At 41.2% G+C, this 144,179-nt stretch overlaps 2 protein-coding genes and 1 pseudogene across 4 annotated transcripts in view; all 3 read right to left on the minus strand.

The window, feature by feature from the left end:
- LRRN4 (leucine rich repeat neuronal 4) overlaps positions 1 to 7,555 on the minus strand; it is a 12,680-nt gene extending 5,125 nt beyond the window's left edge. Inside the window, exons 1-3 of one of the 2 annotated variants that reach the window (XM_079944500.1) lie at positions 7,469 to 7,555; positions 5,678 to 6,347; positions 3,650 to 3,854 (exon numbers count right to left, since the gene is read on the minus strand). In XM_079944500.1, the coding sequence (XP_079800626.1) occupies positions 3,650 to 3,854; positions 5,678 to 6,338 (866 nt within the window). In that variant the 5' untranslated portion in view covers positions 6,339 to 6,347; positions 7,469 to 7,555. Of the gene's footprint in view, positions 1 to 3,649; positions 3,855 to 5,677; positions 6,383 to 7,468 lie in introns of those variants that run through there. The other variant, XM_079944499.1, reaches the window with a different exon arrangement.
- A 20,219-nt stretch (positions 7,556 to 27,774) lies between these two features.
- Positions 27,775 to 91,968, minus strand: FERMT1 (FERM domain containing kindlin 1). The gene is made up of 15 exons (XM_079899091.1): positions 91,714 to 91,968; positions 86,665 to 86,833; positions 84,591 to 84,824; positions 74,104 to 74,250; positions 66,767 to 66,980; positions 64,642 to 64,744; positions 54,619 to 54,726; positions 54,072 to 54,203; positions 52,140 to 52,189; positions 38,287 to 38,411; positions 37,419 to 37,525; positions 35,728 to 35,949; positions 34,995 to 35,119; positions 33,789 to 33,930; positions 27,775 to 30,120 (listed from the first exon to the last, which is right to left on the minus strand). Exons 2-15 carry the CDS (start codon positions 86,813 to 86,815, stop codon positions 29,947 to 29,949), a joined length of 2,034 nt encoding a protein of 677 aa, XP_079755217.1. The 5' UTR covers positions 86,816 to 86,833; positions 91,714 to 91,968; the 3' UTR covers positions 27,775 to 29,946.
- A 23,095-nt stretch (positions 91,969 to 115,063) lies between these two features.
- On the minus strand, positions 115,064 to 116,012 carry LOC307198559 (pyridoxal kinase-like; annotated as a pseudogene). The gene has a single exon. The product of its transcript is annotated as a pyridoxal kinase-like (transcript).
- Positions 116,013 to 144,179: the final 28,167 nt, after the last annotated feature.

The raw sequence follows: 144,179 nt of genomic DNA on the forward strand, positions 1-144,179 counted from the left end.
CAAAAGAAATATTTTTCTTTTTGCCTGAAGGGGAAAGGAAAAGGATTACCATATTTTGGGGGAAGTAACATTGCTTAGTGGTTCAGGTAACATTATCTCATTGATCATGAGGTAGATAATATTTCACTCTTTTTTTTTTTGGCTGCACTTGCGGGATCTTAGCTCCCTGACCAGGAATTGAACCTGGGCCCCGGCAGTGAGAGCGCCAACTCCTAACCACTGGACCACCAGGGAATTCCCAATATTTCACTCATTTTATAAATAAGGAAAAGGAGTCTTTTCCTTAACTGACAGCCCTTTCTGCCATCCAGTGCAACCTGCATATGATAAAGACAAGCTGCATTTGCCATCCGCATGCTGAGGGAGACCCTGCATCATGTCCTGAGGCATGATGGCACCTAGGTGTTCTCTGCATCTGAACTGACAGAGCCCTAGTGTGGAAGAAGTTTCCCCTTGCCCTCTAAACAATCCCTTTTCTCTTTTTTTGCTGCTATATTGCCAAAGGCGTCTCCCTCCTGCATGCAGTGTTGTCGGAGAGGACTATGGATGGCGTTGGGCATGCTGGGTTGGCAGAGCAGCCAGGAGGGTGCCACCCCCTCTTCAGAGGGTGCTGGCTGTGCCAGGGCACGCACACGTCCCCCAGCATCTATCACAGATAGCCTCCCAGGGGAGGCTGTGGGTGAGCTAAGGAGAGCCAGAAGCAAGGTGGGCTGAGAAGGGAAGAAGGTCCAGCAGGGGAGCGGGCATTTAATGAGCTTCAGAGGCTTGAGAGCTCCCAGCCTTCTGGGAGTGGCTCCTCCCCCAGCTGGAGCACAGTGGGGTACAGTGGGGGCCTGGGCTGAGCCAGCCAGAGAGTTAAACCTTTCCCTCCAGCCACGGAAAGCATGGAAAGGTTTTCATTTGGCTTAAGACTCAATCAGATTACAATTTAGACAGACCTCTTGGCTGAATATGGTGACTGGGTTACAAGGGTTCTTAACCTGAAGTCCTTGGAGACAGGGTCTGTGAACTTGGATGGAGAATATTACTTCTTTACTTTCACAAACCTCTAACTGAAATTTACCATTTGCTACAGTGGCAAAAGAAGGCAGCAAATCACAGGTGAATCACCAACAAATCACAGATATTTCCATATCACTTTTCAGTAGTTTTCTGTCATTTATAATCATCAAAATTATGGAAGTTATTGGACGTGCTGCTGGATTTTGTTATTTATGGTGTTAAATAAAGAAGCACACCCCACACACATATATTCCTAAAACACACATTTAAAAATATTTTGTTAACTATAATTGGTTTCTTTGGAATCCTACGTACATACCCTCCTTTATGTATATCAGAACATTCTTCTGGCCCATAGGCTTCACAGAATGCCACAGGAGTCCACGGCACAGAAACGTTTGAGACTTCCTGCACTAACATGTGGGCCTCTGAAGGTGGAGTCACCGATTAGAAGGCTCTCGGTTATTGGGGTAGGGAATGAGGAGAACTTGATATCCAGCTGCCCTGCAGGGCAGGTAGGAAGGGCTGGCACAGGAGCTATTGGGAATGGAGACCAGACTGGACCTGGTAACTGGGGAGCCAACCTTAAGATCCATCTACACCTGCACTGACTCTTCAACCCATTCCCATCTGGCTCCACTGAGAACGAATGTCACCAACACCCCACATTTTGCCAAATCCTACGGCATCAGACAAGGGGGTGGGGACAATGCTAGAGGAAGCATGTAGGGTGAGAAATGACATGCCAAAAAGTTGTAAGAAGTGGAAATAGCCAATGACCTTAAGAAGGCCTATCCAGAAAGGATGGAGAAGCACCAGGGCAACATCCTGAGGACAAGGAGAGCGTGTCAAGAGGGGGAAAGACTCAACAAGGGGCTCAATGGATAGAGAAGTGTCCACTGGATGTAGAAGCTGAAATGCCACTGGTCCCATTCAATCATGAAGCTGAAGTGGGTGGTCAGATTGCAGCGAACTGAGAAGCGTAGGGAGAGGAAGCAGCCACCAATTCTGACCCAGGTATGCCTGCTTTTCTTGGGGTCTAGGTTGCCTTTTCCACCTGGTGAGTTTGGACTCACCGTTGAAGATATGGATCAATTATGTTTTTCCAGTCTGCTGGAGCTGATCGTTAACCCCACTTGCCTTATAGCACGGTACATGGTGTGTGCCTCTGTTACTGATCCCAGCATATCATGACAATTGGCAGATGTCCGCTGCCTACAGAACTGTGCACTCCCTGAAAGCAAGGGCCATGCTGTCATCATCAACACCACCATCGCCCTCAACAGCATCATTGTTACTGGTGCCTTCACCACTATCCCCATCAGCAGCCACCGTCATCACCTGATGCCTCCTCCACCATCTCTGTGCTGAAGGTGCTCAGTTAGGGATCTCCAGCCCAGGCCTTCCATGATTTCCAGGCTCATGTATCTAGTTGTGTGCTAGATCCTGAAAGACCTATGAGACATCCAGTGGAGATGCCCAGTAGTAATAATACAAACCTCCTGTTCTGTGCCAGGTGCTGTTATAGGCACATATCAAAACATTTCCTCTCACAACAATGCAGTGGGGGAGGATTTGATCATTATCCCCATCTCACAGATGAGGAAACTGAGCCACAGAAGCATTAGGTAACTTGCCCCAACTCACATAGCTAGTAAGTGGTGGGTGAAGTCAGGATTGAGCCCAGGCAGTTTGGTTCCGTATCTGATAACCTTAAATAATGCTGCATCAGTCTGAAGCTCAAAAGAGGAGTCTGAGCCAGAGATGATATCACTCTCATCCACATCATCACCACTGCCACCATCGTCATCACCATTACCATCCTATCACCAGTTCACCATCATCAGAGTTACCATTACCACCATCACTGTCATCATTATATCACCTTCATCACAACCACCATGATGATCTTAGCTAATGTTATAGAGCACACACAATGTGCCAGGCACTGAGCTAAGTGCTCTGCATGTTCTATGTCCTTTTCCCTTGTGATAAGCCCCAAAGTGAGTACTCTGGAGCTAGCAGAGAAAAAAGAGAAGTAGCTACATTGAGAGTGATGGTGGGGCAACAGTGCTTGCTTCCCAGGGCCCAGTTGTGGGCCCACAGGAAAGGAGGTGGCCTGGGATCATCTTCAAAGGGACATTGCCCTTCCTGCTAGAAGTCAGAACAGTAGTTGCTCTTGGGAAGGAGGGTGGATATAGATACTTGGGACATCCACTGGGCCAGACGGCACCATCCCCAGGTCCCAATGCAAGTAGGACCTGCTCAAGCCCTGGAAGGGGCTGCTGACTTGCATAAACACATGGGGAAGCAGGTGGTTGGAGAAATAGAGAAGACCCTGATGCCCTCAACTCCTCTTCTCACTGCAAGTTTCTCATCCTGGGCTTAAAGGAAACTTAACATGCATGAGAGTTTGAAGTTTTAACATTACTCTGGACAGGACTGATTTGCTTGATTTTTAGGCTGGATGGACTCTCTAGGATGTGCCCACCATATCACCCGAAGGATGCGGAGGAACAAGACCCCAGCGAGGCGTTGAAGGAGCAGTGGAAGGCAAAGTAAGGTCTGGTTTATCTTATAAAATAGTTATGCCTATTCAACTTAGTGTAATGGGCAAAAATCAGTCACGTGCTTCAGGAACACTTACTTCTGGAAATGAAGGACCTGTAGGAGAGGCGTGTCTTGAAAGATGTGTGTATGGACAGAGGTAAGTGCTGGTGAATCTTGACAATCCAGCTGCTGCAGGTCAGGGGTCACCTTGAAAATGTCCCCCTCCAGGCTGTTCAGCCTGGGCATCTTCCTTAGGTAGAGGGACGTGAGCTTCGGCAGGTCTCTGATCCATCCTGACTGAACTGAAACACAGAGGGGAAACTGCCCACTACCTGGGAAGGCATAAACCCAGGAGGCCGGCACGGGATTAAGGAAACAATGAGAGTGACAAGGTGAGTGGTGAAGGTCATTGCAGAGCATGGGTACAGTGGGCAGCTTTGGGAATCTCAGAAGCATGAGCCATTTCAGCTGGAAGGGCCCTCGGAGATGACCAGTTATTCCTTTTCCAGCCCCAGGTGGCTGAGGCCCCAGAGGACAATGCCTGGCGAAAGGCCACACAGTGGGGAAGGGACAGGGTGGGGCTTGACCCCAGGACACTGTCTCCAAGTCCACTGTTGCCCCACCCTCTTGTTAAACCCCTCACAGAAGTACCCCAGCCTTTACTCTGATGGCTACTAGGAGCAAGGGAAATCTTTGAGGAATGTAAGGAAGGAGAGGAGGAGTGAGGTAGGAGGAGGCCCATGGGTTCTCCATTTACTAGGGTGCCCCTTCTTCTGTTTCCTGTTCTTTGTTTTCTTGTCGGTGGTGGAACAGGTGATTACAGTAAGTCCCCTACATACGAACATTCAAGTTGTGAACTTTCAAAGATGCGAACATGCATTCGCATGTCCAATCATGTAAGTTAGTTCTATTTGAGGAGGCGCTGTTAGTTTTTGAGGCACAGGACTGGAATGTAGAACAGTACATGAAGGTTGCAGCAGCCATTCAGAATGCAATCCAGTGCTACCGTGTCATCTATGATAAGAAAAAAAGAGCTAATACCCAGATATCACTGGATTTTTGTTTTAAGAGGGTAGATAGAATTGAATCCAGCAAGGAACCAGAACCTGTGCCATCAACGTCAGGCGTGAGTGAAATTGCAGCTCACCCTCCATCTCCTATTGCTGATGATTCTCCAGCTCTACCATCTCCCACCTCCTCTCCCTCCTCCAGTCAGTAACTCTTCTTGCCTGTTCACTTGGTGCCAGCCCCTGTGTGCCAGCTGTTGTACTGTACTACTGTACTTTTCAAGGTAGTGTACTGTAAGATTAAAAATGTTTTATTTTTTGTGTTTTATGTATTATTTATGTGAAAAGTAGTATAAACCTATTACAGTACAGTACTATATAGCCAATTGTGTTAGTTGGGTACCTAGACTGACTTTGTTGGGCTTACCAACAAATTGGACTTACGAGCATGTTCTAGGAACAGAACTCCTTCGTATGTAGGAGACTTACTGTGTAGATGAGAAGTGTTTTTTTAAAAATAACACCAACCTTGTGAATCAGAGTCAGAACATGCCAAGTACAGGAAAACAGGTATTCTCACCTCCCTCCTGTGTCTTATTGAAGGATTCAACATTCACAGAAAGAGTTTTAGCCAACTGAATAGAAATCAATGAATGCATCCTCTGAGCATCAGGTGCTTCACGTTAACTAAATGTTTGGTACCAAGTTCTTCCATTCATCAGCCCCAAAGCGCTGCATCCACTCCCCATTCTACAAGCATTGACCAGCTCTGCTGGGGAGCAGAACAGAGAGGCTAAAAGTGTGGGCTCTGGACCCAGAACGCTTGGATTCGGATGTGGAGGCACCGCTAATGACCTGGGAGTCTGCGGGCCAGCCATTCCTCTTTCTCTGTGCCCTGGTTCCCTCACATGCAGAACGGAGATAATAGTCCCCACCTCTTGGAACTCAAGGAATGAAGCCTGGTGCGGCGCTTCGAACAGGGTGCCCTCGGCTCGGGGCGGGTCTTTTTGAGTGGTCTTGTGAGCAGGCGCCAGGGTCAGCGCCCCTCGAGGAAGTTCACAGCCCTTTCTCCCCAGATCGCCAGCCCCTCGGGCTCGACACCCGGCGCCCGCACTCACCGCGCCGGAGGAACGTGCCGCTGAGATCCAGGACCTCGAGCGCAGCCAGGTGCGCGCCACCAGCCCCCGCGAAGGCAGCGTCGGCGATGCCAGCGTGGTCGCCGCGGCCCAGCGCGGTGCAGGACAGGTTGAGCAGGCGCAGCGCGGGGAAGCAGGCGAAGGCTCCGGTCTGCAGCGCCCGCAGCGGGTTCCCGGCCAGCGCCAGCGTTCGGAGGCCGGGCAGCACGGGCCCGGAGCACGGCGGCAGGGCTTCCAGCAGGTTGTAGCTGAGGTCGAGCGTGTGCAGTCCCGCGGGCGCGCCGGGGCCCCAGCGCAGCGCGGCGATGCGGTTGTGGCGCAGCGTCAGCACCTGCAGCCGCGGCAGGTGACCGAGCTCGGGCGCGCTCAGGGCGCGCAGCAGGTTGTGGCTGCCGTCGAGACTGTGCAGCGCGCGCGGCAGGCAGCCCGGCAGGCGCTCCAGGCTGCGGTTCGTGAGGGTCAGGGTCGTGACTCCCGCGGCGGGGAGCCCTTCGCAGGGCGAGACCGTGGCGTTGCCGGCCCCGCTCCCCCAGGGGCCCTGGTGAGTGAGCTGGAAAACTGGGGCCTTCTGGAGTGGCCCCGCCCGGCTCGGGCGCGGTGCCGTCCACGGCAGCAGCAGCAGCACCAGCAGATCCCACCACATGGCGCTTAGCTGCAGACAGAAGAGCGGACCAACCCATTAAATGCATTGGAAACGCCGAACGAAGGGGCAAATGCGCCGCCCCCACCCCCCGCCGCCTCTTCCCCAGGAAGAGCCTGGATGTTCCCTGAAGGGCGAGAGCTGTTTCCCCGCGTCACCAGATGTGCGGTGACTTGGTCCCTGCCTGCTTTGCCCCATCATCTCCCGCATGTACCCCGCGGCACCTCCTGCCCTTCCTTCCCCTAGCTCTGCCTTTCCCTCTCATTCACTCGAGGATTTCCACCCACAGGTGACCTCTTGAGGAAGGCCTCCCTTATCTGCCCCTGAACTTTCCAGTAACCCTCTCCCTTTGCTTGTCCCCATCCCATGAGTTTCTGGGGGGAAGGGAACATGACCTTTCTCTTTGCAAATTCTCCCCAGGTGTGCAGACGCTGCTGCATAAACGTATATTAGTAACACGCCAGTGGATGGCCTCAGTCTGGAGGGAGCTCTGCTGGGGTATAATAAACATGGGACTTAAGGAAGACTTTATTTGTTCCAACGACACTCAGTTGCCCCAATTTTCCCCCTTAGACTACGGAGCCACAGGTGAGTCCAGTTTGCCTGTAAACTAGTTTGCAAGTCACACTTTAAATTCTGGGATCTCTTGGGAGGACACTCAGGGTTGCCTTCAGGGAAGAAGGGAGCCCACAGACCACTGTGGGGCTTGGGAACCTGGAGTCAAGTATTTCCTCATCCCATGTTGGTCCCAACAAAAGCTAGGGTTCCTGAGGTCAGCCCTGCCCAGAAGGGATGACTGAGGGCTGCTAGAAGTGGAGTTTCTGGAGTGCCCAGGATTGCACAGGGCAGCTGGGAGATCAGGTAGGGATAGATCAGGCAGCCACGGGCTGCTGTGGATGTGTCAGAGCTACTTCCAACTAGGTCCTGACCTTGAGGTCACTGCTTGACATCCCCTCAATTTTGCAGGTGTGCATTCCTGCTCCAGCTCTCTCTGCTGACTGCTAAGTCCCTGAGCAACCACCCTGGCTCCAGGGAAAGGGCCTCCCTCTTGCTAGCTGGGGGGTCAAGGCAGTGAAAAAGATCCTGGAAACTGAGGCTAGGAGTCCATGTGTCCAGCAGTGTGTCATACTCACCTGGAAGCTGTCCTTTCAGAGTGTGGCAGCCTTGGATGCCGGTCTACAGTCTTCAGTTTTGTCTTACAGATTCCAGGAGCCAGTAGCTTAGCAGCTCAACTTTGAATTTCAGAAGGAGGTCTGTTTCCCAGACGCCCCTGGCCCTGGCCCCACCCACCCAGGGATCCTCAGATACCCCAGCCCCTGCAGCCCCTCCTTCCCTACCGAGATATTGTGGTCTTTAGCCAATAACTCTCACTGCCTGTCTCCTGGGCCTGCCCCTGCCCCTTTCCGGGCATGGCACCTCCCCCCAACCCTCCCCCATCTTCACCTGGCCTTTCTCCAGCCAGAAAGCCAGCCAGCCAGCTGCCTTTCCCAGGCCTGAGAGATGGAGGGAGTCCGCTCTTCCGGGACAAGGTGAGCACTGAGGGATAATGGGGGCAGTGGGGCAGAGTCAGCCCCATCACTTCCCAGGAATCTGATCCTCCTGCCAGGTGGTTCCCATTTCCTGGGATGGTTGGAGGCTGAATGGTGAGCTGGTATGAGGAGGAAGCCCCCTTCCCCAAAAGTGGAAGGTACCCCATTCTATAGGAAGGAAAAAGCGGCAGGAGTGGGGCGTCCTCAGTGGAATGTGAGAGCAGAGGCAGGCATGGACCGGATCCAGGAGCCCCAAGAAGGATGGGTTTGGTTTCTCTGGGACTCAGTTCAGTGACAGCGTGGATGTTTGTCTCTCGTAAGGGGTGGGAATCAATAAAGAGGGCAGAAATGCAGAAAGATCATTCCTGCCCCGTGGCTGGGGTGATCCATCCTGGTTACCAAAAGCCCCAGGTCTCCCTGAAACCCTGGGGATGCTAAATGTGCTTTGCTTAGAGCACATTTGTTTAGAGCAGTCAGTGCCTTTCTCCCCCAGAATTCCAAGACTGTTCATTCATCTGAGGGCCTTTGATCTGCACACCCTAGCTCCCACCCCAGGCCAGGGGTTAATCATCCCCAGCATTGTGTACACAGACCTCTGAGACCACAACTTCATCCTTCCTCTTGTCAGTTCTTATCTGAGCAGCGCTGAGGAACTCCAGGACCTCTGGGAATTGGCATGTTTAATTGGTTAGTTGCAAATCCCCGGGGATCTCTTTTGAGGCCTTCTCCACCCAAAGCCTCAAAAATATCCTTTCAGCCTAATTGCTAGCCCCGGGCCTTGCTGCTCAGAAGTATACCTTCATCAGCCCCACATGGGGGTGGGGAGAGGTCTGTTCTGTGCAGCCCTGTTTGGGGCAGTGCATTTGCTACCAGGGAGCCTGAGGCGCAGGCCACAGAGGTAGAAACGCTGTGCCATAAACAACAGGGAGGTCAAGAGGGATGCAGGAGTCAGGGAAAGGTGGGAAGGTGAGAGGACCAATGTGGGGGGTCAGTGGGCGGCCTCAGGTAAGGCCCTTACCTCTGCCTTCACTTGGTTCACGGGCAGAAGAGCCCCCAGCAGGTCAACTGAAGCCTCAGCTTCTCTCAGAGTGTAACAGCTGGGACTGCCCTGGAGGTGACTGACAGCCTGAGGCCAGCAGAGGTTTGGGGTGTTCAGGCAGGGGTGCCAGATGAGAGGGAGCCGAACCCACTGAAACATGCCCATTTGAACTGAGACTGAGGAGGAAGTGGCTCTCCATGGAGGCCTACAAAGGGACTTCCCCTGGCGGTCCAGTGGTTAGGACTCGGCGCTCCCAGTGCAGGGGGCAGGGGTTCCATCCCTGGTTGGGGAACTAAGATACTGTGTGCCTCATGGCATGGCCAAAAACAAGAAAACATGGAGGCCTATGAAGAGGACACCAGAGAGCGATGTCAGTGTGCTCCTCTGTACACTAGAGGGGTAAGAGGTCTGGACAGGCCCTGGCTGAGGTCATCACCTGGCCAGCGTCATTGCCAGAGCCCCAGGCCCTCTGAGCTAGCTTCTTGTCCCTGCTGCTTGCTGGCTAGCTCACCAGTGTCAGCAAGGGCCTGGCCTGGACAGGCGGACCCGACGTCTGAGCTCGGCCCTTGGACTGCTCTGTTGCTCTGGTCATACCCAACCCAAGCAGACACCCTCTCAGGGGGCTGCCCAGTTGGGCCTTAGAGCCGGGGAGTCTGGTGGCAGATCCTGCACGGCAGTGTTTGCTTTGTGATCTCACCCAGGTGGCAGGTGGGCCTTGCCCCAGGGGTGCACTCTGCTTGTCACCAGCATCCTCCCACCTTTTAAAACCGAGCACTTACTATACTCAGAGCCTAATGCCATACGCATTATCTTATTGAATGCTCACCAGGTACGATTTTTCCCATGCTACAGGTAAGGAAACTGAGGCCCCCAGAGGCTGGCTAGGCTCTGGAGCACACTACCAGTTAGTCTGTCTGGCTTACCCACTGCTTTCTATTGCCTTCCACAGGCCTCAGCATTTGACGCTGTGATATCCCTGTAATCACAAAAGAAACTCTTCCAAATATTTAGATAGATCCAAATCACTCAGGAAGCCAGGACAGTTGGGATATTTCCTTTCATAGCTGAGCAGCTCATTCTCCAAAGAAACAGAGCCGACTTCCTGGTTCCCTGTGGACCCAGGACTGAGGCAGATGGCTGGGCAGGGCCACCGGGCACCTCTCAGGAAAGCCCTGGCTGTCTTCTCCAGCCGCTTCTCTTCCAGCCGCATCTGGAAAAGATGACTGAAGTGTTTGTCCCCTTTGGACAAGGGTGCTAAGGTCCCACAACAGAGTCCTGGGGTCAAGTGTGTCCTCCACATGCTGCCCCATACCGAATGCCATGCCTCGTCCCACCCTCCAGCGCTGTTCCCAAGCAGCTCCTCTGTCTGGGTGCCCTCCCCCCGAACACCTTACTCTCCAATCCAGCTCACTCTTCCAGACCTACTGTGGCTTCCCTCAAAAGTCAGCCCTGATGTAAAAACATGAATCCATGTAGTTTATTCCAGAGACCATCCTAAGAAACATGGAGAGGGAGTAAGGAAGGGAGCCCGGGAAGGGCAGGCACTGCAGGTGTGTTAATGAGCAGGTCACTCAGTCCCCCTGGGATCCTCTGGGAGGCTGTGGCCAGGCGCCTTGGGATTATTTCATCACGTGGCCAGGTGGTGGGGTATTTACCCGCTAGTCTCTGCTGCTTGCTGGCTCAAGGCTTCTTCCTGTGGCTCTAACTGCCTGGCACATCTGGTTTGCCCTGAGGACTCTAAGGAGGGCTAGGGGGTGGGTGGGCACTGGGGGCATCTGCTGTAGCACCTTCAAGGTTTCGCTCAGGCAGGTCCTCACTTGGTGTTCTCTCCCAGGTGACCTGGGGTTAACTGCTGTCACTTGGACTGATGCGGCTCCTCCCCAATTTAAGACTCAACTTCCTGAGAACGGGCCACATTGTTCTTCTAGGCATCCCAGGTGCTCAGAGTAGAGTCTGGCACTTGGGAGAAACATTCAACAAATGGATGGGAAAAGAGTACATGGTGAGTTAGAATGTCCTCCGAGGTGCCCAGGAGTAGATAGGGCAGGACACAAAACAGCAAACATTAAATGCAAGTGCCTGAGATTTGCATCCAAGTTCTGCCAGCATCCCAGCTTTGAGAAGGGCTCAGGTAAGGGTTGAAATGGGCATGGCGGGTGCGGGTGGGGGTAGGAATGGAAGGAGAGAACTGAGTCACAAAGAAGTCTCCAATCCATTTTCCCAGTACTCCCATGGATCTTTGGGGGGAAGGCCTCTTGGAAGAAGATCACAAGGTTAGAGTGTTAGTAAACCCATAGCCTGCAGGAGAAAAACAATGAGCCAGTAATTAGACACCTGGCCACAGTTCTTTTCTGGATTTAGATCAAAATCAGAGTCATGGGTCCTTAGCCTTAGACGTGACTTTAGAACTTGTCTGATTCCACCCCTCCTTGTCCATTTTAGAGGGAGAGAACTGAGCACCACTGAGGGAAATTGGCTTGTCTGGGGTCACATAGTTGTGTCCGAATAGTCCAGTGAGAAGGAAGGGTGACCTAATTCTCACTGTTCTGTTCTGGGCTCTGGGCTCATTTGCACAGTCAGCCGGGTCTCACTTGCCCTGGCATTAGCATTGTGGGTCTCTCCCCATAGTTTCGCATGACTAAACACATCTGACTCATCAGGTGACCGGGCAGAGTTTCTAGGGGTTCTGACACCTGCTGTCCTGATGCCACCCCCAGAACCCCAGAAATAAATACCCCTAATACAGGCTGCCCCAGAGACCCAGAATTTGTGCTTTCCAAGGGGGTCCTGTCTGGCTCTGTTCACAGTTCTGGCAGCCTGAGTGGGGTGAGGGGCCTGGCCTAGATGACAGGTGACTGGGCAGCCAGCTCCCCTGCTCTGCCGTCCAGATGCCAGATAACTGTGCTGAGGGTTCTTCCCCCAAATGCTGGAACTGGAATGTACAAACTTGAAGGCTCATTCTTCTCTGACACCAGAGATAAGCTGGAGGAATGGGAGGGTGATTGTGGGAGGAGATGGTACCAGGTTGTCAAGTCTCCAGGCATCAGCTCTCATGGAATGGTATGCAGAGCAGAGGTGGGGCCCAAGACATCTGAGTGGGCTCCACTGATGTGGCCGATCTGCCTGTGAGGAAATGACCTTGAGGGAATGAAATAGTAACGGGTTGAGACTCATTTATTTTTCTATTGAGGCGTCACTCAGTGGCAGTAAAATTTTAGCATGAGGATTTGTAGGATGCTTAGAAATAAAAATATATATATACCATTTGGGGTCTTGTTAAAATCTGTAGTGGAAAATATTAAAACTGAAAAGTCAGAATATGCCACTTTATTCTGCATGTGGCTGTAGGGAGATAAGATAGCATATAGGCTGTTCTTATAAACTACATTCTCGAATTTACCACAGTCCAGAGGCAGCGTACAAGTGAAAATTTCCTTAAATTGGGACAGGATACTGGGTTCGCATCCTAACAGTGCTAATATTTTATTGGGTACAATGTATCCTTAAACTTCTATCTGTCTCATATTTTTAAGTAAATGAATTGGTTCAGGCTTAGCAATTGAGCACATGTATCCTCAGAACATGCCAGCACCTGCCCCAGGTTCTCAGTATATAAAAGAGGGACCCCGTCCTCAAGCAGTTCCCAGTCTAGAAGGGGCAGAAGACAGAAAACAATCTCGCACAGTGTGAGTGCACTGTTGCGTTACAAAGGGCTGAACTGTGAGCTCTGTTAGCCCCAGGGGGCGTCTAGCCCATGCACTGCTGTTTCCAGGGTCTGGCTGTACCTGCATACAGTACGTACTTAAGAAATATTTGCTGAATGAATAAGTGTCTATTAACTGTGTCCTCTGCTTATGTTTCTGATCAGTTATATTTCCTAATTTGGGATTTTACATAGAAGAACAGTCAGGGTTTGCCTGTATATTTATTTAGATTTTTAATATGTTGAATAAAATTCTTCCAAAATCAACAGTTTGAGTTGCACAAAAAAGGCAATGATTTGGAATTTCATGGAGCTTGAATGTTATTTATTCCCATTGCTATAGCCACATGCACATGCAATGTGGACGTTCGATAACATTTTGTGGGATGAAGGAATGCATGCCATCCAATAGACATACAAGCATGTGCTCAATGTCAATACTCACCATGGAAATGCAAATTTAAACCACAGTAGGATACTAATATGCACCCACCAGAATGGCCAAAATGAAAAAGACTGACAGTGCCATGTTTTGGGGAAGATGTGGAGCAGCTAGAACTCTTATACTCTGCAGATGAGAGTGTCAGGGGGTACAACTGCTTTGGAAAACTGGTAGTATCCATCCATGAATGCCAAGCATACATCTACCTAGTGACCCAGCAATTGCACTCTTGGGTTTCTTCTCAAGAGAAATGAGTGCATATATCCACCAAAAGAATGTTTATAACAGCTTTATTCAAAGATTGCAGGAGCCATGGAGGAGGAGTGGAGGGAGAGAGAATGGGAAGGTTTCTTGGGCCATTTTGTAAAAGACCCTGTGGTCATCATTTGTGCTATTTGCTGCATATTTCAGGTTCTTTCCCTCTGGCCACTTGGTGAGACTGTACTCCTGGCCCTTTGTGGTTGAGTGGGACCATGTTTCCATGTTTTGTTCCAGCCAATGAGTTGTAACAGGAAGTGGTGTGTGCCACTTCCAGGCAATGCATTTAATTGCTGTATGAGACCCTTCAGGGATCTCTCTTCCCCTCTTGCAATTGGCACTGTTTGGGATAGTGGCTGCTCCATCAGCCTGGTCCCTAGGAAGACCAGAACTCCCCTGAGGCTGAACACAGGCATATATAGTGTGAGAAATAAACCTTGTAGTTTTAGGTTGCTTGTTACTGCAGCATATCCTTGTCTATTCGCATTGATACAGGTCTTGATTATGGTGTCAAGTTCATTTACTCATTTATTCATTCACTCACTAATTCATTAATTCATTCATTAATTCATTCAACACACTGAGCTTCTGCTCTGCACTAACCAGTGTTCTAAATGTTGGAGCAGATTTAGTTTCTTCTTTCAGAAGCTTTCATTCTGTCAGGGAATACAGACAACATGCAAACACATGAATAATTCACAATCTGACTTACAGATTGCAGTAAGAATTATAAAGGAAATAAGCAGGCTGATATGATGTAATGGAATTGGGGAGGAGAGAAGATGGTCATCAAGAGGGGTTGCTTCATTTGAACTGAGACACAAGTGGGGGATGGAGCTGTCATGCCAAGGGCATGGGAATAATGTCCCAGGGAACAGCAGCGAAGAGCCTGCAGGGAAGGGCCTGCTGTGTTTGAGTCACAGAAAGCAGATCTTTGTGTCTAGAGGAATGTGGGGGAGCAGAGGCAGAGGCAGGTATGCTATCTTTTTTTTTTTTTTTTTTTTAGGGACACTATCTTGCAAGTAAGTTGTGCATGGCCTGCTTGGTGTGTTAAAAGGTCACTCTTTTTCTATGTCTGTTGTAGGCAAGAGCAAAGCTAGGGAGTTATATTAGGAAGCTGTTGAATGTGTCCAAGGGGGAGGTGATGGTATTGGCTTGAGAGTGATGACAATAAAAGATGAGACAAGTATACACATTTGAAATATGTTTTGAAAGTAGAATCCACAGAATTTGTCAATGGATTAAAAGTGAGGTATGGTAGGCTAAATAATGGCCCCCGAAGATATCCATGTCTTAATCCCTGGGACCTGTAGATGCTACTTTATATAGCAAAAGGAACTTTGCATGTGTGATTAAGTTGATGATCTTGAGATGGGGACATTATCGTGGATTATCTGGATGTAATCACAAGTATCTTTAGAAGAGGGAGGCAGAGGCAGATTCTACTGCAGAGAAGAAGAAGGCAAAGTGGAGACTGAAGGAAGATGCTCGACTGCTGGAGTGAGGAATGCAGCTTTAGAGGCTGGAAAAGGCAAGGATGTGGAATCTCCCTTAAACCCTCTGGAGGGAGCGTGGTCCAGCTGACACTTTGATTCTGGCCCAGTGAATCTGATTTCAGAATTCTCACCTCAAGAACTCTTAAGAGAATACATGTCTATGCTACTGTTGTTGTTTTTATTGTGGTAAAATATACATAACATAATATTTAACATTTTAACCATTCATTAAGTGTTCAAGCCAGTGACATTAAACACATTCACAATGTTGTGTAACTATTACCATTATTTTTGCCTTAAAGACTTTATCATCTGCAATAAAAACGCTGAACCCATTAATAACCCCTCCTTCCCCCCTATCCCCAACTCCTGGTAACCTCTATTCTACTTTCTGTCTCTATATTTGTCTATTCTAGATACTTCCTATAAGTGGAGTCATATAATATTTACCCTTCTATGTCTGCTTATTTCACTAAGCATAATGTTTTCAAGGTCCACTGAGTCGTAACATATATCAAGTTTTCATTTCTTTTTTTTTTTTTTTTTTGCGGTACGTGGGCCTCTCGCTGTTGTGGCCTCTCCCGTTGCGGAGCACAGGTTCCGGACCCGCAGGCTCAGCGGTCATGGCTCATGGGCCCAGCTGCTCCGCAGCATGTGGGATCTTCCCGGACTGGGGCTTGAACCCGTGTCCCCTGCCTCGGCAGGCGGACTCTCAACCACAGCGCCACCAGGGAAGCCCCTCATTTCTTTTTATGGCTGAATAATATTATGTGTTGTTTTAAGTCACTGAGGTTGTGGCAATTTGTTACAGCAGCCATAGGAAACTAATACATGAGGGAGGAGAGAAAAGAAGGTATGAAGGATGATCCCTAGGCTTTTGGGCCTGTGGACTGGATGGATTGAGATGCCATTTACTGGGAAAGAGAAGTCTCAGATAGCAACAGATTCAGGGTAGGAAAATCACAGGCTCTGTTCAGGCCATATTAAATTTGAGATGTTTGCTGGACTTCAGAGGAGATGTTGAGGAAATAACTAGACTGTGGAATTCTGGGGGGGAGGTCGGAGCTGGAGAGCTACACTTGGGAGGCGTCACCACATAGATGGTACTTAAAGCCAATAGCTTGGTTGAGACTTCCCAGGGAAAGTGTGGAGAGAGAAAAGGAGGGGGCTGAGCCAGCATCTGCGGGTAGAGCCAAGGAGGAGGAGTCAGCCTAGCTGGCTGAGAAGGAGCAGCAAGGGAGGGGGAAGAAAACTCAGGAAAGTTCTGTATCATGAGAGTTTCGGTGAGGAGGGCACAGCCAACCAGGCTTTGAGAGACCGAATAAGGGGAGGACACTTATGACCTGGATGAGAGCAGAGTTTGGGGTAGGAGGAAGGGACAGAAGCCAGAGAAGGAGGAGTTAAGGACGTGAGAAACGGGGAAGTATTAGCCTTCTTAACTCTTTGAAGAAATTTTGCTGTGAGAAGGAGCAGAAAAATGGGATAAGGTGAAGTTCGAAACTTTTTAAGGTTGGAAATATTGTTGTAGTTATCTATGGCTGCCTAACAAGTACCCTAAAACTTAGTGGCTTAAAGCAATAGTCATTATATTCTTTTCCATGATTTTTGTGGGCCAGGAATTTGGTAATAGCTTGGCTGGGTGATTCTTTTGCTCCACGTTGCATCAACTGGAGTCACTGGTAGTATTCAGCTGTTGAATGGGCTGGTTTTGAGGGTTCAGGATGGCTTCACTCATAGGTCTGGCACCTTGGTGAGCATGGCTGGAAGGCTGGGCTCCACTGGGACTGTCGACTGGAGTGCCTTCCTGTGGCGTCTCTAGCATGGTGGTTTCAGGGCTCCAAGTGTCCTGTGACAAGACAGAAGCTACATGGCCTTTTATGACTGACGGTTAGGCATCACAGAATATCACTTCTGCTGTATTCTATTGGTCAATCCAGCCAGAAGCCCACCCAGATTTAACGGAGGGGACATAGCCCCCACCTCTTGATGGGAGGACAGTCAGAGAATTTGCAGCTATGTTTTAAACTCCTACAGATACAGAACATGTTTGCAGGCTGGATGGGAATGCACCATGAGATGGAAAGAGGTGAATGATGTGGAAGAGAGAAGAGGAAACTTCAGGAATCAACAAGTCCTTCAGAGGTCACGAGGGGACAATACTCAAAGGCTGGAGACTGAGCACTATTCTCTCTGGGGCAGGAGGGAAGGACATTGTGAGGACGGATGCAGAGTGAAAAGATGAGGCTGTTCCCTTCTGATGATTTCACTATGCCCAATAATGTACAGGTCATTACATTACAAATCATCAGCGGAGGGTAGGTGTTGAGGAGGGTTAAGAAGAAAAGAAGGTGTACGTCATAGTAATTTTAGAGAGTAGGAACATTAGGTATTTGTTTGAAAGACAGAGTTTAACAGTGATGGCTTTCTGTTATTGTTGAAAAGAATATAGATCATAAGTACATGATTATTTCTTCTTTTTTTTTTTTTTTGGTGGTACGCGGGCCTCTCACTATTGTGGCCTCTCCCGTTGCGGAGCACAGACTCTGGACACGCAGGCTCAGCGGCCATGGCTCACGGGCCCAGCCACTCCGCGGCATGTGGGATCTTCCCGGACCAGGACACGAACCCGTGTCCCGTGCATCGGCAGGCGGACTCTCAACCACTGTGCCACCAGGGAAGCCCAGTACATGATTATTAATCCTCAGGAGTATATTAACAACAAAATCAGTTTATTGGTGAATGTTAATTATGCCAAGTATTTATGGAACATATGAGAGATGCTCCAAATTCTAGGAAGTTGACGACAAATTCTTGCTCACCACACTCCTTTAGATGGGAGGTATGTGCTGTTATTTCAGCTTTATCGCTTGGAGGAACTAGAGTAACTTCATAAAGTAAGTCTGAGAAAGAACCCAGGATTAGAACTCTGAGATAATTTCTTTTTTTTTAGGAGTACTGAGGACATGGAAAATAACTGCCTGTTTTACTTGAGAGGATATTTGGATCATCAACTCCTGAGAGTAATTTAAAAAACTCTTTGGCAAGAGTTGGTCGTGAGCAGAGTTACTTGGTAGGTGGTATCCTTTTGCAAATGATGCTTTCAGTGTTGAAAATATATTTGTAATTCTTGTTCTGGAATTGCTTTTAGAAGGAGTTTATGATTTGCACACAAAACAATCAACAGGATTACTTTTATTTATTAGAGCATTCACCAAAATATTTTATCACAATCTTGTTCTAGGGGCTTCCCTGGTGGCACAGTGGTTAAGAATCTGCCTGCCAATGCAGGAGACACGGGTTTGAGCCCTGGTCCAGGAAGATCCCACATACCGCAGAGAAACAAAGCTTGCGAGCCACAACTACTGAAGCCTGTGGGCCTAGAGCCCGTGCTCTGCAACAAGAGAAGCCACCGCAGTGAGAAACCCACACACCAGAAAAGCAGCCCCCGCTCAATGCAACTAGAGAAAGCCCGCGTGCAGCAACGAAGACCCAACACAGCCAAAAATAAATAAAATAAATTTATAAAAAAAATTATCACAGTCTCATAACTCACCTTATTTAGTTTTAAATATTTCCAAAAACTGTATCCCCCATGAAAGTAATGAATATTCATCTACAGCCAGGATATCCCAAATAAGGTGAATGAGGGTTTGCTGAGAATTTCCAAAGGGGAGTTCTGAGGATACACCTTTGCCAAAGTCCACACATACTTCATAGAATTACATCATGTCAGGAATGATAGAGATATCAGACTCACCCAAAACAAACTCATTGTCTACGTCCACTGATTATTATCTATGCCTCCTTTCCCTCCGGTATCCTTTATATTTATCAACTGGGTTTCCATCCACCCAACTAGCCAAGTTAGAAACTGTAGGTAAAGCTCAACCCTCTGCTCCATTACTCTACAAATTCACTTGTTTACTGTTAACTACAATCAGCTGGGAATACATTCAGCCGAAAGTTATAGAAAACCTACATAATAGTGGCTTAAACACATTTGTTTATTTTTCTCACATAACAGAAAGTCCAGAATTAGGCAGCTGTTGGTGTCCCTTCAGTTGTCCCATGATGACATGGACTCCTGTTTTTAGGCTCCACAATCAAAGGGGATCCTTTCATCCTCAGGTTTGTTGCCTTTGGGTTGTAAGAGGGCTGCTGTACCTCCAGGCAACACATCCACATTCAAGGCAGGAAAAATGGGAAAGGTGAAGCCAGCTGCATATCCCTTTTATCAGTATAGAAAAAGCTTTCCCAGAAATCTCCACAGTGTACTTTCGCTTAGGCTTCATTGGTCAGAACCGGTCACGTGGACACCCCTACCTACAAAGGGAACTGGGAAGTGTGGAACAAGATTGTCAGATTGGTCCAGACCAATAAAGGTCCATGCCTGGGGCTAGCCACATTCCCTCAGCCAAATTCCAATTCTGTTAGCAAGGAAGAAGGGAAAATTGTGTTGGTAGGTAAAACTGTGTTGGTGGGTAAATAATAGTGTTGGTCACAGTTGCAAAGTCTGCTGATTTTAGTTCTGAGATAGCTCTCACATTTCCTATCTCTCTCTCCACTGTCTTAGCTCCAGTCCTCAGTGTCTTTTGACTTGTCCATCACAGAAGCCTCTGAACTGACCCTCCAACTTCCAATGTAGCCCTCCTACAACCATCCTCCATCAGCTGCCAGACTTATGTTTCTAAAATGCAAATCTGATTATGGCCCCTCAAATATAAGAACATTCAGTGGCTCTCTCTACTAGTGGTTGCTCTGGCAAGCTTGGCCTAATTCCCATCCATCTCCTCACTTGGCAAACTCTTACTCTTCCTTCGAAGCCAAGTCTAAATGTCCCCTCCTCTGGGAAATCCTTCCTACTTTGCTCCTGATCTAACAAAACTATTCTCTCCTTTTTTTTCTCATATGTCTGTTTTATATATCAAGAATAAGGGGCTTCCCTGGTGGCGCAGTGGTTGAGAGTCCGCCTGCCAATGCAGGGGACGCAGGTTCGTGCCCCGGTCTGGGAGGATCCCACGTGTCGCGGAGCCCATGGCCGCTGAGCCTGTGCGTCCAGAGCCTGTGCTCCGCAACGGGAGACGCCACAGCAGTGAGAAGCCCGCGTACCTAAAAAAAAAAAAAAGAATAGTACATGTTATACAGTATTACAAAGTTATTTGTTCAGAGGCCGTCTCTTGCTAGATTATAAACTCTGTTCAGTAGATTCTCCTTTGCAGCTGGCATAGTGTGTAGCATGTAACAGGAGCTTATGGCAGAGGGAGCTCCTCATCTCCCAACAACTATTCTCACCTTTATCAGAAAAAGAGTGCTGGTTTTTAATTGAGTTCATGTTACTTTGAATAAAGACCAAATATTTCAATCTGCCTTGTAGCTAAATGAAGCCATGTGACATAATGCCTGGAGATAAAGCAGCCACATTAGAGATGACATCAAAGTCACACCATGAGATGGCAGAGTAAAAAGCTAAAAGGATGTGGGTCCCTGACATGGTATATAATGTCTTTTTGGCCTAGGCTTGCCTTAGCTTTAGGTGGAAGAGAGAAAAACTTTCTTGTTTTTGAGCCACTATTATTTTGGGTTTTCTGTCACTTGTAGCTAAACAATTCTAACTGAAATGTGTAAAAATTGTGTGTGTGTGTATTTAACTAAATTGGTTGAATTATAATTGGCTGAACCCTAGCATGGCTTGAAAACTCTTGGCCCATAGGCTGCATTACGTTCTCAGATATATTGGATATATAATCACATATTTTAAAGATATGCGAATACTAGGCTTGGCATGCCTCACGAATCCCTGTGGTCTCATAACTGACTTGCTGTGCCCATGCACACTGCCTACCCCTGAATGCATTTGCATTTACAGTGCTTTAGCCTAGAGTGGACTCTGCTAGGTTATAAGCAATGGATTATTCAACAGCTTGCAAAGTGTTTGCCCATTTGTTCTCCTGATGTTTACCCATTTCAAAGAACCATTTACAAAGGGCAGAAAAGGAAGAATAAACACATTTCACTCAGCCTCTGAAAACAGAGCTCAGTCCATGAAGAAGAGTCACCTCTCCCTGGTTGAATTGTCATCAATCATTTATATGCAATGGCAGGAGCTAGGCCAACCCTTTGTCGGGTCCGGGGGTGGGGGGGGTGGGGGTGGTTGTGTGGTGGGAAGGGTTGCCTCCTGTCATGGTTTGGTGTTTGCTCTTCTGGGAAGAAGGCAGAACTCTTTCCCCCTCCTAAACCCCACCTCTGACCCAGATTTGCAGTCAAATGTCATATTGGACAGGTAGACCAGCTGTTGGGGTCTAAAGATTTTTTTAGAGGAAATTTTCACCATTTTGATATTTGAAATCTGATGTAATGTAATTGGGGGGAAAATGTCTATGGAGTTTTGTAGTCCTGATCTAATATGTTCTGGGAAAAGTCACCTCAGTGGTATATTATCACGTATAAAGACAGTCTAGGGCTCTTGGCTCACAAGGCCTTGCCGTTCACATGGGAATATCAAGAGCTGTGCTAAAGTCAGAGGTCTGGGTTCACATCCTCACTTCCCACATTTTAGCTGGGTGATCTTGACTAGTTGCTTGACCTCTCTGTATACAGTTCCAGCGTGTGCTGGAGTCAGGTCAGCCCTGTCAGAGAGCCAGGTGTTTGAATCTCTTCCCAACTCTGTGTTCACTGATGTCCTCTTGGGGTCACGTTGGCTGTAGTAGGAGTCTTTATACCAGGGAAACTGGCAAATCAGGGCTCCCTCCTGCCCATGGAGTTATTAAAAATTTACCAGGACTCCACTGCACTTTCCAGATCTGTACAATGGAGCTGATAATACCTATCTCACCTAGAGGATGAATTGAAAGACCTGGTGGGAAGCACAAGTGATAGCCCTTAATACGTGTTAGCTTCCTAATTCTTTTAGCTGTGGTCTGTTAACTATATTATTGTTGAGACTGTTCTTTGGGGAAGCAGGAGCTGACTTCAGCGGCTTTAAAATGGCACAACCATTTAACCCCTCAGTATCCCTTTTGCCCCTGGGGCATATTTGACTGCCATGGCAGGCTGTCAACCTGTCCTGATATTTGAGTCATCTATGTGGCCTGACACAGATAACAGGGTCCTGTTGGGAGAGTGATGCCAGAGCTTTGAGAGAAAAGCAAATGCGTGGTAGAAAGGCCCGGAGTGTTACAGCAGAGTAGGGGATGCAACTTGGCCTGATTGGGTAGGGGGGGAGGAATGGACTGTAATCACTGAATGCTGGGACGTAAGGGGCTACAAGAAACCACACAGTGCCAAACCCTTGCCTTACAGCTGAGGAGACAAACACTCTCAGACCGAGGCTTGATCTTCCTTTACTGTTGTTTTTCCAGTTTCATTTTTGATCAGGCTGTTGCTCTTAGCTTTTGATTATGGTGAAAACCAGATCAAGTTCAGAATCTGTAAGAGAATTTTCTGAATGGAATCAGAAAAGCATGCGAGAAAATATCTTAAAATGGGAATGTAAATTGGTGCAACCACTGTGGAAAACAGTATGGAGGTTCCTCAAAAAGTTAAAAATAGAGTTACCATATATGATCCAGCAATTCCACTTCTGGGTATTTATCTGAAGGAAATGAAATCACTCTCTTGAAGAGGTATCTGTACCCCCATGTTCACTGCAGCATTATTCACAATAGCCAAGATGTGGAAAAAAACTCAAGTGTCCATTGACAGATGAATGGGTAAAAAAAATGTGGTACATCCACACAATGGAATATTATTTAATCATAGAAAAAAAGGAAATGCTGCCATTTGTAACAACATGATGGACCTGGAGGGTTTTATGCTAAGTGAAGTAAGTCAGACAGAAAAAGACTAATACTGTATAATCTCACTTATATGTGGATCTAAAAAACCTGAACTCACAGAAACAGAGAACAAATTGGTGGTTGCCAGAGGTGGGGAATGGAAGGTGGGAGAAATTGGTGAAGGTGGGAAAAAAAAGAAAAAAAAAAGAAAGATAATGTCTTAAAAGATGAAGCATTATGTTTCCACATCAGAAGTTGTAAGCTTAGGGCAGGATTATAGCCCCACAATGTGCATTCAGACAGCACTCAAATAGCTACTTTTTTTCCCCCCAATGAATTTCTTATCAATTAATTAACCAATTTCCACGAGTCTGTAACACCTTAATAGATACTATATTGAAATATAAAAAAACAAAAACAAAAGCAAAAACAAACCAGGGTACAGGATAGTATAAAGACTGGAAAGACACTCAAAAATGCCAACAGAGTATGTCTTTGGATAGCGTTAGGGTGGATAGATAGATAGAGGATCGATTTTTTTTCTACTCTTCGTGATACTTTATTCTGTGTTAGCTATTCCACAATAATGCTGCTTAACAAATGACCCCAAAACTCAGTTTCAATAGCAAGAATTGATTCCCATACTAATAGTCTGAGGGTCAGCTGATCTAGCTTGGGTCCAACTTGTGGATTAGGTTCTGACCTGCTGCATGTGTCTCATGCAGCATCTGTGGCCCAGGTGATTACTTAGGGAGCCTGTTCTCACAGCCGGTGACAGGAGTGCAAGAGGCCAGTCAGATTGTACAAGCACATGGAGGCCTCTACTCACATCAACCACTAACATCCCATTGGCCAAAGGAAGTGATATGGCCAAGCCCGTACAATGGGGCAGGAGGTATGCACTACCCACACTGGGAGGGGAGCAAGTATCCAAATTATCATGTGAACTTCTTTGAAAATAAGTACGTAAATACTTTTATAACTGAAAGTATGTCCTCATTAAAAATAACGATACTTTACCTTTGTATTGCATTTTATAGTTTTTAAAACATCTTTGCTGTCATTCCGTCCTATATTCTTTCCAGTAGCCCAGTGATATGGTCGGGAAAGCAGCAACCCCATTTTTAAAGATGTGAAAATTCTGGCTATGTTATTTTCCTTGAACTGCCATAAAAGATTATCATAGGCCTGGTGGCTTCAAACAGAAATTTGTTCTCTCACAGTTCTGGAATCTAAAAATCTAAAATTAAGATGTCAGCTGGACTGTGATCTCTCTGAAGCTTCTTGGGAAGAACACTTCCTTGCTCTGGTGCTTGCCAGCATTCCTTGGCTTGCAGCTACGCCGCACTAATGTCTGCCTCTGTCATCACATGGCCTTCTTTCTCTTTGTCTCTGTGTGTCTCTTCTCTTATAAAGACACTGGATTTAGGGTCCACCCTAATTTAGTACACCTCATCCTAACTTGATTACATCTGCAAAGACTATTTCCAATTAAGGTCACATTCACTGGTTCTGGGTGAACATGAAGTTTTGGGGTACACTAGTCAACCTACACACTGGCATACAGAGTTTATGGCATTTATGCTCATAATTCCTCCAGTGTTTTGTGTCCTCTCCACCAAATCCATGCCACGTGTCTTAGGCCAGAGCTTCTCAAACTTAATTGTGTACACATAGCACCTGAGAGTCTTGCTAAAATGCAGAGTCTGATTCAGAAGTTTGGGGTGGGCCTTGGAGCTGGGACTAGGGTGAGGTAAGGAGGCCCTGATAGTAGGATCTCCTTAAATGTTGTGCCCTGGGTAACTTGCTAGTCCCGGCCCTGTGAGATTCGGCATTTCTGACCAATGCTGTGGATTCAAGCAACACACTTTGAGTAGCAAGGTCTCAAGTTGCAGTCTATGTGGGTTTAATGCTCGGTATCTGACCCTCAATAGTGAAGAGGATGCTTTCCATTTTGAAGCTGGGTGCGTGGGCTTTGTAAGTCATAGAAAAGAACACTGGTTCTGCTATGTTTTTAACGCTGGGTCTTGTGGGCTGACCTGGCTGCCAATATTGGTGCTTTGGGAACATTGCAGGGAGTTAAGTGGTAGCATGGATATCTAGGGCCCCTTTGTAAGCCCCTCATCAGACCTCCATCCCAAAGCCTGACTGGTTCCTGGGATACCTGACTATTCCAGAGCTGGCTCTCCCACTTTCCATTGTGTTGCCTGCAAGAGCATACTTGTTCTCTCCCAATAGCCACAGTGGGCACAAGTGGGGGCTTCCTTTCCCAGCCAGGTGGTGGGCTCAAACCAGCCATCCCATCACCAACCCCTACTGTTGAGCCCGGGCCCCCCAGGCTCTGTTGCATTCCCCGCCCCCTCTTTTCTCAAGGAGATATATATACATGATTTTTTTCCCTTCTGGAACCTCATTTGCCTTCCCTGCTTCCCTGTCATGGGCCCTGCTTGTGGTCATCAAGGACCCTGATGACACATCCTTTGAGTCAGAGGACACAGGCTTGGGCTTTGGACCCTCCCCTCCCCTGAGGCCCTGGGTCACCTCACAAAGGGCTTCGCGTCTTCCCTGGGCAGTTCCTGCATCCCAGGGATCTCAGAGAGCAGCCAGGGGCCCCGCCTCCCAACTCACTGGCCCAAGAAGAGAAACAACATCCTGCTGGGTTCCCGGACAGGAAAGCACCATCAGTGGGGGTCCCCTGAGAAGGAGGGGCTGTGGGATTTTTCCTCTGTAACGACTGGAGAAACCGAGGCCTGCTGGGGAATTATGGGTCTTCAAGGTCACATGTCAAGTCAGAAGGAAGTAAATTCATTTAGTTGAAAATCTCTTCAACAGTCGTTAGTGAGGAGCATTAGTGAGCCTGAAGAGAAACCTCACATTCCCATTCTGCTTATGTGCGTTCATAGGGGCTCTTCTGAGGGAACTGGGTCTTCATGCAACACGGATGTTTGGGCAAATGTGGGTAGGCTCCCGGAGGCTGTTTCTAAATCGTCCGATCTGGTGTTATGTGAAGTGGCTCCCGTGGAGCTCTGGGCTCAAGGGTGGCTTAATTCATTGGGATCCGACCTTTTACTCAGTAAAAGTGTTCAGCTCTGAAGAAGTCTGAGAACCCATCACCCCAAGGCCGGTGGGAGCTCCAGGGCAGCACAGGCATTTGTGAGGAGGGAGAATGTGCAGGCTGGTTTTGTTCTCTTTGATGGAGCTCAGTAACTCCACTCGGCTTCAGGAAGGTACCTACTGTTGAGAAAGGGGACAGGAAAACTTGAACACAAGGAAGGGCCACGTGCTGATCTTCAGATTTTCCAGGATTTCCAGGGTTCAATGGCTCCTGAAGGAAGGGGGCATGAAGGGGAAAAAGGGGTAAAACAGAACAGGAGGCGGCTCCCTCCTACCCCTGCCATCCAGAGAGATTCTCGGGTGATAGTGGGGTGGCGGGGAGAGGAGGAAGCAGGAAAACCACATGTTTGTGTGGGAAAATAATGAAAAAAATTCATATATATAGCATTATTTCACATGATCATATCTCCTGTGATTTCATAAAAATCATGTGTTTGTGTGGGAAAATGAAAGAATATAGTTCATATGTATTTCATTATTTCACATGATTTTCCTGCCTTTTCCCCTTCCTCCTGTCACCGCAGAATCTCTCAGGGAGGTTGGAGGTGTGGAAGGGAGCCTCCCTTTCTATTTTACTCTTTGCTGAATGTACTGAAGTGAAAAAGAAGTCTTTACTTACAAGTGAATTACATTTTTTTTTTTTAGCAATTTCAGAAAACGAATATTGCAGGATGTCTTGGCTTCAAGTGCCTACAACTCAAAGACGAGTTTTGAAATGAAAGACTCATTTGTTTATTTTTCTACCATGGGACTGAAAATGAAACTTGCCCAGAATCAAAATACTCACTTCTCTGACTCCCAGACCTTTTTTTTAAAAAATTAATTTATTTATTTTTGGCTGCGTTGGGTCTTCATTGCTGCACATGGGCTTTCTCTAGTTGTGGCAAGTGGGCGCTACTCTTCGTTGCAGAGCACGGGCTCTAGGCACGTGGGCTTCAGTAGTTGTGGCACATGGGCTCAGTAGTTGTGGCTCATGGGCTCTCAAGCGCAGGCTCAGTAGTTGTGGTGCACGGGCTTGGTTGCTCCACGGCATGTGGGATCTTCCCGGACCAGGGCTTGGACCCATGTCGCCTGCATTGTCAGGCAGATTCTTAACCACTGTGCCACCAGGGAAGTCCCTTCCAGAACTTTTTGATCCACCTGTACCTCCCCAGCTCCTCTGGGGCAGCCAATCCTCTGACTTCCCTGGCCCTCCCCCACCGGTGTGTGACATGGGGACACTGAGCTCGGGAGAGGCCTGCCTTGGGGCTGGGAGTGGGGCAGGCAGTTCAAGGCTGAGCAGGGCTGGAAATGGAAGGGTGGGGTTTGCTGGGTTAAGCTCAGTAGTCTCTGGAGTTAAGACCTGGCTCTGAATCTTGGTTCCACTGCTTACTCTTGGTGTGACCTTGGGCACATTACTTCACCTTCGGAGCCTGGTTTCTCCTTTGTGAAATGAGAAGGCAAGCCGTTTCTGCTCCCTGTGGGTTGATGTGAGAATTGCACAAAGGGTTATATAGCACGTGGAACTATATTCAATGTCTTGTAATAACCGATAATGGATAAGAATCTGTACACCTGAAGCTAATACAATATTGTAAATCAACTGTAGTTAAATTAAAAAAAAAAAGAATTGCATGAAGGGATATCTAAACACTACACATTCCTAACCCTTATGGACCATCTATCACTAAATCAGATGTGCCCGTGACATTGGGTCATCAAATCAGAGGCCCTCTGATGTCCCTCTGCCTCTGGCTACTTTTTTGCTCTATCGTGCTTTTTCTAAAAGGTGGACCCGGATAAAAAGAGCTCATGATATGTCAGGAAATCTAGTGACAGTCAATGAGAAAAGAGTTGAAACCAATGGTTAAGTGAGGTTTCTAAGTCAATCTCACTGCAGAGAATAGCTCAGATATTGGAATTGTGAGGAAAAGCAAATGTTAAACCTGAAAGTTGTACTCTTTTTTCATAATGGAGAAAATATTCGCCTTTTTAGAGGCAACAGACTGGAGAGGACACAACTAGACCATATTCAAATCCATATAAACCATTTAATTTAAAAAGTCATATAAAATAACAGACAAAAAAATGCAGAATTCCCCATGTACTGTAGATAAGAAATCAAACAGGGTTGAAAGGCACACATTCATTTCAAATTTCATCATAGGAAGTCAGGTGACCTTTGCACCCAATGTAAAAAAAAGTCCTTAAGTTGCTCTTTGGAATAGCAGTGTTTAAGGTTTTCCTGCCATGCTTGTTTATTCCTCTGGGATGTGACTGTGGAGTTGTGGAAGAAATGCTCCCCTGAAAGTCTGGTTAAACTGGTCAGCTCTTCTGAGTGTTTTCATGGAAATGTCAGACAGCCAGGAAAAGCTAAGGCAGAAGGTTGAACCAAAGGTTTAGCTTTGGTAAATTAGGCAGAGCTGCGTTTGACAGCAGACAGGGAAACTGTGACATCAAGGAGCATTACTTTAATGTCGGGCCCAGCTAGGCTCTAAAATAATGGAGCCCAGGACTATGGAGAAATGACCACCAAGTTCAATGCAGTTCACTTGGCACTGGTTTCTGTACAAAACGTTTCAAACTCAGTTCTTTTTGACATGGACCAGATTTTCCAAGTGCCCAAGCCACATCCAGGCTTTAAGCTAGGCCTCAGAAGTTCAGTTGCCTGAAGATTCTTCAATAACATTCACCTCTAAGGAGAGGCTGAAAGAGGAATTTCCAGTGACAGTTTCTGGCTCAGGGCCCAAGGGTCCCCAGCCAAGGCTGTCTCGAGGTGGCCCCCAGAATTGCAGAGATCTCTCTTCTCGAACAGTTTTGTTAGAAAATAAAGCAACAGCCAATGTTTTTGGGCATCTGAAATCCAGCCAGGCCCCCTGAGGTTTGCATCCTAAAAGAACTTCAAAATGGAAACAGAGTCTCAGCCTTACCCTTGCAACCCACATCCTTTGTGTGACAGGAGAATATTTATAAAAACATACTAAAATACATCTGATATTTCCCTCTAACCCCAGTACTGCCTTTTACCTTCTTAAAACTCAATCCTCCCAACACTGATGAACCAAAACAGAAAATGACAATTGAGGCAGCTGTTAACTGGCCCACATTCATGTCTCAAGGCAGAGACAACAGAGCAAAAAGTAGAGAAAAAAAGAAGTCCATTATCTGCTTTTGATTTACAAAGCCAAAGGCCTTCAGGGGAAAGGCTGTGAGTCATATAAACAGACACAAATCCAGAACACTGGGTAGTAATAAAAGCAAGGCTTCCCTACCCCACAGACCAGCCAAAGGCCCTAAGTAGACAGAAGCCCCTGGGGAAGCTGAGAGCCCTTAAGTTGGTGGTCTTTGGGTACGGGGCTGCCCTGTGTCCTGTTCTTCTCTCCCTGACGGGTTGGGATGGAGACCTCACTGGAAACCTTGATGCTGGGAGGTGGTTTTTATGAAGAGAGAACTAAGCCCATCTTCCTGAGCCTCAACCCAGAGTAGAAGCTGTTGAGACATGGAGTGGGTTTGAGAAATGGGTTTCCCTGAACCCTTGTGTCACTGTGTCTTTAGAAGGACTTAAGGGATCCCCTTTAATTGTGGTTGAAGGCTCCCCAGGAATGGAATGGGACTTGCAGGTGGGGCAGTAACCGATGTCCAAGACCAGATGGGTCAATGGTCACCTTGGCAGATGTCACTCGGGACTGATGACACTGAGGGCCACTACTCTGACCCCTTGTCACCAACTGGTACCAGGTAACTCCACCTTTCCCCAGACCTTCACCCCCAGACTTTGACCTATGGGACAAAAGTGTATGCGGGGGCTCCCTCTGCCATTTTCACAAGATGGTAGTTAAAGGCACTTCTGTTAAGGAAAGATATTTCTTTTCATACCTGAGTTTGGGGAATAAGATTTGTCCTTGCTACATGTGCTTTTAACCTGTCTTTCCTTTGACTTAGCAAAAAAGCAGATAAGCACACGGACAGCTTCTAGCCATGCACTTGCAGGTTCTGCAGGTCATAGCTACAGGTGGAGCCTTGGAGTAATGCCGAGCAGTGTCCTCTCTCCCGCCCCGCATTACAGAAGAGGTTAACTGAGGCCCCTTCCACAGCGGGTAGCAGAGGGCAGAGTGAGGAGAGGGATGTGCTAGGCAGGGTGCTGGAAATGAGGCGAGGGTCTGGGTGTCCAGTGGTGAATATATGCTGTCAGCCTGGAATGTACACATGGTGCAGGCTGTTGACCCAACGTCCGGGTAGGACTGCCCTCTGTGTAGGTCCAGCAGGCCTGCTTTGTTCACTCCTGGCCACCGGTCAACTTGTGGAACAGGTCCTCGTCGAGAGTTTCATTCTGGTCCTTGGAGCGGGTGGACAGGAAAATGTAGCCCCCGATGTACTCATGCACGACTTTGCAATCCGCGCTCAGGCAGGTGAATGCGATGGAGACGTTCTGGTCAAATTCGATCGCCACCTGGAAGAGGAAGGCACAGGTATACTTAAGCTCTGACAAAGACGAATGAGAAAGAAGCCGTTTGGCTGGAGATGGTCCCAGAGCTGAGGACTCCTGAGGTGCTGACAGATGGGTTTCCCCAAACCCTGCATAACCCACTGCTTGCATAAAAGCTTACAGAAAACGTCTCTGCTCTCTGGGCGCCCTCTTGTGGTGTCAGCTTTGCTGCACACCTGGCAAAACATTCTAACGCTCAACACAAAAGATATTTCCTGTCTGGCTCTTGTTTAGATGAAAGAACTGTCTAAGCACTCCCTGTGTGGAGGGGCAGAGTGCTTTGCAGATTTTTTAGTGGAGAGAAAAAGGCTCATGTGAATTTTCCTACAGCCACGGCCCTCACTCCTTCCCAGCTGGAAGTCATAAACTCTAACACTGGAAGAAACTGAAGCTTCACCCGTTCTCCGCCTTGGCTGCCCAGTGGAATCAGCTGGGGACCTTTAAGAATCACTGATCTACACAGAAACATTCTAGTCTAGAACCCTTCATTTCTCCCAATTACTTCTTTCCATCATCCAACAGTGGGTGAGTACAGGCACATGTGTCACTTAGATGTGATTTACAATTTCATTTCCAAAGGTCCTTTTCAAAAGACGGCCTTTCAATGAATTTTAACACAAAAGTGTACAAAATGTGTTAGTTTACCAACTCTACTTTTGTCATACATTGGCAACCCCTTTAATATCTAGAGACTAGATATTATAAAATTAGGACCCATTTGTCCAGTATGTACATAATATATACAGTAAAGTTAAACCAAAGGCATGTAACATATAGAGCAATGGATAAGTTGAAATGTTCAATAGTACACACCAGCAAAAGTCTTTTGCAAGGCTCATTCTTTATTTTGCAACATCTAAGCTTTTAGATATCCTGAGGTGACAATGTATGATAAAAAGTAGAGCTAATGAATTAACCAATTGGTAAATATCTTTGTTACAACTGATAAAAAAAAGCAGCATCTTGGATATGGAATTGTTAAACCGTCTCTGAGAAATGTACGTCAGGACTAGCTCATTAGGTTAGCAGCAGAGGGGCAGAAGGAAGTATAAAGGGAGGCATGTATGTGGATGTGTTTGTATTTATGTTTTGCTTTCTGTCTCATTTTTAATGGAACATTAAGGAAATGTGGTATTTTAATCATAACTCTTCCAATATCTTTATCTAGAGGCCTGTTGCCATTTTTGTCTTTTATGAAATTTTTGTTGCCAAGCAAGGCAGGATTACATTTTTTTCCTTGTAGATTGAGTTGGTGTAGTGTATTCTTGGTTATCAAAATACTCAAATAGCTTTGGGACGTTGAAATGGTAAATATTCCTGATGTCTGAAAAAGCACAGTACATAACTGTATGATCTTACTTATATGAAAATGGATGCTTAGTTGTATAGATACACAAATGAGACCTAGAAGGACACATCAAACGGTAAACTGCTTATGATTATGGATGACTTTGCTTTTTGCTTCTTGTGTTTTTCGGTTTCCTATTATGCACATGTTAACTTTTAAAAAATAAATGTTATTTTAAAAACAAACAAACAAAAAAAGAATCACTGATCTCAGTAATTCCCAGAGTCAGATTTTTTTTCCAAACTGTGTTATTGAGGTATAACCGATGTATAATAAACAGACCTATTTAAGGTGCACAGTTGGATCATTTTTTTTTTAAATTGTAGTTGATTTACAATGTTGTGTTAACTTCTGCTGTACAGCAAAGTGATTCAGTTATACACATATACATTCTTTTTTAAATATTCTTTTCCATTATGGTTTACCATAAGATATTGAATATAGTTCTCTATAACCTATACAGTAGGACCTTGTTTATCCATTCTATATTTAAAAGCTTACATCTGTAACCCCAACTTCCCACTCCATCCCTCCCCCCAATCCTCTCCCCCTTGGCAACCACCAGTCTGTTCTCTATGTTCGTGAGTCTGTTTCTGTTTTGTAGATAGGTTCATTTGTGTCATATTTTAGATTCCACATACAAGTGATATCATATGGTATTTGTTTTTCTCTTTCTTTTTTTTTTTTGCGGTACATGGGCCTCTCACTGTTGTGGCCTCTCCCGTTGCGGAGCACAGACTCCGGACATGCAGACTCAGCGGCCATGGCTCACGGGCCCAGCCACTCCGCCGCATGTGGGATCTTCCCAGACCGGGGCACAAACCCGTGTCCTGTGCACCGGCAGGCGGACTCTCAACCACTGCACCACCAGGGAAGCCCTGTTTTTCTCTTTCTGACTTATTTCACTTAGTATGATAATCTCAGGCTGCATCCATGTTGCTGCAAAAGGCATTATTTTGTTCTTTTTTTTATAGCTGAGTAGTATTCCTTTGTACCTATGTACCACATCTTCTTTGTCCATTCATCTGTTGATGGACATTTAGGTTGTTTCCATGTCTTGACTATTGTGAATAGTGCTGCTATGAACATAGGGGTGCATATATCTTTTTGAATTAAGAGTTTTGTCAGGATATATTCCCAGGAGTGGGATTGCTGGATCATATGGTAATGATCATATGGTAATCATATGATACTGGATCATATGGTAATTCTATTTTTAGTTTTCTGAGGAACCTCCATACTGTTTTCCATAGTGGCTGTACCAACTTACATTCCCACTAACAGTGTAGGAGGGTTCCCTTTTCTCCACATCCTCTCCTGCATTTGTTATTTATAGAGTTTTTAACGATGGCCATTCTGACTGGTGTGAGGTGGTGCCTCATTTTTTGTAGTTTTGATTTGCATTTCCCAGAGTCGGATTTACACGACCTTGGGGGTACAAGGTTTTCGAGTCACTGCCTTAGAGGCCATCTAATCTCAGAACATTGTTCTGCAAATGAGTCCAGATGGTCAACAGCCCTGCTGAGAGGAATCCATGGTTCTTAAAAAAAGAAAAATGTGAGTCACTTATCCTCGCTCTACATTGACAGCTTTATACTGGAAAAATGGAAATGCCAAAGGAATGCGATAAAGATCCTATATCAGCAACAGCAGAATGTTTTAAATCATCAGGACACTCAGGTGTGTCTGACTTGGTCTAGCACGTCCTGTGATGCAGGCATGGCCTGACCTGGTTCCTAGGGCGGGGACGATGGGGGCTCAGGGCTCCTGAACTCAGAGGCTAAGTTTCCTCCATGACCCCTGTGTACCTCGCTGGCTTCTCTGATACTTTTCCCCTTTGGGACTGGAATGCTCTCCAGGTGGGCAGTTGAGCCTCTGAGTTCTCAACCAGTTACATCTCTTGGCAGCCAGTCAGATGACGCCTGTTTTGTATTTATTTTGTATGATATTTACATCTCAGGTAGTTTCAGCTAAGTAATGGTCAGCCTAAATCTTACATAATCATACACTGAGTTGAAAGAAATTAATCAAACTGCTCAGCAATTTTAGAGTCTGTCTGTATGGAGACTAAGCCAACTTGTGTTAATTCAAAAGCATTTGGTCTGTGCTTGCTAGGAAACTGCTCAGGACTGCATGTGATTATTTTAGCAGACAATTACCACATGCTTGTGGTTTCTGAGTTCTAAGTATAATAACACCTTCTTAAAATCAAAATAAGCTGCAGTTCTGAGGGAACACACATTTATAGGCTCAATGCTGAATGTACCAAAAACTTTCACTTTACCTGCCGGATTTCCCAGTTTACATTCCACTGTTTCATATTTGTAAATCTCCATGTTGTAATTGGAATCCCAGTGGCTGCATCGATTCTAATCAACCTATTATATGAAACTCCCAGGATGTCATCTTTCTTGCTTCCTTTAAATCTGAAAAAAAAATAATTAAAATATGAAACTGCTTCCTGTAACATGATGTTCATTCACATACAACTTCTTAAAGAGAATACCAACATTTCAAATCATTTCTGAAGAACAGACAATGAGGGATTAACTTTCTATAGAAGGGCATTTTCATTAGGATAGAATATGAAGGCTGGAGAGTAGGCTGTCCTGCAGACATTATTTAAGTGAAACTGACATCAAAGGAAAGCAAAATAAGAGGCAGTCAAGTCAGTTAATTCGAATTAGCACGAACTGTGTATGCTAGGTACCCTTCTAGGCACTGGGAATACAGCAGTGACCTAAACAGACAGAAGATTCCTGACCTCATGCAGCTTGTGTTCTAGTTGGGGGAGAGGGTCATGAATAAGTGAAATATACATGCCAGATAAGGTCATAAAGGAGGATAAGGCACAGAAGTGGGACAGGGAATACTGGCAATGAGGTTGTTACAATTTTAAATCGAGAGGGAAGGTATCAGTGAGAAGGGAGATTTGATCAAAGAACTAATGTCTGTGAGGGAGTGAGCCATGTGGATATCTGGGGAAAAAGTATCTTAGGCAGAGGGCACAGCCAGTGTGAAAGCCAGAGTCTTTTTTTTCCCTCAGGCTCAAGGCCCTGCTAGGAGGCCAGTGTGGCTGGGCACAGTGAAGGAGGGGAGAGGATGTGAAATTCCAGCACTAAGGTCTTGTAGGGCCACTATAAGGATTTGGCTCTTACTCTGAGTATGACACAATGCCTTCAGCAGTGGTGAGCAGAGGCCTGACGTGGTTTGACTGAGATCTTAAAAGGATCACTCTTGCTGCTAAGTTGAAAACTTAGGGGACCCAGGAGAAGCAGAGAGATCTGGTAGGCACTGTGAACAGAGGTATGGAAGATTGTCATGAGCAGCCAAAAGTGTTTGGGCCATTTGTGAAAGGACAGTATTCTAAAATTAAAAAAAAAAAAAAGAAAGAGTTCTACATTCTAGACCAAATGAGAATAAACTGGGCTCCATGAAACCACTTAAAATTGAACAGAAAGTGAGAGAGGCAAGTGAGCATTGTAATCACCTGACAAGGTAGTAGGTGAGGCCGAATTCAGGTAGAGACTGCCATGCCTGAATGAACTGCAGCTTGGCTTCGACCAGGGGCATCTGGGCCACGTTCTGATGGGCTTCCAGGATGCGGGCTGCCAGCTAAGCAGAAGTGGGAGATGTCAAATTCTCCTTAGCAGGCACTGACTCTCTACAGCAATCATCCCGTTGGCCCCGGGTCCCCAACGAGAAGAATGAATGCAAGGCCCAACTACAGCTCCACAAAGACAATTCCTCCCATTCATTCATTCACTCTCTCTCTCTCTTTCTATAATACATGCAAATCACTGTGGAGAAACAGGAAGATGGACCAACACATAAATATCTAAGCTTTATGTAGATGAAGAGTCCTGAGTTCTTTCTGGGGTCTGTGGTCTCCACGGACAATGGTTCTACTTGAATCAGTTTATCTGTGTAACTTTCAACCCCACTCTTATGGAAGCATAACTTAAAATTTTAATTTGTGGGGACTAAATCATTATTTTTAAATTAGGTTTATTCTGAGAATATTGCCATGTTCAGTTAGCAGTATAGTCACTGCTAACAAAATTCACAATAATTTCTTAATATCATCTAATACCCAGTTCATAGTCAAATTTCCCTATCAGCTGATTTTTCATGATGATGATCTCAGTCATTTAAATTATTTATTTTATTTCAGAAAATACAGAATTTGCTGCAGACAATCACCCCAACCAGATTAGCAGTACCTGTTTAGACTTGTGCTTTTTTGCACACCTAGGTGACACAAAACATTCTGGGTTCATATCCATGTTTTCAAGACCGGAAGCCACCTGAGATGCTGAGTTCCGGTTTTTCATCCTCAGAAATGAAAGGATGTTAAGGACCTCTGGCTGGTAGGAGCTGTCCGCCATGGTTTTGCCCTTTGATGCCAAGATGCAGGCAGCCATCCACTGGGCATACTGACTCTCCTGCAGCAAACACCAGAGAGCTGAGAAGTAAGTTCAAATGCAAAGCAGCCATGCTGGGAACAGAGCAGGACCTGGGCTTTCATCTCTATGATACAAAACCGTCACCTTCCCAGCAAGGAAAGATATGAAGTGGCACACATTCAGATTGACTGTTAACCACGTAATTTAAAGTTCAATGAGAGCTTTTGAGTCCTGTGTTGAATTTCTAGATACCATGGGGCTAGAGAATATGAATGTCAACTTTAAGAAATTTCATGTGGAGAACTTTGCATTTAAAGATGAACCAAGGAGGGACTTCCCTGGTGGTGCAGTGGATAAAACTCCATGCTCCCAATGCAGGGTCCTGGGTTCAAACCCTGGTCAGGGAACTAGATCCCACATGCATGCTGCAACTAAGAGTTTGCATGCCACAACTAAGGAGCCTGCGAGCCACAGGTAAGGAGACCGTGTGCTGTAACTAAGAAGCTGATGAGCTGCAACTAAGGAGCCCACCTGCCACAACTAAGACCTGATGCAACCAAATAAATTAAAAAAAAAAAAAAAAGATGAACCAAGGACAAAAAGGAGCTCCACGGGGCACAGACAGGTGAAAACCCAAACTACCCGATAGCCTCCTTGACACATATTTCCATTTTCATATCACATCTTATCTCTATGACAGAAGAAAATGAGGAAAAATCATTAACTGACTTCTCACATTATTTCTCCCCTGGCCTATCCTTAGTAAAGATTCTAATCCCATAGCAGGAATCAGGTCCATTGGTGGTGCTGAACCAGTTAGTGGTGGCTTCTATTGTTCTTTAATGTCTGTGCTCATTTGTTACTTCAGGGAGCAAAGGGGAGTGGTCCCAGAAGCCGAGGGGATGCAGGTGAAGAATTGAATTAATTCTTCAGGGCAACAGTAGGTGTGGTTCACTGAATCACTGGCCTCAATCTTCACCCTCCTAGCATCCACACCTCTTGCCATGTAATTTTACAGTCCCTCCCACCAGAGCTAGAGTGTAATTTCCCATATCTTGACTTTGGGCCTGGCCATGGATGTGCTTTAGTCAATGGAGCATGGGTGGAAATGACAGTGTACCTACCGATTGACTGCAAGCTTAAGATTTAGGAGGTCTCACACTTTCCCAGTTCCCCTCTGGCACTTCTGCCATCACTATGAGAAGAGCCTCCTCCCCAGGCAGCCTGGGACCCAGAATAAATCCCATGAGCTCAGCCTGTGATAAGGAGCCAGCCGAGCCAGGTGGATGGCTTGAAGCAGATCTGCCCAGATGCACTCAGCCTGGATCACTCAATCCCCAGCCCACCTGCAGAACGTTTATTCATATGTGTCTGTGTGATTTTTGTGATTGTTTGTTACAAAGCAATAGCTGACTGATGAGTGCCCTCATTTGAGAAAACACCTGAGATGGTTTGTCCTGAGGCTTAATAAAGGTGAAGTGACTTACCATTTCTGTGGTTTTACTTACATGGTCACATCTCAGATATACTTCATTCATACCATCAGCAACCGGGATTAGTAACTTGATTCCAAATTTTCTCCCTGCTACATTTACATCTGGCACAACTTCACAGCCTGAGTGATAAAAGGCAAGGACAGAACTGAGTTCTGAGAGATCTCTTAGACAAATATCAGATGTGCATCTAAAATAAAGACTTTGAACATAAGCTCCTCAGATTTGGTTCTCTTCTGAAAAACTGAGGAGCAGGCTGATAACATTAATTAAAGGATAACTAGATAAATTATGAACATAACATGGATAAATAAAAATATTTCTTTTATGGATTTCTTAAATAATCATCAGTTGAATTCATTTTTCAGGTTGATTTGGCTATTCTAACTCATATAATCAGTTATTGAATATAAGCTTTGAAATGAATTAAAGCAGAGGGAATCCTCTGATTGTCACAATGATAAGGGAATTGAGTGCACTAGTTAATTAAATTTTTAGTTAATGGAGTTACCAGTACACTCACGGCCACCTTCAGAAATCAGGCACAAAAGTGATACTGAATTACACATAATTGTTTTGGAATTCAGAGTGTTTTTCAGGATCCAACAATGTCTAATGTACTATGTTTATGACACCAATTACCACCACTTCAGAGAGTTGGACACACTGGGAAAGAAGGGACAGCATAACACAAATAACCATTCACTGGTTTGCATTTCAGGTCCATGTTTCACAGGGAGGAGGAGCTGCAGGCAGGCGGTCACTGACAACCTGTGACATAAGAGGTTCCTCTGGGAGTGAAGCTGCTTCACTGGTGGGAGTCTTGGCTTTCATCCGCTTGCTGGGCCATGACAAGCCATACCAAGATATTGGACCCTCTTACCTCTAAGATTTAGTTTTTCTACTGGTTCTCCTTGTTCAAGTTCCTTATTTTTAAAGTAGGCTATAGACGTGTCTTTAAAGACGAACCAATATTGTTTGAAAGCTTTTAATATTAGCTTCTTGGGCCTGCAAATTAAAGTACAGTAAGCATTTGAAAAAGCATCCAGAAATGTAGGACACATTGCAAATTCAAGTGGATCAAGATGCTCTAGGGACCCTTTGAAACAACATCCTCTGTATTTTTAAAAATAATTTTCAAATTGCTAACTCATTTCTAAAAACTGAAAATGGGGTTTTGATATGAGATGCAGAAGTTAATGCAAAATCTCAGGAGCTAGACCACCTGGGGCTACACTCTGGCTCTGCTACTGTATAAATGTGTGACCCTGGAAAAGACACTTCATCCTTCTGGGCCACATGTACTACTTCTGTGTGATGGGAGAGTATCAGCCTCCAGTTCATAGGGCTTTTGTGAGGATGGAAAGAGGGAATCTCTATAAGGTACCTGGCAAACTGAAGTGCTCAACAAATTATTATTATTATTACTATGATGATGATGTGAGAAACATCCATGAATCTGGTGACATCTAAAATTTCAGTTTACTTCTTGAACCTGAAAAAGCTGTCTATACGGACAACACAATCTTCAGATTATCAGACATAAAAATCAGATATAAAGGTACTTTTCTGTACTTTCCTCTTGACCCTTAAGAGAAACCATGAGAAAATTCCTAGTGAGCCATGGAAATCACCAAAATCTACAGCTAATCTACATAGACTCACTCTTATTAAAAAATATTTTGGCACAACATTGTAAATCAACTATACTTCAATTTAAAAATATTTTGGGGGAAGACCTCCAACCATGATATCCATTGGGGCCAGAAAACTTTGTACTCTGGGCTAGACAAGGTTGGCAATGCCAATGGCAGGCCTCAGCTGGGTCATTCAAAATAGAAAACAAGAGATCGAGCTGGGGAGTAGGGAAGGGGATACAGATGGACAGAGAAAAGGTAATAGGAATTGTATGTGGTTTAATGGAACAATCCCAGCCTTGGGGGTGCATCAGGGTATCTCATGTCTGAGGGGTAGATTTCTGCATTCAAGAACAGAGGAAGAGAGGAAGCTTGGGCTTAACTGCACTCATATATAATTTGGGGTAAGTCTTTTAACATGTCAGTACTAGTCTTTCATTAGCTAAAAATGTGCTATCCTTAACACCAGGATAAGACACAATAAAACTATTTATCACACAATAAAACTGAAAAACATTATACGGAGTTAATAGTTCTAGGATTTAGAAAATCACTACCTTAAAATAGTATTTATCATGTTGAGAGTTGTAGGTACTATAATTCTAAGGAACATATTTAAAAGATTACTTGTCTAAGAATCAGATTCTCTAAAGTTAATATTTTCAAAATAAAATCTAAAGACACAGCCTACAACCAAAAGACAGTGAAGTCTCAGTTTAGTCCTAGGCATCTAAATATTTCTATTCAGAATTAAGAATGAAACTCTGCTTCTCTATTTTAACTGGACTTTGAGTATCAAAAGATCTTAAATTCCCTCTACTATTTTCTTCCAGGTTGGTTCATCCTCCAGCTGCTTTTGCATATCCCCAAAACTAATGATGTTCCAGGGGCTGAGGCAGGGCAGGGAAGGAGGAGTGAAGAAGGTGGCTGGGTGGGGAATGGTGCACACAAGAATGAGATAGTTTTTTGTACACTGAAAACTAGATGACGCTGTTGAAAGAAATTGGAGAAGACACAAATAAATGGAAAGATATTCCATGCTCACGAATTGGAAGAATTAACATTGTTAAAATGTCCATTTTACTTAAAGAAATCTACAGATTATATGCAATCCCAAAGATATTTTTCACAGAAATAGAATAAAAAATTCTAAAGTCTGTATGAAACCACAAAAGACTCTGAATAGCAAAAGCAATCCTAAGGGGGAAAACAAAACAAAACAAAATGAAATGAAACAAAACAAAAAACAAACAAACAAATGAAAAAACAAAGCTGGAGGTATCACCCACCCTGATTTTAAACTAAATCACAAAGCCATAGTAATCAAAACAGCATGGTGTTGGCAGAAAAACCCATGCGGTTATGGACAATTAATTTATGACAAAGGTGCAAAGTACATACAATGGAGAAAGAATAGTCTCTTCAATAAATGGTGCTGGAAAAACTGGACTGCTACAGGCAAAAAATGAAACGAGATCACCATCTCACACCATACACAAAAAACAACTCAAAATGGATTAAAGACTTGAATGTAAGTCTTAACCATACCTAAAACCATAAACTACTAGAAGAAAACATAGGCAGTATGCCTATGTTTGCTAACATTGCTAAGACATTGGTCTTAGCAATATCTTTCTAGATAAATCTCCTCAGGCAAGGGAAAAAAAAGCAAACATTTAAAAATTGGATAACATAAAACTGAGAAGCTTCTGCACAACAAAGGAAACAATCAACAAAATGAACAGACAACCTACTGAATGGGAGAAGATGTTTGCAAATGGTATATCCAATAAGGCATTAATATCCAAAATATATAAAGAGCTCATACAACTCAACAACAACAAAAAACAAACAACCCAATTAAAAACCGGGCAGAGGAGCTGAATAGACATTTTCCCAAAGGCATACAGGTGGCCAACAGGTACATGAAAAGATGTTCAACATCACTAATTATTAGGGAAATGCAAATCAAAACTACAAGGTTAAAATCATCTCATGCCTGTTAGATTGGCTATTATAAAAAATACAAGAAATAACAAGTATTGGTGAGGTTGTGGAGAAAAGGGAACCCTCATACGCTGTTGGTAGGAATGCAAACCAGTGTAGCCACCATGGAAAAAAATATGGAGATTCCTCAAAAAATTAAGAATAGAACTACCATATAACCCAGCAATTTCATTTCTGGGTATTTATCCATAGAATACGAGAACACTAATTTGAAAAGATATATACACCTTTATGTTCACTGTGGCATTATTTATTGCCAAGATATGGAAACAACCAAAGTGTCCATCGATAAATGAACAGATAAAGAAGATGTGGTATGTATATGTATATGAATATATACATATATATTCACAATGGAATATTAGCCACAAAATAGAATGAAATCTTGCCATTTGTGGCCACATGGATGGACTTTGAGGGTATTATGTTAAGTTAAATAAGTCAGACAGAGAAAGATAAACACCATATGATTTCACTCATGTGTGGAATACAAAGAACTAATAAAAAAACAAAAGACAAAATAAATGAACAAACCAAACCAAACCAAAACAAACACCTAGATAACAGAGATCAAAGTAGTAGTTACTAGAGGGGTAGGGGTGGGGCAGGGGTGGCAAAATGGGTAAAGGGGATCAACTGTATGGTGATGGATAGAAACTAAATTTTTGGTGGTGAGCACACTGTAGGGTATACAGGAGTAGAAATATAATGTTGTACATATGAAACATATAATGTTATAAATCAATGTTATCTCAATAAAAATAAATTTCAGAAAACCAAAAAACAAAACAAGCAATCAATAAATGTTACCTGAAGTATGACAAAAAAAAAAAAAAAAAGAAAAGAGACAGTGTCAAATACTCATGGAGCTTGTAATTAAAAGAGGGAAATGTATAAGTAAATAAATATAATAAAATGTGGTAAGTCATACCACAAGGACATAGGAGTGGTGAGTAACAGAGTACACAACATTTAAACATAGAATGAAGGATCAATAAGAATTTGATGGGAGGAACAGGGAAAAGAAATTTCAAAAAGAAAAGTTCAGGGACTTCCCTGGTGGTGCAGTGGTTAAGAATCCACTTGCCAATGCAGGGGACATGGGTTTGATCCCTGGTCTGGGAAGATCTCACATGTCATGGAGCAACTAAGCCCATGTGCCACAACTACTGAGCCTGCGTGCTGCAACTACTGAAGCCCATGTGCCTAGAGCCCGTGTTCCGCAACAAGAGAAGCCACAGCAATGAGAAGCCCGCACACCGCAATGAAGCGTAGCCCCCACTCACCACAACTAGAGGAAGATCACATGCAGCAACAAAAACCTAACACAGCCAAAAATAAATAAAATTAAAAAAAAATAAAAAAGTTCAGGCAACTGCATGTGCAAAATGCAGAGACGAATCAGAGCCTGGCACCTTGCTGGTAGGAGTTGGGTCAACACTTCTTGGACATCTGCCTCATGCTGGGTGCCAGGCTGAGCCATGGAAATGGAAAAAGAGGCAGTTTCTGAGGCTACAGCATTTCCATGTGTGGGGCTGATGGGGACCAGAACAGCAAGCAGACGAGGGACACAGTGGGACTCTGAATGTCCACCTAAGGAACTGGGCTTTATTTTCTAGAAAAATGGTTCTCAAATTCTGGTGTTCATCAGAATTGGGAGGGAACTTGCTGAAGACATACAAGCCTGGGCCCAGTCCCAGAGAATCCTTCCTATTCAGCAGGTCCAGGTTAGGGCCCAGGCATCTTCATTTTAAGTAACCTTTCCTAACATGGTTCCCTCGTTTGAGAAACACAACTCCAGACCAGTGATCTCCAAACTAAAATGTGGCACACCCAATCCTTAAAATATTTTGAGTACCTACCCCCTAACATATTTACAATTATTTATTTGTAATATATTACAATATATACATTACAAAACTTATATAAACCTAAATTAAAAATAAATATATGTGAAAAGTTTGGTTTGTTTCAAGAAGGGAGGTTGTTGCTCAGTTATACAAACCCCAGTGGAGGAAGCACACTGTTGGCCGTGTTTACTAAATCACACTATTCATATTTTAATGCCGTCTACCTGTTTGTGAAGGTTTTTGTTGAAACAAGGCTGCTAATCTCCATCTTTGCTGATGTCAATCATTCACATATGCAAATTGATCAGGATATGTTGCTCTTTAATATTTTTAATGAGTGGGTTTAAAATACACTATCACTCTTAATTTGGATGCTTTAACACAGCAAAATTCTGTTTCCAGGTTTTAAAGGTGAGCAGATAATATTGCTTTAATAGGCAGTATCATTACTGGCAAAACTGTGGCAATGGAAACATTTCCAAAAAATTGTTTCAAAATGTTCTCTTCATCAGTGTCTTATAATTTTCTGCATACAGGTCTTTTTGGTAGGTTTATTCCGAGATATTTTATTCTTTCTGTTACAATGGTAAATGGGAGTGTTTTCTTAATTTCACTTTCATTTTTCATCATTAGTGTATAGGAATGCCAGAGATTTCTGTGCATTAACTTTGTATCCTGCTACTTTAACAAATTCACTGATGAGCTTTCGTAGTTTTCTGGCAGCATCTTTAGGATTCTCTGTGTAGAGTATCATGTCATCTGCAAACAGTGACAGCTTTACTTCTTCTTTTCTGATTTGGATTCCTTTTATTTCTTTTTCTTCTCTGATTGCTGTGGCTAAAACTTCCCAAACTATGTTGAATAAGAGTGCTGAGAGTGGGCAACCTTGTCCTTTTCTTGATCTTAGTGGAAATGGTTTCAGTTTTTCACCATTAAGGACAACGTTGGCTGTGGGTTTGTCACATATGGCCTTTATTATGTTGAGGAAAGTTCCCTCTATGCCTACTTTCTGCAGTGTTTTTATCATAAATGGGTGTTGAATTTTGTCGAAAGCTTTTTCTGCATCTATTAAGATGATCATATAGTTTTTCTCTTACAATTTGTTAATATGGTGTATCACGTTGATTGATTAGCGTATATTGAAGAATCCTTGCATTCCTGGAATAACCCCCACTTGATCATGGTGTATGATCTTTTAATGTGCTGTTGGATTCTGTTTGCTTGTATTTTGTTGAGGATTTTTTGCATCTATGTTCATCAGTGATATTGGCCTGTAGTTTTCTTTCTTTGTGACATCTTTGTCTGGTTTTGGTATCAGGGTGATTGTGGCCTCGTAGAATGAGTTTGGGAGTGTTCCTCCCTCTGCTTTACTTTGGAAGAGTTTGAGAAGGATAGGTGTTAGCTCTTTTCTAAATGTTTGATAGAATTCACCTGTGAAGCCACCTGGTCCTGGGCTTTTGTCTGTTGGAAGATATTTAATCACAGTTTCAATCTCAGTGCTTGTGACTGGTCTGTTCATATTTTCTATTTCTCCCTGGTTCAGTCTCAGCAGGTTGTGCATTTCAAAGAATTTGCCCATTTCTTGCAGGTTGTCCATTTTCATGGCATAGAGTTGCTTGTAGTAATCTCTCATGATCCTTTGTATTTCTGCAGTGTCAGTTGTTTCTTCTCCTTTTTCATTTCTAATTCTATTGATTTGAGTCTTCTCCCTTTTTTTTCTTGATGAGTCTGGCTAGCAGTTTATCAATTTTGTTTATCTGCTCAAAGAACCAGCTTTTAGTTTTATTGATCTTTGCTATCATTTCCTTCACTTCTTTTTCATTTATTTCTGATCTGATTTTTATGATTTCTTTCCTTCTGCTAACTTTGGGGGCTTTTTGTTCTTCTTTCTCTAATTGCTTTAGGTGCAAGGTTAGGTTGTTTATTTGAGATGTTTCCTGTTTCTTAAGGTAGAACTGTATTGCTATAAACTTCCCTCTTAGAACTGCTATTGCTGCATCCCATAGGTTTTGGTTCGTTGCATCTCCATTGTCATTTGTTTCTAGTTATTTTTTGATTTCCTCTTTGATTTCTTCAGTGATCACTTGGTTATTAAGTAGTGTATTGTTTAACCTCCATGTGTTTGTATTTTTTACAGATCTTTTCCTGTAATTGATACCTAGTCTCATAGCATTGTGGTCAGAAAAGATACTTGATACAATTTCAATTTTCTTAAATTTACCAAGGCTTGATTTGTGACCCAAGATATGATCTATCCTGGAGAATATTCCATGAGCACTTGAGAAAAATGTCTATTCTGTTGTTTTTGGAAGGAATGTCCTATAAATATCAATTCAGTCCATCTTGTTTAATGTTTCATTTAAAGCTTGTGTTTCCTTATTTATTTTCATTTTGGATGATCTGTCCATTGGTGAAAGTGGGGTGTTAAAGTCCCTTACTATGATTGTGGTACTGTCGATTTCCCCTATTATGGCTGTTAGCATTTGCCTTATGTATTGAGGTGCTCCTATGTGGGTGCATAAATATTTACAATTGTTATATCTTCTTCTTGGATCGATCCCTTGATCATTATGTAGTGTCATTCTTTGTCTCTTGTAATAGTCTTTATTTTAAAGTCTATTTTGTCTGATATGAGAATTGCTACTCCGGCTTTCTTTTGATTTCCATTTGCATAGAATATCTTTTTCCATCCCCTTACTTTCAGTCTGTATGTGTCCCTAGGTCTGAAGTGGGTCTCTTGTAGACAGCACCTGCTGAGACTGAACCAGGAAGAAATAGAAAATATGAACAGACCAATCACAAGCACTGAAATTGAAACTGTGATTAAAAATCTTCCAACAACAAAAGCCCAGGACCAGATGGCTTCACAGGCAAATTCTATCAAATATTTAGAAAAGAGCTAACACCTATCCTCAAACTCTTCCAAAATATGGCAGAGGGAGGAACACTCCCAAACTCATTCTACGAGGCCACCATCACCCTGATACCAAAACCAGACAAAGATGTCACAAATAAAGAAAACTATAGGCCAATATCACTGATGAACATAGATGCAAAAATCTTCAACAAAATACAAGCAAACAGAATCCAACAGCACATTAAAAGGATCATACACCATGATCAAGTGGGGTTTATTCCAGGAATGCAAGGATTCTTCAATATACGCAATTCAATCAACGTGATACACCATATTAACAAATTGAAGGAGAAAAACCATATGATCATCTCAATAGATGCAGAGAAAGTTTTCGACAAAATTCAACACCGATTTATGATAAAAACCCTGCAGAAAGTAGGCCTAGAGTAAACTTTCCTCACCATAATAAAGGCCATATATGACAAACCCACAGCCAACATTGTCCTCAATGATGAAAAACTGAAACCATTTCCACTAAGATCAGGAAAAAGACAAGGTTGCCCACTCTCAGCACTCTTATTCAACATAGTTTTGGATGTTTTAGCCACAGCAATCAGAGAAGAAAAAGAAATAAAAGGAATCCAAATTGGAAAAAAAGAAGTAAAGCTGTCACTGTTTGCAGATGACATGATACTCTACATTTCCCATTTCCCATTGCAACAAAAATAATAAAATATCTAGGAATAAACTAAGTAGACAAAAGACCTGTATGCAGAAAATTATAAGACACTGATGAAATAAGTTAAAGATGACACAAATAGATGGAGAGATATACCATGTTCTTGGATTGGAGGAATCAACATTGTGAAAATGACTCTACTACCCAAAGTAATCTACAGATTCAATGCAATCCCTATCAAACTACCACTGGCATTTTTCACAAAACTAGAAAAAAAAAATTCACAATTTGTATGGAAACACGAAAGACCCCAAATAGCCAAAGCAATCTTGAGAACGAAAAATGGAGCTGGAGGAATCAGGCTCCCTGACTTCAGACTACCCTACAAAGCTACAGTAATCAAGACAGTATGGTACTGGCACAAAAACAGAAATATAGATCAATGGAACAGGATAGAAATCCCAGGGATAAACCCACGCACATACGGTCACCTTATCTTTGATAAAGGAGGCAAGAATACACAGTGGAGAAAAGACAGCCTCTTCAATAAGTGGTGCTGGGAAAACTGGATAGGTACATGTAAAAGTATGAAATTAGAAAATTTCCTAACACCATACACAAAAATAAACTCAAAATGGATTAAAGACCTAAATGTAAGGCCAGACACTATCAAACTCTTATAGGAAAACATAGGCAGAACACTCTATGACAGAAATCACAGCAAGATCCTTTTTGATTCACCTCCTAGGAAAATGGAAATAAAAACAAAAATAAACAAATGGGACCTAATGAAACTTCAAAGCTTTTGCACAGTAAAGGAAACCATAAACAAGACGAAAAGGTAACCCTCAGAATGGGAGAAAATATTTGCAAATGAAGCAACTGACAAAGGATTAATCTCCAAGATTTACAAGCAGCTCATGCAGCTCAATGACAAAAAAACAAACAACCTAATCCACAAATGGGCAGACGAGCTAAATAGACATTTCTCCAAAGAAGATATACAGATTGTCAACAGACACATGAAAGAATTCTCAACATCACTAATCATTAGAGAAATGCATATCAAAACTACATTGAGGTATCACCTCACACCGGTCAGAATGGCCATCATCAGAAAATCTGCAAACAGTAAATGCTGGAGAGGGTGTGGAGAAAAGGGAACACTCTTGCACTGTTGGTGGGCATATAAATTGATACAGCCACTATGGAGAACAGTGTGGAGGTTCCTTAAAAAACTAAAATAGAACTACCATATGACCCAGCAATCCCACTACTGGGCATATACCCTGAGAAGACCATAATTCAAGAAGAGTCATGTTCCAAAATATTCATTGCAGCTCTATTTACAATAGCCAGGACATGGAAGCAACCTAAGTGTCCATCAACAGATGAATGGATAAAGAAGATGTGGCATATATATACAATGGAATATTACACAGCCAAAAAAGAAACGAAATTGAGAGATTTGTAGTGAGGTGGATGGACCTAGAGTCTTTCATACAGAGTGAAGTAAGTCAGAAAAAGAAAAACAAATGCTGTATGCTAACACATATATATGGAATCTAAGAAAAAAAGAAAAGGTCATGAAGAACTTCGGGGTAAGACGGGAATAAAGACACAGACCTACTAGAGCCTGGACTTGAGGATATGGGGAGGGGGCAGGGTAAGCTTTGAGAAAGTGAGAGAGTGGCATGGACATATATACACTACCAAACGTAAAATAGATAGTTAGTGGGAAGCAGCCGCATAGCACAGGGAGATCAGCTAGGTGGTTTGTGACCACCTAGAGGGGTGGGATAGGGAGTGTGGGAGGGAGGGAGATGCAAGAGGGAAGAGATATGGGAACATATGTATATGTATAACTGATTCACTTTGTTATAAAGCAGAAACTAACACACCATTGTAAAGCAATTATACTCCAATAAAGATGTTAAAAAAAGCAAAAGCAAAAAATCCGCCCCCAAAACCCAAAATGTTCTCTTCACAGCATTAATATCTTTCAAAAACTGGTTATTTTCTCACTCATTTTACAATCACCTTTTCCTAAATGACAGATTAAGTGCATTTATTATTTTGAAAGTATCTGGAGGCTCACTACTGATGGCCACTTATCATCACAGAGAGGTCATAGATTTGGAACTTCTTTTTTTTTTTTTTTGGCTGCGTTGGGTCTTCGTTCCTGTGTGCAGGCTTTCTCTAGTTGCAGTGAGCAGGGGCTACTCTTCGTTGCGGTAGCAGGCTTCACATTGCAGTGACTTCTCATTGCAGAACACGGGTTCTAGGTGCATGGGCTTCAGTAGTTGCAGCACGTGGGCCCAGTAGTTGTGGCTCTTGGACTTAGTTGCTCTGTGGCATGTGGGATCTTCCCAGACCAGGGATCGAACCTGTGTCCCCTGCAGTGGCAGGTGGGTTTTTAACCAGTGAGCCACCAGGCAAGTCCCTCTTTTTTTTTTTTTTTAAGTATAACTCTTACAGGTAATTTTGCATGTGATAACCAGTGAGCCTTAGAGTAGGACTAAAGATTTTCGTAGTCACCCTCCATCTCTTTAAAAATACTGTAAAGATTCTACCAAATTTAAGAGTCTCTTATTTATGAACTAAATCACACTGACAGTCTTCTATAGCACATTGGGTATGTTTGACTGGAACTTCTTTGCTACAGTAACTTGATTATGAATGACTCCATGAATGAGTTTTATTTGTAACCTCTCCCTATAACCCTGCTGTGGAGCCATTTATTCCAAGGTAGTTTCTCCAACAGTGGTTACACCTTACAGTTTGGAGATAAATCATTGTTTTTATTAAATATGTAATTGACTATTAGGATTGTATCTTGCCTGATTTATATTTAAGGGTTTGTAGCAAGTAAAATGTTGAGAGATTGGGCATAAAGTTCTAGATTGATTGTTATCTTCTCTTAGCCCTTTCAAGATATCTTCCAGCCAACAAGAACAGTTTTTCCTTTATAGGAAATCTATCTTTTCTCTTTGACTTCAAAGACTTTCTCTTACCAATGGTTGGCCACACCAAGATGTACGTTTATACTGATTTATTTTGTTGGGATTTGTGATTCTTGAATTTAAGGAGTTTGTCTTCAACAATTATGGAAAATAAGCATTCTCTTTGGAATGTTTGCTTCTCCCCTTTTTTTCCTTCTGAAACTCCTAGTTGAACCTTCTCATTCTATCTATACCATATCTTCCACTTCTACCTTTCTAAGTCCTCTCTTTGTGTTTTGAACTTGATGTTTAATACATGTATTCAATTTTAAATTTCTATGACTATATTTTTCTTTTTTAGAGTTTCTAATACTGCCTTTCATTACAATTTTTACCTTTCAATGTACTTAATGATTCTAAACATACTCATTTTATGGTTTCTTCAGATTGTTCTATTACCTAAAATTATTAAAATGGCTAATCCTCTTATTTACTGGGCCTACTGACTTTTCTTTATGGTGATTCATGAACTCACATGGTTAGTAATTTTTATTGGGAGGTTGTTTGTTTGTTTGTTTTGGGGGTGTTGCTGTTTTCTGTAGAAGGTCCACGCATGCTAGATTGTGAATATTTCCCTCCAAGTATTTTTGCAATTACATTTGCTAGGGTTTCATAGCTTTTGTGGTTCTGGACCAGTTTGTGTTTTATTTTTCAGAATTCTCTTATCATATAAGACATTTAAATTTAGATCTACATCTGTGTGTGGCACAGACCTTGGCTCTGACTTTTCAAGAGACATTTCATCTCCCCACACAGCACTCTATGCAAGGATGAACTTACTCTTCCTTTGACTGATAGGCAGTTTTTCTACTCCCTGTTAAGCAGAGAAGGCAGCTCTTGCAAGTTTCTGGCTTTAGGCAGCAGATTCAGTCCTGGCTCATAACTTTACAGGAGGCAACCCCACCTTGAATCCTGTGTGGGGATTAAAATTCCAGCCCTGAGCCATGAGAATCAATGTTCATGGCCAAACCCCCCTGTGCAGCTGAAGCTTCATTTGTAGAACTAGTTCCCTCTTCGTTTCCTGAAAGCTGAGATTTCCCAGTCTCACTTCAAGATCAACTTTGTATTGACAATTCTTTTTATCTTACCCAACATTCAAATGAATTTATAGTGAGACTGAGATTTGCATCAGATCAGAGGCCATGTTGCTAGGAAGTGAAGTTCACTATTTATATAGTGGTTCAATAGATGTGTTTAGGGGGAAAAAAGAGCTTCACTGTCAAAGAAAAAAAAAAATTAAAAATCAAAGGGTTAGTTCAATGCTCTTCTCCTGCTGAGGAAAGGAGGCCCAGAGAAATGAAGGGTCTATAAGGGTCACACACCCACTAGCAGCAGAGCTCCACTCTCCAACATCTTTCCTCCCTTCCCTTCTCCTTTTCTGTTTCATCCTCACCCCCCGCTTCCTCCTTTATTATTTTCTTCCAGAAACCATATTATATTATACATTCAACGCCTTGAAACCTTTGGTAGATAAAGTGGCCACTGGTGAAATATGAGGACAACTTTGTGAGTTTTAGCATAATAATCACCCTAAAGTGATACGGATTCAGGGCTTAGTTTCAGGATATCGCTTCCTTCATCAAAAACATCTATAGGAATAATATTGTCATTATTTGGTTTGCGAAGAGCTCAATTTGCACTATATAGAGAAAACGGCAACTGAATTTCTTTTAAGAACAATTATTAATAATTTATTAAGATATATTTGTGGATTCAAATCCTTATTTTTTTTCTGTAGCTCTGACTATAACAATATGCATGGTTGCAACTATTTATACCACAGAAGTTAAATGAATGACCCTATTGTTTGGAACCATCTGTTAAAATCACACTAAAAAAAAAAAACCTTGTAGAAACCCAGTGACAAATATTGTTACCTCCAGACGCTTGTTTCTCATTTATAGCTGATTCATTGTTCATTCTTTCCAAGTCTTTCTTTGCATTATATGTTAAAAAAAGCGACTTGTGTTTCTTTTCAAGCCAACTGACTCAGTGAAGTGTCAGCTTGTTAAGAAAAGTCAACAAACCATAAAGTAACTGATAGAACTTCAAAAGGACCCTACTCTTTTCATCCTAACCCACCTTGGCACCATCACAAATGTGGCAGCCCTTTCTTCCCATGAAGAAGGTAAAAAACTTCTCTGCCTTTTTAACAGTTTCAGATTGACCTGAGGTGGCTGGGGAGTTTATCAGAAATACTTTAACAGGTGAAGGTAGATAAACTAAGGTGACTACTCTCTATAAGCCCAGGATCAAAGTTCTAGAGACAACTGATTTTTAAACCATGAAAGAGCTTTCAAATAGTGTGAGAGTCCTGAGCAGGTGGACCATAGAAAGAATTCCAGTCTGGCATATGTGTTCAGTATCACTGACACCAGCCGTGTTTACACCACCATTTAATGAGCCAGGCACCATGCTCAATGCTTCATATGCATCATCTAATTTAATTCTCCCAACAAGCCTAAGGGAAGGTATATCCCCACTTTATAGATCAGGAAACTGAGGCTCAGGGACATAAGGACAATACCTGAGGTCACCCAGCTGATGTGCATAGTGGAGCTAGGACTCCATCCATTGCCTGATGCCAAAGCTCATGCTCTTACCTTTGAACAATGAACCTGCCTAATGGATGTTCAATTTAAACTCCTAGACTCTTTACCTGCAAGATTTTGTGTAACTTCTTTCCTCTTCAAGGGTGACTTACCTAAATAATCTGAGATTATCTGCAAGTTTAGGGATATCAGTAATGTCCTCCTGAGGAAAAGCAGATAACATTTGACAAGCAGTAATTAGACAGGTGGTGCTGATACTCTGTACCTGCACTGTCCCACACTGTAGCCACCCGCCATGTGTAAGTATTTACATTAGAATTAATTAAAATTAAATAAATTGAAAAACTCAGTTCCTCAGTCCACCAGCTACATTTCCAGTTGTTACCTTGGGGGTGAGGTGGGGGAGGGTTAGGACTAGGATCGGGCACATGTGGGACTTCTGGGGTGATTGGTAAAGTTCTAGTTCTTGATTTGGGTGGTGACTTGGGTGATAAATTAATACTAATTTGTTAAGCTGTACGTTTTTGTATTTTTTACTTTCCTGTGTCATATATTACACAAATGAAAAAAGATTTTAAAAACTACCACACACTATCACTCAAGTTAAAAATCTGAGTTAGAAAATACTAATTTGGGGCTTCCCTGGTTGTGCAGTGGTTAAGAATCCACCTGCCAATGCAGGGGACACGGGTTCGAGCTCTGGTCCGGGAAGATCCCGCATGCCGCAGAGCAACTAAGCCCGTGCACCACAACTACTGAGCCCACGTGCCACAACTACTGAAGCCCGCGTGCCTAGAGCCCATGCTACTCAACAAGAGAAGCCACCACAATGAGAAGCCTGCATACTGTGATGGAGAGTAGCCCCTGATAGCTGCAACTAGAGAAAGCCCACGTGCAGCAACAAAGACCCAATGCAGCCAAAAATAAATAAATAAAAGAAATAAATTTATTAAAAAACTACTACTTTTATGTATAAACAAAATATTTTACAATGTTTATATCAGAGTGGATAAGTCTTGCTATATCTAGTTCACTGATTAAACTCTCAGAAGGAATCTCATTCAAAGTTCATTCTGCAGTGTAGGTTGGTGCCTTTTTTCAAACTGAAAAGACTATTGTTTGGCATCAAAAAAAAATACTGAGGAAGGTGAGAAGGGAATTTTTTATTTATTCTAAGAAGGATGACTTTTCCATTGTAAGTATTTAGTGGAGGATGTAGACAAAAGAGAAGTCCAGTTTCATGGGGCCCATGTCTCTAACAAATGTGATTCAGGGCCTGAATCTCTACAGAATCTGGGAATTCAGTTTGTATGAAGTATTTGCTTTGGCATGATACCAATTTCCTATTTTAAGGAATTTAACCATAATAGAACACACATTAAATACAAAACTATATAATGACTCATTTTTATCTATTACTATTTATAGCCAATTACAATGACTCTACCTCTCTGATTCAATGTGATTAAACTAATGACTGAAGAAGTTATACAAAAGAGTGGCTCCCAATGAATGAATCAAACAAGGAGGGGCACTGCAATTATAAAGCTGACATTCAGCCACATTTCTTGGATAAGGAGCAATAAAGATGATAAAACAGTGTTATTTCTTTATGTTTTACTGGAGAGTTTTTCTTTATTTACTAAAGTCAAAAGGTTCAGGAACTTTTTACAATGTCCAACCTTGCCCAGTTGAAATGTATGACTAAGTCAACAGATCATATGGTTTCTCTACTTTCACAGCTACCTCATTCTTCTAGACTTAAGTTAAAGGGCCAATTCATGTTCCACACTAGTGAAATGGAGCCCTCAGCAGTCTTTCCCTCATACAAGCTAGCTTATCTTTAAGAAGAAATACAATATGAAAGAATTGTCATTGAGAGTGATGAAAATACCTTACCGTCTCTTACAGAGCGACCTGAGAAAAGCTAGTCCGTTCTTGCTAGGTTTAAGTTTGTCAGATGAAGAGAGTATTTTCTATTTTTCAAAATCAGACAAAATATTCCCTTATAATAATAAAAAAACTCATCTATGTTTGTCAATCAGAGCAAAGCCACAATTCCGAGTTATCAGAAAAATTCATACCAAAGTGTTGTCTGCTTTTCCACCTTCCAGGGTCACTTCCAAATTAGAAAGTGCTGCTTCTACTTCGTCGACCTCAGACTCATTTGTAAAATCCTGTATTTCAGTAGACAACGACAGTTTGCTAATGTGATACTACAACAAAAACAGAGGTTTTAGGAATGTTATAAACACAAGGGAATCCATCGGCCATTTCTTCTTTGAAGACAATTCCCCTGTAATACTGAACATCTCCTGGAAGGAGATCCCCCAGCTATGTAGGGAAAATGAAATATAATTTAAATTATTTTGAGATTTATGGTTAGTCATGTTCCAACTCAGTTCTTTCCCATCACTGGTTGACCTTGTAGTGCAGAAGAGATGAGGACGGCAAGACTGATGCTTTATAAGATGTGCATGTGGATGGGTTATGAGGAATATTTTAAATAATTTACTACCCTCATTTTCAGCTCTTTTTCAAAGAAAAACAATCAGTATGAAGAAAATGAAACTTTAAGGAGAACAAATTTGCTTTCTCTCCTTTCAGAGAAAGGTACCGAGGTTCCCATACCTGTAGTGCTGCAAAGATCAACATTTCTTCCTCCGTGCAGTCAATTTCTTCTAAGAGAATGGCCCACCTGGCTTGTTCATAAAGTTGGTTTATTCGGACAGCATCGTACTAGAGAAAGAAAGAGATATATGTGTGTGTATGTATGAGGGGGCATATTTACATTCCACAGTACAAAAGATCTAGAATAACTGAGGCCAATCCTTGTTAATCAGATGCAATAAACTTTAGTTCAGGTAACGGAAAGAAACCCCTCTATCTTTCCACTGCCCCAGCTCATTTTACTTCTGAATTAAGAACTTTCTTTCTCAAAATATTTTCCAGAGCTTCTTGAAGGGGCCAAACTGACCCATCTTAGATTCCAGTATTTTCCCTTTCTTATCACACTTCTATTGTTGGGAAACACAGGTAGTGAAATGGTTTATGTGATAAGTAGTATAAGGAGAAGGGGTCCCCAGGCTAATCTGTAGACTCTGTAAATCTAATCAGAATCTGACAGGGGTTTTTAGTGGAACTTCATGCAAGCTGATCAAGTTGGGCTGGAAGAGACAATGTTCAAATATCTCCAAGAACATTTTGAAAAAGAACAATGCTGGGGAGACACTTGTCCTCCCAGATATTAAAATATATAATAAAGTGGCAGCAACTAAAATAGTGTGGTATTGGTATAGCAATTCACAAAATGTCAGTAAAGCAATATCCAGCAACAGACCTATGTATGTATATAATTTAATATAAAAGAAAATGGCATTTTATCAGCAGGGGAAGAAAGAATTCAGCACTATAACAGTGTTAAAAATGCCAAGCAATTTGGAGAACAAAAATCGAAAATCACAAAACAATCTTACACATCCAAAATACATAAATTACAGATAGATTAAAGAATCTAAACATGCAAAACCACAATGAGATACCACTTCACATCCACTAGGATGAATCTAATCTAAAGGACAGATAATAACAAATATTGGTGAGAATGTGGACAAATTGGAACCCCTGTGCATTGCTGGTGGGAATGTAAAATGGTGTAGCCTCCATGGGAAACAGTTTGGCAGTTCCTGAAAAAGCTGAACATAGAATATGATCCAGCAATTCCACTCATAAGTATATACTGAAAAAAAATTGAAAACCGGGACTCAAACAAATACTATTACACCAATGTTCATAGTAGCATTATTCACAATTGCCAAAAGCTAGATACAACCAAAATATCTATCAATAGATGACTAAATAAACAAAATGTAATGTATATCCAATACATACAATGGAATACAATGGAGTATTATTCAGCCTTGAAAAGGAAAGGAATTCTGATACATGCTACAACATAAATGAACCTTGAAGACATTACGCTCAGTGAAATCAGACAGACACAAAAGGACAATTATTGTATGATTCCACTTACATGAAGTACCTAGACTAGGCAAATTCATACAGACGGGAAGTAGGATAGAGGTTACTAGGGGCTGGAGGAAGGGGAAAATGGGGAGCTTTGTTTAATGGGTACAGCGTTTCTGTACAGGATGATGAAATAGTTCTGAAAATAGTGGTGATAGTTGCACAACACTGTGAATGTACTTAATGCCACTGAATTGTAGACCTAAAAATGGTTAAAATGGCAAATGTTATGTTTTGTATATTTTACATTAATTTTAAAAAGTCAAAAAAAAAACAAAACTGAGACTTGTACATGAATGTTCACAGCAGTATTTTTCATAATAGCCAAAAAGTAGAAACAATCCAGATGTCCGTCAGCTGACAAATGCATAAATACATATATATATAATGGAATATTATTTGGCAATGAAAAGAAATGAAATACTGATACATGCTACAATATGAATAGACCTTGAAAATTCTATGCTAAGTGAAAGAAACTGTCACAAAGTACCACATAGTTTGTATATTGTATAACTCCATTTACATGAAATGTCCAGAATAAGCAAATCCATAGAGACAGAAAGTAGACTGATGGTTGCTTAGGATTAGGAGGGTTGGAGGGAAATGGGAAGAGACTCCAAATGGGTGATGGACTTCTTGGTGGGATGATGAAAATGCTCTGAAATTAGATAGTGGTGTTGGTTGCACAACTCTGTGAATATACTAAAAAACATTGATTTGTACATATTAAGTGGGTGAAATGTTGGTATGTGAAATGCATGGTATTATGTGAATTATATATCTAAAAGCAGTTATAAAAAAATCTAAAGATAACAATCAAAACTATTAGAAGGAAACATGAGAGAAAACTTTTTGTAATTTTTCAGCAAGGAAGCCCTTTCTAAGCAAGACAGGAAAACTTTAGGTTATGCTGTATAAGGCTGACTTGACAATCAATAACTAAACTTTTTTTTTTTTTTTGCGGTACGCGGGCCTCTCACTGTTGTGGCCTCTCCCATTGCGGAGCACAGGCTCTGGACACGCAGGCTCAGCGGCCATGGCTCATGGGACCAGCCTCTCCGCGGCATGTGGGATCTTCCCAGACCGGGGCACGAACCCGTGTCCCCTGCATCAGTAGGTGGACTCTCAACCACTGAGCCACCAGGGAAGCCCAATAACTAAACATTTTTAAGTGAAAAATCCCCTGAATAAGATTATATGTTTATAAGGTATAGATGGAAAGGAAATATCTGCAATAAAAAAGGTAATATCCATTACACACAAAGTGCTCCTATAAATAAATACAAAAAATATAAAGAGTTCAATAGAAGATGGGGCAAATATATATATCAACAGGCAATTCACAGAAGAAAACAAAATGGCCACATAAACATTAGAAAAGATTCTCAACCTCACTAGTAATCAGAGAATTCAAATTAAAACAAGAAGACATAGGGCTTCCCTGGTGGCATAGTGGTTAAGAATCCGCCTGCCAATGCAGGGGACACAGGTTTGAGCCCTGGTCCGGGAAGATCCCACATGCCGTGGAGCAACTAAGCCTGTGCGCCACAACTACTGAGCCTATGTGCTGCAGCTACTGAAGCCCATGCGTCTAGAGTCCATGCTCCACAACAAGAGAAGCCACTGCAATGGGAAGCCCGCACACCACAACGAAGAGTAGTCCCCACTCACCGCAACTAGAGAAAGCCTGCACACAGCAACGAAGACCCAACACAACCAAAAATAAATAAATAAATTTATTAGAAAAAAACCCCAAAAACAAGATGACATAATTTCTATTTTCTTATGGGATTTACCCAGGCTGTAAGTGCTGGTAATGGCTGGTATTGGTGAGGATGTGGTGCAAACGGGCACTTACACATATGAGATCAGTAGGAAGAACTTTGGTGGGATATTTAAATGTTTTTTTTGCCCTTTCATGAGCATGTCCACAGTTACTATTCTAAAGAAATGCAAAGTACTCATCAAAGACACTTGTACAAGAATGTTCACAGTTTTTGAAAGAGGAAAAATTTCAAGCAACCCACAGGTCCTGATAAACTATAGCCTTTCCTCTGATTATTTTGTACTGGTTAAAAAAAGTGAGTCAGACACATATGCTGACATGAAAAGATGGCTGTGATATATTATGAAGTAAAAAGAAGTGAGCTACACAGCAAATACATGATCCTATTTATGTAGGAAGAAAAGATCCTGAAAATCTGTTCAAAAATACGTTTATAAATGTATGTGAAAAAATCTGCATGAATGATTAATCATTAAGCTGTTAACTGTGGCTAGTTCTCAGGAGAAAGGTCATGGTAAAGGACTATTTTCCATTTTTACTCTAAATAATTCCTTTTTAGTATTAGCTATTTTTAAGTGTATGGTTCAGTGGCATTAAGTACACTTGCGTTGCTGTGCAACCATTACCACCATCTGTCTCCAGAACTCATTTCATCTTACAAAACTGGAATTCTGTACCAATTAAACAATAACTCTCCTATGTTTGATTTTCTTTTCTTTTTTTTTTTTTCATATTGAGGCTATACTTTACTGTATCCTTTAAAAATGATAAACTGTTAAAGATAACATGGGGGAGAAATAGAAAGATAGAGTACCTAAACAGGTTTATCACGGGTTGGTTGGCATGAGTTTGTTTTTCGTTTTGCATTAACTTTATGCACACTAGGGAAAAAGGTGACAGGGAAGGTCAAAATCCGCAGTGAGCCCGAGCCTGGCAAGCGGTGCTGCTCTTAGGCCAGTGGGACCGTGACCTGTCCACAGGCTCCCTCCTTCTCAGCATTTCTAAAGCTGCTTGGAAAGGAGGGCAAATGCAGATCCAGGGGTGTGGTTTTCAGGAGGCTGGAATAATAAGAATCTTAAGAAAGTCTGTCCTTGTTTTGTGAACTTCAACGGGTGTCATGGAAATCCTCAGGAGTTTGCCCCAGAATCCTCCAAAAACAAACTAAAATATGACACACATAAAAACATTCATGGTAGCATCATTCATAACAGCTCCAAACCAGAAACAACCCAATGTCCCTCAGCTGGAAAATGGATAAACAAGTGTATCCAAATGTGTCCATCCACACGATAGGACACCACTCCGGCAAAAACACAGATAACCTTCGAAGTCATCATGCCGAGAGTCCAGATACAAGATTACACACTGTATGATTCCATATGTGAAATTTCTAGAAAAGGCAAAACTCAAGACAGAAAGCACACCAGGTGCGGGCTGGGGCTGGGGGCAGGGACTGACCACAAATGGGTATGAGGAAACATTTTTGGGTGACACAAGTGTTTTAAAACTAGATTGTGGTGATGGTTGCACAACTGTATAAATTCACTGAAAATCACATTGTACACTTACAATGGGTAAATTTTATGGCATGTCAATTATACTGTAATCCAAAGACATGACAACTAAACAAACCACACACACAGTGCACACCAAAACCAGGCAAGCAACACCCAACCCACTCCCCCATAGGCCCCTGCCTTTAATTCACAGCTGAAACACAAAATCTAAATAGTATGTGCGGTTGCCGAAATCTGAATTGGACTAACAAACTGTCATATTTGTCTATCTATCTATCTATCTATCTATCAATCAATCAATCATCTATTTCTCCCTCTCTGTCTGCTGTAGGGGTTTTAGTGAGAGTAAGTTAAATCACCCTGTAAGGCTTCTCTCTCAAATGCAGTCAGTAAAGATTTAAAAAATTTAATAAGAGCTTTCTCACCTAAAAATACTTAACTCCCCTCCACCCCAAGCCAGATTAAAAAAAAACTCTTTGACAGAATATTGGTTAAACAAGAGTTGCCTGCATTTACAGACTAACATCAAGAGAAGATGCCGGGCCAGCCTGGCTCCTGCTGAGGAACCTGGATTCCTCTGCGGCATCCACAGAGCTCTGGATTTTCCTCTTTGGAGGCTTGTTCACATTCCCACTGAGGCTCTGGGACAGCACAAGGTCCTGGGTCTTCACAGGTTCATTCATTAACAGGTGTCCCAAAAGCTTTTTTCCTGAGAACTCTTTCAGTGGTTTCAGCTACTCAGAAACAAATTTTTCCCTGGTGGGAACTGGCTACTGCTGCCCTCTCCTTGGCCCTCAATTTCCTTTGTCTCCTGGTTAATTGAAAATAGAAACCACCAAAGCACGTGGTTTCTGCCAACCCCACTGCTTGAATCCCTGTTTCTCCCTATCTAGTCAATTCAGTAAACCCTTCCCTCCTTCCACCAACCAACAATATAAAAAATAACAAAACCTACCTCCCATAGTTTTCATGCTCTCAGGAAAGGATTACTATTTGGATCTAATTACTCTTAAGTGATTCCCTAAAAACTTGGGTAGCAAGTTTTTTAAATTAATTAATTATTTTGGCTGTGCTGGATCTTCATTTCTGCGCACAGGCTTTCTCTAGTTGCTGCAAGCGTGGGCTACTCTTCGTTTAGGTGCATGGGCTTCTCATTGCGGTGGCTTCTCTTGTTGCAGAGCATGGGCTCTAGGTGTGCGGGCTTCAGTAGTTGTGACATGTGGGCTCAGTAGTTGCGGCACGCAGGCTCAGTAGTTGTGGCGCACGGGCTTAGTTGTTCTGCAGCATGTGGGATCTTCCCGGACCAGGGCTCAAACCCGTGTCCCCTGCATTGGAAGGTGGATTCTTAATCACTGGACCACCAGGGAAGTCCCCAGTTGGATAGCAAGTTTTAGTATCTTCTAGGCCTCTTATTAAAACTGATGTACCTTTTCTCTAGTGAACATTTAAAAAAATACTATAAACTACTGGAGTCACAAAAGTTTTTTTTGTTTTTTTTAAATGCACACATTTTAAAATGCACTTAAATGGGGCAAAAGAGTATATAATGATGGAATTCATTTTGAATGAATTCAAAAGGGACAAAGGGTGTACAATAAAAAGTCAGTCTCTTTCCCTTCCTTGTTCCCCACAAAGTGTAGTTTCTCTACCGATTGTTTTGTACCTTGTTCTTTTTCATTCAGTAATATTCCCTGAATATGCTCCCCATCAAAAGAAAGCTGATTCATTCCTCCTAATCAAAACACTATATGAATGGACCATAACGTATTTAACCAGTTCCCTATTGATGGATGTTTAGGTGTTTTCCAATTTTTCCCTAAAACAAATAATGTAATAACTGTTCTTGTGTACAGACATATCAACTCACATATTTGAGTATAACTGTGGTATAAATATCAAGGGGTGGATTTTCTGGGTCAAAGCCATGCAGAATGGTAATTCTGATAGAAATTGCCAAATTGCCTTCCATAGAGGCTAGACTAATTCATAATTTGACCTACAAGCAGTGTATGTATGAGAGAGCCTATTTCCCCATACTCTTGCTAACTCAGATAGTGCATGAAACTTTTTGATCTTTGCCAGTATAAGACCTTATAAGAGCCATTGTAGTTCCTTTTCTATGAACTATGTGTTCACATCCTTTGCTTATTAGTCTCCTGGGTTGTTGGTATTTTATTATCGATTTGGAAGAGCTCTTGATATATTAGAGATTGGCCTTTTGTTTGTAGTATGTGTTGCAATGACTTTTTTAAACTTCATTTATAGTTTTTTTGTCATGCATAAAATTTTCATTTTTTTAATTAAAATGTACCAATCTTTTCTTTATGGATTCTGGATTTTGCATTTTTAAAGTATATCATATTTGAAATGTATTCTAGTACTTTCATACATCTGAGATTTTAATCAGTGCCTGTTGCCTCAGCTCTATAGCTTGCTTGGATCTCTCCTCTGAAAGCCAGAGAAGAGAAGCTCCCTGGTCCTATTATATGATTTAACTCCTAAATGTAGGGTACCTTGTATGTTTGCAGTGGTTTCATGGGTGCTATCTTTGCTCTTCTTGATTTGATTGTAGATTCTTTGAAAGCACAAACTCTATCTTAATTTTCTATATCCCTCTACCCAGGAGCCTTAAACTTGGTTTCATTTATAGCACTCTGTACTTTAGGAGGGCAGAGAAGGGAGGGCTGCCACAACTCTAGAGTGGTTGGGGAATCATCCTGCACCCCAAAGTCCTATCTCACCAGCTTGAGTTTTCCTGTCACCTTTGGGTTGACAGCTGCTATTTGGCTGTTAGATTCAGATACATTTTGTTCATAGGCTATGGACACAGAACTCCTTACCAATTAAGCAAGCAGGGGCTGGAGGCAAAGAGCCTAGGACAACAGCCCTAGTAACATTTGCCTTCCGGGTTCTTGTCCCCTTCTGGAAGAATGATTCCTTTTAATCTTCCACTTTTTAGACAACACATTTTTAACACTGCCCCTCCATGTTTGATATTTATGCTGATGATCTGCCATGTCTGAATTCCTTGACTGTGATGTCACTTACATGTTCCTGACTATTATTTTAAGCAGTAGATGACTGAGTTTACTTTTAACATTGAGCTCAATTGCCAAAGCAAGGGTTTTAATGGGGAATCTCTTGGCAAGGAAATGGATAGGAGGGTCTCCAAGGACCAGCTGATCCCATCCTGGAGGAGGCGACTAGGAAAGTCTGACTCTCCCAGCATCCTTGCAGCACGTAGGGGTTGAGGGTAAAGGAAATATCAGAAGTGCTCCATAACTCCAAGGAGTTTGAAGTTTATTTGTAGAGAAAATCCATGAATGTGGTACAATTAGAGGTGTGAGTCCTGAAATTACACTCAGTTGTGGCTCAGAGAAGAGATGGGCCAGTGTGACCAAGAGTAGAGAAAAGCTCCTTTCTGGAAGGAATAAGACCGGAATGTGATCTTAGGGCAGGGTTTCTGAATCTGCGATTCTTGGATTTGGGAGTCTAAATCAGGTGGTCCATAAGCCTGGATTAGAAAAAACTACACCTCCATTTGCACCGGCTTTTAATGGAAATTTAGCATTTCCTTCCATGGTGAATGTAGGCCACAAACCACAGTACTACAGAGCACTTGTGACTTCATGACTACCAGAATCACAGATTTTTCATATTGCATCACAGTTGCTATTTTCAAACAATGCTCACATTCATCATCACTTTGATATCAACTAATTAAACAGATATGTTACTTATATCCATTTTGAAAAATATTTTGGTTACTATAGTTCAATATAGTTCCATTTTGTAATCCTATGTATTTTATTTCATAAATTTGAAAACGTTATTCTACCGTCCAGCAGTTTTGGGCCCTCAACTTCTATTTTAGTTCTTGGCACACGGTAGTTGTTCGATAAATAATTGAATAAATAAAACAACAGGGGCACAAGTCTGAAGAGATAAGTTGGGGCCACATTCCTGACTTAGCAATTAGAAAATGCATAAGTATGTTTTATTTATGTGTTATCTAGTTTCAGAAAAAAATTTAAGGCAGTTTATTAGAATAGATAGCATACAACAAGGTAGATTAAGTTACCTAGGAACTAGGCAAGGAAAGAGTAAAGCTGAGTCAGGAATGAGGCTAAAAAATGAGGTTACAGAAAGTGTAAAGATTTGATTCTAGAAGGCAACACAAAAAGGAAAACCTGAATAATTGTATAATTCACATTGCCCTTAAGAAAATCAAAACAATTGGTTAAGAGAAGCCGTAACAGTAATTTCTCCTGAAGATTTTATCAAAGAAGAGCCAAAGTTTGCTTTCTTACCATGATTCACTGGAAGTGATGTACTCCAGATGCAAGCTAGGCCCATGGGCAGTAAGTTGGATCTCAATCAAAGACTGAGCAAGAGCTCCACAGAAACAAGGAAGAGGGCTTATTTTGAAGCAGATGCCAGTTAGGTAAGCAGTGGGAGTCCAGATGGGCCTCTGGAGACCAGACAAAATGAGGACCAAGCAGAAGACAGTGACACAAGAGGCGGAAACACTGCCGTGGATGAGGAAGGAACGGGTGCAGAAGAGGTGACCCGAGGCAGGCCCCTTGAACAAGTGCCCGGTGATAATTGAAGAATAGCAGTCAGCTCGGAACTGGGATGGGAAGGATACCATCATGCTGTGCACTCAGAGGACTGGTGACCCAGTGTGTGTTTTCTACTTTGGGCCACTTTAAGTGCCGATTCACAACTCTACAAAAGGGAGAATTGGGACAAGGAAGGGGCAGATGTTCAGAGGACTTATTTCACCATTCAGCTGTCCTAGGAAACTTCAGGTGGGAGATGTGCACTTAAAATGAGAGTTGGAAACCAGCTGGGGGTCTTTATTTATCCAGATAATCCCTCTGTCTCATCACCCAAGACTCATTCAGCACCGCAGTGGGGAGCCAGGTGTGTGCTATCATGAGGTCCTGGCTTCTTTGCCAAAACCCCTTCCCTTTTAACCTGGGCCTTGACAACTCCCTCCTTCCTAAGCATGAAGGGCTCCAACTCTGCGAGTCACTCTCTTTTTGTTCCTGCTTCACTGTGAATGGAGAGGGACAGCACATGCCATGAGTGAAGACCCTTAGAGACTCCCCTAACTCAGGGGTAGCCTACCATGCTCGCTAGAGACAAACAGATGAAAATCCAGAGACCAGTATACATTTATTGGTCTAACCCTACAGAGCTAAACAGAAGGTTACATAAATTAATCCTAATTTTGAAAACTAAATAACTCAATTTTACACTTTCATGTATTCACATTAAAAAAAAAGGGAGAGACAGAATACAGAAAAAGTATCTTACTTTGGGATTCAAGTCAAAGAAAGTGTAGTATTTAAATCGTAACAGCAGCTGCTCATCCTCCTGGATGCCTTGCTCCATAAGGGAACGTGAGGAGTCTAGCCAACTGGAAAACAACAGGATGAGTTTTAAAAGTCAATCAATTTTACATACATAATTATAGTATTATACAATGTGTTTTTATATACCTATACATGTATATCTAAATGTATATGTGTGTATATATACACCCTTGAACAAAGTCCGGGTTAGTAATATAACCAAAACTCAGTAAGGGAGATGACTTGATAATAGCTTATATCTCCATTTTATCATACAGCTTTCCAAGTGCTTTTTTGTATGTATATATTTTCTCACTGACACTTTAAAGTAACCAACTGAAGGAGCCAGGGCAGTTCTTATTTTTATTTTTTTTTGAGTTAATTTTTTTACAATTTAATTTTATTTATTTTGGCTGCACCAGGTCTTAGTTGCGGCATGTGGGATCTTTAGTGGTGGCATGTGGACTCAGTTGCAGCACGCGGGATCTTTAGTTGTGGCATGTGGGCTCTTAGTTGCAGCATGCGGGATCTAGTTCCCTGACCAGGGATTGAACCCGGGCCCCCTGCATTGGGAGCACAGAGTCTCATCCACTGGACCACCAGGGAAGTCCCCCAGGGCAGTTCTTATTTTCTCAGTTTTACAGATGAGGAAAATGAGCCTCAGAAACATTAAGTGATATGTTCAAGGTCACATGCCTCGTGGTGGAGCCGGAATTAGAATCTGCGCTTGGTGACTATTGCATGTACTTGTTCTGCATGTATTTGCTGACTGCTGACCACTTCTACACTAGGTGGTCCAACCCAGAACTGGCTCTATCTTACAGAAAGTTCTATGTAGAACTTTCTGTAACGATGGAAATATTCTATATTGCCCTGCCCAACTGAGTAGTCACTAGCCACATGTGGTTACTGAAGGTTTAAATGTGGCTAGTGCCACATTTTAATTTTAATTATATTCAAACATAAATGTAAATGTCCATATGCGGCTAGTGACTCCTATACTGGGTAGCACAATTCTAGTGTTTGAAACATAAATACTGGCAATGGTGAGGTGTGATGAAAAGTTAACAACAAAACAAGGTGGGAATGAAGGGCATCCAATACCACTGAAGGAAAATGGTTTGAACTTCTATCAAGTATTTTATATATGTTTATATATATTGATTATATATATTCATATATGTAATATTCTATTACATATTATATATTCCCTTTTGGGAGAATAAGAATAACCAAGATGCAGTCTCCAACCTAAAGGAATTGACAGTCTGTGGGGTAACCAAGCCTTATACTAAAGGAACAAGGTAACACTGGAGCCAAAGAACAGAACTCAAGGGAAGTGACTGATCTTGAATGGTGACATCTCAGAAGGAGACTGTATGTGGCTGGGCTTTAAAGGACAAACAGGGACGGGCTGGTAGAGGAGGAGGGAAGGAGAGGGTTCTGGAGCAGGGGAAAAGCTGGAGGTGAGGCGGTGACACAAGAGTGAGCATGCACGTGGGGGGATGGGGTGCATGACAGCACAGCAGGACGGACAGATGGACATCTTCGGGACCAGATCTCACAGGGAGTGGAATGCTGTTAACAAACTTGACTTGACTTGGTGGACAACAGGGAGTGAAATAGATGGTGGTTTGAGAAATAAATTGTGTTTTCTGAGACCACTTCATACAAAAGCTGAAGGACTCACTTGTTGGATCACAGAATGGAGGAGTGCTCTACGAAAGACAGTGAGGTCACCTTGGGTCTCCCCTGCTGCTCCATGGGGACCAACCCACTTATAAGCTGTTCTACATTCCATAAAATACACTTTGCACACGTGTACGGTCAAAGAGTTAGTATTCACATACGGTAAACCGTTGAATTAACCCAGTGAGTAAATGTTGTTACACTTTAAATGTATTGAAATGATGAAAGGCTGCATTTTTCCCTTTTGTTGCTAAAATCAGCACTGACTTTTGTGAACAGTATACAATCCCTAGGTATGCTAACTTAAAAATGAAACACCCCTTCCCCCATCCCTGCAGCGTCTCTCTTACTATATCAACATCAGTTCACAGAGACGCAAAACGAAGTCATGTCCTTACCCTGCATTAAGCTTGGCTTTGTCAACCAGAGACCGAGGCTGGTACATGTCAGCAAGAGCTTCTGGTGACTGAGGGGGCTGGCTGAATGCGAGGATACTGCAGTTTTGTTCAGTCAAAGGGCTGTCACTGAACCAAGTCATTGTGGATGACGCTGGCGTTCCGTTGATGGGGTCATATGTGGGGGTCATGGTTCTACTGTATAAGCCAGGACTTACTGCAAAGCAAAGGAGAGAATGAACTAGGATATGAGATTTGGGGTAGGAATCTTTAGAAAAATAATTACCAATATTGCTTGTACTAAAATGGATTTTGAAGTTAAATGTTTGTTAACATTGAAAATAATCAGATAAGTCATGAGTGATGGGGAGAGAAGTTAAACACAGGTAAAACTCCTGTCTGAATATTTAGCTCCTGGGAAGCTTGGGAACTCATAGGCTGTAAAAATTTCCGAAATCAACCCAGACAGATGTGGGACTATCTCCTTCTCAATAATTCAAAATTCTCCTATTTCAGTAGTGAGTTCTGGCACTATTAGAAAACTGGAGCTCTCGCAGAATGCATGAATACACTATATTTTTTTGGCAAATCCCCTAAACAAATCACAGTATTTAAAATTTTAAGAAACCAGCTAGTTGACGGTTTATAAATCATCTGAATCTAATTTGCATAAGGAAAGCATAAATAATCCTTTTCATTCTTTTCATTGGAATATACTATGCAAGAAGCCCTCAGAGTTGCAAGCAAGCTAGAGATTAATTCTTTTTTCTTTTTTTTTACATCTTTATTGGAGTATAATTGCTTTACAATGGTGTGTTAGTTTCTGCTTTATAACAGAGTGAATCAGTTATACATATATATATATATTCCCATATCTCCTCCCTCTTGCGTCACCCACCCTCCCACCCTCCTTATCCCACCCATCCAGGTGGTCACAAAGCACCGAGCTGATCTCCATGTGCTATGCGGCTGCTTCCCACTAGCTATCTATTTTACGTTTGGTAGCGTATATATGTCCATGCCTCTCTCACTTTGTCACAGCTTACCCTTCCCCTCCGCATATCCTCAAGTCCATTCTCTAGTAGGTCTGTGTCTTTATTCCCGTCTTACCCCTAGGTTCTTTGTGACATTTTTTTTGCTTAGATTCCATATATATGTGTTAGCATATGGCATTTGTCTTTCTCTTTATGACTTATTTCACTCTGTATGACAGACTCTAGGTCCATCCACCTCACTACAAATAACTCAATTTCGTTTCTTTTTATGGCTGAGTAATATTCCATTGTATATATGTGCCACATCTTCTTTATCCATTCATCCGATGATGGACACTTAGGTTGTTTCCATCACCTGGCTATTGTAAATAGAGCTGCAATGAACATTTTGCTACATGACTCTTTTTGAATTATGGTTTTCTCAGGGTGTATGCCCAGTAGTGGGATTGCTGTTTCATATGGTAGTTCTATTTGTAGTTTTTTGAGGAACCTCCATACTGTGCTTCATAGTGGCTGTACCAATTCACATTCCCACCAGCAGTGCAAGAGTGTTCCCTTTTCTCCACAACCTCTCCATCTAGATTTTTTGATGATGGCCATTCTGACCGGTGTGAGAGGATATCTCATTGTAGTTTTGATTTGCATTTCTCTAATGATTAATGATGTTGAGCATTCATTCATGTGTTTGTTGGCCATCTGTGTGTCTTCTTTGGAGAAATGTCTATTTAGGTCTTCTGCCCATTTTTGGATTGGGTTGTTTGTTTTTTTGTTATTGATCTGCAGGAGCTGCTTGTAAATTTTGGAGATTAATCCTTTGTCAGTTGCTTCATTTGCAAATATTTTCTCCCATTCTGAGGGTTGTCTTTTGGTCTTGTTTATGGTTTCCTTTGCTGTGCAAAAGCTTTTAAGTTTCATTAGGTCCCATTTGTTTATCTTTGTTTTTATTTCCATTGCTCTAGGAGGTGGGTCAAAAAGGATCTTGCTGTGATTTATGTCATAGAGTGTTCTGCCGATGTTTTCCTCTAAGAGTTTGATAGTTTCTGGCCTTACATTTAGGTCTTTAATCCATTTTAAACTTATTTTTGTGTATGGTGTTAGGGATTGTTCTAATCTCATACTTTTACATATACCTGTCCAGTTTCCCTATCACAACTTATTGAAGAGGCTGTCCTTTCTCCACTGTGCATTCCTGCCTCCTTTATCAAAGATAAGGTGACAATATGTGCGTGGGTTTATCTCTGGGCATTCTATCCTGTTCCATTGATTCTATATTTCTGTTTTTGTGCCAACACCATACTGTCTTGATTACTGTAGCTTTGTAGTATAGCCTGACATCAGGGAGCCTGATTCCTCCAGCTCCGTTTTTCGTTCTCAAGATTGCTTTGGCTATTCAGGGTCTTTTGTGTTTCCATACAAATTGTGAAATTTTTTGATCTAGTTCTGTGAAAAATGCCAGTGGTAGTTTGATAGGGATTTCATTGAATCTGTAGATTACTTTGGGTAGTAGAGTCATTTTCACAATGTTGATTCTTCCAATCCAAGAACATGGTATATCTCTCCATCTATTTGTATCACCTTTAATTTATTTCATCAGTGTCTTATAATTTTCTGCATACAGGTCTGTTGTCTTCATAGGTAGGTTTATTCCTAGATATTTTATTCTTTTTGTTGCAATGGTAAATGGAAGTTTTTTTAGATTTCGCTTTCAGATTTTTCATCATTAGTGTATAGGAATGCCAGAGATTTCTGTGCATTAATTTTGTATCCTGCTACTTTACCAAATTCATTGATGAGCTCTAGTAGTTTTCTGGTAGCATCTTTAGGATTCTCTATGTATAGTATCATGTCATTTGCAAACAGTGACAGCTTTACTTCTTCATTTCCGTTTTGGATTCCTTTTATTTCCTTTTCTTCTCTGATTGCTATGGGTAAAACTTCCAAAACTATGTTGAATAAGACTGGTGAGAGTGAGCTACATTGTCTTGTTCCTGATCTTAGTGGAAATGCTTTCAGTTTTTCACCACTGAGGACAATGTTGGCTGTGGGTTTGTCATATATGACCTTTATTATGTTGAGAAAAGTTCCCTCTATGCCTACATTCTGCAGGGTTTTTATCATAAATGCGTGATGAATTTTGCCAAAAGCTTTCTCTGCATCTATTGAGATGATCATATGGTTTTCTCCTTCAATTTGTTAATATGGTGTATCATGTTGATTGATTTGCGTATACTGAAGAATCCTTGCATTCCTGGAATTAACCCCACTTGATCATGGTGTATGATCCTTTTAATGTGCTGATGGATTCTGTTTGCTAGTATTTTCTTGAGGATTTTTGCATCTATGTTCATCAGTGATATTGGCCTGTAGTTTTCTTTCTTTGTGACATCTTTGTCTGGTTTTGGTATCAGGGTGATGGTGGCCTCATAGAATGAGTTTGGGAGTGTTCCTCCCTCTGCTATATTTTGGAAGAGTTTGAGAAGGATAGGTGTTAGCTCTTCTCTAAATGTTTGATAGAATTTGCCTGTGAAGTGATCTGGTCCTGGGCTTTTATTTTTTGGAAGATTTTTAATCACAGTTTCAATTTCAGTGCTTGTGATTGGTCTGTTCATATTTTCTATTTCTTCTGGATTCAGCGTTGGCACGTTGTGCATTTCTAAGTATTTGTCCATTTCGTCTGGGTTGTCCATTTTATTGGCATAGACTTGCTTGTAGTAATCTCTCATGATCTTTTATATTTCTTCAGTGTCAGTTGTTATTTCTTTTTCATTTCTAATTCTATTGATTTGAGTCTTCTCCATTTTTTTCTTGATGAGTGTGGCTAATAGTGTATCAATTTTGTTTATCTTCTCAAAGAACCAGGTTTTAGTTTTATTGATCTTTCCTATCATTTCCTTCATTTCTTTCTGATCTGATTTTTATGATTTCTTTCCTTCTGCTAACTGTGGTGTTTTTTTGTTCTTATTTCTCTAATTGCTTTAGGTGCAAGGTTAGGTTGTTTATTCGAGGTATTTTCTGTTTCTTAAGATAGGATTGTATTGCTATAAACTTCCTTCTTAGAACTGCTTTTGCTGCATCCCATAGGTTTTGGGTCGTCGTGTCTCCATTGTCATTTGTTTCTAGGTATTATTTTATTTCCTCTTTGATTTCTTCAGTGATCACTTCATTATTCAGTAGTGTATTGTTTAGCCTCCATATGTTTGTATTTTTTACAGATCTTTTCCTGTAATTGATATCTAGTCTCATAGCATTGTGGTCAGAAAACATACCAGATACGATTTCAATTTTCTTAAATTTACCAAGGCTTGATTTGTGACCCAAGATATGATGTATTCTGTAGAATGATCCGTGAGCACTTGAGAAAAACGTATATTCTGTTGTTTTTGGATGGAATGTCCTATAGATATCAATTAAGTCCATCTTGTTTAATGTATCATTTAAAGTTTGTGTTCCTTACTTATTTTCACTTTGGATGATCTGTCCATTGATGAAAGTGGGGTGTTAAAGTCCCCTACTATGAATGTGTTACTGTCGATTTCCCCTTTTATGGCTGTTAGTATTTGCCTTATGTATTGAGATGCTCCTATGTTGGGTGCATAAATATTTACAATTGTTATATCTTCTTCGTGGATCGATCCCTTGATCATTATGTAGTGTCCTTCTTTGTCTCTTCTAATAGTCTTTACTTTAAAGTCTATTTTGCCTGATATGAGAATTGCTACTCCAGCTTTCTTTTGATTTCCATTTGCATGGAATATCTTTTTCCATCCCCTCACTTTCAGTCTGTATGTGTCCCTAGGTCTGAAGTGGGTCTCTTGTAGACAGCATATATATGGGTCTTGTTCTTTTATCCATTCAGCCAGTCTGTGTCTTTTGGTGGGAACATTTAATCCATTTACATTTAAGGTAATTATCGATATGTATGTTCCTATTCTCATTTTAATTGTTTTGGGTTCATTATTGTAGGTCTTTTCCTTCTCTTGTGTTTCTTGCCTGGAGAAGTTCCTTTAGAATTTGTTGTAAAGCTGGTTTGGTGGTGCTGAACTCTCTTAGCTTTTGCTTGTCTGTAAAGGTTTTAATTTCTCCATCAAATCTGAATGAGATCCTTGCTGGGTAGAGTAATCTTGGTTGTAGGTTTTCTCCTTCATCACTTTAAATATGTCCTACCAGTCCCTTCTGGCTTGCAGAGTTTCTGCTGAAAAATCAGCTGTTAACCTTATGGGGATTCCCTTGTGTGTTATTTGTTGCTTTTCCCTTGCTGCTTTTAATATGTCTTCTTTGTATTTAATTTTTGACAGTTTGATTACTATGTGTCTTGGTGTGTTTCTCCTTGGATTTATCCCATATGGGACTCTCTGTGCTTCCTGGACTTGATTAACTATTTCCTTTCCCATATTAGGGAAGTTTTCAACTATAATCTCTTCAAATATTTTCTCAGTCCTTTCTTTTTCTCTTCTTCTTCTGGAACCCCTATAATTCAAATGTTGGTGCATTTAATGTTGTCCCAGAGGTCTCTGAGACTGTTCTCTGTTCTTTTTATTCTATTTGCTTTATTCGGCTCTGCAGTAGTTATTTCCACTTTTTTATCTTCCAGGTCACTTATCTGTTCTTCTGCCTCAGTTATTCTGCTATTGATCCCATCTAGAGTATTTTTTATTTCATTTATTGTGTTGTTCATCATTGCTTATTTCCCCTTTAGTTCTTTTAAGTCCTTGTTAAATGTTTCTTGCATTTTCTCTATTCTATTTCCAAGATTTTGGGTCATATTTACTATCATTATTCTGAATTCTTTTTCAGGTAGACTGCCTATTTCCTCTTCATTTGTTCGGTCTGGTGGGTTTTATCTTGCTCCTTCATCTGCTGTGTGATTTTCTGTCTTCTCATTTTGCTTATCTTACTGTGTTTGGGGTCTCCTTTTTGCAGGCTGCAGGTTCATAGTTCCTGTTGTTTTTGGTGTTTGTCCCCAGTGGCTAAAGTGGGTTCAGTGGGTTGTGTTGGCTTCCTGGTGGAGGGGACTAGTGCCTGTGTTCTGATGGATGAGCCTTGATCTTGTCTTTCTGGTGGGCAGGTCCACATCTGGGGGTGTGTTTTGGGGTGTCTGTGGACTTACTATGAGTTTAGGCAGCCTCTCTGCTAATGGGTGGGGTTGTGGTCCTGTCTCGCTAGTTGTTTGGCATAGGGTATACAGCACTGTAGCTTGCTGGTTGTTGAATGAAGCTGGGTGCTGGTGTTGAGATGGAGATCTCGGGGAGATTTTTGCCATTTGATATTATGTGGAGCTGGGAGGTCTCATGTGGACTAGTGTCCTGAAGTTGGCTCTCCCTCCTCAGAGGCAGAGCACTGACTCCTGGCTGCAGCATCAAGAGCCTTTCATCCACATGGCTCAGAATAAAAGGGAGAAAAATAAATAAATAAAGAAAGAAAGAAAGAAAGAAAGGAAGGAAGGAAGGAAGGAAGGAAGGAAGGAAGAAAGGAAGGAAGGAAGGAAGGAAGGAAGGAAGGAAGAAAGAAAGTAAGGTAAAATAAAATAAGGGCTTCCTTGGTAGCGCAGTGGTTGAGAGTCCACCTGCCGATGCAGGGGACATGGGTTCATGCCCCGGTCTGGGAAGATCCCACATGCCACGGAGCAGCTGGGCCCCTGAGCCATGGCTGCTGAGCCTGCGCATCCGGAGCCTGTGCTCTGCAACGGGAGAGGCCACAACAGTGAGAGGTGGGCATACCGCAAAAAAAAAAAAACTTATTAAATTAAAAAATAATTATTAAGAAAAAAAATTTTTTAAAAAGTACCAAAACAACAACAACAACAAAACTACGGAACTAGAGAACCCTAGGACAATGGTGAAAGCAAAGCTATAGAGACAAAATCTTACAATAGCTCTGATGTACGACTGTAAAAATAAAAGGATGATGCCTTTACAGAATTTTTACTGCCCCTCCTGTTACACACCCAACTCAAAATTTAAATTGAGTTCAGGAAAGAGTGATATGAAGGTAGGATCAGGAAGAGAAGTATATCTGAGTGATCTAACAAATTTCCTTTATTCCCCAAATTCATGGCCAATTCTACTAAAGTTTTACATTCATCCGTGACCTAACACATACAATTAAAATAATGAGCCATACAACATACCTTGTCAAAAAAATTCTGTTAGTTCTAAAATTATTTGGATATTCTATCCTCATCACTGGAATCTTCAATTTTAGTCCTCTTTGTTTGGGGGAGAGAAGAAAGGTGACCAGAGGGGAGGAGAGTTCTTGGGACTTAAGAATTTAAGAAATGCTTGGATTTAATAATGAATTAAAACAACAAAACACCTATCATAAATCTTCTTCTTCAATACATCTTACCTGGCGGACCTGAATTTGTTGGAGAACACTCCAGGCTTAAAATATCTTCAATTATGGGCTCCTTATTATTTTTTTCTTTTCTTTTCTTCTTTTTAAAATATTCACCAGAAGGCTTTAACAAGGAAACTTCTTCTGCTCTTCTAATATCTAAAAAATAAAAAACATATAAAAAAGAAAGAAGACATGCAAAAAGTAAAAAGAAAATTCCTTCTAAGACTCAAGAGTCATGTTGGGCATCTGAAACCATTTCTCAGGAAATTCCTGACAGATAAATGGAACTAAATCGCATTCCTTTTGAAGAAATTGAAGGGGATAAGTGACTCCCAAAATGGGTGTGTGTGGGGGTCAGATAGTGGAGGGAGGTTCAGTCTAGGAAAATTTCTAGTTTGTTTTTTAATATACTGTGAAAATATTTCAAACATATCTAATGTGAAGGGAATAGTATAGTGGCTCCTTCCTGTGATCGTCACTCTGCTTAAACTGCTCTCAGCATTTCGCTATGCTTGTGTCATCTATTGACTTCGTTTTCCCCTCCCTCCTTGCTTCTTTCCTTCCTCCCTCCCTTCCTTCCTTTTCTGTTTTTAGGTTTTTAAGCAACAACAAAAGACCCCATCTTTTTTCTTTATGGACCAGCGGTCTTCAGAGCCTTTCTCTGCCCAACAGCTACTTTCATCCCCGAGGCAGACTTGGTAGGTGCCCTGCCCACCCCTTGGCCATCACCATTTCAGTGAGCTCTGACCCCCTTCCAATGGCAGCTAGGATGTGTCTCTCTACCCAAGGGCTTGCTCTGGATGCCAGAGTCCACACTGCTCAGATACAGATGCAACTGGCCACATGAGTTCAGTGAATTAACGCTCCCCAAGATCAGCCCTTGATGACTCAATGACTGATGAGAACGGTGTATTAACACCCCAGCTCCCTTGCCCCTTGGGTGGCACAGCCCCAAGACATGTCCACACTGCCTCCCAGAGGTCCCCAGTTGCCCAAAGTGTGACTTGATCAGTGATACTTGCTCATTAGTGGCCTTCTCTTCCCAGTCTCAGTTTCCCACTCCCAGCCAGTGTTTCCTGGCATAACCTTCCAAATAAATAATATTTGTACTTGAATTCTTATCTCAGGGCTGCTTCTGGAGCACTCAAACTAAGAAGATAGTCCCCATTTTCCTCCATTAATCAAATATACTTATAACTGCCATTTCCAATCAGAACTGATAACTTTATAAACACACTGCGCTGCTAGGATCCTAGGTAAAAGCCAAGGAATGTGGATGTTAGAGTTTCTGGGCAGCTTTCCTGGAAGTAAATGCACTGATTCCATAGGTCCTCCTACCTCTTAGTTCAAACACTGCTTGGTGCTGAGGCTGAGGCTGGCAACTGGGCTCGATTCCCTCCCTTTAACCAAGCCTGACTGTCAGGTTGCAACACACACCTGTGACCATTCCAAATGCATAATTTATACACAAAACCCGGAAATGAATCAAAATTTCCAGTGGAAGCTTTACAAACAAACAAAACAAAACAAAACTCCGATATCTCCAAGCCCAAGATTTGTGTCTTGTCTTTTCTTCGAGGGAAAAAATCATCCTGTTGCTAAATTTGATTTAGTTTCAATTGGTCACACATAAAAAGTGATTATTAGGGAATACCCTGGTGGTCCAGTGGTTAGGACTCGGCCCTTTCACTGCTGTGGACTGCGTTCAATCTCTGGTTGGGGAACTGAGATCCCACAAGCCATGTGGCATGGTCAAAAAGAAAAAAAACAAAGGGTTTATTAGAAATGCCAAGTTGAGTCCTTTAGAACTACCATGAAGGTGTAATCTGGAAAAGAAAAGAATGTATGAATGTTTCTGTTTATTTCAAAACTTCCAAGTTTTTGGCCTCAGCTACAATGTGTGCTTCCAGTCCACTGTGGTGTGTGAAATGTAGAATTTTATTTACTCATTTACTCTGTTTTCAAATTTTCTTTAGAATATTACTGAAAGCAAGGTGCCCTGTGCTTGTCATTTGCTCACCATGCAACAGGGACAATTCTGGAACTTATGTTTTGTAATGGAAGCTTCCATTCATTTGCTCAGTCAACAACCAGTTACTGGAGTTGAGGAAGATGGCGGAAGAATAAGACGCAGAGATCACCTTCCTCCCCACAGATACAACAGAAATACATCTACACATGGAACTGCTCCTATAGAACACCCACTGAACACTGGCAGAAGACCTCAGACCTCCCAAAAGGCAAGAAACTCCCCCACTTACCTGGGTAGGGCAAAAGAAAAAACAGAGACAAAAGAATAGGGATGGGACCTGCACCAGTAGGAGGGAGCTGTGAAAAAGGAAAGGTTTCCACAAACTAGGAAGCCCCTTCGTGGGCGGAGACTGCATGTGGCGGAGGGGGGAAGCTTTGGGGCCACGGAGGAGAACGGAGCAATAGGGGTGCGGAGGACAAAATGGAGAGATTCCCGCATAGAGGGCCGGTGCCTACCAGCACTCACCAGCCTGAGAGGCTTGTCTGCTCACCCGCGGGGACAGGCGGGGGCTGGGAGCTGAGTCTTGGGCTTCGGTCGAATCCCAGGGAGAGGACTGGGGTTGGCGGCGTGAACACAGCCTGAAGGGGATAGTGCACCACTGCTAGCAGGGAGGGAGTCCGGGAAAAAGTCTGGACCTGCCAAAGAGGCAAGAGACTTTTTCTTGCCTCTTTGTTTCCTGGTGCGCGAAGAGAGGGGATTAACAGCGCCGCTTAAAGGAGCTCCAGATACGTGCGTAAACCGTGGCTAAGAGCGCGGACCCCAGAGACGGGCATGGGACGATAAGGCTCCTGCTGCTGCCACCAAAAAGCCTTGTGAACAAGCACAGGTCACTATCCACACCTCCCCTCCCAGGAGCCTGTGCAGCCTGCCACTGCCAGGGTCCCGTGATCCAGGGACAACTTCCCCGGGAGAATGCACAGCTCGCCTCAGGCTCGTGCAACATTATGCTGACCTCTGCTGCCGCAGGCTCGACCTGCGTCCGTACCCCTCCCTACTCCCGGCCTGAGTGAGCCAGAGCCCCCGAATCAGCTGCTCCTTTACCCCGTCCTCTCTGAGCGAAGAACAGACGCCCTCAGGTGACCTACACACAGAGGCGGGGCCAAATCCAAAGCTGAACCCCGGAAGCTGTGTGAACAAAGAAGAGAAAGGGAAATCTCTGCCAGCAGCCTCAGGAGCAGAGGATTAAATCTCCAAAATCAACTTGATGTACCCTGCATCTGTGGAATACCTGAATAGAAAATGAATCATCCCAATTGAGGTGGACTTTGGGAGCAAGATATATTATTTTTTCCCCTTTTCCTCTTTTTGTGAGTGTGTATGTGTATGCTTCTGTGTGAGATTTTGTCTGTAAAACTTTACTTTCACCATTTGTCCTAGGGTTCTGTCTGTCCATTTTTTTTCACTTAAAAAATCTTTTTTGTTAATAATTATTTTTATTTTAATAACTTTATTTTATTTTATCTTACTTTTATTTTATCCTCGTTCTTTCTTTCTTCTTTTTCTCCTTTCTTTTATTTATTTATTTTTTTTTGCAGAACACGGGCCTCTCACTGTTGTGGCCTCTCCCGTTGTGGAGCACAGGCTCCGGACGTGCAGGCTCAGCGGCCATGGCTCATGAACCCAGCTGCTCTGTGGCATGTGGGATATTCCCGGACTGGGGCATGAACCTGTGTCCCCTGCATTGGCAGGTGGACTCTCAACCACTGTGCCACCAGGGAAGCACAGATTTTCTCCTTTTTATCCTGAGCCGTGTGGATGAAAGGCTCTTGGTGCCCCAGCCAGGCATCAGCGCTATGCCTCTGAGGTGGGAGAGCCAACTTCAGGACACTGGTCCACAAGAGACCTCCCAGCTCCACGAAATATCAAACAGTGAAAATCTCCCAGATATCTCCATCTCAACAACAAGACCCAGCTTCACTCAACGACCAGCAAGCAACAGTGTTGGACACCCTATGCCAAACAACTAGCAAGACAGGAACATAACTACATGCATTAGCAGAGAGGCTGCCTAAAATCATAATAAGGCCACAGACACCTCAAAACACACCCCCAGACGTGGACCTGCCCACTAGAAAGACAAAATCCAGCCTCATCCACCAGAAAACAGGCACTAGTCCCCTCCACCAGGAAGCCAACACAACACACTGAACCAACCTTAGCCACTGGGGACAGACATCAAAAACAACGGGAACTACGATCCTGCAGCCTGCAAAAAGGAGACCCCAAGCACAGTAAGATAAGCAAAATGAGAAGACGGAAAATCACACAGCAGATGAAGAAACAAGGTAAAAACCCATCAGACCGAACAAATGAAGAGGAAATAGGCAGTCTACCAGAAAAAGAATTCAGAATAATCAGAGTAAAGATGATCCAAAATCTTGGAAATAGAATAGAGAAAATGCAAGAAACATTTAACAAGGATCTAGAAGAACTAAAGAGGAAATAATCAACGATGAACAACACAATAAATGAAATGAAAAATACTCTAGAAGGGATCCATAGCAGAATAACTGAGGCAGAAGAACGGATAAGTGACCTGGAAGATAAAATAGTGGAAATACCTACTTCTGAGCAGAATAAAGAAAAAATAATGAAAGAACTGAGGACAGTCTCAGAGACCTCTGAGACAACATTAAACGCACCAACATTCGAATTATAGGGTTCCCAGAAGAAGAGAAAAAGAGAGGGACTGAGAAAATATTTGAAGAGATTATAGTTGAAAACTTCCCTAATAAGGGAAAGGAAATAGTTAATCAAGTCCAGGAAGCACAGAGAGTCCCATACAGGATAAATCCAAGGAGAAACACACCAAGACACATATTAATCAAACTATCAAAAATTAACTACAAAGAAAATATATTAAAAGCAGCAAGGGAATAACAACAAATAACACACAAGGGAATCCCCATAAGGTTGACAGCTGATCTTTTGCAGAAACTCTGCAAGCCAGGAGGGAGTGACAGAGCATATTTAAAGTGATGATGGAGAAAAAACTACAACCAAGATTACTCTACCCAGCAAGGATCTCATTCAGATTTGATGGAGCAATTAAAATTTTTACAGAGAAGCAAAAGCTGAGAGAGTTCAGCACCACCAAACCAGCTTTACAATAAATGCTAAAGGAACTTCTCCAGGCAAGAAACACAAGAGAAGGAAAAGACCTACAATAACAAACCCAAAACAATTAAGAAAATGGGAACAGGAACCAACATATCAATAATTACCTTAAATGTAAATGGATTAAATGTTCCCACCAAAAGACACAGACTGGCTGAATGGATACAAGAACAAGACCCATATATATGCTGTCTACAAAAGACCCACTTCAGACCTAGGGACACATACAGACTGAAAGTGAGGGGATGGAAAAAGATATTCCATGCAAATGGAAATCAAAAGAAAGCTGGAGTAGCAATTCTCATATCAGACAAAATAGACTTTAAAATAAAGACTATTACAAGAGACAAAGAACGGCAGTACATAATGATCAAGGGATCGATCCACGAAGAAGATATAACAATTGTAAATATTTATGCACCCAATATAGGAGCACCTAAATACATAAGGAAAATGCTAACAGCCATAAAAGGGGAAATTGACAGTAACACGATCATAGTAGGGGACTTTAACACCCCAATTTCACCAACGGACATATCATCCAAAATGAAAATAAATAAGGAAACACAAGCTTTAAATGATACATTAAACCAGATGGACTTCATTGATATTTATAGGACATTCCATCCCAAAACAGCAGAATAGACATTTTTCTCAAGTGCTCATGGAATATTCTCCAGGATAGATCATATCTTGGGTCACAAATCAAGCCTTGGTAAATTTGAGAAAATTGAAATTGTATGAAGTATCTTTTCCGACCACAATGCTATGAAACTAGGTATCAATTACAGGAAAATATCTGTAAAAAATACAAACACATGGAGGCTAAACAATACACTACTTAATAACGAAGTGATCACAGAAGAAATCCAAGAGGAAATCAAAAAATACCTAGAAATAAATGACAATGGAGACACGGACCCAAAACCTATGGATGCAGCAAAAGCAGTTCTAAGAGGGAAGTTTATAGCAATACAATCCTACCTTAAGAAACAGGAAACATCTCAAATAAACAACCCAACCTTGCACCTAAAGAAATTAGAGAAAGAAGAACAAACAAAACCCCAAGGTTAGCAGAAGGAAAGAAATCATAAAGATCAGATCAGAAATAAATGAAAAAGAAATGAAGGAAATGATAGCAAAGATCAATAAAACTAAAAGCTTGTTCTTTGAGAAGATAACGAAAATTGATAAACCATTAGCCAGACTCATCAAGAAAAAAAGGGAGAAGACTCAAATCAATAGAATTAGAAATGAAAAAGGAGAACTAACAACTGTCACTGCAGAAATACAAAAGATCATGAAACATTACTACAATCAACTATATGCCAATAAAATGGAAGAAGTGGACAAATTCTTAGAAAAGCACAACCTTCCAAGACTGAATCAGGAAGAAATAGAAAATATAAACAGACCAATCACAAGACTGAAATTGAAACTGTGATTAAAAATCTTCCAACAAACAAAAGCCCAGGACCAGATGGCTTCACAGGCGAATTCTATGAAACATTTAGAAGAGAGCTAACACCTATCCTTCTCAAACTCTTACAAAATATAGCAGAGGGAGGAATACTGCCAAAGTCATTCTACGAGGCCACCATCACCCTGATACCGAAACCAGACAAAGATGTCACAAAGAAAGAAAACTACAGGCCAATATCACTGATGAACATAGATGCAAAAATCCTCAACAAAATACCAGTAAACAGAATCCAACAGCACATTAAAAGGATCATAGACCATAATCAAGTGGGGTTTATTCCAGGAATGCAAGGATTCTTCAATATACGCAAATCAATCAATGTGATAAACCATATTAACAAATTGAAAGAGAAAAACCATATGATCATCTCAAAAGATGCAGAGAAAGCTTTCAACAAAATTCAACACCCATTTATGATAAAAACCCTGTAGAAAGTAGGCATAGTGGGAACTTTCCTCAACATAATAAAGGCCATATATAACAAACCCACAGCCAACATTGTCCTCAATGGTGAAAAACTGAAAGCATTTCCACTAAGATCAGGAACAAGACAAGGCTGCCCACTCTCACCACTCTTATTCAACATAGTTTTGGAAGTTTTAGCCACAGCAATCAGAGAAGAAAAAGAAATAAAAGGAATCCAAATCGGAAAAGAAGTAAAGCTGTCACTGTTTGCAAATGACATGATACTCTACTTAGAGAATCCTAAAGCTGCTACCAGAAAACTACTAGAGCTAATCAATGAACTGGTAAAGTAGCAGGATACAAAATTAATGCACAGAAATCTCTGGCATTCTTATACACTAATGATGAAAAATCTGAAAGTGAAATCAAGAAAACACTCCCATTTACCATTGCAACAAAAAGAATAAAATATCTAGGAATAAGCCTATCTAAGGAGACAAGAGACCTGTATGCAGAAAATTGTAAGACACTGATGAAAGAAATTAAAGATGATACAAATAGATGGAGGGATATATCATGTTCTTGGATTGGAAAAAATCAACATTGTGAAAATGACTCAATTCCCAAAGCAATCTACAGATTCAATGCAATCCTTATGAAACTATCACTGACATTTTTCACAGAACTAGAACAAAAAATTTCACAATTTGTATGGAAACACAAAAGACCCCAAATAACCAAAGCAATCTTGAGAACGAAAAATGGAGCTGGAGGAATCAGGTTTCCTGACTTCAGACTATACTACAAAGCTACAGTAATGAAGACAGTATGGAACTGGCACAAAAACAGAAATATAGATCAATGGAACAGGATAGAAAGCCCAGAGTAAACCCATGCACATATGGTCACCTTATCTTTGATAAAGGAGGCAAGAATATACAGTGGAGAAAAGACAGCCTCCTCAATAAGTGGTGCTGGGAAAACTGGACAGATACATGTAAAAGTATGAAATTAGAAGACTCCTTAACACCATACACAAAAATAAGCTCAAAATGGATTAAAGACCTAAATGAAACTATGAAACTCTTAGAGGAAAACATGGGCAGAATGCTCTATGACATAAGTCACAGCAAGATCCTTTTTGACCCACCTCCTAGAGCAATGGAAATAAAAACAAAAATAAACAAATGGGACCTAATGAAACTTCAATGCTTTTGCACAGCAAAGGAAACCATAAACAAGACCAAAAGACAACCCTCAGAATGGGAGAAAATATTTGCAAATGAAGCAACTGACAAAGGATTAATCTCCAAAATTTACAAGCAGCTCATGCAGATCAATAACAAAAAAACAAACAACCCAATCCAAAAATGGGCAGAAGACCTAAATAGACATTTCTCCAAAGAAGATATAGAGACTGCACACAAACACATGAAAGAATGCTCAACATCATTAATCATTAGAGAAATGCAAATCAAAACTACAATGAGATATCTTCTCACACCGGTTCGAATGGCCATCGTCAAAAGATCTAGAAACAATCAATGTTGGAGAGGGTGTGGAGAAAAGGGAACACTCTTGCACTGTTGGTGGGAATATAAATTGGTACAGCCACTGTGGAGAACAGTATGGAGGTTCCTTAAAAACCTACAAATAGAATTTCCATATGACCCAGCAATCCCACTACTGGGCATACACCCTGAGAAAACCATAATTCAAAAAGAGTCATGTAGCAAAATGTTCATTGCAGCTCTATTTACAATAGCCAGGACATGGAAGCAACCTAAGTGTCCATCAACAGATGAATGGATAAAGAAGATGTGGCACATATATACAATGGAATATTACTCAGCCATGAAGAAAAACGAAATTGAGTTATTTGTAGTGAGGTGGATGGAGCTAGAGTGTCATACAGCATGAAATAAGTCAGAAAGAGAAAAACAAATACTGTATGCTAACACATTTACATGGAATATAAGGGAAAAAAAAAGAAAAAGGAAAGGTCATGAAGTACCTAGTGGTAAGACGGGAATAAAGACACAGACCTACTAGAGCATGGACTTGAGGATATGGGGAGGGGGAAGGGTAAGCTGTGACAAAGTAAGAAAGTGGCATGGACATATATACACTATCAAACGTAAAATAGATAGCTAGTGGGAAGCAGCCACATAGCACAGGGAGATCAGCTAGGTGGTTTGTGACCACCTAGAGAGGTGGGATATGGAGGGTGGGAGGGAGGGAGATGCAAGAGGGAAGAGATATGGGAACATATGTATATGTATAACTGATTCACTTTGTTATAAAGCAGAAACTAACACACCATTTTAAAGCAATCATACTCCAATAAAGGTGTTAAAAAACAAACAAACAAAAAAACAAACAAGCAGTTACTAAGCAGTTGATGTGTGCCAGGCATTCTCCTAGGTGTTAGGAACACAGACATGTTCAAGAAATGGTTCTGTTTTCACCTTATTTAATACTATACCAACCTGCCCTACCCAACACTGGCACTCTCAATCCTGTGTACACTATATACTTTTTCCTTTTTTTCTCCACTACCTATCTCCTTTTAACATCTTATTTTTTTACATGATTTATTTTCTGTCTCTGTATGCTACACCGTTAGCTCAAGGAGGGCAGAGATTTTGGTCTATTTTTTTGCTTAACCCATCCCTAGCACTCATCCTAGTGCCTGCCGAACCAATACGTATATATTTGTTGAAGGAATGAATGAGCAGTTTACAGTTTAATGGGGAGATAGATCACTCACTCACATACCGTATATACTGTGTTCAAATACTAAATCTTTGCCTTGGAACTCAAGAATATACCTACACACTTTCAAAAAATATAAAATAAGAACACCTTCCTGACCCAGGGTTTGCTCCTATTATGGAAGTCCCAGGAAGAAGAAATGGTTTGGACAGTGTTGTCTCTAATGGCTGTTAAAGTTTCTGATCCATAATTAAGTGTACTTTCCTGCTTAAAATAAACTCCACAAATGATGTTTGCGGACAGAGTTATTTACTGGAGCCAAATGTTAGGGAAGCAATTAAGACATTGCATCACCATTATCTCAAAAACAATAAAGACACATTGGCTCTATGGTGATAATAATTTAATGGAACTCTTTTTTTGTCTTAAATATAATGATGATTTCAGTATGGCTTAGAGAAATGAGTTTTGGGGGGGGAAATCTTAATGGGGTTGTCTCTTCTGTTTACAAATCTCTTTGAAATAGTTTTAAGCTTTGTGGAAGTGAATCTGATTTATTCCAATAATTTTCCGTTTGGTTTAACTTCACTTAAATGGCTAAAGTCTCCAGAACTGGGCTCAAAAAGTATGCTCCTAATAAGGCACATGTTCTGTAAAGCCAACTGCTTGTGGACAGAAGTGCACGTATTTTCCTGTCCTCCTCTGCTGAGAGTCCAGAGGGCGCAGGCGCCTGCGGAAACTCACTCAGGGCTCTGCAGATGTCGCTGACCGCTCTGAAGACCACGGCCGAGAAGCTGACTCGCAGTCGCACTGTCTTCACGTTGGGCAGGCGGAGGCGAAGCATTTTATGCTGAGGGGTGAAGAGAAGCTTTGCATCTGCCTGGACCCCACATTTGTCCAGGGTCCAGTGCGTTTTCAGAAGCCAGCAGTGCTTTTGTTCCCACCAAAGGGCAAAGTCTGACCAGTCCTGGGCTATGTCTGCAAGAACGGAGAACACAGTGCAGTAAAGTGAGAGTGAGCACTCGCACCCCAGAGTCAAGTCCCTTGTGTGCAAAACTGAAGCCAACGCTCCCACCTCCTCTTACAACCCAAGGTTCCATCATTCTTGGCTTCTTGTCAAAGTCCCTAAGGCAGGGCAGGTAGAAGACAGACTGAACCTTACCTTCTTTATATTTAAATACTATGGAAGTAAGAGAGACATACAATTTTTGTTCCTGATGAAATACTAAAGTTATCTTCTCCCAAGTCCCTTGGTGCCATGGTCCTTTCTGGGAAGGCCAGGAGCATCACCTCTGTTTAATCAAGATTATTTCTCTAATAGAAGTGAATCTTTCCACAAGGGAATATCAACAGCTCCCAATCAAATTCCACGCAGAAGTACTGGGAAGCTGACATTTCACTCTTCTCAGGAATGTCCATCTCTTATTAGCTCCACCATATTCCCAATTTCCAAAGTGTTTACACTGAAATCAGAGCTGAATATTTTCTCTCTTAATGGTAGCATCAACATTGAATTCTTCCCCTTCTTCAATGCCCCTTGGTATCTAGGTTGAATCTTTCCCCTTTGCCAATGTTAGAGTCAATATTCAATCTTTTATTTTGCTAAATTAAGAGCCACCGGTATTTTTATTTCCTTAAAAAATAGTTTCTCCCTCTTTCTTTCTCTCTATTTAAATTAGAAAATGTTTCTCTCAGTGTTATTAGAAGTATAAATGCTATAACTATTTTGGAAAGTCCTATTCAGGAATTTTTCTCTGAGCTATATACCCATTAGAAATGCGTGTACTATATAGACCAAAAGACAGGTACTATCTGTAAAAGCCCCCAAATGGAAACAATCCAAATATCTATCAACAGGTAAATGGATAAATTGTGGCATAGTCATACAATGGAATATTATACTGCAATGAGAATCAATGAACCCAAACTATATGCAATAGCATGGTTAAATCTCACAGACATAATGTGGCAGGAAAGAAAGCAGATGCCTAAGAGTATATTATCCTGTATAATTCCACTTATATACAGTTTACTGTACAGTTTACTCCTATGGAGTAAGAATTCAGGATAGTGGTTACCCTTGGTGGGGCAGTGGCTGGGAGGGGTTAGGTGCGGGACTTGGGTGGGGGAACAGGTAATGTTCTCTTTCTTGATCTGGGTGGTGGTTATATGACTTTGTGAAAATTCACTGAACTGTACACTTACAATAAGTGCACTTTTCTGTACGTATATGATACTCCAATGAAAGCTTCCTTAAAAATACTTTATCACTAGTGTAAATGATAAGCTAACATCTGTGGTCTTAAGTAGAAGACAAAAAATAAATAAAAAGAAAATAGAACATTATTAAATTCTAGGTACCTCATGTTGACTCGTGATGTGAAGACTCTGACCCTGAAGACTTCTTTCATTGTTTTAAACAGGGTAAGTAGCAAATGGTGGACAATGTTAAAAGACATATTGGCACCAGGCCGCCTGCATCTCGGAGCAATCAAGCATTAACAGAGAATCACACAATAATCTAAGGCCCCAGGTGTGGTCTAAAGTCACCATGGAAGGGGTGCTGTTCTTGTGCAAATAGGTTTTTACACCTACTGGGGAGCTTTCGTTTGCCACCAAAGACTCAAATTTTCACATTGGGGGTCAGGGGGTGGTTTGGGCTCCTTCAGGCATTTCTCTTCCTCTTGCAGGCAGGGACCATTACAAGATGGATCATCAAAAAAATTTAGATGGTCAGACAATCCAGTTCAGCCATTTAGTGGTGATGCAACAGAGAGGGTTTCAAATGTAGAGAAACCATAAAGAAGCAGCAACTTACTGATCTGTTCCACTAACTTGAGCATCACTCCCCCAATGTGCAGGTCTCCAGACACTCTCAGTGTGATATCCTTCTGCTCCTCTTCATTTGGATGGTCAACTTGGATCACAAGCTCCCAAGAAGCAGACGCAAAGTCACTGGATGAGAGCATTGTGGCAAATGCAGGTGTCTTTGCGTAAAAAGGCAGATAGATCAGAAGGAGGGTGGGACTCGTCAAGCAGACCTTGCAGAGCAAAACATTTTTCCCCCATTTTAGCCCCCCTTCAAAAATGCCACAGGGTTCCTGATATTAAATTCAGCATCTTAACTTTAAAGAGAAAAAGTGTTATAAAATTATCTCAAGGCCTTCTAAATTTATGTACTTCACTTTTCCACCCTCCCAGGTCCACCTGGCTATTTTCTGTGCCTGCCCAGTGCATCCATCCCTCTCTACTGACTCTTCTTGACCTTCTCTGAACTATTCTAGCAATAGGTAACAAATCATGGCAATCCTTGACACTTAAAAAAAATCAACTTTATTGAAGTATAATTTGTATACAATAAAATGCATTGAATTTAAATGTACACTTTGATGTATTTTGTTGTATGCAAACTATACCTCAGTAGAACTGATTTTAAAAAAGGAAATTAAAATCTTTATCTTGGTACTTCCCTGGTGGTGCAGTGGTTAAGACTCAGTGCTCCCAATGCAGGGGGCCAGGGTTCGATCCCTGGTCAGGGAACTAGATCTCACATGCAAGCCACAATGAGTTTGTATGCTACAACTAAGGAGCCAGCAAGCTGTAACTAAGGAGACCTTGAGCCACAACTAAGGAGCCTGCCTGCTACAACTAAGACCCAGCCCAACCAAATAAATAAATATTAAAAAAAATTTATCTCTAATGTATATACATATGTATTATTACATTCCTCCCATAAATACTGATGACATCTTCTGGTATGAAAATTCAAAAAATAAAAATAGAGCAAAACCGTTTCTTTTTTAGTCATATAGCGTAGTTTTATCTTAAGCACATAGAGATGCAGGTCATTAGTTATTGCCACATATTTGATTTACTTGAATAACTGTTTTATATCATATAGAGGTTGATAAACAAGTGCATCAATTAAGTTTTTGGACACACCTTTAGCAACAGATTTAAAACAGGAGTGACAGACATACAAACCCACTCTTCAAAGTACAGTTAGGGGTGAGAACTTCAAACCCATAGTGTTCTCCTCGTTGGAGGAACTATCATGAAAGAAGCTAAGCAGTATCAGAACTGAGTGTTGTGGGGGTAATAGGAACACTGGGATCCAAATTGGCAGAACTTAAAAATGTCAGCTCTCTCTTAAATAGAAAGCAAATGATACTACCTCTCTTGGCTATCTTAAGATTTAAAATAAAAATCAGTCATTTAAGTGATAACAAGTGTTTTTCATTTTTCCAGGTAAAGACAGCTTATGAGAAATCTATGTTTTCATAAGGCCTGTTTTTGAGAAACATCTGTGCATGCAAACGGCCCAGGAAAGGGCTTCTCTAATGGAAAGTGCACATGAACCCTGAGAACCTTATTAATATGCAGATCCTATTCAGCAGGATCTTATTAACATGCAGGTTCTAGTCAGCAGGTCTGGGGTGGATGTGGAAACCCTGCATTCATAACAAGCTCCAGCTAATGCTGGTCTTCCTCTCACACCCTCAAATTGCAATAGCTACTTGAAAAATTAGCTCCAGGACTCATTTCCTCCCTTCAAACTAACTAGATCACTTATTAAGCCAGGACTATGGTGACCTCTGAGAAGGTCTGCAGAAAGTGGGCATAGAGGGAACGTACCTTAACATAATAAAGGCCATATATGATGAACCCACAGCTAAAATCATACCCAATGGTAAAAAGCTGAAAGTATTTCCCTCTAAGATCAGGAACAAGACAAGGATGCCCACTCTAGCCACTTTTATACAACATAGTATTGGAAGACCTAGCCACATCAATCAGACAAGATAAAGAAATAAAAGGAAGCTAAATTGGAAAGGAAGCAATAAAACTGTCACTGTTTGCAGACGACATGATACTATACATAAAAAATCCTAAAGATGCCACCAGAAAACTACTAGAGCTCATCAATGAATTCAGTAATGTTGCAGACCACAAAATATATATATAGTAATCTGCTGCACTTCTATACACGAACAATGAATTATCAGAGAAATTAAGGAAACAATCATATTTACCACTACATCAAAAAGAATAAAATACCTAGTAATAAACCAACTTAAGGAGGTAAAAGATCTATACTTGGAAAACTATAAGACACTGAAGAAAGAAATTGAAGACAACACAAACAGATGGAAAGATATACCATATTCATGGATTAGAAGAATTAATATTGTTAAAATGACCATACTACCCAAGGCAATCTACAGAGTCAATGCAATCTCTATCAAAATAGCAACAGCATTTTTCACAGAACTAGAACAAATAATTTTAAAATTTGTATGGAAACATGAAAGACCCCGAATAGCCAAAATGATCTTGAAAAAGAAGAGAGCTGGAGGAATCATGCTCTCTGACTTCGGACTATACTACAAAGTTACAGTAATTGAAACAGTATGGGACTGGCACAAAAACAGACACATAGATCAATGGAATAGAACAGAGAGCCCAAAAATAAACCCACACACTTGTCAATTAATCCACAAGGGAGGCAAGAATATACAATGGAGAAAAAACAGTCTCTTCAATAAGTGGTGCTGGGAAAACTGGACAGCTACATGTAAAAGAATGAAATTAGAACACTCTCTAACAACATATACAAAAATAAACTCAAAATGGATTAAAGACCTAAATATAATCAGAAACCATAAAACTCCTAGAAGAAACCATAGGCAGAACACTCCTTGACTTGAATTGTAGCAATATTTTTTTTGATCTGTCTCCTAAAGCAAATGAAATAAAAGCAAAAATAAACAAATGGGACCTAATTAGACTTAAAAGTTTTTGTATAGCAAAGGAAACCATAAACAAAATGAAAAGACAACCTATGGAATGGGAGAAAATATTCGTAAAAGATGCGAAAGACAAGGGGTTAATTTCCAAAGTATACAAACAGCTTATACAGCTCAAGTAAAAAACAAAAGCAAAAACAACACAGCCCGTTAAAAAAATGGGCAGAAGACCTAAATAGACATTTCTCCAAAGTAAACATATAGATGGCCAACAGGCACAGGAAAAGATGCTCTACATGTTAATCATCAGGAAAATGCAAATTAAAACCACAGTGAGATATTGCCTCATACCTGTCAGAATGGCTATTATCAAAAAGACTACATATAACAAATGTTTGCGAGGATGTGGAGAAAAGGGAACCCTCCTACACAGTTGGTGGGAATGTAAATTGGTGTAGCCACTGTGGAAAACAGTATGGCGGTTTCTCGAAAAACTAAAAATAGAACTACCACATGACGCAGCAATAACACTCCTGTGTATGTATCAGAAACAAAACAAAACAAAACAACTGAAAACACCAATTAGAAAAGATACATGCACTCCAATGTTCGTAGCAGTATTATTTACAATAGATATGGAAGCAACTTAAGTGTCCATCAACAGATGAGTGGACAAAGAAGATGTGGAATGGAATATTAGCCATAAAAAAATAATGAAATTTTGCCGTTTGCAACAGCATGGATGGACTTGGAGGGTATTATGCTGAGTGAAATAAGTCAGACAGAGAAATACAAATACTGTACAATATCACTTATATGTGGAATCTAAAAAAATAAAACAAACTAGTGAATATAACAAAAAGGAAACAGACTCACAGATATAGAGAACAAACTAGTGGTTACCAGTGGGGAGAGGAAAGGGGGGAGGGGCAAGACAGGGGTAGGAAATTAAGGTACAAACTATTATGTATAAAATAAATAAGCAGCCAAAACTAACACAACATTGTAAAGCAATTTTACTCCAATAAAAAAAATTTAAAAAAAATAAAATAAGTTACAAGGATATATTGTACAACTCTTAAAACTCTGAGCTAAACTCTCAGTACCTTCACTAAGCATTCCTACTAACATAAATATTTCCCAGTGAGGACACAATAAAGATAACTCTTTCACAGACAAACTCATAACATGCCATTGAAGTATTTGACTTTAAGATCCTTACAATTTCTAAAATGCTATGATTTGAGGTTTTGTTATTTAAAATGTTTTGTACATAAAGAAAATAACCTTACTTTTAAGGTGACCCTTACTGCTTGTTTCGTGAGCAATCAGACAGTGGGTTTTTTCTTTTCCTAACCTGGGCAATCAAAACACTTCTCATTTAGGCAATAAATGGTGATTCCCTTACAACGAAATTCTGGCTAAAATTAGGCAATCTGGTTTCCCCACATTCCTCTCCTATCTTTTCTGTGCCTTTTTGAGCGAACTTCTCACGTTCAGCAAGCTGTTACTTGTTGAGGAAAGCACATCTAAGTTAAAGACAAGAACAAGAAGCAAAGCACACCACCAGACCTGCCTTCCTCTGGGGAAGCCCAGTTGCCCACTTCCTCGGGTCCTTTATAGAAAACTCAATCAAGAAAGACAGACAGACGCAGGCAGGCAGACAGAGAGAAAGATGGGGGGAAATAGACCCAACGCTTCCCCTGGAAGATCAGAGAGTGAGTGGGTCCGAAGGCCTCTGGCCTGTCTTTTGCCAGCTCTGCAGGGTCCTGGGGCCCAGGGGAGTGTGGTGGGTGGGTAAAAACCTGCCCCCTACCCCCATAAAGGCCTCTGGCCTGTCTTTTGCCAGCTCTGCAGGGTCTTGGGGCCCAGGGGAGTGTGGTGGGTGGGCATAAACCTGCCACCTACCCCCCCCCCCCCCGCGGCTGGACGGACAGTTTACTTTGCGCAGCCAGATACGCAAGGACGGAGAAGGTGGTCACAAGCCGAGGACGCGGTTTTTAATTCACCAGCCATTTAAGTGCAAGGGGCTGTAGAAAGGCAGGGGCGGGGGTCTCGGGAACCTTTGGCGCCCATCGCAGCCTCCCCTCCCAGCCTGGTCCCGGCCCCTCGCCACCCACCTCCTTTCCGGAGCCTGCGGCGTGCAGAGTTGCTGCCCCCTGGAGACCCGGCCAGAGGCCCCTGCGGCCGAGCCAGGGGCGCGTGGTGGGTGGCGGCAGCTGCTCCGCGAGGTTCGGCTGGCGAGGGCTGCGCGCGGACCTGCCACCTAGACAGGCACCCGCCCCCGCCGCCCAGTCTCCGCCCCGCGCGGCCCCCGGGGCAAGGCCGGCCAGCACAGCGGGCAGGCGGCTGCACGCCCAGCCCCTGCCTGCCAGGTCCCGCTGCCCGAGGAGGAGGCGCTCCGCAGACTTCACGGGCAAAGGGTGGTCGCCCGGCTACCGCGCGGCGAGAGGGCGGGGAGAACCCGGCGGAGGCTCAGCCCCGTGCCCCTCTTGCGACCTCTCATCCTGCCCACCCTCCCTTAGACCGCCTCCAGTTTCCCGGTTCCCCGAGGCCCGCCCAGTACTAGCCCGGTGATTAAGGTCCTGCTACTTCCCCGCCCTCAGGGTGTACCAGTCACTCACACCCCGGGGTGCGTCCACGCGCCAGGAGCCCCGGCTTCAGGCGGGAACAACCGCCTCCCCTCTAGAGAGCCTGGAGGAACTGTGGTCGCCAGGTGGAAGAAACAAAAGCGGTTCATCTCTGAGTAAGAGGGTGGTGTAAACCCCTGAGAAGGGTGAGGCACCCCAAACATGCACGATGGAAGACCCTGGGGGAACCCAAGGCCCCGCCCCTCGCGGAAGTCTGGGTGGCTCACCTCACATTCACCACCCAGCGCTCCGCTCACCCTCCTGTGGGATTCATCCGAAGAGAGCAGGAAGGGTGGGTGACCTTGGGGAAGTTACACAACCTCTCCAAGCCTCCTTCGCCCAAATTACACACTTTTGTTGAGTGTTTACTATGCACCAGGTCTGGGGTTGAGCTTTGAGGATACAGTCAGTGGTTATAAAATAGACAGGAAATTATAGTTTTCTCATCTGTAAAATGGGTAAAGGGATGGAATTCCCACCACCAGAACTGCATTCAGTCCATGGAGGAGTTTTATGCAGTATAATAGTCTTTAGCGATTTTTGTCAAGTACATAAAGCTTTTGATAACTTAAATATTAATTTAAGATGTTGTAAAATTTAGAAATGGAATCTTTGTTTTGCTTGGACATTACCATATTCAGCCATTATTATGTTTTGAAAGTACTTTACCTTTAATTTGAAAAGGTCAGTTGAACAACCGTCAGCAAATATGGGATTTTATAATTAAAATGATTAAAAAATTTGAAACTGAATTTCCTAATTTGGTAGAGTTTGTCAACTATAGGAAGGTGGTCAGCTGTCTTCTGATCTGACTTCCCCACATGCCTAATACCGACTGAGCAAATATGCACTTATTTGGGGCAGAAAGTGTCTAAGACTTGCTTTCTGGAGACTGTGCATGGTTGATTAGACCATAGACTGTCTTCAGGATCTTGGATATGATCAGGAAGCAGTAACGGCTTTCTTTACGCCAAATTAGTTTTCCATTTTAGTTGAAAATATCTGGATTGCGCTAAAGAATTTAACTGGTTTTAAGCTTTCTGCTTGGCCTAAATTCTTTTTTAAGCCTTTTAATGGAAATATTATATATTTATATGCAAGAACACAAATCATAAATATACAGCTGGTGAATTTCACATACTGAACACACCTGTGTTGTAATGAAATTCCGATCAAGAAACAGGACATTGCCAGTCCCCAGAAGCCCCCTAATCCCACCTTTTAGTTACTACCACCCCTCACCAAGAGTAACCATTATCCTGACTTCTAATCCTCAGATGGGTTTTGCTGATGTTTGTACCATACATAAATGGAGTTGGATGATGTATGCTATTTTGTGTCTGGTTTCTTTTGTTCAGCATTATATTTTTTAGTTTCATCCATATTGAATGTCCTAGGCTTTTTTTTTACTACCTAGTTATTATTGTGATGCAGGTCCAACTCATCCCCTAAGGTTCTAGTTTAGAAGTGTATTAAAAAGTATATTCTGGACTTCAAAATTTCATACATATATAAACAAGCAATACTCACCGTAATCCCTCTTAAAAAACAAGCAGAATCAACATTTTGAGTCTGTTATTTAATCCATACATACTCATCAAGCAATGAATAAGCTTATTTATTCATTCAGCCACTGTATAACTGTGAGCTAGACACCAAAACAAGTGCTGAGAATGCTCAGATTAGGCACAGACTTTATCTTCGTATCATAATATGATACGAAGGAATACAGAGGAGGGATGTGTACCTCTCCCAGTTGTGTGGTGTGGTGGGGAGTATGAGAAAAGGCTTCAGAGAGGAGATGGGTTTTGAGATGGAATTGGAAGATTTAGTTGCCTACAATAAACTGTAGTCTCTAGAAAAATGTTTTAAGGTATTTTTTAGTTAGCAGATAGTTATTGTACTTCAAGAGATGTATTTCCTGATCTTAAAAATTTCCATGTTCATGGTGCAAATAGTGAAACAATAACTATTATCAGATACTTATATATGGCAAAGCTGGCCTGAGAATCATTACCCTCAATAGGTAAGTTAGTCATGTTTGCATTATCATGTGGGATATGAGTGTGTAACAGAAAAGAACAAACCTGAAATGTACATGATAGCCCATTCTCAAGGCTCTGCCTCCCTTTAAAGATATAACACTTCTCATTCATGTAGAGAGAAAATGTTGTGGAACAGAGGTTTACAGGAACCTTGTTGGAGGTTTACAGGAACATGGTGACCTGACTTACATGGATAGCTGCAAGCACAAAGGATTCCAGCACCAAGAAGTTTGAAACAACCAGCCACACTGCTCCTCTTTTACTGTAAAAAAAGCCTGAATTCTAACTCCAGGAAGATGGTTCTTTGGGACACTAGTATACCATCTTCTTAGTCTGCTGGATTTCTAAGTAAATTCGCTATTCCTTGCACCAATAGCTTGTTTCTCGATTTATTGGCCTGTCATGTGGCGAGCAGTATGAGCTTGGTAATAAATACATTGGAGTGGATGAGAGATGTGTCCATGTTCTTAATTGCTGAACAGAAAAGGGAAATACAGCAGTTGAGGGCCTTTGACCATCCTGGCTACTTCAACCTGTGAAGCACAAGTGACTTTCTTCCTCTAACACCTTTCTACTTCCACCACATGAGCCCTCAAAGTTTAAAAAATTCTTTATAATCAACTTAGAGAGAATGAGAAAGCTGCTAGAAGGAGAAAAGTGGTGTTTTTTTCTGGATTGATGCTTTTATTTGACAAAACAAATAGGCCGTTACTCAATGTAAACTTCTGTGTTGTGCATTCAGCTTATAAACATTCTGCAAGTCTGGCAACTAAGAAATGACAAGAGTCACCGAAAATGTATTTTTGTTTGCACTGAGTCCTTGGGACTCAGCAGTTGTGTTCACGTTTGTGGACAACGCGTTCTATTGAGTGCAAAGAAGCAGAATGTGCCTATTATAGCTACACCCTCCTTTCCAGCTGTACAAATAATGAGCACTTTCTATGCCCAGGCAAGTTCTAAAATGTTCTCCCTGACAGGGTAAAGAGGTGTGTCTTGATGTATCGACAGGCACTGGATGAAGAAGTGTGAGGAAGAGCAAAGGAGGCCTTGCTCCCTGTTGTTGAGAGTGAGAGGAGCAAGAAAGATGGTGCCTCCCTCCCTCCCTTCCCCTCCTTCTTTCCTTCTTCTTCCTTCCTTAGCATCCATCTCAATCAAAGGGTACAAAAGAATATACACTGATAATTAAGTCTTCGTCCTCTTCTGATAATGAAGTTCCCTTCCCTGGAGAAAACTGTTACTATTTCCTCCTGAACCTTCCAGAGATAGTCTTTGTGCATAGACTATTTAACTTTTATATGGTAGTATTCTATACATATATTTTTCTGTGTTTTGTTTTCTCACTTTAAAATATCTTAGTTATCCTAGTGGACATCATTCATATTCATGGCTGCCTACCACCCTTGGAAAGTCCTCTTTACATATTTGTAGAAATTCTTACGTTATTATTTCAGTCTAGAAATCGGAGCTCAAATTCTCAACCTCCCTTGCGGCTAGGGCACAGGCCTATGACCTACACCGTTTCGCTTGGGCACACATAGACATAACTTTAATTTGGAAGTGAGTGAGATGCAAAGACAAGATGTACCTGAGGTTTCCATCCGATAATCATAGGCAAGAATCATTGATGGATTATAAAATGAGTAAAAGTATGTTGAGAAACAGGATATTTGTAGTCTCAGAATATCTCCCTACAAAGTATTTGTCAATTACATAGGGAAAGATACATGGTAACTTCAGAGTGGAGAAAACTGGCAGTTATCACCTTAATCAAGTGATCAAAATGAACATCATCTGTAATAATGCATATTGACCTCACACACCTGAGAAGACACAGCATCACTTCTGTAGTATTCTTGCCCAAAATATACAACCTCAATTTAATCATGAGAAAATGTCAAACCCAAATTGGAAGATAGTTTATGAAATAAGTAGTTAATATTCTTCAGAAGTGAGAATGAGAGACAGAAAAACTGAGAGACTGTGTCAGATCAGAGGAGACTCAAGTGACAACTAAATGCCATGTGCGATCCTGGATTTAGTCCTGGAATGGAGAGCGGACATCGGTGGGGAAGGCCTGTGAAATGTGAACAGGGCAGTAGGTTAGTTAATAGTATTATTTCAATACTAATTTCCTGGTTTCCATAAGTGTATTGTGGTTATGTACAAGGGTAGACAAGTTCTCTGTGTACCATTTTTGCAACTTTACTATAAATCTAAAATTATTCAAAGTGAGGAGGAGGAGGAAGGTGGTGGCAGGAGCATGCTCTGACCCTGAAGCAACTAACTAAGAGGATAAGGAGGGTTCAGGGTTCTGGATTCAGCTATGACCTCCAGTGAGCAAGGGGAGAAAAGTCCATGTACAGATGGTTGTTTGTTGTAACCCAGAGTTTTCAAACTGGCTTGGGGTTTGGAGCCCATGTCTGGTACTTTTGCCCCGGCAGTGAATTTATAGCATGATGGTTCAGGACTTAAAAACCGACAAATTTGGGTTCACCTGTTGGTACTGCTGACAGAACAGAGCAGAGGGCTTGGGCATGTTTTAATCTGGATCTCTGACGAAACTGAGATCTGTCTGATCTCAGTTTCTGGTTCTGTAAAATGGGAGTAATAATACCCATCTCGTAAGGTGCTGTGAAATGAGAGAATGTTCCTGAAGCACAGAGCACAGAGCCTGAAACATGGAAAATGTTCAATAACTTTATTTATTACTGGAGTAATAAGTAAATAAGAAAGAGTGGGGGTGTTCTCTGGGAAAGAGGAGGAATTGGAGACTCTGAGGCTGTTGCATCTCATCCCAGTGAGGTAAGACTGTGCTCACCTCTCCTCCTCTCTTGCTCAGAGGTAAGGGACCAAAGAAGGGGAGGAACTGTCACTTAGGTGAACCCGTAGGAATTTATTAACTTTTTCAGACTGCACCACAGGGAAAATGTGACAGTTTACACCCAGGTTAGCAGGAAAAGGTTCACAGTGAGCTCTTTCCAAATCCCAATGCAGGTGTAAGGTGATCTAGAAATATTGGAATGATTTCTGTCCTGCTTTCTTGTAATATATGTTCAATAAACACTAGCTATTATTATAGTAGCAGGTGTGATTTTGAAAAATCCAGAATGCTGAGTGTGAGAACGGTCATGGTCCTTTATTTTTCTAAATATAACTTCATATTTTGATTTTTGGTTAAAAATAATTGATTGAAAACTCATACTTATCTTTCCTTCCTATTGACTCCCTGCTAAAATTATAGTATAGGAATAAAAAGGTATAAACTTACAATGACAAAGGTTAACAGGAGAAAGGCCATCAGCCAATAAGAGATTTCAAGATTTCCTAGAAGATAGAAAATTGAAGAAGAAATGGTTAGTAATGAAGCAGAGTAGTGAAATCCATAGTCTAGGAGTGAAAATGGGAATGTGACTGAGGCTTTCCAGAATATTCTCAGAGAAACTCAAGTCCTGGAAATATCAGGTGTGACAGACATTGGATATGAAATGTGTTGTCAAAAACAAGGGAATGAATAGAAAGTCTCTATAAAGAATAGTCAGTCCTCTCACTGTCACATTCAGGGTGAATATATGGCTGCCAGATCTCCACCCTGCGGGCCCAAATCCAGAGGGCTCTGGTCCTTAGAAGTTAAATGTTTCCGGGATTCCCTGGTGGTGCAGTGATTAAGAATCCGCCTGCCAATGCAGGGGACACAGGTTCGAGCCCTGCTCCGGGAAGATCTCACATGAAGTGGAGCAACTAAGCCCATGCGCCACAACTACTGAGCCTGCATTCTAGAGCCCGCGAGACACAACTACTGAGCCCGAGTGTCACAACTACTGAAGCCCGTGCACCTAGAGCCTGTGCTCTGCAACAAGGGAAGCCACCCAATGAGAAGCCCGCGCACCACAGCGAAGAGGAGCTTCCGCTCGCCGCAACTAGAGAAAAGCCCGCGTGCAGCAACAAAGACCCAAGGCAGCCAAAAATAAAATAAATAAATTTATTTAAAAAAAAAAGTTAAATGTTTCCTTTGAAAACGTTACTTGGTATTAAGGCCAACTCCCCACTCAATTACCCTAAAGCAAAGCGTATCAGTGAAACCTCCCAAATAGATCAAAAAAACTATATCCTCATTCTCAAATGCTATCAAACATTTAAGGAAATCCTCCAATATAAGAGAGAAACAAACTTTAAAAAATCCTTATTTTATTTTATTTATTTTTTCCAGTTTTATTGAAATAATTGACATGAGAAAATTTAACACAAAAAAATGAGTAAAAGGATAAGAAACCTAGAGGGTCAATACAAGAGAAGAGCAAAAATACAGTGGGGTAAATTATCACAGAAATAATGTGAGAAACTGCCCAGAAATGTGGAACATGAACCTCCAGTTTAAAGAGTTTACTGAATACCCATCAAATAAATAAGAGATAGCTACACCAAAGTACAGCATTATGAAATGAAGATCACTGTGGAAATATAAAAAACCTAAAAGCTTTTAGGAAGAAAAAACAGCTTATCTACAAAAGAACCCAAATGAACACTCTATACCCAGTCAGACCATCAATCAAATATGTTTCAGACATGCTGGGACTAAGAAAATTTAATTCTCACAAAACCTGTCTTAGAAACATTCTCAAAATGAGCTCTAGAAAACAAGGAAGTGAATCAAGAGAGAGGAAGACCTAGGATGCAGGAAACAGTAGATCCAATCCAGAAAAGCAAAGGAGAATTGATTGCCCTGGGAGGAGTTCTCTGGGGCAAAAGAAGACATCGTAGAATATCTGATGTTATGAGAAATTCAGAAAAAGATTTGGGATATGGTAAAGAAAAGTAGGGCAAAAAAAAATAAACTCATTTAGAAAACTCAGGAAAGCAAATGGACATGAAAAAGGAAATATAACTTTTTCAATTTAAAAAATTAATCTATAAACAAAGCAAATAAGACTTAATTATAGTTATGAAACAGAATGTAAACATTGTCAGTGTGATATAATAAGAAAGATATTTGGTCTTTATCCGGTTCCTGACACACAGTTATTAAAACCCTTGGAATTTCCTGAGTGATAAGGGTGACAGGAGTGTCTTTCATTGTAACTGGTGGCTCTTGGCAGGGCCCTGGATAGCCTCAGGCTGGGGGCTGCTTGCCAGAAAGACCAGGCCTTGATTAAAATCTTGGAACTTTCAGTACTACCCTCTAATCATTAGGAGCCGGAGTTTGAGTTAATCACTAACTGCCACAATCATGCCTATGTATTGAAACCTCCATAAAAACCCTCCAGCGATGGGTTTTGGAGAACTTCTGAATTGGTGAACACATCCACATGCTAGGAGGGTGGTGCACCCCAACTCCACAGGGACAGAGACCCCTGCACTTGCCATCCTTCTGGACCTCATGCTCCGTACTTCTTTATCTGCCTGTTCATTTGTATCCTTTCTTATTAACTGGAGTAGTAAGTACAGCATTTTTTCTGAGTTCTGTGAGTCTTTCTAGCAAATTATTGGACACTGAGGGAGGGGGACTGTGGGAACCCATGACTTTGTAACCAAGTCAGACAGAGTACAGGTAACTTGGGGATGCAATTCTTGGAACTGGCATCTGAAGTGAGAGCAGTCTTGTGGGACTGAGTTCTTAAACCTGTGGGGTCTGCTGCTACTCCAGGTGGCCAGTGTCAGAATTGTACTGACTTGAAGAACACCCAATTTATGTCAGAGAATTTAGAGAATTGGTTGGGGTAAAAGCCCTCCAGTCAACATCAACAATGCAAAAATAAATGCACAGGTGACAGAATTTGAGGGTGGAAGAAAGAAAGAATGATGAAGGCAAATGTTAGAGGTGCTAAAAGCCTCATGTTACATTGTGGGATGCCAGAGATATGGTTGATAAGCAAGTAATCAATGTTTTAGTATATTACTTGAAGTAACAAAAGTAACCAAGAGAAGAACTAAAATAAAAATAAGTCTAAATATAACTGTATTGGGAGGTGGGAGTTTTATAAGAGAACTTAATACTCATCTATTACACGTGGAAGTCCACAGATGATGTCTAAAATTGGTAAATTGAGAATTAGTAGTAGAAACATATTATATACAGTTGATTCTTATTATTCATGGGAATTATGTTCTATAAAGTTGCCATGAACACTGAATTAGCCAATAACGAACCATTGCTCCTAGGGAAAATATGTGCAGACACACACACACACACACACACACACACGTACATATCTCACATAGATCATAATCTTAAATTTAAAAACAACTTATCCTTGTAGATCCTATTTTTAAAAATTTTCTGAAGTTCAGAAGTGTTAAGTGACTAACCCTAGGCTGCTCCACTAATAGATGCCAGAGTTGAGATTCATACTACATCCAAGTGACCCCAGAGCTGGAGCTTTTTGCAGGACACTGCACTGCCCACTGATCTCCATCCTCTTGTCATCTCTGTAGTGGAAGAAATTTTCACATATTGAAGTACGGGGAAATCATTCTGGCTTATAAATGATTTAGCTTAAACTTTATGCTAAACTATCGATAAAACAGCCTGTTTGTGGTCTACCAAACATCTGCTTTAATCATTAAAGGGTGCATTGATTAGAAGAATGTCCATATTAAAAATAAAGATTAAATGCCTCCTTTCCTGGGATGGCAGTGCTGGTATTCCTTCGATGATAAGACGCCCTTCCCAGGTGCCAAGGACTTATTGACTCGCTGTGCTGTGCTGATCTGTTTAGTTTTGAAACCTTGAAAGAATGTATGCCTGACTTGTTTGATGTTCTTTGTTCTGACAAGATGTAAAAGTGCTGAAAACCATGCTTCTCCAGAGTGGTTTCTCAGAGTTATTGGAGAGGTTATCTCCCCAACTATAGTCCTCAATTTGGGCCAAATAAAACACTTTTCTATTCCTATTATAGATTGTTTATTGATTATTTCCAATGACATTGCTTGGCATAGCCCATAGCATGTCAGAGAAACCCACCTGAAATCGCCTGGAGTCTACTTTGGACCAGCGCTTGGTACAAAGAACGGGCCCCATGAGCCCCTCCAGCTTCACAGCACCTTTCAGGTGCTTCAGTGAGTTTTTCCTGATATCTGGGTCTCCTTGCATTAAGTGACAGTCCATGAATTTTATTTGAGCTGTTTGTTATCTTAAGACTTGGAGTCTTAAGAGAACAAACCAGTACATTTCCTAGTGGAAGGAACCTAGGGGAAAGTTACTAGGCAGAGAACCTAGAGGGAATTTCTAGGCAGGAAAAGCCTAGAAGGAACTTTGGAGTGAACTGAGTTGGCTGACCTCTTTTTAAAAAGTGGCATATTGGAAATATTTGTCCTTTATAGTAAAATGAAACTAAAAAAAACAAAACTAAGGGCGGGAAATTGTGCTTTTAATGCCTACCAGCTCCTGGACAGGAAGCCACCCACTGGAACTCCAGTTAGGTTCATGTACAATTGGTACAGAGCTAATACTTGCAAGTACTTATCTAGCCCTACAATGGCCAGGATGGGACACTTTTGAAATTCCAAAACTGTTTTTTTGTGTGCACAGTTAGAATAAGCTGCCTTGATAAAACATCTTTTTAAAATTCTGACCCTGAGAGAACAAAAGCACTCCTAGGAGAATATTGGAAATTATAACTCTTATCATGTCCTTGAAATGTAAACATAGCCCACATTGCCTGAGACTACAGCCCTGGCTCAATTAGTAGAACCTAAAACTTAAAAAAAAAAAAAAGGGAAAAGAGGCCTTTTAAAACTCAAGCAGGAAAACTATGAGATCTCTGTGTCTAGCTGGATGTATGTATGTCTGTGTGCACATTATAAATATGATGTTTCTACCTCCAGATGATATAAAATTAATTTTTAAAAGAGCTCTACTAGTTGACTTAAATATTAGCACTTACAGATCAATATTTCTTTTTTTTTCTTTTTTTTTTTTTTTGGCCACTCTGCACAGCATGTGGGATCTTATTTCCCCAGCCAGGGATCGAACCCATGCCCCCTGCAGTGGAGCATGGTGTCCTAACCACTGGACTGTCAGGGAATTCCCAAATCAAATATTTCTTTTTATTTTTTATTTTTAAAACTTTTATTAGGGTATAGTTGCTTTACAATGTTGTGTTAGTTTCTGTTGTACAGCGAAATGAATCAGCTATATGTATACATATAACCCCTCTTTTTTGGATTTCCTTCCCATTTAGGTCACCAGAGAGCACTGAGTAGAGTTCCCTGTGCTATACAGTAGGTTCTCATTAGTTATGTATTTTATGCTTAGTATCAATAGTGGATATATGTCAATCCCAATCTCCCAATTCATCCCACCCCCTTTTCCCCCTTGGTGTCCATACATTTATTTCATACATGTGTCTCTATTTCTGCTTTGCAAATAGGTTCATATGTACCATTTTTCTAGATTCCACATATATGCATTAATATAGGATATTTGATTTTCTCTTTCTGACTTACTTCACTCTGTATGAAAGTCTCTAGGTCCATCCATGTCTCTGCAAATGGCACAATTTCTTTCATTTTTATGGCTGAGTCACATTCCATTGTATATGTACCATACCTTCTTTAGCCATTCCTCTGCTGATGGATGTTTAGGTGGCTTCCATGTCCTGGCTATTGTAAATAGAGCTGCAATGAACATTGGGGTGTGTGTATCTTCTGGAATTATGATTTTCTCTGGGTATATGCCCAGGAGTGGGATTGCTGGCTCCTACGGTAGTTCTATTTTTAGTTTTTTAAGGAACCTCCATACTGTTCTCCATAGTGGCTGTTATCAATTTACATTCCCACCAACAGTCTGGGAGGGTTCCCTTTTCTCCACACCATCCCCAGCACTTACTGTTTGTAGTTTTTTTTTTTTTTTTTTACATCTTTATTGGAGTATAATTGCTTTACAATGGTGTGTTTGTTTCTGCTTTATTTTTTTTTCTTATTTTTTACTTTTTTAAGACAAATATGATTGAAGCACTTTCCATCTAGTATTTTCTATTTTAACATCTTTATTGGGGTAAAATTGCTTTACAATCGTGTGTTAGTTTCTGCTTTATAACAAAGGGAATCAGTTATACATATACATATGTTCCCATATCTCTTCCCTCTTGCATCTCCCTCCCTCCCACCCTCCCTATCCCACCACTCTAGGTGGTCACAGAGCACTGAGCTGATCTCCCTGTGCTTTGCAGCTGCTTCCCACTATCTATCTATTTTACGTTTGGTAGTGTATATATGTCCATGCCACTGTCTCACTTTCTCACAGCTTAACCTTCCCCCTCCCCATATCCTCAAGTCCATTCTCTAGTAGGTCTGTGTCTTTATTCCTGTCTTACCCCTAGGTTCTTCATGACATTTTTTTTTCCTTAGATTCCATATATATGTGTTAGCATATGGTATTTGTCTTTCTCTTTCTGACTTACTTCACTCTGTATGACAGACTCTAGGTCCATCCACCTCACTATAAATAACTCAATTTTGTTTCTTTTTATGGCTGAGTAATATTCCATTGTATATATGTGCCACATCTTCTTTATCCATTCATCCGATGATGGACACTTAGGTTGTTTCCATCTCTGGGCTATTGTAAATAGAGCTGCAATGAACATTTTGCTACATGACTCTTTTTGAATTTTGATTTTCTCAGGGTATATGCCCAGTAGTGGGATTGCTGTTTCATATGGTAGTTCTAGTTGTAGTTTTTTAAGGAACCTCCACACTGTTCTCCATAGTGGCTCTATCAATTTACATACCCGCCAACAGTCCAGGAGGGTTCCCTTTTCTCCACACCATCTCCAGCACTTACTGTTTGTAGTTTTTTTGATGATGTTCATGCTGACTGGTGTGAGGTGATACCTCATTGTAGTTTTGATTTTCATTTCTCTAATAATTAATGATGTTGAGCATCTTTTCACATGTTTGTTGGCCATCTGTATGTCTTCTTTGGAGAAATGTCTGTTTAGGTCTTTAGCCCATTTTTGGATTGGGTTGTTTGTTTTTTTGATATTGAGCTGCATGAGCTGTTTGTATATTTTGGAGCTTAATCCCTTGTCAGTTGCTTTGTTTGCAAATATTTTCTCCCATTCCAGGGTTGTCTTTTTGTCCTGTTTGTGGTTTTCTTTGCTATGAAAAAGCTTTTAAGTTTAATTAGGTCTCATTTGTTTATTTTTGTTTTAATTTGCATTACTCTAGGAGGTAGGTCAAAAAAGATCTTGCTGTGATTTATGTCATAGAGTGTTCTGCCTATATTTTCCTCTAAGAGTTTTATAGTGTCCAGTCATATTTAGGTCTTTAATCCATTTTGAGTTTACTTTTGTGTATGGTGTTAGGGAGTGTTCTAATTCTATTCTTTTACATGTATCTGTCCAGTTTTCCCAGCATCACTTATTGAAGAGACTGTCTTTACTCCATTGTCTATTCTTGCCTCCTTTGTCATAGATTAGGTGACCATAGGTGAGTGGATTTATCTCTTGGCTTTCTAACCTGTTCCATTGATCTATTTTTCTGTTTTTGTGCCAGTACCATATTGTCTTGATTACTGTGGCTTTGTAATATAGTCTGAAGTCAGGGAGCCTGATTCCTGCAGCTCTGTTTTTCTTTCTCAAGATTGCCTTGGCTATTCGAGGTCTTTTGTGTTTCCATACAAATTGTAAAAAATTTTTTTCTAATTCTGAGAAAGATGCTATTGGTAATTTGATAGGTATTGCATTGAATCTGTAGATTGCTTTGGGTAGTATAGTCATTTTGACAATATTGATTCTTCTAATCCAAGAACATGGTATATCTCTCCATCTGTTTGTGTTGTCTTTGATTTCTTTCAACAGTATCTTATAGTTTTCTGAGTACAGGTCTTTTCCTTCCTTTGGTAGGTTTATTCCTAGATATTTTATTCTTTTTGTCACAATGGTAAATAGGAGTGTTTCCTTAATTTCTCTTTCTGATATTTCATTGTTAGTGTATATGAATGGAAGAGATTTCTGTGCATTAATTTGGTTTCCTGCAACCTTACCAAATTCACTGATTAGTTCTAATAGTTTTCTGGAGGCATCTTTAGGATTCTCTGTGTATAGTATCATGTTATTTGCAAACAGTGACAGTTTTACTTCTTATTTTCCAATTTGTTTTCCTTTTATTTCTTTTTCTTCTCTGATTGCCATGGCGAGGACTACCAAAACTATGTTGAATAACAGTAGTGAACGTGGACATCCTTGTCTTGTTCCTGATCTTAGAGGGTATGGTTTTAGTTTTTCACCATTCAGAATGATGTTTGCTGTGGGTTTGTCGTATATGACCTTTATTATTTTGAGGTAGGTTCCCTGTGTGCCCACTTTCTGGAGGGTTGTTTTTATTTTTTTAACATAAATGGGTGTTGAATTTTGTCAATAGCTTTTCTGCATCGATTGAGATGATCATATGGGTTTTATTCTTTAATTTGTTAATATGGTGCGTCACATTGATTGATTTGTGCATTTTCAAGAATCCTTGCATCCCTTGGATTAGTCTCATTTGATTATGGTGTATGATTCTTTTAATGTGTTGTTGGATTCTGTTTCCTAGTATTTTGTTGAGGATTTTTGCGTGTAAGTTCATCAGTGATATTCATCTATAATGTTTTATTTTTGTAGTATCGTTGTCTGGTTTTGGTGTCACGGTGATGGTGGCCTTGTAGAATGAGCTTGGGAGTGTTCCTTCCTCTGCAATGTTTTAGGAGAGTTTGAGAAGTATCAGTGTTAGCTCTTCTCTAAAAGTTTGATAGAATTCACCTGTGAAGCCACCTGGTCCTGGACTTTTTTTTGTTGGAAGATTTTTAATCACAGTTTCAATTTCATTACTTATGATTGATCTGTTTATATTTTCTGTTTCTTCCTGGTTCAGTCTTAGAAGGTGGTACTTTTCTAAGAAATTGTCCATTTCTTTCGTGTTTTTCATTTTATTGGTGTATAGTTTCTTATAATAGTCTCTTATGATCCTTTATATTTCTGTGGTGTCAATTGTAATTTCTCCTTTTTCATTTCTAGCTTGATTGATTTGAGTCCTCACCTCTTTTTTTCTTGATGAGTCTGGATACAGGTTTTTCAGTTTTGTTTATCTTCTCAAAGAACAAGCTTTTAGTTTCATTGATCTTTGCTATTGTTTTCTTCATTTCTATTTCACTTATTTCTGCTCTGATTTTTATGATTTCTTTCCTTCTACTAACTTTGGGTTTTCTTTGTTCTTCTTTTTCTAGTTGCTTTAGGTGTAAGGTTAGGTTGTTTATATGAGATTTTTTCTTGTTTCTTGAGATAGAATTGTATGGCTATAAACTTCCCTCTTAGAACTGCTTTTGCTACATCCCATAGGTTTTGGGTCATCGTGTACTCATTGTCATTTTCTTCTAGGTATTTTTTAATTTCCTTTTTGATTTCTTCAGTGATCTTGGTTATTTAGTAGCATATTGTTTAGCCTCCATGTGTTTGTGATTTTTACAGTTTTTTTGTAATTGATTTCTAATCTCATAACATCGTGGTCAGTAAAGATGCTTGATACAATTTCAATTTTCTTAAATTTACTGAGGCTTGATTTGTGACCCAAGATGTGATCTATCCTGGAGAATGTTTCACGTGCACTTGAGAAGAAAGTGTATTCTGCCACTTTTGGGTGGAATGTTCTATAAATATCAATTAAACCTATCTGGTCTATTATGTCACTTAAAGCTTGTGTTTCCTTATTAATTTTCTGTCTGGATAATCTATCCATTGGTGTAAGTGTACTGTTAAAGTCCCCCACTATTATTGTGTTACTCTTGATTTCACCTTTTATGGCTGTTAACATTTGTCTTATGTATTGTGGTGCTCCTATGTTAGGTGTATAAATATTTATAATTGTTATGTCCTCTTCTTGGATTGATCCCTTGATCATTATGTAGTGTCCTTCCTTGTCTCTTGTAACAGACTTTATTTTAAAGTCTATTTTGTCTGATATGAGTATTGCTACTGCAGCTTTCTTTTGCTTTCCATTTGCATGGAATATCTTTTCCCATCCCCTCACTTTCAGTCTGCATGTGTCCCTAGGTCTGAAGTGGGTCTCTTGTAGACAGCATATTTATGGGTCTTGTTTTTGTATCCATTCAGCCAGTCTGTATCTTTGGGTTGGAGCATTTAGTCCATTTACATTTAAGGTAATTATCAATATGTATGTTCCTATTACCATTTTCTTAATTGCTTTGGGTTTGTTTTTGAAGGTCTTTTTCTTCTATTGTGTTTCTCGCCTAGAGAAGTTCCTTTAGAATTTGTTGTAAAGCTGGTCTGGTGGTGCTGAAATCTCTTAGCTTTTGCTTGTCTGAAAAGCTTCCGATTTCTCTGTTGAATCTGAGTGATATCCTTGCTGGGTAGATTAATGTTGCTTGTAGTTTTTCCCTTTCATCACTTTAAATATAACCTGCGACTCCCTTCTGGCCTGCAGAGTTTCTGCTGAAAAATCAGCTGATAACCTTATGGGAATTCCTTTGTATGTTAATTTTTGTTTTCCCTTGTTGCTTTTAATATTTTTTCTTTGTATTTAATTTTTGATAATTTGGTTAATATATGTCTTGGTGTGTTTCTCCTTGGGTTTATCTTGTATGAGACTCTGTGTGTTTCTTGGACTTGATTGACTATTTCCTTTCCCCTCTTAGGGAAGTTTTTGACTATAATCTCTTCAAATATTTTCTCAGACCATTTTTCTTTCTCTTCCTCTTCTGGGACCCCTATAATGTGAATGTTGGTGAGCTTAATGTTGTCCCAGAGGTCTCTGAAACTCTCCTCATTTCTTTTTTTCCTTTTTCTTTATTCTGCTCTGTGGCAGTTATTTCCACAATTCTATCTTCCAGCTCACTTATTTATTCTTCTGCCTCAGTTATTCTGCTATTGATTCCTTCTAGTATATTTTCATTTCACTTATGGTGTTGTTCATCACTGTTTTTTCTTTAGTTCTTCTGGGTCCTTGTTAAACATTTCTTGTATTTTCTTGATCTGTGCCTCCATTCTATTTCTGAGATTTTGGATAATCTTTACTATCATTACTCTGAATTCTTTTTTAGGTAGATTACCTATTTCTTCTTCATTTATTTGGTCTTGTGGATTTTTACCTTTTTCCTTCATCTGTGACATATTTTTCTACTGTCTCATTTTTGTTGATGGGTGGAGCTGTGTTCCTGTTTTGCTGGTAGTTCGGCCTGAGGCTTCCTGCACTGGAGCTTGTAGGCTGTTGGGTGGAGTCAGGTCTTGGTGTTGAGATGAGGACCTCTGGGAGAGCTCACACCGATTTGTATTCCCAGGTGCCTGAAGTTCTCTGTTAGTCTAGTGTCTTGGACTTGGCGCTCCCACCACAGGGGCTCAGACCTGACCCTTGGCCTGGGAACCAAGACCCCACAGGTTGCATGGCATGGCAAGTAAAAAACAAACAGAAAACAGACAAAGACCAATGCAAATAATAAAAACAAAACCGAACAAACACACAAACAAAAAAAGAAAAGAAAACAAACAAATAAAACCCAAAACAAATTAGAAAAACAAATCCAAGCAAACAAAAAGCAAAGCAACAAGCAAACAACAACAACAAGAAAAAAAAAATCACAAGGAAAGCATAAAACCAGAAGACACCCAAACAAACAAGAGAGTTCAAAACCAATAATAAAAACAAAACTAACATAAACAGAAAACAAAAAATAAAATAAAATAAAAGAAAAGCTAAGAGAACAAAAGACAAACACACAAAAATGACAAAAACAAAAATAAAAAAAGAAATAATAAAAGAACATAAAAGCAAAAGAAAATAAAAAACACAATGAAAGAAAACAACACAAAAATATCCAAAGAACAAACCAACAGAAAACCAAAACAACAACAAAAAACAACAAAAAACAGACAACAAAAAAGAACAGAACAATAACAAAGAATAAAATATAAAATAAAATTAGAAAAGTTAAAAATATATTAGAAAAAATGAAAATGAAACAACAAAACAAAACACAACAACAGCAAAAAAAAAAATTAATTAATTTTAAACAATTCCCTGGTACCTCCACTATGAGTGTCCTTGTTCCCACGGTGAAGTGCATGCAACTCTGCCTCCCCAGCTGGCCCTCCAAGACCTCTAGGTAGGTCTCTGGACCTGCTGTGTCAGCCTCACCTCTGTGTGTATTCCTTTCAACCAGCATCTGCTCCTGAAGCTGGCCCAGAGCACATGTGCCTGTGTAAACCAGCTGGGGTGCAGGCTTCCATGTGTGCGCCTGCAGGGGCTTGCGAAACCAGAGAGGGCCTTGAAGGTGGGCAGTGCTCAGTCTGTCTGGACCCATAAGGCCAGAGGAGGCCCCATCAGGGGACACACATGGGCCGCCAGGACCCATGCAGCCTGTGGAGGCTTTGTGGGGTGTGCGGTGCTTGGGTCCACTGGGACCCACATGGCCAGAGGAGACTTTGGTGGTGGCAGGGCTCAGGTCCAGTACCCACGTGGCCTGCAGAGGCTTTGGCTGGTGTGGGGCTCAGGCCCAGGACACTAGCAGGCTCACCAGGGCCTGAGCAGGCAGGGGAGAACCTGGCTTGAGGGGAGGATGAGCCAGATCAGGTGTGCACCTGTGCCACTGCCCGAGGAGGTTGGGCCAGCAGGTGGGGAAGGGTGCTACAATGGAGGCCCTGCCAATTGTGTTCCACTCATCAATGGTGCCTCACTTCCTGCTGCCCATGCTGCCTCCCCACCACCAACAGCCATCCCCTGCCTGGGTCCACCCTCCAAATTCCACTCTCTGGCACCCAGCCTTCCTCTCTACCAGGGAACACAGCTCAGGCTGGGGTGTGCAGGGCTGTGGCATGGACCATGTGCATAGGTCCCACTCTGTCCTACCCTCCACTGACTGACTGTTGCATTCCCCTCCAAACCCCCTATCCCCTGAAGGTCCCTCTCTGTCCCTGGTGATCCCCTCTCTTCTCTCCCAGCCCCACCTCAGGGGTGCTGGTCCCATCCCGCCTCCACTTTTCTTTACCCCTTCCTTCTCTCTCACATCCTACCCGGTTGTGCGGGGATTCCTCCCGTCCCCTTAGGTGTCTGAGGTCCCTCATTAGTGCTCAGTAGGTGCTCTGCGAGAATTGCTCTGATGTATTCTTGTACTTGTGAGGAGACACAAACTCCACATCCTCCTACTCCACCATCCTAACTCTACCCCCAAATCAAATATTTCCAAATATAACAAAAAACTATTCCCAAATCTTTAGAAGATCATGTGATCTAGGATTAATCTTTAATGAGTGAAAACAAGTATAAGTTCTTGGTTTGATTAATACAGACATGTCTTTAGAGTCATAAACATTAACTATAATACTTTTACCTAGGTTTACTAAAAGTCAATAAGCTCATATTATCTCTGTTACAAAATTTGTCGACAAGAAAATTAACTTGGTAAGATGATATTTTTGTAAGTAATAAATAGAGGATAAATGGGATAAAAGTTTTTAAGTGAACTCTTTAAGAATGATTGTTTTGTGGTATGTCTACCTAAAAATAGTTTCTCCAGACTTGAAACTTTAGAATTTTCCTAGATTAAGTTAAATGATAAGAGTTCATTGAATATACAGATCACTTCCAGTTAAGGTAAAATACTAAAACATTAATTGCTAAGAAAGTCTAAATTTACCTACTTTTGTCTCCTTATTAGAGAAAAACTAAAGATGCTTGAGTTCGTTGGAAAGACGTCTTGTACCCCATTGAGGGAAGAAATTGGGTTATGAGAAAACGTATGTTTTTAGAGATTATGGAATATGTTCACAAGTTTGCCAATCAGGAAATGCTGATATGACAAACAGTTCACAATTGCTTGCATCTTGGTTTTTGCCAGAGATTAAGGTTTTTTTAAAGGTTAAAATTGATAATATATAGGTAATTAAAGATATTAGAAATAATAAGGGAAATATTTCAGTATACAATGAAAATAAGATGTGTGTTTTCAGTAAAAGAAAGTATGAAGAATGGAAATGCATTTTGCTAAGGGAAAAGAAAGTGATTTTTGTCCTGAAGCATCTCAAAGAGAGATATTAAACTAATTAGGTTTATTCAGTATGTTAAATTATGTGGGAAGCATTGTCAAATAAAAGGTAATATTAAGTCTTCTTCATGTTATATCTACATAAGTGTATATTATGAGTTCCAGAAATTATATGAAATTCCTGGAAGTCTTATATGTCCTGACATAAAATGTTATGTTGTCATCAAAATTGAGGCTTATGCTAAAGGGACTGAACCCAAGTATCAGGAGAATGCCCTAGATGACTTTCATGCAAAGGCAACAACAACAGAATCTGTATAGATAAAATCCATTCCAATTCTGCAAGAAAATTGACCCCTCATTGGCAGGATTTTGCCACCCTGATGTCCTTGTAACAAGGCAACAGTCTGTTCCTAAATGAGAGATATTAAGGTGGGTAAGCAATACCTGTGAATTAAACAGTCAGGGTTATGGGAAACCCAAGATGGCTACTGGATTCTTCCCAGTTCTCTGATGAACCCCATTTTTCATGTGATGGGTTAAAGCCTTCTCTTTCTGCAAGGCTGATGATGTCACAATGGTAAAGAAACTGTTAGAAAATGTATTTTCCACTTGGAGAATATTTTCCACAATCCCCAGTGATCAAGACACTCACTTCATTGGGCAAATCATATGAGTCTTAAAAAAAAAACTTGAAAATTTCTTGAAATTATCACTGTCACTGTCACCTTCAATCTTCAGGCAAGGTCAATAAAACTAATGGAAAAACTGGACTTGAGCAGAACAAAAATTAATTACATGGGATTGAATGAACTGGTAAATACAATTTTTATGACTTTTTGTCTGAAATATTACTGGCTTTTAATTTTTGTCTTCCAGACATAAGGGAACCTTTCCTCTTAAGCTAATTATAACTTACAGCAATTATGTAAATTATATCTTTATAAGCAGATTGAAGCATTTATCTTTCCTCTCTACTTGATCCCTCCAGAGATTGGAAATCCTTAGGTTCCCAGCAGCATTTCCAGGTGAATAAGGAAGACCACTTCCTGGCAGGTGCAGGAACCTCAAGATATTTTAGACTTCAAGAAGAGAGGTATACACTTAAATCTGTAGGTATTGCAGGCAGAATCTGATGGCAAGTTCTTGGCATGGCTTTCCTCATCTTGAGAGGACTTTTAAAAGTTCAATTTGAGATTCCTCTTGAAAAGTTCCAGCAAAGCCAAATTTAAAAGAACCTATACGATCAATTCCACTTATGTAAATAATCAGGCCAAGTTTATTGAAATCAGACTTATTTTTGAAAATAAATCAGTCTTAATTTGACTATATTTGGTGAAAAATGAAGATAATTTAGAGAGAAAAATCATTTTTCCATAATATATCTTGTGGATATTGAAGTTTTGTATATACCGAGGTTTTCTATTTACTACCTACATCCAAGATGCCTCTTTGTTGCTATGTTACATTATTGTAAAGTTTATTGAATTATTGAAAGGATATTCTAAGCTTGCTTCTGAAGCTAATCACAGTAATCTATCTTTGGATGAAGATCAGATGCCACATGACCTGCATCCAGGAGATCATGCTTACTGGAAAAGACATCATATAAAGGACACTCCAAACTAGATGAAAGGATCCTTATCAGGTATTCTTAAGTAGCTCATGTACAGTGAAACTTACGGGAATTGACTCTTGAATTAATATTTCTGACTTAAGAAAGCCTCTGCACCTGAGTGTTTTATAGAAAGGACTTCTGACCTCAGATGACATCCACACGAGGACAAAAAGATGACAACAATGGTAGACAGCTGACCCAAGAATCTGGACTGGGCCTGTAAGACTCATCCTATTAATTCAATTGTACTGTTTACCAAATACTCATCTCCCTATCAAAATTGAAAGTTATTGTTTTACTTCTAGCTATACTTTTGATGCAATGTTCAAAATGGAAAGAAAATTCTTTAGTAAAGTTGTCACAGAGTATAGCTCCTGGAGGCAATCTAACTGACTGTTGGATTTGTCATCAAATTCCTCCATCAGTACAAGACCAATTTGGCCCCTCCTAACACCTATATCATGACTTTTCAGATGTTTCTAACATTACCACCCACCTTGACTGACCTCCCTCTGGCCTAACCTTTCAGGTTCAAATTCTTTAACATATTAATTTGTCTATCCTTTGTCTGATACTATCCATGATCCTTAGAGACCTGACACAACTTACCCTAGGACACCTCACTCTGTTCCTTACTTAATTAACAAATGTCTTAAAGAGAAAAACATAAGAAAATTATGCCAGCAACTCCCTTACATCAAATACCATACAGATAGGTTTTGGAAAGACTACAAGAGAAATGACCCATGGTTTAATACCGCATTAACAAAACTTCCAACTGATGAAGCTATCAATGAGAGCACTCTAGGAGGGATCACTTGTGCTCCCCCATGTTTTGTCTTCGTGTGGTATTGGAATTGATCCACTTTCCTAAAGATGGGCACATAGTCTTACTAGCTGGCAAATAGAAGGTTTATTTTTACTAGGATAATATGTTACTCCATTGCCTATACATAAGTAAGTAGATGAACCTCCTTTCTCTCTTCATTACAGAGTCAAGAGATCCATGTTAGCAAGATACCAAGATATCTCATGACAAAATCTTTTGGCAATCTTGGTTCCTAATGCAGGAGTATGTGTAAACAGAGATATGATTAGAAATCTATCACCCACCATTGGTCAAATAGTTGAGGAAACTGAAAAAAAGCATTGCAGCATAACAGACATCCCTAAATTCCTTAGCCCATATAATATTAGATAACAGAATTGCCTCATATTTTTGTTGGTTAAACAAGGAACCATTTATGTTATTGCTTGCACTACTTGCTGCACTTATATCAACAGCTCTGGAGAAGTAGAGGCACACACACACACAATTTCCCAAAAGAGTGAAATGGCTACAAGATCAGACATTTTTTTCCCGTTTTGCTTACAAATGATTATCATTGTCATAGTATGTATTGTTATTCTTTTCCTGGCTATGAAGCTACTCAGGACATGTATCACTACTTGCTTTAAGCCTACTGTTTACAGCAGGTGTAACATAGCCAGGTCATTGGAAGCAACCTAAATGCCCATCGACAGACAAATGGATAAAGAAGATGTGGTACATATATACAATGGAATATTACTCAGCCATAGAAAGGAATGAAATTGGGTCATTTTTTGAGACGTGGATGGATCTAGAGACTGTCATACAGAGTGAAGTAAGTCAGAAAGAGAAAAACAAATATCGTATATTAACACACATATGTGGAACTTAGAAAAATGGTACAGATGAACCGGTTTGCAGGGCAGAAATTGAGACACAGACGTAGAGAACAAACGTATGGACACAAGGGGGGAAAGCGGCAGGGGTGGGGATGTGATGAATTGGGTGATTGGGATTGACATGTATACACTGATGTGTATAAAACTGATGACTAATAAGAACCTGCTGTATAAAAATATAAACAAAATAAAATTTTAAGAAAAGCAGGTGTAACAATGTTTATGTGACAATTCAACATAATTGATAAAATGTATAGCCTATAAAATGTTTCCCCATTAGCATACATCTGTGCTTGTTCACTATGTCTGATTAGACACCCCCTCCCTCCCACCCCCCAAGTGGATAACTAGGCAAATCTCTTCTTTTTTTTTTTTTTCTCATGAATGAAAAAAATGTCAAATTTTGGTCACAGCTCTAAGGCAGACGTTACATTTTTCACAAGGATGGAAATGGAGACACCTAACGCTGGGTGTTAAGGAGGTGGGTTCATACGGCTCTCACAGCACTATGGCCTGGATGATGATCTCTGGGATCTTGATGTCCTTCTTGCTCTGGACAGTCCTCAGCTACAGCTGGGCTGGGCTGGGCTTCAGTCCTTCCACAGCCTTGGCTTTTGCACACTTGATGGTCTGCTGCAGAACATGGTGCATGGCCGACACAGTATTTTCACAGGCCACCTTGAGACTGTTGAGTTGCTTGTGCATCCATGCCAAGAGCACGGCAATGAAGAGGTCCCCAGTGCCTATGGAGACTGTGTCCACCTTGCACATCTCCATGAGGATGCTCTGCATCATCACGGTGCCGTCAGGGGTCTGGGTCATCTGGCTCCCTGGCATGATCAGGTAGTTAATGCCCCTTGGGGATGGCAGGTCTAAGCTGGTGATGACCACTGTGTTGAGGCCCATTAAGTGCAGCACATCCATCACTCACTGCTAAGTCTTCTTCTTGGCTGTGAATCTTTCTGCTGCTCAGCAACTCAGTCTCAAATTGGTTGGGGGTTATGATGTCTGCAACTGGCATGTCCTTCTCTCTGTAAACCAGAAGAAGGTCCTCAGGGAGGTAGATGGAAACTTCTCTGTTCCACTTGTCTCCCATCACGGGGACGCACATGACCAAGAGCCTGGAGTTCTGCTGCTTCAGCTCCTTCCTGGTGTCCACCACCATGGCCAGGAAGAACTTATCTTTCATGTAACCTGTGAGCACATAGTTATATTTCTTCATGTTGTTCAGCTCCAGCCCGTCATACAGCTCGTGGAGCTCATCTGAGTTCAGCACTTGGCCATTCCAGTGTGAGTAGCCTGTGTGGTTTAAAAACTGGACAGAGTTCACTACATCAATCTTGAACCCCAAAACATGTAGTGGGAGTGTGACCGCCTGATTGCCCATGTAGCCACAGATGACATGGCTCTGAATGGAGAGCACCTGACAATCTTCCTCCTTGCCAGGTCTGCCTCAGGGGCAGGGCCAGGCAGGGTCATTGTCTCCGCCGCATGCTGGGGCTGTGCTCCACTTGGTTCCAGCTGCACTCAGGCTCTGCTCCGCTGCAGCCCTGCTCAGTGAAGGCACTCTGCTTGAACGATGGGCCACCTCCCTCTTAGGCAAATCTCTTTACATGTATAAACAACAAAAACGGAAGCCTAACACTGAGGGACATGATGGACCCAGGGCAGGCAGAAACTACCCTGGCATTGAGAGACAAATATTTTGATCATCAGTGCTTTCTATTGAAAGATTTTCAATCAGAAGGGAGAAATAATGGAAGGAAATTTTCACATATTGAGGTATGGGAACGTCTGGTTTCTGGATTATACATGATTTGACTTAAATTTTATGTTAACCTAAACAGCCTGTTTGTGGTCTATCAAACATACATTGTACATCTGCTTTAATCATTAAAGAAAAAAGTACATTGACTAGAAGTAAAGAATGTCCACATTAAGAATAAAGATTAAATGCCTCTCTTCCTGTGATGCCAATGCTGGTATTCCTTCAGTGATAAGACTGCCTTCCTAGGTGTCAAGGACATACTGACTTGCTGTGTATGTGCTGATCTGTTTATTTTTGAAACCTTGAAAGGATGGTGTCCCTGACTTGTTTGATGTTCTTTGTTCTGACAAGATGTACAACTGTGCTGAAAACCATGCTTCTCCAGAGCAGCTCCTCAGATTAATCTGAGAGGCTGTCTCCCTGACCATAGTCCTTAATTTGGGTCAAATAAAACTCTTTTATTTTCCTATTATAGATTTTTTATTGATTATTTTTGAAGACATCTGTGTGAGAGCTGAAACAAGAAGGCAGACTACTGCCTTGCTCTACCTCACCTGGGCAAAAGCATGTTAGAGATGATTCAAATTTTTTGTTTCTACCACAAAAGTACCTTGAGTATTAATTCTGGAGTTACAAATAAATTTTAGCTAGTAGACAAATTCACAAATATGGACCCATCGAGTAGTGAGGCTTCACTGTATAGAGATATGGACTTGACACCCAGGAGAAAGAGCTAAAAGAATTAGAAATAGTTGTCTCTGGGAACAGGACACTGGATGGCAAGTGAGTTATGGGACAGTGGCTTTTAATCAAGTATAAATTTTAATTTGTTAACAAATTTAAAATGAATAATTTTTCAAAAATATTTTAAACCACTCCTTCTTCCATGACTTCTTCTCCCCTTCGTCCAGGCTGGTGGAAAATGTAATCCATCATTATTGGGTTTCACTTCCCTGACCTCCAGCATCTCAAGAATATCCTGAGATTATTTTAGAAAAGGCAGAGCTTTCTGGAAGGGCTCTCTGGACTCCAGTCTAACTGGTCTCTAAAAATTTGTCTTCTCTAAGTACTTACTTGAAAGAAATGTCTCTCTTTTTCTGAGCCCAGTTTGAGACTGGGTCTTGCCCTGTGGCTTCCAGGGCCACAGTGAATACCTCTCTTGCATTTTTCTGGGAAGAGGATGGTTCTTGGGAAGGGGGCAGGGGCAGATGGCAACCTCAACTTCTCAGTAGGAATTGCAAATGACAGTTGTTTCCAATCCTTGACCACTGGGAAGGGTAAGTTCAAGCTTGCTGTTTCCTGAGTCATGAAGGCAAAATTTAGCCTTTTGTTGAGCACTATCTGTGTCCCAGGCACAGTGTCTAGTTCTTTGTATGCATTACGTTACTTAATCCTCACAACCTAAGGGGACATTTTACAGATGAGGAAACTGAAGCTTAGGGAGCTTAAGCAATTTGCTCAAGGTCATCCAGCTACTAAGTGGCAAACTTGGGATTTGAACTTACACCTGGTTAACTCTCAAACCAATGCTCTCAACAGCTCACAATACTATTGGCACACACATGCAGTATTCCTTTTGCAAATTTCAAATTCTACTTAGTTTTGATAGGTTGAATTTCTGGCAGCTTCTGAGAGTTTATTGCCATTTATGAGGACTTTATCTTGGCAGGATGGTTTCCTTAGAGTTCACCAAGGAAGGTGTGCTTTTTGTTGCTTCTCACTTTGTTTAGACTGTTCCTTCCATCTGTACTGCCTTCCCTGACCCTTCCTTTGTGTATAATTCCTAGCCATCCTTTAAGAACTAGCACTGTAGGTGGTGAAGCTGTGGGAAGCACAGGTGGAGGAAGGAGAAATTTTAACCTTGAATGAAGATTGACATTTAAATTTTTACTTGGAACTGGACTATCTCTTACCAAAGTGAGATTTTTTTTTTTTAAAAGGACCACTGATGTTGGGAGCACTTTTCATGATCTAAGAGGGTCCAAGTGTTTTATAAAAGTTGCCCTGATTTTCATCCAAGGAGCGAAATATAAATACCTTTTCTCATGTCAACAGGCAGAATGGGAAACAAATAAAATAGTTTTAAAAAATTATGCTGCATGAGTCTTGCTTAGTTATTGTATTAATAATACATATATTTGTACAATACTTAATGTGATTGCAAGCTTTCTACTGTTTGGATAAACATAATTTATTTTAAACCATTAAATCTACTGTTTCAAATTGTCTCCATTTTCCCCCAATTTAAGACTATGCTGGACATCTTGTTAATTTTTTTTTCATGTATGTAAAAATGTAAAGGGTTTTGGTATGATTGTAAATATTTTTGCCAGAATATTCTCTCTAGAAATATATCAGAGCTCCTCTAAGATTATTATGCATTGTTACTATCACTGTCCTGTATGAAATATTGTGCTTTACTAGGTCCTTGGGATACCTGCCTTTGACACTCAACTGAAACAGCAAGGGACATATGGCAACACTATAATAATGACAATGTATGTGTTTATTATTTTACAGTTTCATTTACCTTAATAAATGAACAGTTTCATGTACCTTTCATATTCAAGGCTTCTCAAACTATACTGTGCAGATAAATCATTTGGGTATCTTTTTTTTTAACATCTTTATTGGGGTATAATTGCTTTATAATGGTGTGTTAGTTTCTGCTTTATAACAAAGTGGATCAGTTATACATATACATATGTTCCCATATCACTTCCTTCTTGCATCTTCCTCCCTCCCACCCTCCCTATCCCACCCCTCAAGGCGGTCACAAAGCACCGAGCTGATATCTCTGTGCTACGCGGCTGCTTCCGACTAGCTATCTACCTTATGTTTTGTAGTGTATATATGTTCATGCCTCTCTCTCGCTTTGTCACAGCTCACCCTTCCCCCTCCCCATATTCTCAGGTCCATTCTTCAGTAGGTCTGTGTCTTTATTCCTGTCTTACCCCTAGGTTCTTCATGACATTTTTTTTTCTTAAATTCCATATATATGTGTGAACATACGGTATTTGTCTTTCTCTTTCTGACTTACTTCACTCTGTATGACAGACTCTAGGTCTATCCACCTCATTAAAAATAGCTCAATTTCATTCCTTTTTATGGTGAGAAATATTCCATTGTATATATGTGCCACATCTTTATCCATTCATCCAATGATGGGCACTTAGGTTGTTTCCATCTCCAGGCTATTGTAAATAGAGCTGCAATGAACATTTTGGTACATGACTCTTTTTGAATTATGGTTTTCCCAGGGTATACACCCAGTAGTGGAACTGCTGGGTCATATGGGAGTTCTATTTGTAGTTTTTAAGGAACCTCCATACTGTTCTCCATAGTGGCTGTACCAATTCACATTCCCACCAGCAGTGCAGGAGTGTTCCCTTTTCTCCACACCCTCTCCAGCATTTATTGTTTCTAGATTTTTTGATCATGGCCATTCTGACTGGTGTGAGATGATATCTCATTGTAGTTTTGATTTGCATTTCCCTAATGATTAATGATGTTGACCATTCTTTCATGTATTTGTTGGCAGTCTGTATCTGTATCTTCTTTGGAAAAATGTCTATTTAGGTCTTCTGCCCATTTTTGGATGGGTTGTTTGTTTTTTTGTTATTGATCTGCATGAGCTGCTTGTAAATTTTGGAGATTAACCCTTTGTCAGTTGCTTCATTTGCAAATATTTTCTTCCATTCTGAGGGTTGTCTTTTGGTCTTGTTTATGGTTTCCTTTGCTGTGCAAAAGCTTTGAAATTTCATTAGGTCCCATTTGTTTATTTTTATTTCCATTTCTCTAGGAGGTGGGTAAAAAAGGGTCTTGCTGTGATTAATGTCATAGAGTGTTCTGCCTATGTTTTCCTCTAAGAGTTTGATAGTTTCATTTAGGTCTTTAATCCATTTTGAACTTATTTTTGTGTATGGTGTTAGGGAGTGATCTAATCTCACACTTTTACATGTACGTGTCCAGTTTTCCCAGCACCACTTATTAAAGAGGCTGTCCTTTCTCTACTGTACATTCCTGTGTCCTTTATCAAAGATAAGGTGACCATATGTGCATGGGTTTATCTCTGCGCTTTCTATCCTGTTCCATTGATCTATCTTTCTGTTTTTCTGCAAGTACCATACTGTCTTGATTACTGTAGCTTTGTAGTATAGTCTGAAGTCAAGTGCCTGATTCCTCCAGTTCCGTTTTTCGTTCTCAAGATTAATTTGGCTATTCGGGGTCTTTTGTGTTTCCATACAAATTGTGAAAATTTTTGTTCTAGTTCTGTGAAAAATGCCAGTGGTAGTTTGATAGGGATTGCATTGAATTTGTAGATTGCTTTGCATAGTAGAGTCATTTTCACAATGTTGATTCTTCCAATCCAATCTATTTGTATCATCTTTAATTTCTTTCATCAGTGTCTTATAATTTTCTGTATACAGGTCTTTTGTCTCCTTAGGTAGGTTTATTCCTAGATATTTTATTCTTTTTGCTGCAGTGGTAAATGGGAGTGTTTTTTCGATTTCACTTTCAGATTTTTCATCATTAGTGTATAGGAATGCCAGAGACTTCTGTGCATTAATTTTGTGTCCTGCAACTTTACCAAATTCATTGATTAGCTCTAATAGTTTTCTGGTAACATCTTTAGTATTCTCTATGTATAGTATCATGTCATCTGCAAACAGTGACAGCTTTACTTCTTCTTTTCCGATTTGGAATCCTTTTATTTCCTTTGATTCTCTGATTTCTGTGGCTAGTACTTCTAAAACTGTATTGAATAAGAGTGGTGAGAGTGGGCAACCTTGTCTTGTTCCTGATCTTAGTGGAAATGCTTTCAGTTTTTCACCATTGAGTATGATGTTGGCTGTGGGTTTGTCATATATGGCCTTTATTATGTTGAGGAAAGTTCCCTCTATGCCTACTTTCTGCAGGGTTTTATCATAAAATGGTGTTGAATTTTGTCAAAAGTTTTCTCTGCATCTATTGAGATGATCATATGGTTTTTCTCTTTCAATTTGTTAATATGGTTTATCACATTGATTGATTTGCATATATTGAAGAATCCTTGCATTTCTGGTATAAATCTCACTTGATCATGGTGTATGATACTTTTAATGTGCTGTTGGATTCTGTTTGCTAGTATTTTCTTGAGGATTTTTGCATCTATGTTCATCAGTGATATTGGCCTGTAGTTTTCTTTCTTTGTGACATCCTTGTCTAGTTTTGGTATCAAGGTGATGGTGGCCTTGTAAAATGAATTTGGGAGTGTTCCTCCCTCTGCTATATTTTGGAAGAGTTTGGGAAGGATAGGTTTTAGCTCTTCTCTAAATGTTTGATAGAATTCGCCTGTGAAGCCATTTGGTCCTGGGCTTTTGTTTGTTGGAAGATTTTTAATCACAGTTTCAATTTTAGTGCTTGTGATTGGTCTGTTCATATTTTCTATTTCTTCTGGATTCAGTGTTGGCACGTTGTGCATTTCTAAGAATTTATTCATTTCGTCTGGGTTGTCCATTTTATTGGCATAGACTTGCTTGTAGTAATCTCTCATGATCTTTTGTATTTCTGCAGTGTCTCTTGTTACTTCTCCTTTTTCATTTCTAAATCTATTGATTTGAGTCTTTTCCCTTTTTTTCTTGATGAGTCTGGCTAATGGTTTGTCTATTTTGTTTATCTTCTCAAAGAACCAGCTTTTAGTTTTATTGATCTTTGCTATTGTTTCCTTCATTTCTTTTTCATTTATTTCTGATCTGATTTTTACGATTTCTTTCCTTTTGCTAACTTTGGGGTTTTTTTCTTCTTCTTTCTCTAATTGTTTTAGGTGCAAGGTGAGTTTGTTTATTTGAGATGTTTCCTGTTCTTAAGGTGGGCTTGTATTGCTATAAACTTCCCTCTTAGAACTGTTTTTGCTGCATCCCATAGGTTATGGGTCATCGTGTCTCCATTGTCATTTGTTTCTAGGTATTTTTTTATTTCCTCTTTGATTTCTTCAGTGATCACTTCGTTATTAAGTAGTGTATTGTTTAGCCTCCATGTGTTTGTATTTTTTACAGTTCTTTCCCTGTAATTGATATCTAGTCTTATGGCGTTGTTTTCAGAAAAGATAATTGATACAATTTCAATTTTTTTAAATTTTCCAAGGCTTGATTTGTGACCCAAGATATGATCTATCCTGGAGAATGTTCCATGAGCACTTGAGAAAAATATGTATTCTGTTGTTTTAGGATAGAATGTCCTATAGATATCGATTAAGTCCATCTTGTTTAATGTACCATTTAAAGCTGGTGTTTTCTTATTTATTTTCATTTTGGATCATCTGTCCATTGGTGAAAGTGGGGTGTTAAAGTCCCCTACTATGAATGTGTTACTGCTGATTTCCCCTTTTATGGCTGTTAGTATTTGCCTTATGTATTGAGGTGCTCCTATGTTGGGTGCATAAATATTTACAATTGTTATATCTTCTTCTTGGATCGATCCCTTGATCATTATGTACTGTTGTTCTTTGTCTCTTGTAATAGTCTTTATTTTAAAGTCTACTTTGTCTGATATGAGAATTGCTACTCCAGCTTTCTTTTGGTTTCCATTTGCATGGAATATCTTTTTCCATCCCCTTACTTTCAGTCTGTATGTGTCTCTAGGTCTGAAGTGGGTCTCTTGTAGACAGCATATATATGGGTCTTGTTTTTGTATCCATTCAGCCAATCTGGGTCTTTTGGTGGGAGCATTTAGTCTATTTACATTTAAAGTAATTATCGATATGTATGTTCCTATTCCCATCTTCTACATTGTTTTGAGTTCGTTATTGTATATCTTTTCCTTCTCTTGTGTTTCTTGCCTGGAGAAGTTCCTTTAGCATTTGTTGTAAAGGGGGTTTGGTGGTGCTGAACTCTCTCAGCTTTTGCTTGTCTGTAAAGGTTTTAATTTCTCCATCAAATCTGAATGAGATCCTTGCTGGGTAGAGTATTCTTGGTTGCAGGTTTTTCTCCTTCCTTACTTTCAGTATGTCCTGCCAGTTCCTTCTGGCTTGCAGAGTTTCTGCTGAAAGATCAGTTATTAACCTTATGGGGATTCCCTTGTGTGTTATTTGTTGTTTTTCCCTTGCTGCTTTTAAGATGCTTTCTTTGTATTTAATTTTTGACAGAGTGATTACTATGTGTCTTGGCATATTTCTCCTTGGATTTATCCTGTATGGGACTCTCTGTGCTTCCTGAACTTGATTAACTATTTCTTTTCCCATATTAGGGAAGTTTTCAACTATAATCTCTTCAAATATTTTCTCCGTCCCTTTCTTTTTCTCTGCTTCTTCTGGAACCCTTATAATTCGAATGTTGGTGCATTTAATGTTGTCCCAGAGGTCTCTGAGACTGTCCTCAGTTCTTTTCATTCTTTTTTCTTTTTTCTGCTCTGCAGTAGTTATTTCCACTATTTTATCTTCCAGGTCACTTACCCGTTCTTCTGCCGCAGTTATTCTGCTATTGATCCCATCTAGAGTATTTTTCATTTCATTTATTGTGTTGTTCATCATTGTTTGTTTCATCTTTAGTTCTTCTAGGTCCTTGTTAAATGTTTCTTGCAATTTGTCTATTCTATTTCCAAGATTTTGGATCCTCTTTACTTTGATTATTCTGAATTCTTTTTCAGGTAGACTGCCTATTTCCTCTTCATTTGTTAGGTCTGGTGTGTTTTTGTCTTGCTCCTTCATCTGCTGTGTGTTTTTCTGTCTTCTCATTTTGCTTATCTTACTGTGTTTGGGGTTTCCTTTTTGCAGGCTGCACGTTCGTAGTTTCCATTGTTCTTGATATCTGTCCCTAGTGGCTAAGGTTGGTTCAGTGGGTTGTGTAGGCTTCCTGGTGGAGGGGACTAGTGTCTGTGTTCTGGTGGATGAGGCTTGATCTTGTCTTTCTGGTGGGCAGGTCCACGTCTGGGGGTGTGTTTTGAGGCGTCTGTGGACTTATTATGATTTTATGCAGCCTCTCTGCTAATGGATGGGGTTGTGTTCCTGTTTTGCTAGTTGTTTGGCATAGGGTGTCCAGCACTGTAGCTTGCTGGTCGTTGAGTGAAGCTGGGTGCTGGTGTTGAGATGGAGATATCTGGGAGATTTTCACCTTTTGATATTATGTGGAGCTGGGAGGTCTCTTGTGGACCAGTGTCCTGAAGTTGACTCTCCTACCTCAGAGGCACAACACTGACTCTTGGCTGCAGCACCAAGAGCCTTTCATCCACATGGCTCAGAATAAAAGGGAGAAAAAGTAGAGAGAAAGAATTAGTAGAAGTAGGAAGAAAGAACGAAAGAAAGAAAGAAAGGAGGGAAGGAAGGAAGGAAGGAAGAAAGAAACAAAGAAGAAAAGAAGGAAAGAAGGAAAGAAGGAAAGAAAGAAAGAAAGAAAGGAGGGAGGGAGGGAGGGAGGGATGGTGGGAGGAAGGAAGGAAGGAAGGAAGGAAGGATGGAAGAAGGGAAGGAAGGAAAAAAGAAAGAATGTAAAATAAAATAAATTAAAATATAATAAGGTTATTAAATTAAAAAATAATTATTAAGAAAAAAATTAAAAAAAAACTGGACAGATAGAACCTTAGGACAAATGGTGGAAGCAAAACTATACAGACAAAATCTCACACAGAAGCATACACATACACACTCAGAAAAAGAGGAAAAGGGGAAAAAATCATAAATCTTGCTCTCAAAGTCCATCTCCTCAATTTGGGATGATTCGTTGTCTAAAGGAGGGAAGGAAGGAAAGAAAGAAATAAGATAAAGTAAATAAAATAAAGTTATTAAAATTAACTGTTAAGAAAAAAATTAAAAAAAAAAAACGGACGGATAGAACCCTAGGACAAATGGTGGAAGCAAAGCTATAAAATCTCACACAGAAGCATACACATACACACTCACAAAAAGAGGAAAAGGGGAAAAAATCATAAATCTTGCTTCCAAAGTCCACCTCCTCAATTTGGGATGATTCATTGTCTATTCATGTCTATTCATGTATCCACAGATGCAGGGTACATCAAGTTGATTGTGGAGCTTTAATCCGCTGCTTCTGAGGCTGCTGGGAGAGATTTCCCTTTCTCTTCTTTGTTCTCACAGCTCCTGGGGCTCAGCTTTGGATTTGGCCCCGCCTCTGCGTGTAGGTCGCTGGAGGGCGTCTGTTTTTTGCTCAGACATGAAGGGGTTACAGGAGCCGCTGATTCGGGGGCTCTGGCTCACTCAAGCCGGGGGGAGGGAGGGGCGCGGATTGCGGGTCAAGCCTGCGGCGGCAGAGGCCGGCATGACATTGCACCAGCCCGAGGCCCGCCGTGTGTTCTCCCAGGTAAGTTGTCCCTAGATCCCAGGAACCTGGCAGTGGCTGGCTGCACAGGCTCCCCGGAAGAGGGGTGTGGATAGTGACCTGTGCTCGCACACAGGCCCCTTGGTGGCAGCAGCAGCAGCCTTGGCATCTCCCGCCCGTCTCTGAGGTCCGCGCTTTTTGCCGCGGCTCACGCCCATCTCTGGGGTTCGTGCTTTTAGCCGCGGCTTGCGCCCGTTTCTGGCGTTCCTTTAAGCAGCGCCCTTAATCCCCTCTCCTCGCGCACCAGGAAACAAAGAGGGACGAAAAAGTCTCTTGCCTCTTCGGCAGCTCCAGACCTTTTCCCGGACTCCCTCCCGGCTAGCCGTGGTGCAGTAACCCTTTCAGGCTGTGTTCACGCAGCCAACCCCAGTCCTCTCCCTGCGCTCCGACCAAAGCCCGAGCCTCAGCTCGCAGATCCGCCTGCCCTGGCGGGAGAGCAGACAAGCCTCTCGGGCTGGTGAGTGCCGGTCGGCACCGATCCTCTGTGAGGGAATCTCCCCGCTTTGCCCTCCGCACCCCTGTTGCTGTGCTCTCCTCCGCGGCTCCGAAGTTTCTCCCTCTGCCACCCGCAGTCTCCGCCTGTGAAGGGGCTTCCTAGTGTGTGGAAACTTTTCCTCCTTCACAGCTCCCTCCCACTGGTGCAGGTCCCATCCCTATTCTTTTGTCTCTGTTTTTTCTTTTTTTCTTTTGCCCTACCCAGGTATGTGGGGAGTTTCTTGCCTTTTGGGAGGCCTGAGGTCTTCTGCCAGCATTCAGTAGGTGTTCTGTAGGAGTTGTTCCACGTGTAGATGTATTTCTGGTGTATCTGTGGGGAGGAAGGTGATCTCCGCGTCTTACTCTTCTGCCATCTTCAGAACACCCCTCCCCCATTTGGGTATCTTGTTAAGATGCAAATTCTGACTCAGTGGGTCTGAGTTGGGGCCTGAGAACCTGCATTCCAGCAAACTCCCAGATGTTGCTGATGCCACTGGTCTCAAAACTACATTGTGAATAACTAGTCTTTGTTTATCTTAATTCCTGTGATAATCTAACAAATAACAAAAACCTCAAGTTAAGTGATTTGTCTTCAGTCCTGACAATGCAGCTTCTTTCAGTCATTCATTTGTTCACTCACTCACTCCTTCAGGCACTGTGGAGACTGAAGCCAGTGAAACCAAACCCCACCTTTGTGGGACTTGTCTTCTAGTGGAGAAGACCGACTATAGGTGAGTAAATAAATAAATACAAATAAAACAATTTCAGGTAATAAAAGTGTTTACAAAGGAAAATAAAGCAGGGCAAGAGATTGACTATTAACAGGGGTCTTCTGGATCTAAAGTTTACTCTCTATACTCGTCGATTAAAGATATGGCCTTCACTATTGCATAACACTTCGTAGGTCATGTTTTGCTATCAAATCTCTTCCCCCTACTTAGTTTTCACAATATCCCTGTGATAAGTTTAGGCAAGGATTCCACATAATCCAGCTGGTGAACCATTCAAACTTCTTGAACTAAAATACAGAGGGAGAGAGGCACCCTCCTTAAATAAAAGGTCTTTTGTTTTCATTTGAGTTGACAAAGGAACCTTTGGCCTCTTCTTGCCAATCTCACTCATGGAGGTCGAAGGGGAAGGGAGATGGGAGAGATGACTGATCGTGTGTGTGTGTGTGTAGGTGTGTGTGTGTGGGTGTGTGCACCACACTCAATCCATTTGTCTTGGAAGACTACATCTAGCTGTTAGGATACTTTGGCTGTAGGCAACATAAACCAATTCTGTCTTAAAAGGGTAAACAAATAAAATTGAAAGATATGGTTAGGTACGTATAGTTCACAGAATCAGGAAAAAGCTCCCATTAGACTTCGGAAAGCACAGAAACCATGGCAGATCATGGATCTAGGGAGTCCCTTTAGGCTTCTCTCTTCAGACGAATGGGCTCCATATAGTTTCAGGCTTTGTGTCTGTTAGGGGTTGAATTGTATCCCGCCAAAATATATGTTGAAGTCCTAGCACCCAGTACCTGCAAATGTGATCTTATTGGGAAGTAGGGTCTTTGCAGATGTACTCAAGTTAAGACGAAGTCATACTGGAGTAGTGTGGCCAATCCAATATGTCTGGTCCCCTTATTAGAGGAGAAGTGACAGAGACATGTGGGGAGAAGATGGCCATTGACAATGGAGGTAGAGATTGGAGTGACACATCTAAAACCCAAGGAATGCCAAGGATTGCCAGCAAACACCAGAAGATAGAAGAGGCAAGGATGGATTCTCCCCTACAGATTTCAGAGAGAGCATGGCCCTGTCAACAACTTGATTTCAAAATTCTACCCTCCAGAATTGTGAGACAAAAAATTTCTGTTGTTTTAAGCCATTCAGTTTGTGGTACTTTGTTATGGCAGCCCTAGGAAACAAATACAATGTTTTTCTGCTCCAGGTTCAAACTCCAAGGAGCAAACATCTGAGTAGCCCAGCTTATGTAATGTGCACACTCATGAGATCATATTTGGGGGGGTGGGCGGTTCTTCAATGAGTAGATAGATGCTGTTGCCAGCAGTAGGGAGAATGGATGAGGGCAGCAAAATAAGGATATGTACCTGGTATGAACCCATGTGTGCTGCTGGAGCCTCATGACCTGGGGTGGGGGTGGAGGAGTGATTTAGGAATGTTCAGGCCACTTCCTTGGGTTGCTCCAAACCCTGGTGGTGTTTCTGTGAGTTCTTCCTGACTGGAGCAAATTCAAACCTCTTTACAAATTGAACATTATCACAAGGATCTTGATAACTATACTGAAATTTTCCATTTTTAAAATCACTCACCCACATATGCACCAACCAATAAACAATTTATCTGTTTACCCACCCATCCATCCACTCCTTGACCTACGCACCCTTCTCATCACTGTTAACTGATCTATATGTTTATCCACTCATCTACTCTACCACCTGTTCACCTAACTATCCATAAATGAGCACCTACGTTTGTCAGGCAATATTCTTTTTTTTTCTTTTTTTCATTTTTTGGTCACACTGCACACCTTGTGGGAGCTTAGTTCCCTGGCCAGGGAGTGAACCCAGGTCCATGGCAGTGAAGGCACCGAGTCTTAACCACTGGACTGCCAGGGAATTCCCCGTTAGGCAATGTTCTTCAGTTTGTTCATTTATTCAGTCATTCATTCAATAAATCAATCAGTATTTGTTGAGTGCCTCCTCCATTTCAGACAATGTTCTAGGTGGTGGAGATAAAGCAATGAATAAGAAGATATGGTCTCTGCCCTCATGGAGTTTGCAATATTGTTGTAAAGGTAGATGTTAAACCAATAACTAGGAAGACAATATGTGAGGCAACTTCTCCTTTTGTCGTAATTCCTTTTCCTCTTGTACCTCCCTCTGTTTAGTGTGTATGGAAAACTTTGATTTTGGAAAATTTACAGAGCATATAGCGTAGGCAGATGACTGGATTGGAGAAAAGGAACATCACTTCCTGAGGTGAGTGAGATTGAAGTCCACTAGACTCTAAGCTCCTGGAGGGCAAGAAGAGTGTATATTTTAATTCATCACTTTTTCCCAGGACTTGTCACAGAGAAGACACCAAACAAATAGGTGCTAAATGATAAAAAGGGCAAATATTTACTCTGTAATTTCCTGAGTTTTGACCCTTTGAAATATTTTTTTTTTCTGATTCTGGCACTTTCAAGATCATAGTTTATTTATTACTTCAGATAAAAAGATAGTATACATATTAGGGAATCCCTTAAAATTCAACTCTAGCATTATACAGCATCTATAACTTTTGCACTGAATGTTAACCAAAAAAAGCTCTAAACACCTGAAAGCCACACTAGTAACATGAACTATGGTAATAAAAAATTTGACATTTAATTTGCTCAATATATAGTATTTACATTATGAAACCAATGGTGATACGATAAACAGTGATAAAGAAATAGTAAAACTAAACTTTACAAAGCAAAGTTTTATATTCTTACAATATGCTAATTATCATAATTGTATATAAAAATTAAAACATAGCAGAGCTTTCTGTTACAGAATTCTTAATTATCTGAGTTGTAGTCATTACTTGCTAACGATTTACATGCAACATTTGCTAGTACTGACATTTGATTTTTTTCCCCCAAGAAAGTGTAAGTAGATATTTATTTAAGAGCAGACATTAATTTACTTGTGGACAGAAAAAGATAAAACTGTACTCAAGATTCGTACTGGTCACAAGCCTCTTCTCTATAGAAATGATAAAAATAGTAAGACCGAAAAAAATTCCTGAAAGGAGATGCATAGGCAAAGAGTACCATGAATGGCACAGCTCAAAAAATCTTGGGACCAATTAGGCACACATCTTTTCTCTCTCCTTCAATGATGAGAGGTCTATTTTGCCATCAAATTATAATAACTGCAGCAAGTAAAGGGTACCATCAAATTATAATAACTGTAGCAAGTAAAGGGTACCAGGTATACAACTAATTAAACCTTGCAAAATACTAAGATGGGCAGGGGTGGCCGGAAGAAGGAACAATTTCCATATAATTCAAACTATATACAGCATAACTAGAATGGGAGCTCATCCCAAACTGACTATATGAAACAACTGGACTTTTATGATTTAATAGTTAAAATTATAACAAGTGTAATAATACAATAGAGTTACATGGGAAGCAAGAGCCAAGGGGCACTTTATATTATTTACTGTGTATTTCAGTTTAAAAATAATTTTGCTAAGTATACATCTCAACTGAGGTCTATGTATAAAATGTACTAACAGATACAGATATTTACCTTTGGTGACTTAAAGGCCTTTTTGTGACTTCTGTCTGAATTGCAGGCAGAATGCTAGATGTACATGCACATGTGGAAAAACTCAACCTGAAGTAATCCAAAAGATGTGCATGTGAGGAGCCTGGAGGTACTCTGACATTCAAAGCACACCAGAACCCAAACAGGCAACAGTGAGGATGGCCACAAGGAATGGAATGCCAGTATGGCAGAAAGAGGAAGGCCAGCAGAATCCTGCATACATACACAAAAGAAAAAGCCACCCACCATTTCATAAAACAAAAGCCAATTATAGTGTGGGAAGTGCAAACTGCAGAAAATCAGAAGTCCACAGAAGAAAAACGACTGGCTCCTGTGAGAGAAAGGAGGACGCTTCGTTCTGAGCAGGGTCACTTGGTGAAGGCTGTCATGGTCACCCAGAGCACCTTGTTGGTGCTGGCCTTCAGACACTCCACCTCAGAGACCCTTTGAAATATTTAAGGACAATACTTAAAAAAAATAAAGACAATACTTAAACAAAAAGAAATTAGGGACGACCTTAAGTAATATTTTTACAGATTTCTGTAGCTGTTCTATCTCCATTGTAGAGATAAAAAACCATCCCAGGAAACTGAAAGGAAATATAGACAAAAGAATTCAGAATAGACAATTCAAAGATGATTGCACTTTAAGGACTCCCAAAGAGCAAAAATAAATACTAGGAAAATCATTCTCAGCATTGTGAAGCTTGGCAGGACTCAGACAAAAAACTTATTTCAGTATATTTTCAACATACGTTATAATGCTTTTTAAAATGCATTTTTCTCGATTCTAAGATGCACATCAGTGGTAGAAGATGTAAAATGGAGAGCCCCATGGGGAACCTCACTCTCTCCTCCTCAAAGGATCACCTGAGTTCTTCCATACTCTTTTTGGGAGAGGTCCTGAATGAAAGCCAAGGTGTTCCTATGTTCCTCTGACAGTCCTTTACTGAGGAGACACCAAAGGGCAATAAGAGGGAATTTTATGGCACCGCTGGTAAGTGGTGCCTTCAGTCCAGCTGCTTGGGACCCAGCTGGGAGAACTTGAGACAGATGGCCACACCAGGGACATTAACAAGTGGAGATTCTGGGTTTGAGAAGGTTCCCTCCATCTATTTGCCATTGAGGTGATCAGGTAGCAGTGGGGAGGATGGAAGTGAGAGAACATAGCACATCACACCTGCCAGCTGCTGAGTCTTTGGAAGTCTCTTTATAATTTCATTTATTTATTTTTACTAAAGTATAGTTGATTTACAATATTATGTTAGTTTCAGGTGTACAGCACAGTGATTCAGTTTTTAGAGGTTACACTCCATTTATAGTTATTATAAAATAATGGCTATATTCTTTGTGATGTATAAACATCCTGGTAGCTTATTTATTTTATACATAGTAGTTTGTACTTAATCCCCTACTCCAATCTTGCCCCTCTCCCCACTGGTAAACACTAGTTTGTTCTCTATATCTGTCAGTCTGTTATATTCATCCATTAAAACTTTTTTAGATTCCACATATTAGTGAAAACATACAGTATATTTGTCTTTCTCTGTCTGACATTTTTCACTTAGCATAATACTGTCCAGGTCCATCCATGTTGCTGCAAATGAATTTTTTTATGGTTGAGTAGTATTCCACTGTGTATATATACCACATCTTCTTTATGCATCATCTGTTGATGGGCACTTCGGTTGCTTCCATACGTTGGTTATTATAAATAATGCTGCTATGAACATTGGGGTGCATATAACTCTGGAAGTCTATTAGTTAAAATCCCAGAAACACACAAAATGTTATCCATAAGCCACTATCCAGAAATGATAAACTTGTTAATATTTGGATGTAAGTTTCTTTAGTCATTTTTTTCTGTCTCTATATAGAAAAATATACAGAAAAATATTTTTGGTAATAATAAGGTTCATATATATAGTTTTATAAACTGCCTCTACCATCTAAAGGATTAATGTATAATACATTACGTATTAATGTATTTTTTCCCATTAAATATTATTAGTCAATGGATATTTGTTTACTACCTGGCCCTACTATGCTACTTGCCGAGGGACTTTTAAAAACAATAAATTTATTTATTTATTTTTGGCTGCATTGTGTCTTTGTTGCTGTTCATGGGCTTTCTCTAGTTGCGGTGAGTGGGGGCTTCTCTTCAGTGCGGTCCACAGACTTCTCATGGCGGTGGCTTCTCTTGTTGCGGAGCAGAGGCTCTAGGCGCATGGGCTTCAGTAGATCTGGCATGGAGGCTCAGTATTCGTGGAGCAGGGGCTGAGTTGCTCCACGGCATGTGGGATCTTCTGGGACCAGGGCTCGAACCCATGTCCCCTGCATTGGCAGTAGGATTCTTTTACACACACACACACACACACATATATATATATGCATATATATATATATATATATATATATATTTAGGTCCATATTTTTTTAATTTATTTTTTTATACAGCAGGTTCTTATTAGTCATCAGTTTTATGCACATCAGTGTAAACATGTCAATACCAATGTCCCAATTCATCACACCCCCTCCCCCCTCCCCCATGCCGCTTCCCCCTCTTGGTGTCCATATGTTTGTTCTCTACATCTGTGTCTCCATTTCTGCCCTGAAAACCTGTTCATCTGTACCATTTTTTAGGTTCCACACATATGCGTTAATATATGATATTTGTTTTTCTCTTTCTGACTTACTTCATTCTGTATGACAGCCTCTAAATCCATCCACTTTTCTACAAATGACCCAATTTCATCCCTTTTTTATGGCTGAGTAATACTCCATTGTATGTATGTACCACATCTTCTTTATCCATTTGTCTGTCGATGGGCATTTAGGTTGCTTCCATGACCTGGCTGTTATAAACAGTGCTGCAATGAACATTGGGGTGCATGTGTCTTTTTGAATTATGGTTTTCTCTGGGTATATGCCCAGTAGTGGGATTGCTGGGTCATATGGTAATTCTATTTTTAGTTTTTTAAGGAACCTTCATACTGTTCTCCAGAGTGGCTGTATCAATTTACATTCCCACCAACAGTGCAAGAGGCTTCCCTTATCTCTACACCCTCTCCAGCATTTGCTGTTTGTAGATTTTCCGATGATGCCCATTCTAACTGGTGTGAGGTGATACCTCAATTGTAGTTTTGATTTGCATTTCTCTAATAATTAGTGATGTTGATCAGCTTTTCATGTGCCTCTTGGCCATCTGTATGTCTTCCTTGGTGAAATGTCTATTTAGGTCTTCAGCCCATTTTTGGATTGGGTTGTTTGTTTGTTTAATATTGAGCTACATGAACTGTTTATATATTTTGGAGATTAATCCTTTGTCCATTGATTCATTTGCAAATATTTTCTCCCATTCTGAGGGTTGCCTTTTCATCTTTTTTATGGTTTCCTTTGTTTTGTAAAAGCTTTTAAGTTTCATTAGGTGCCATTTGTTTATTTTTGTGTTTTTATTTCCATTACTCTGGCAGGTGGGTCAAAAAAGTCTTGCTGTGATTTATGTCAAAGAGTGTTCTTCCTATGTTTTCCTCTAAGAGTTTTGCAGTGTCTGGTTTTACATTTAGGTCTCTAATCCATTTTGAGTTTATTTTTGTGTATGATGTTAGGGAGTGTTCTAATTTTATCCTTTTACATGTAGCTGTCCAGTTTTCCCAGCACCACTTATTGAAGAGATTGTTTTTTCTCCATTGTATATCCTTGCCTCCTTTGTCATAGATTAGTTAACCATAGGTGTGTGGGTTTATCTCTGGGCTTTCTATATGTTCCATCTATCTATGTCTCTGTTTTTGTGCCAGTACCATATTATCTTGGTTACTGTAGCTCTGTAGTATAGTCTGAAGTCAGGGAGTCTAATTCCTCCAGCTCCGTTCTTTTCCCCCAAGACTGCTTTGGCTATTCAGGGTCTTTTGTGTCTCCATACAAGTTTTAAGATTTTTTGTTCTAGTTCTGTAAAAAATGCCATTGGTAATTTGATAGGGATTGCATTGAATCTGTAGATTGCTTTGGGGAGTAGAGTCATTTTCACAATATTGATTCTTCCAATCCAAGAACATGGTATATCTCTCCATCTGTTGGTATAATCTTTAATTTCTTTCATCAGTGTCTTATAGTTTTCTGCATACAGTTGTTTTGTCTCCCTAGGTAGGTTCATTCTTAGGTATTTTATTCTTTTTGTTGCAGTGTAAATGGGAGTGTGTCCTTAATTTCTCTTTCTGATTTTTCATCATTAGTGTATAGGAATGCAAGAGATTTCTGTCCATTAATTTTGTATCCTACTACTTTACCAAATTCATTGATTAGCTCTAGTAGTTTCCTGGTGGCATCTTTAGGATTCTCAATGTATGGTATCATGTCATCTGCAAACAGTGACAGTTTTACTTCTTCTTTTCCAATTTGTATTCCTTTTATTTGTTTTTCTTCTCTGATTTCCATGGCTAGGACTTCCAAAACTATGTTGAATAATAGTGGTGAGAGTGGACATCCTTGTCTTGTTCCTGATCTTGGAGGAAATGGCTTCAGTTTTTCACTATTGAGAATGATCTTTGCTCTGGGTTTGTAATATATGGCCTTTATTATGTTGAGGTAGGTTCCCTCTATGCCTACTTTCTGGAGAGTTTAGGTAGGTTCCCTCTATGACCACTTTCTGGAGAGTCTTTATCATAAATGGGTGTTGAATTTTGTCAAAAGCTCTTTCTGCTTCTATTGAGATGATCATATGGTTTTTCTTCTTCAATATGTTAATATGGTGTGTCACATTGATTGATTTGAATATATTGAAGAATCCTTGCATCCCTGGGATAAATCCCACTTGATCATGATTCTTTTAATGTTTTGATTCTTTTAATATGTTGTTGGATTCAGTTTGCTAGTATTTTGTTGAGGATTTTTGTATCTATATTCATCAGTGATATTGGTCTGTAATTTTCTTTTTTTGTGGTATCTTTGTCTGGTTTTGGTATCAGGGTGATTGTGGCCTCATTGAATGAGTTTGGGAGTGTTCCTTCCTCTGCAATTTTTTGGAAGAGTTTGAGAAGGATGGGTGTTAGCTCTTCTCTAAATGTTTGATAGAATTCACCTGTGCATCCATCTGGTCCTGGACTTTTGTTTGTTGGAAGACTTTTAATCACAGTTTCAATTTCAGGGCTTGTGATTGGTCTGTTCATATTTTCTGTTTCTTCCTTGTTCAGTCTTTGAAGGTTATACCTTTCTAAGAATTTGTCCATTTCTTCCAGATTGTCCAATTTATTGGCATAGAGTTGCTTGTAGTAGTCTTTATGATGCTTTGTATTTCTGCGGTGTCTGTTGTAACCTCTCCTTTTTCATTTCTAATTTTATTGATTTGAGTCCTTTCTCTCTTTTTCTTGATGAGTCTGGCTAATGGTTTATCAATTTTGTTTATCTTCTCAAAGAACCAGCTTTTACTTTTATTGATGTTTGCTATTGTTTTCTTTCTTTCTATTTAATTTATTTCTGCTCTGATATTTATGATTCCTTCCTTCTGGTAACTTTGGGTTTTGTTTGTTCTTCTTTCTCTAGTTGTTTTAGGTGTAAGGTTAGATTGTTTACTTGAGGTTTTTTTGTTTCTTGGTAGAGGTAGGCTTGTATACCTATAAACTTCCCTCTTAGAACTGATTTTGCTGCATCCCATATGTTTTGGATTGTCATGTTTTCATTGTCATTTGTTTCTAGGTATTATTTGATTTCCTCTTTGATTTCTTCAATGATCTCTTGGTTATTTAGTAATGTATTGTTTAGCTTCCATGTGTTTGTGTTTTTTACGACTTATCCCCTGTAATTGATTTCTGATATCATAGCCTTGTGGTCAGAAGAGATGCTTGATATGATTTCAATTTTCTTAAATTTACTGAGGCTTGATTTGTGACCCAAGATGTGATCTAGCCTGGAGAATGTTCCATGCGCACTTGAAAAGAAGATGCAATCTGCTGTTTTCAGATGGAATGTTCTATATATATATCAATTAAATATCTCTGGTCTATTGTGTTTAAAGCTTGTGTTTCCTTATTAATTTTCTGCTTGGATCATCTGTCCATTGGTATAAGTTGGGTGTTAAAGTCCCCCAGTATTATTGTGTTACTGTCAATTTCCTCTTTTATAGCTGTTAGCAGTTGCCTTATGTATTGAGGTGTTCCTATGTTGGGTGCTTATATATTTATAATTGTTATATCTTCTTCTTGGATTGATCTCTTCATCATTATGTAGTGTTCTTCCTTGTCTCTTGTAACATTCTTTATTTTAAAGTCTATTTTATCTGATATGAGTATTGCTACTCCAGCTTTCTTTTGGTTTCCATTTGCATGGAATATCTTTTCCCATCCCCTCACTTTCAGTCTGTATGTGTCCCTAGATCTGAAGTGGGTCTCTTGTAGACAGCATATATATGGGTCTTGTTTTTGCATCCATTCAGCATGTCTGCGTCTTTTGGTGGGAGCATTTAATCCATTTAAGTTTAAGGTAATTATCAATATGCATGTTCCTATGACCATTTTCTTAATTGTTATGTTTTTTTTTTTTCCCAGTACACGGGCCTCTCACTGTTGTGGCCTCTCCCATTGTGGAGCAGAGGCTCCAGATGCGCAGGCTCAGTGGCCATGGCTCACAGGCCTAGCCGCTCCATGGCATGTGAGATCTTCCCGGACTGGGGCACGAACCTGTGTCCCCTGCATCGGCAGGCAGACTCTCAACCACTGCACCACCAGGGAAGCCCTATGGGTTTGTTTATGTAGGTCCTTTTCTTCTCTTGTTTTTCCCACTTAGAGAAGTTCCTTTAGCATTTGTTGTAGAGCTGGTTTTGTGGTGCTGAATTCTCTTAGCTTTTGCTTGTCTGTAAAGCTTTTGATTTCCCCATAGAATCTGAATGAGATCCTTGCCGGGTAGAGTGATCTTGGTTGTAGGTTCTTCCCTTTCATCACTTTAAGTATATCATGCCACTCCCTTCTGGCTTGTAGAGTTTCTGCTGAGAAATCAGCTGTTAACCTTACGGGAGTTCCCTTGTATGTTATTTGTCGTTTTTCCCTTGCTGCTTTCAATAATTGTTCTTTGTCTTTAATTTTTGCCAATTTGATTACTATGTGTCTTGGCATGTTTCTCCTTGGGTTTATCCTGTATGGGACTCGCTGTGCTTCCTGGACTTGGGTGGCTATTTCCTTTCCCATGTTAGGGAAGTTTTCAAGTATACTCTGTTCAAATATTTTCTCTGGTCCTTTCTCTCTCTCTTCTCCTTCTGGGACCCATATAATGTGAACGTTGTTGCATTTAATGTTGTCCCAGAGGTCTCTTAGGCTGTCTTCATTTCTTTTCATTCTTTTTTCTTTAGTCTGTTCCACAGTAGTAAATTCCACCATTCTGTCTTCCAGGTCACTCATCCTTCCTTCTGCCTCAGTTATTCTGCTATTGATTCTTTCTAGTGTAGTTTTCATTTCAGTTATTGTATTGTTCATCTCTGTTTGTTTGTTCTTTAATTCTTCTAGGTCTTTGTTAAACATTTCTTGCATCTTCTCGATCTTTGCCTCCATCCTTTTTCTGAGGCCCTGGATCATCTTCACTATCATTATTCTGAATTCTCTTTTGGAAGGTTGCCTATCTCCACTTCATTTAGTTGTTTTTCTGGGGTTTTATCTTGTTCCTTCATCCAATATATAGCCCTCTGCCTTTTCATCTTGTCTGTCTTTCTGTGAATGTGGTTTCTGTTCCACAGGCTGCAGGATTGTAGTTCTTGCTTCTGCTGTCTGCCCTCTGGTGGATGAGGCTATCTAAGAGGCTTGATGGGAGGGACTGGTGGTGGGTAGAACTGACTGTTGCTCTGGTGGGCAGAGCTCAGTAAAACTTTAATCCACTTGACTGTTGATGGGTGGGACTGGGTTCCTGCTCTGTTGGTTGTTTGGCCTGAGGCAACCCAACACTGGAGCCTACCTGGGCTCTTTGGTGGGGCTAATGACAGACTCTGGGAGGGCTCACGCCAAGGAGTACTTCCCAGAACTTCTGCTTCCAGTGTCCTTGTCCCAACGGTGAACACCTCTGCAGGAGAACCTCCAACACTAGCAGGTAGGTCTGTTTCAGTCTCCCCTGGGGTTACTGCTCCTTCCCTTGGGTCCTGATACGCACACTACTTTGTGTGTGCCCTCCAAGAGTGGAGTCTCTGTTTCCCCCAGTCTTGTCAAAGTCCTTCAATCAAATCCTGCTAGGATTCAAAGTCTGATTCTCTAGGAATTCCTCCTCCCGTTGCCAGACCCCCAGGTTGGGAAGCCTGACGTGGGGCTCAGAACCTTCACTCCAGTAGGTGGACTTCTGTGGTATAAGTGTTCGCCAGTCTGTGAGTCACCCACCCAGCAGTTATGGGAGTTGATTTTACTGTGATTGAGCCCCTCCTACCATCTCATTGTGGCTTCTCCTTCGTCTTTGGATGTGGGGTATCTTTTCTGGTGAGTTCCAGTGTCTTCCTATCGATGATCGTTCAGAAGTTAGTTGTGATTCTGGTGTTCTTACAAGAGGGAGTGAGAGCACGTCCTTCTACTCTGCCATCTTGAACCAATCAGCAGGAGTATTCTTAACCACTGCACCACCAGGGACATCCCTTGCTGAGGGATTTTAAAGATGTATTAATTAGAGTTTCTAGCACCAAGGAGATTACAATTTAGCTAATAAGAAGACATAAAATACGTATAGTAATAAAATAGCTAAATAATATGACAGCATTAGAAGAGTCCACACATTACAGTTTGGGGAAGATTGTTTGTTGATGGTGATATAGAATCAGAAGATTTGAAATTATCTCAACAATATTGTTCACTAAATGAATTTGCCACACAATCATTTTGAGTCTCCTCATCTATAAAATGGGAATAAGGATAAAAACAGTACTAACTACTCTGAGAGGTTGTTTTGGGATAAAATAACAACAATAACTTTAGTAATAGTAATAGAAGGCACTTATACAGATATTACCATGTGCTGAGTACTGTTCTAAGAATTTAACATACATTAGCCAACCAAACATCATGGCAGCCTTAAGTAAAGAACTGTAATTATCCCTATTTTATAGATGAGGAAATGGAAGCACAAAGAAGCTGAATAACTGGCCCAACATCATACAGTTTAGAAGGGGCAAAGTGGGCTTTGAACCCAGGCAGTTTAGCTTTGTGTTGACTATGTATCTGAAAGAGGCTTCGCAACTGGAAAATGCTTTATAAATGGGATTATAAATTTTCCTGTAAATAAAAAGTTCTAAATGAGAGGCCCTTGGCTGTTAGAACTGTGGGTTTCTTTTTATTTTTTGACCACACTGCATGGCTTGTGGGATCTCAGTTCCCCGAACTCAGGCTGTGGCAGCGAAAGCCTGGAATCCTAATGACTAGGCTACCAGGGAACTCTCAGAACTGTGGGTTTCAATGCAGGAGGTTTCCCTGGTGGCACAGTGGTTAAGAATCTGCCTGTCAATGCGGGGGACATGGATTTGAGCCCTGGCCCGGGAAGATCCCACATGCCGCAGAGCAACGAATCCCATGCACCACAATTACTGAGCCTGCGCTCTAGAGTCCGTGAGCCACAACTACTGAAGCCCGTGTGCCACAGCTACTGAAACCCATGCACCTAGAGCCTGTGCTCCACAACAAGAGAAGCCACTGCAATGAGAAGCCTGAGCACTGCAACAGAGTAGCCCCTGCTCTCAACAACTAGAGAAAACCCACATGCAGCAATAAAGACCAACACAGCCAAAAATTTAAAAAATGAATAAATAACTAAATTTTTTTAAAAAAAGAGGGGTTGGGGAAGGCTTCTGGAAGGCATGGCCCTTTGAAATGGGAGCAATGTCTCTGTTTTGAAATCAGCTGCTGTCTGTACCTTTCACTAGTCTCAAGAGTGAAATCAGGAAGTGAAGAGACCATCTGAAACTAGCTCAAGGACAAAAGGAGTATGTTGGTCATAACTGAGATGTCGAGAGGCATGGCTGGACCTGGGATTTCATCAGAGCCCTGTCTCTTTCTCACCTTGTCTTGGCTCTGTTTTCTTCTGCAATGGTGTTATTCTCAGGCTGACTCAACTTGGTGAAAAGGATGACCTTCACTATGCCCATTATGACTGCACAGTTGGAAATGCTGAAAAGTTCTGACAATGTCCTGGGAAGGCCTCCCATCAGTCTGGTGGGAGCAGGTGCCCACTCTTGGGAGGGTGGAACCAGCCTCAAGTGAATCACATGGACTGAGGAGGATTCTTATGGAATGGGAGTGGGATGGGTTCTCCAAAATAATGAGATGCTGGGCAGAAAAAAATTATGTCTGCTCTCGACTTGCTACTCTGTGTGGTCCACAGATAAGCAGCATCAGCATCACCTGGGAGTTGCTAGAAATGCAGTTTCTTGCTTCCCACCGCAGAGCCATGGAATCAGAATCTGCATTTTAACAAGATCCCAGGTGATTCCTGTGTCCAGTGAAGTATAAGTGCTGTACCATAGAGTGCTGTTAGAGAGATGTGGTTGATCTCTCTCACTTCTCTTCCATGTGGACTCTGTGAATGTCTAGAGTTGCTACAGTCATGAAAACATCACAATCAGAAAATGCAGGAGAAGGGAGGACAGGTAAGGGCAGTGATACCCTTAACTCTTGGCAAGAACTCTCTCCTGTCCCTCAGCTCTCCTCTGGCCTTGTCCATCCCACTGGCTGAGAAGTCCACGGGGCTTAGAGGAGTGCCCCCTGCAGACCACTTCTAGACCCTTTTAGGGCTTCCACTGGGTACCTGAGACTCAGGAATTCTGTGCACAACTGGTCCCAAGCATGTTTCTGCCTGGGCTTATTCTCAGCCATTGCACTCTGATCACCCAGGTCCCAATGCCTCTCCAACCTGCCCTGAGCAGTGCCTCGGGCTGCCCTTCTTTGCAGGGTGGATCCACAAGTGCGTGCTCCTCTAGGTCTGAGCAGTGGCCCCGGGACCTCACTTTCTTTCAAATGCTGTCCATCTTACTTCTTCTTCTTCCCTTCTTCTCCTACCTCTGAGGCACTTTGGGTTTGTTGGAGGAAGGCAAGGGGAATGATCCAAGGGGGAGAGAACATGGAAGTAGTTTGTGGGGAATTGAATGACTCCACCCCAGGTCTCCAATATTATAACCTACTTCAGTGCACACGTTTTTCTTTGTTTTCATGGACAAATATCCCTTGCCTGGGTTTGGTCATCTCATATCTGCCTGACTTTTTACTTTGGCACTAAATCTTCAATCAGCCAGTCTGTGAAAGGGAAGAGTAGTTCCTGTGTCTGGGACTTGGCTTAAGTGTGTACCCATGAGGCCATTATTGTGTGGGACGGAGCCAGGGGAGGGAAAAGTGCATGAGTGGGCTGTTGGCCTGGGCCTAAGGAGATATTAGTCTATAATAGGTGCTCAATAAATGTTTAATGATTGTGTCTTTCTGTGCTTGTTTCTATCTGCAGCGTTCCTTGGTAGGTAGTCGAAGTGCTTTACCACATAGCTCCCACTAGATGTCACTGTTGTCCTGTTTGCAAATCATATCTACTACTTTTCCTCCCGCCCCGCCCCCATCTTGGTTTGATTTCATTAGATCTAGAGCACAAATATGTCCAGTTTTAAGTTAGAGGGCAGATTTTCCTTTAACAATTATCAGAATCCTTGCTTTACTTACATGTTGTCACTGACTTCCTATTACTTTTGTTGTTTTACTTGCTCACACTGGGCATTTGAAGGTCTCTGTAGGTACTTAAAATTTGAATTGAATTGAAAAGAGGGAGTTTCTAGGGATTTGAGGAGGATAGTGTCCTCCTACTTTAACTTACTACAGTACTATTTGTTTCTAAAAATTAAGTAAATGCCTTGATTCTACCAGAATTTTTTTTTTTTAATATTTATTTATTTTGGCTGCACCTGCTCGTAGTTGCAACACGCAGGATCTTCACTGCAGTATGTGGAATCTTTAGTTGTGGCATGTGGGATCTTTTAGTTGCAGCATATGGGCTTCTTAGTTGTGGCACGCATGTGGGATCTAATTCCCCGACCAGAGATCAAACGTGGGCCTGCTGCATTGGGAACACGGAGCCTTACCCACTGGACCACCAAGGAAGTCCTCCTATCAGGGTTTTAAACCAGATCTTAAGCCAAATTCAGTGTGAATTTGAAAAGGAAGAAAAAAAATCACTAACCTCTAACACAAAAGTAGCATTTCCTTTGATTATAAATATAGACAACAAACCACAGTAGTAGTTCCTGGAACTATGCCACAAGTAAAGTCGCAATTTTTTATATCACACTTGTTGCCTCAGGGCCTTTGCATTTGCTGTTCCTCCTGCCTGGAATGCTTTTACCCCAGATATGTAGGTCTAAAATGTCACTCTGTCAGAATGGCATTCTCCAAACATCTTGTATAATGTCATCCCTCCTTCTCATCATTACTTTGATTTATTTTAGCTATAGGACTTACCTGACATATTATGTCATCTGATACATTAGGCATTCACTTGTTTATTGTCTGCATCCACTGGAATGTGAGCTCCCAGGGGCCATGGACTTTGTGTCTTTTTTTTTAAAGTCTCTAGAGCCAAGAACAGTGTCCAGCACAGAGAAGCTCTCAATAAATATTTATTGCATTAATAAATGAGATAATGAGAACCAGCTTTGCATTCATATCTGTACTAGTTTCTTATTGCTGCTGTAACAAATTACTGACAAAAATTTGTTATCTGAAAGTTATGGAAGTTAGAAGTCTGAAGTGGGTCTCATGGGACTTAAATCAAGGTGTTGGCAGGACTGTGTTCCTACTGGAGGCTCTAAGGGAGAATCCACTTCCTCTTTTTTTCCACTTTGTAGGGGTTGCCCACATTCCTTGTCTTGTGACCCCTTATTATTTCCATCATTATGTCTCCTTCTGTGACTTGAACCCACTAGCCTCCCTTCCATTCGGACCCTTGTAATTACATTAAGCCCACCCAGATAATCCAGGATAATCTCTCCATTTCAAGGTCCTTAACTAATCACATTTGCAAAGTCCCTTTTGCAGTTTAAGATAAAGTATTCACATGTCTTGGGGATTAGGATGTGGACATCTTTGGGGGCCATTATTCTGCCTACCACATTATCTGTGTTATTTAAAAAATGAACTGGTTTGGATGATTTTTTTCTTTAGAAGGTCTACGTGGTGGTATAATGATGGGAGGCATGGGGCTAGATTATGAAGCAAACCCTATGTGTGTTGATTCTTTTTTGTGTGTGTGGGGCATGACAGTATTCACTGCCTTGTCCCCTTCTCCACTCCTTCCCCACCCACTCTGTTAAGGATCTACCTGAGCCCAGTCCCAGTACCACCTTTGGCCACCTGTGATAATTTCTCCTCCTCTCCTAAATTGACCTGAGGAAAGTCAACAGAGAAAGTGGATTTGATGAGGGAAGGAACAGTAGGAAGGATCCAATAAAAACTGGAACTGTGCCACTGTAGAAAACAAGAAAGACTCTGTCTTCATTTCTCCTCCCTTGAGTTGAGATCCCATCCATAGTAGACTTACATACTCACAACTTTACCCACCACCTACACTGTCCTCACCTCTCCAGCCTTCACTGGCTGCTAAGAAGCCAAATACCCTGATCACCTACCGGAGCTTATCTCCTGCTACCCTCCCACAAGTTTGCTCTGATCCAGCCAACCTGGCGTCCTTGCTTTTCCTTGAGCACACCAACTTTGCCCTTGATTGTGGGTCTTGCCTTGGCTGTTCCCTCCGCCTGGAATGCTGTTCCCTA

The sequence above is a fragment of the Stenella coeruleoalba genome (assembly GCF_951394435.1).
Source record: "Stenella coeruleoalba genome assembly, chromosome: 15".
In the NCBI taxonomy this organism is placed as follows: Eukaryota; Metazoa; Chordata; class Mammalia; order Artiodactyla; family Delphinidae; genus Stenella; species Stenella coeruleoalba.

Excerpts from the sequence above, each read along its gene's own strand:
- FERMT1 (XM_079899091.1), bottom strand. The coding sequence starts at position 86,815 with ATGCTCTCATCCAGTGACTTTGCGTCTGCTTCTTGGGAGCTTGTGATC. Across the intron at positions 52,190-54,071 it reads GAAAAGCAGACAACACTTTG|GAGGACATTACTGATATCCC; the intron begins GTATGAATTTTT and ends GCTTTTCCTCAG. Across the intron at positions 38,412-52,139 it reads GATAATCTCAGATTATTTAG|GCCCAAGAAGCTAATATTAA; the intron begins GTAAGTCACCCT and ends TTTAATTTGCAG.